Consider the following 144,179-nt stretch of genomic DNA (forward strand, 5'->3'; position numbering starts at 1 on the left):
GCAATATATTAAAGTGATTTGACTTTTCACCTAATATGCTCTAAAAAAAATGAGGGGTTTGACCTTTGGTAGGTCATTCAAAGTTGGCAATTAAGAAAAATTAAGTATATATATATATATATATATATATATATATAGAGAGAGAGAGAGGTTTACAATATATGAAAACAGGGATGGCTGTCACGGGCCTATTTCCTTCAATGGGCCAGCGCGACGCGACAATCCTTCCTTACCGCCGCAAGCCTACTCGTCAACTCGCTTGCCGATCGCAAAAGCTTGTAATCAAAGTGCAAGAGAGCAAGAGAGAATAGAGGGAGAGAAGTTGCAATCACAAGAAGCAATCACAACGAGGGTGAACAAAAGAAAGCTCAACGCATTTACTTCATTCACAATTTTTGCCCGCAGGCTATTACAGTTCAAGTATACGGGCTGCCCCTTCGGGGTATTGATTCACCTGAACCGGGCAGCTTACATAAGACTCAACAAAAGAAAAACAGACTCTAAGCGCAATTGTACACTGTAAGTCGCAAGGGAACATGCCCCCCCCTTCAAATCATGCACCGTCCTCGGTGCCATCTGTTTCGTGGTAAGCCCTGACTTCAGCCGGGTAGCGGCTGTTCATTCGAAATGCAGGCTCCCACGTTGGTTCCGCTGTTTCCTCCCACTGCACCAAGTATTTCTTTGCTTGTCCCAAGTAGTTAACCTTGTGGCGAAGGATCTGACTGAGGTGCTTCTCGGCCCGTTGTGCTGCCGGGGCCCTCTGCATGATGGGAGCGCGTTGCGGCACACTGCGTTCCGGGTCTCTATCATCTGGATGGAACTGCTTGAGGTTGCACACGTGGAACATCGGGTGCACCTTGAAGTCTAGGGGCAACTTCAGCTTGTATGCCTACTTGCCCACCTTCTTTGTGATGGTGAAGGGTCCCTCATACTTTCTGAGTAGTCCGCGGTGCCGCCCACGGAAGATGCCTGTGCGACCAAGATATAACTTCACCAACACTTGGTCCCCAACTTGGAACCCTGCGGGCCGACAGTGTTTGTTCGCCCACTTCTTCATTCTCTTTGCCGCTTTGTGTAAGAATGCCTTCGCTGACTCATTTTGCTCGTGCCAGTCGCGAACAAACTGATAGGCAAATGATGGCCTTCCCTTTTTCTGTGTGGCAAGAGTGTGCGGGGTCAGTGGCTGCTGCCCCGTGGCTATCTCGAATGGACTATGGCCTGAAGACTCGCTCTTCTGCAGATTATAACAAAACTGTGCCACATCAAGGAGCTTCACCCAATTTTTCTGATTGGCACTAACAAAGTGCCTAAGGTACTGCTTCAGTACCCCGTTGATACGCTCTGTCTGCGGATGAAAGCTTGTTGAAAACAGCAACTCAGAGCCAAGTAGCTGAAATACTTCACGCCAGAACTTGCCCGTGAAGCGAGCATCGCGATCACTCACAATGCTCTTTGGTATGCCCCAGTGCATGCTTTACGAACAACTCTGCAGTCTTCTCTGCAGGGCACTCTTTGGAAGCTGGGATGAAGGTGGCATACTTTGAGAAACGATCCACCACAACCAAAATAAAAATGAGGCCCTCTACCTTCGGCAGACTAACAATAAAGTCCATGAAAATGCTATCCCAAGGACGTTCTGGAATTGGTAGAGGCTCAAGGAGACCGGCAGTCTTCTGGTTTGTCCCCTTATCTTGTTGGCAGATGAGGCATGTCCGCACATACCCCTCAACGTCGTCTCTCATCTGCGGCCAATAGTAATCGCGCTCAAGGAGTGCTAAGGTCCGCTCCTGACCAGGATGGCCGACCCATAGTGTATCATGGCACTCCTTGAGTAGCTCTCGGCGAAGGCTTCCCCACCGTGGTACAAATATGCGTCCCCCTTTTGTTACGAGGAGGCCATCCTGTAGCCAAAATCGCCGAGTCTTCCCTGCCTGCGCCAGAGAAACAAGGTGTTGTGCGGTCGGATCCTACTGCGTACCCTCGCGGATGCGGCTCAGCAATGCACCCTCCAAATGCACTTCAGAAGACTCCGCACGCGCAGCTGCCAGTTCAGCCCTACGACTCAGGGCATCCGCCACAACATTGGTCTTTCTAACCTTATACTCCAAGGCAAAATCGAACTCAGCCAAAAACATCTGCCATCGAGCTTGTTTAGGCGTCAACTTCGTTTGTGTCTGAAAATAGCTCGTGGCCACATTGTCCGTCTTGACGATGAACTCAGCACCCAAAAGGTAGTGCTGCCAGATCCTGAGGCAATACACAATGGCGGTCATCTCACGTTCGTGCACTGTGTAACGCCTCTCTGCATCCTTCAGCTTGTGACTCTCATATGCGATCGGATGAACATCTTGCATAATAACTCCGCCAATGGCAAAGTCTGAGGCATCAGTGTGGACTTCAAAGGGTCTCGAATGATCAGGCAGTCGCAGCACTGGCTCCCTCACTAAGGCTTTCTTCAAGCCATCGAAGGCATCTTGGTACGCTCCTGTCCAGAGCCATGCCCGATTCTTCTTTAACAAATCTATGAGGGGCGCAACAATGAGGGAATAACCTTCGATGAAACGCTGATAATAGTTTGCCAAACCGAGGAATGATCGCAATTCTGGCACTTTGCTTGGCGGAACCCATTTCTGGATGACCCTTATCATCTGCCCATCCATACGCAGCACACCACGCCCCACAACGTGGCCAAGGAAGCTGATCTCCTCCTGCCCGAAGAGACACTTCTCTCGTTTGACACAGAGGTCATTCTCCTTCAGCACCTGAAACACTGTTCGCAAGTGCCCGACATGTTCCTCCATGTTGCTGCTGTAGATCACGATATCATCTAGGTAGACTACCACAAACTTGTCTAAGTAAGGGTAGAAGATCTGGTTCATTAAAATCGTGAACGTGGCTGGAGCATTTGTCAACCTGAATGACATTACTAGAAATTCGTAATCACCATAGCGGGTGACACAAGTTGTTTTTGGCTCATCACCTTCGGCAATCCTCACCTGCCAGTAACCCGATCGCAGATCTAGCTTGGAAAAGATATGGGCACTGCCTAGCTGATCGAACAAGTCTGCTATCAATGGCAATGGGTACTTGTTCTTCACCGTGACCTTGTTCAAGGCACGATAATCCACACATAACCGTTTAGAGCCATCATGTTTTATCTGGAAAAGGACAGGGGCACCAAATGGGGCCTTTGATGGACGAACAATGCCTGCGTCCAACATCTCGTCTAGCTGCCTGCGCAGCTCTTTCAGCTCAGCTGACCCCATACGGTATGAAACCATTGCAGGAGGCTTCGCTCCCGGGGTCAACTCAATCTTGTGGTCGACCTCGCGTCTTGGTGGAAGACACTTTGGCAATTCCGGGGGCATCACCCCCCGAAACTCCTCCAATAGTGGGGCTAGGGTCGGCGGCACTGCTGCTTCTACCTTTTCTTCATCTGCACACACTGCAACTAAGAATGTCTGCTCCCCATGCTTGACACCCTTCTTCAGTTGCATTGCCGATAACATGGAAGACTTGCCTTTCTGCGTGAGGCACTGCACTGTGTGTGACAGGTCTGACCCCATGATCGTCAACGTGTTAAACTTTGGCAGCATCATAACATTCTGGCTTCGCAAAAACTCCATACCCAGAATCACCTTGAAATCGTCCAGGGGCACCACAGAGAAGTTGGCTTTGCCGACCCAACTCCCCACTTGAGTAGCCACATCTCTTGCTTCACCAAGGATGGGCTTGGCCTCAAAGTTTACTGTTTTGATAGTCCTCTGCTTTGGCCCAGTTTTCAAGCCCAACCGCTCTGCCTCTTCCCGCGAGACAAAGTTGTGTGTGGCCCCCGAGTCTACCATTGCTGAAGTAGACTTTCCATTCAAAATGACTTCTACGTACATAAGTTCCTTACTGACCTGCATGTTCTTAGCTGCACAACTTCTAGCTGCGTTAATCGATCGCATGACCCCCACCCTTGGTTGCATGGTCTTAGTGTCACTGCATTCAGTATCGCTGCATTCTTCCTGTGCAATATTGGCTTGCCCGTCGTCCTTTACAAGGCGCTTTGGGCACTGCCTGGCGATATGTCTATCGCCGCAGAACCAACATGTCACAACCACACCCTTGTTGCTGTTGTTATGCTTTGTGAAGTTCTGTTTCTTTTCGGATTGATGGCGTGTCGACACCTCACCTTTATCATTGCGCTGCTCATCCTTCTTGCCTCCGTGGTCAGGCTTCTTCCCAACTTTGGTTGATTGGGTGAAAGGCTTGCGCTGAGTGTCAACTAAGCGCTCTACCGCCACATATTCATCTTCCAAAATACATGGGTTGCTTCTTTCCACTTCAGACTGTGCCCATGGTTGAAGTCCCACAATGAACCAGTTGAGCATGTCGTCTTCTGGCATGTTAGGTATCTCCAGCATAAGCTTCTGGAACGTTCTGACATAGTCTTGCAACGAACCAGTGTGTTTAAGCTCACGAACCATCCTGTAAGCCTGTCTCTGCGCATTTCTTGACATGAAGTAGTTGCGCAACTCTACTTTGAAGTCATCAAAGGTGTCTGTCACACATTGACCCCTCTCCATGTCATTGCGCTTCCGCCTCCACCAAGCGATAGCATCCCCATCAAGTAAGGTCGCTGCAGCCTTGATCCTCAGATCTTCGAGGGTCACATTCTGGATATCAAAGTAGTCTTCTACTTGGAACAAGAAGTTCTCAATGACATTGCTGTTGCGAGAACCATTGAATTTTGTAGTTCTAGGTACATCAATCATTGATGGTCTCTCACCATTTCCGCCATTTAGGGTCACCGTCCGCTGCAACGTACGGTTCTTCAACTCAAGATCGGTCACTGTAGTCGTCAACGAAGTGACCTGCCCCATTAGTAAGTTCATATGCTCTTGCAGGCTCGCCACCACATCATTCAATCCATTGAATGATTCACATGCGCGTGAAATCGCTTCATCATGCGAAGTCACATCTTCCACCAGCTTGTTAATAGTTGCAGCCAACTCTTCTTGGCCCCGAGGTGAACCCATCTCCTCAGCTTCGGCAACTGCCTTGCCTTTGGTGTTGCGCAAGTGTTGATAAGGCGCCACGATGTCTTGCTCACAAATCGCAGCCTGTCGGCGTGTCTGTCGACATCGACTCCGGAGTCCCTTCCTCAGCACGAGAACGGGCTCTGGTACCACTTGTCACGGGCCTATTTCCTTCAATGGGCCAGCGCGACGCGACAGTCCTTCCTTACCGCCGCAAGCCTACTCGTCAGCTCGCTTGCCGGTCACGGAAGCTTGTAATCAGAGTGCAAAAGAGCAAGAGAGAATAGAGGGAGAGAAGTTGCAATCACAAGAAGCAATCACAACGAGGGTGAACAAAAGAAAGCTCAACACATTTACTTCATTCACAATTTTTGCCCGCAGGCTATTACAGTTCAAGTATACGGGCTGCCCCTTTGGGGTATTGATTCACCTGAACCGGGCAGCTTACATCAGACTCAACAAAAGCAAAACAGACTCTAAGCGCAACTGTACACTGTAAGTCGCAAGGGAACAATGACAGTCTACCAAAAAAAAAGGATCCCTCTGAATCCATCCTGTTTGGACTGGGGTCGAAGGACATAAAACAATGAATAAACTGAGGATGAAGGTAAAAATCAGAACTCGTACGAAGATGAAGTCTGGGATGGACTTACTCTTGCCCCCGCCCCCCGCTTTGTCCCCATCCTCATTAATAAAATTATTAATATGCTTATATATCTATCTATATCTATATATATATATATATATATATATATATATATATATTTCTTACTTTAAACCCTTCTTGGCCTTATTTTTTTCTTATTTCTTTTAAAATAAGAATAAAGTTATTTTGAGATGGGGGACGGGTTGAGGATGAGGACGGAGATGGGACGAAAACGACTATTTTAAGACGTGAATGGACCAAGAATGGAGGACACAATTTTGGGCGGGGTTGGAGACCTTGTCCCCCAAACCCGCCCCAGTCCCCATCCCCACATGAAAAGACAACTCTTAAATTTTGTGCAAAAATTATACAAGTGCCATATAAGTAATACATTCTCTATTTTTGAAAAAAATACAATTGTCAAAAGAAAATTATGATTTCATCCAAGAAACACATGATAATTATGTCATTTGAAAAATAAGTTATAAAGGATAAACTTTGTTGCCTCCTCTACCCATGCTTCTACTTTTATTAGATTTGAGATTTTAAGATTAATATAAGATATAAGATAAGACTAAGACTTAATTTATGCAGTAGTTGACTTAAACAAAACCCTTGGATGACCGGCATCTTATTTATTCATAAGTTTGATTGAAGGTGTTTAGATTGTAAAGTCCTGTTTTTTTTTTCTTAACTTTAAATCAGCCCTTTGAATCACAATGCACTAAAATAGCCATACTTAAGAAGTCCAAATTCAAATTTGGTGGTTCAGATGATGTGTTCATGTAAGGTGAGTCTGATACTTGGCTATAGTGTTCTTTATTATTATTATTATTATTATTATTATGATGATGATGATGATGATGATGATGATGATGATGATGATGATGATGATGATGATGATGATGATGATGATGATGATGATGATGATGATGAGTATTATAATTTAAGATCACGTATGTGCAGTACTGTAATACATGCAATGGCACTTGATTAGTAGTTTGTGAAACATATAATGTCGCATGCCTTTGTTTGTTAGAAAACAAACGTTTATGACTTTGCCTCCACCGCTCGTCTTTTATTTATACAGAAAGGTGCAATATCAATCATAAGTACGTGGATTTGAAATCCATGGGATGGCAGACCGTTTATGACAAACAAAACTACCCACGACTACAGCTGGTACAAAAGCCCAATGAACCTAACATAGAGTGTTCAAGCTTGACTTGTTCTTGTAGTGAGCTTGCATGAGATGGAGTTGTTGGTGAGCCTAAGTTAAATGAAGCTTGTTCCCCAAAAAATATAATTTTTAAGATCAATATTGGGCTCTAATTAAACCTATTGAACCAAGCCCAAAATGACTCATGTACAAAATGGAAAATGATTGTACTGTCTCCTTGTAAAATGGTGTGCCTCTCAAAATACTTAGAAATTTGATAATTTTTTTTTATATATCTAAAATTTTGATTCTCGACTTTTTAAAATATTTGTATTCCTCTGCAAATATAGCATGATGTTTGCAACTCATACTTGAGAATAACAACAACAACTACACCTTCATCCCAAAACAATTGGGGTTGGTGATATGAACCAAAAAAGAAAATCATTGTGGGTCTTCCACATGAATCATTCTCCTCCAAGCATTTCTATCCAATGCCATGTCCTCGGTGAGGTTCAAAGCATTCATATCCTTTCCTATCATCTCCATCCATGTCTTCCTAGGCTTACCCCGACCTCTTTTAACTTATAATATATTTTTTCACTTCTCCATCCTTCTAACTGGAGCATCATTAGGCCTTCGCAGAATATGTCCAAACCACCGTAAAGGATTCTCTCTAATCTTATTTTCAATGGGTGCAATGCCTACCTTCTTACGTATCTCCTCGTTCCGAATCTCATTGAGAATGTTCCTAAAAAATGTGAACCTATCGTAGTATAATTTTTATTCCTATCCTTTCACTCTCTTTTTTGGTATATCTATATTTCAAGAAATTCACAAGCACTTTTTCTTTTTCGATGACCGTTCGTGAAAATTGTAAATGCTATCTACTATCAACAAATGAACGTTTTTTATCCTCAACATTAATGTGCACCTGCGATGCATGCATGAGCGTATGGATAAGTGTACACATTAATAATTTAAAAAATACATGACATAGTAAAAGCAAACAAGAGTGTCTTAATTTTCACGCTTAATCAACTTGACAATTAAAACCCTGTGTTTGAAAATCAAACATACAAAGTTAGAGCATTGCAGAAAGAATGACAAAATAAATCATTGCAGCAACTATCGATCCGCACACTTCCGCATATCCACGAACAGGGTCCATTCGTGAATATGCATGTGTTGTCTTCAAAACTGTTTTTTAAATTAAAATTTATTTTCAACAGATTTCAGTTTTGGCCCGTTCCTAATATATCGTTGTGTTTATCTGCAACAACTGAGCCTGAGGAAAAAATGAGAGAAATTATAAATAGTCATGCTCAGCCAAATTAATGTTAAGAAGGGAAAAAATTCCAAGTAACTCTTACTGAGCTCTCTCAAAGCAAACCTCAAACACTATCTTCCTTCTTTCTCCTTCTTCTTTTCTTTTCTGAAACTCCGAGCAGCAGCCCGTTCGTAGACTTTCCTTTCTGTTGTGCACCCAATAGTGGTATCAAAGCTTTCAGGTGTCACTGATCCAGGAATTCAGTGGACATTGCTACTGCGATCAGGAACTGCTTCCGACACTGAAGCTGTAGAAAGGTATCTGCACACACAAGCAAATATGATTAAACGTACATCAAGTAAGTCAGGGCTTCTTGCGGAAGCCCTTTTGCATATATGCTTAAGTGTGAAAACAAGCACGCTTAGAGCTTAAAACTTGTCTTATGTTTGCATGTGGCTCAATGAGTCGAGGACTCCTCACTGTGTTTTTGCTATTCCTGAAAATAAATATGTATTTCCTGTAAAACACAACAAAATCACAATAGTTAGTTCTATGCATTTGTTTTAAACCCCTTACTTGGTACATCAAGGATACAACTCCTGCATAAACAACACAGGGGACAAGTTACAAGACTCGCCCAACTTTGGGCAACCCTCTTTGACAATACAAGAAAACTGTGTATATCCTTTTTATTAAACCATAAACACACACACGAAAGAAATAATATATATATATATATATAAATCTTGTTTGTCACCAAAAAGTTGTTCAGTGACCTCTATTTTTCGGCCATCGGGAAGGAGCTTTCTTGGTTGTTTGATGTTCCTCTCTCCTAAATCATCAAACTCCTCTTGGAAAAGAAAACACCAAGCTTGAAAACAACACACAACAAGAGATAAGCTTGTAAAACAACATGAATCTCAGGATCTGTAAAAAAAATGATGACATGAAAACTGAGAAACTCAAAGTCTGTCGAAAAACCATCTGCCAAAAAATTAAAAAATGTGAGATATCAACCAAACTGGGAAAAATCCATTGGATTGCTTTGGATTTTTCGTCGAGAGGAGCCTGAGGCAAGATCTGAAGACCCCAGCAGTCGTCTAGCCTCCCCACCGCCGAAACTAGTCAGAGTTGTCGATTTTCCTTTCATCTTCTTGGTGAAGACTCGAGAGGAGAGAGAAAACCCTAGTTAAAATAAACTGAAAATCGTGTTTGTCGAGTTTTATATGCCTTATTTCTGAAAAGACATGTTTACCCTTGTCTTTTTTAGATTTTCTCCAAAAGACTGTTACAAGTCTTAAAAATTAAACCCGCATTCTTTTCTTTTTGAAAATTACTAAATAAGGGTTGTGTGGTTTGAAATTTCATAAAAATTTTCAAATTTGTCTAAAATACTAGACAAGTATCTGAATCTTTTATAAAATTATACCGACAGGTTTTTGCATCTTTAACCATCCATTCTTGATCTATTTTCGGTTAAAGATAATTTTTTTGTTAATGCCTTCTGACTCCTTTATAAAGTTATTAACATTGTTGTTCACTTGTTTGCTTGTTCTTGTCCTTCTTATATATATATATATATATATATATACATAAATAGAAAAATGACTAGTCGTGTGTGCATCTGAGTTGGCCAAAACCAACAAACTAAATGGAACAAACTTTTCTATTTGGAAAAGATGCATCCCCTTGGCTCTAACTCTAAAAGGACTTGAATATGTTCTCCATACCCAGATGAAGAGGCATCAAAAGATGACAAAGATAAATATGGTAAATTTTAAAAAAATGATCTAATGGCTAAAACAATTATGCTTACTTATATGGATGATGACCTTATAAGGGTCTTTGAAGATTATACAACATCCAAAGAAATGATGAAGGCAATCACTACAAAGTATGATACAACATATGAAGTCCACATACAACTACTCCTAGAACAATACAACTCTTATAAAATGAAAGAGTTAGAAAGTGTAGTTGACCACGTAAATAGAATGCTAGTTATGGCCAAGGATCTAGCCATTGCCGAAAACGTGATCCCAGACCGAATGCAAGTTTCAACGATACTGAATAACCTACCTCCTTCTTGGAAAATGGTCACAATGACTCTAAGGTTAAATTCCAAAAACCTAAATTTGACTAAATTACCCCTGTAACTAGCCATAGAACAAAAACATGTGGCTAGAGAAAAGAAGTCTGAACTGTTAATTGCTCAAGATATCTCTATATCCAATCAAGTACCCCTTAAAACAAACAACTTTAAAAGAAAAGGTAATGGCAAATTCAACAAAGCACAAAGTGCAGGTTTTAGAAGACCACAAGGAAACAAAGGCTCTCAAGTTAAATGCTTGAAATGTGGCAAGCTTGGACACATACATAGGAACTGCAAGACCAAGTTTACAAACAACAAGAACAATGAAAACAATGGGAGGTACAACAATAATCCCAACAACAAAAATAAAGAGGTTGTTTATGTGGTGTTAGAGTGTCTCTTCACAAATGAAGAATTGTCCAGATGGTGGGTGGATTCTAGAATAACCCGTCATATTTCTAGATCCACAAATGGAGTTGTGGAACTTAAAGAATTAGGACCAACAGAACATAAAGTATACATGGTAAACAACTCATAATGTGATATTTTAGGCATTGGATCGTATCGACTTAATGTTGGTGGCACCAATGTCCTTCTGAATGATGTTCTCTATGTTCCCTCTATGAGAAGAAATTTAGTGTATGTGCCTGCTTTAACAGACAAAGTGTTTGAAGTTGGGTTTGTCCTTGGCAAAATTACTATGGGAAAACATAGAAAAGTCCTGTTTGAAGGCAAATTTGTAAAAGAACACAATATGTTCAAGCTCAGTGATAATAAAGGATCTTTTTCAGTTTATATTGATTGTGTCCTAACTGTTGATGTAAACATCTGTCATAAAAGATTGGGACACATAAGTATTAAAAAGACGAAGAACATGTCACAACAAGATATTATTCTTGTCTTCAATGAAACCTTGTTTGAAAAGTGTGAATCTTGTATATATGAAAAGATGGCTAGAAAACCCTTTCCATCAAATGTTGTTCGTGACAATGAAATATTAGAAATAAAACATATTGACATATGTGGACCTTTTAGAGTTCAAACTCATATTGGGTATTTCATAACTTTTATTGATGATTTCTCAAGATACAGATACTTGCATCTTATCAAACATAAATCTGAAGCTCTTGAGAAATTTAAAGAATATAAAAGTGAAGTTGAAAGACAACTTGGAAGGAACATTAAAATAATAAGATCAAATAGAGGTGGTGAATACACTTCAAATGAATTTTATGAACATTGCAAAGAACTTGGCATTAACAAGCAAAAAACTATGCTAAGAACACCGTAATAAAATGGTGTTGCAGAGAGGTGCAATAAAACCCTCTTTAACATGGTTATATCCATGTTAGCAGGTGCACAACTACCCAAAGTATTTTGGGGAGAAGTTGTTAGTACAACTATGTACACTTTGAACAGAGTAGCCTGTAAAGTCGTCTCAACCAGTTCTTATGGACTATTATGAAACCAGACTTAAGTCATCTTAGGAGATGGGGATCTGTATCTCATGTGAAAATCTTAGATTCAACTATGGATAAATTGGATAACCGATCTGCAAGGTGTATCTTTATTTGATATCCTAAGAGATCTAAAGGCTACAGATTATATCATCAGAGATTGAGACTGATTGAGAGTAGAGATGTGGAGTTTCTTGAAGGACTCAATAATGAATCCAGTGATTCAATTGATGACCAATTTGACTTACTCGATGATGAAGAGCAGTTAGGCAATGAACCAACTACAGAACAGTCTGGCAATGAACCAATTGTGGAACAGTTAGGCAATAAATCAACTGATTCTGGTACCTCTACTTCTCAAAGACTAAGTGATCATAAAAGGTCTAGAGCTTCTCCATCCTATTTGGATGATTATTATGTGTATTTGTCTGAGGAGCTATGCTATTTTGTAGATCTGAATGAAATGATTGATAACTTATCATATTCTGATGCAATAAAATCATATGAAGCATCAGAATGAAAGAAAGTCATGGATGAGAAAATCAAATCCATTGAAAAGAATAAGGTCTGGGAATTAATCGTTCTTCCTGAAGGAAGAAAACTTGTTGGATGCAAGTGGGTTCTAAAGAAAAAATGTAAATCTAATGAAACAATGGAAAAAATTAAGGCTAGACTGGTGGCAAAAGGTTTCTCCCAAAAAGAGAGAGTTGATTACACTGAAACCTATTCAGCAATGGCTAAGTTTGCATCCATAAGGATAATTTTATCCATAATAGCTTTCTTCAACTTTGATGTATGACAAATGAATGTCAAAATTATCTTCTTGAATGGTGACTTAAAAAAAACCCATTTATATGGTTCAGTCATAGGGGTATGTCACGGATAGTGACAAAGTGTACAAGTTGAAAAAATCTTTTTACGGACTTAAACAATCACCAAGACAGTGGTATTTGACTTTTCATAAAACCATAACCAAGATTTGATATGTAGCCAATCAGTTAGACCATTGTGTGTATGTTTAGAAAAGTGAGAGTCACTTTTGCATTCTATCATTATACGTAGATGATATATTGTTGACCGAGAATGATAATGAAATGATAGTCAACACAAAAAGTTGATTGAATACTAACTTTGAAATAAAAGATATGAGTAAAGCCTCATATATTTTGAGAATTAAAATCACCCGAGAGAAAAAATAAAAAATTTTGAATTTGTGTCAAGAAAGATATATTGACTATATCTTAAAAAAATATAGAATGCTTGACTTGAAACTCATTGATACTCTTGTCGCTAAGAGAGTAAATCTAAGTAAAAGTGACTGCCGATACCAGAGTAATTCGGTGTTGTATGCACAAACTGTTGGAAGCTTAATGTATCTTATGTTGTGTACTAGACTTGATATAAGCTTTGTTGTTGGTACCGTGAGCCGATACCAGAGTAATTCTGTTGGCCTCATTGGCAAGCCGTTAATAAAATATTTTGATATATGAGTCCACCTTTAACTATATTTTTGTGCTTATATTTTTGTGTTTGGGGAGGTGCAATAGACTGGTCTTGTAAAAAGCAAAACAAGCAAGGTTTTTTTGTTTCAATGAAATTTCGTGGAAGCTGAAACGTATTTTTTATCCTTATATAAGCAGGGCCCTCTGTATAGAAAAACGGCCGTTTCTTCCGGTCGGTTATTCTTGAAGGGAAGCGTTCCCCCATCCTCTCTCTCTCTCTCCGTCTCCGTGGGATTTTTTTATTCGGGGGAATTCCTAAATGCGTCTACTGGTTCATAGTTCGCTGGTGTTTGACTCGCATTAAGAATCCGTCCTCGGCCTTCGCTTTGGTGGTATACTGCTCTCTCTCTCTATGGCGGGGTTGGTGGGGAAGTTTTTTGTTCATTCTTTTGTTTCTTCTTCTTATTCTTCTGCGGTGGAAATGCAGATTGGTTGCTCTTACGAAGGAGGGAGGTTCGGTTGGGTGGAGTTTTGTTGGGTGGTCGTTGTTATGAGAGCGGTTTGTCATTTCAGAAGGTGCTACTCTTTTTTGGGGTTTTCATTTTGGTTGGTTCTTTACTTCTTTCTCTCGGAACCTTCCTTCTTGTTTTGGTTGTCGTCTTCTTATTTTTCAGCCTTTTTCTTTTTTGGGTGTTTGGTGTTTCTGTTTGGTGGGTGCAGTCTTGGGGACATCATGTCGGATATCGTAGCTCGTATCGGACGCCATCATCAGCGTTATGACAATGGTTACCGTCTCGTCGCAGGGTACTCTCTCTCTCTCATTGATTCTGTGTGGTCATTCTTACCCTCTTTCTGAAACCATTGTTTGTTCACGTGCTCTCTCTCTCTCTCTCTCTCTCTGAGTTACAAGGCGACAATATTTTCCTTTAACTTCTCTCTCTCTCTCTCTCTGACAAGGCGACAATATTTTCCTTTAACTTCTTTACCTTGTGAATGCGTGGAAAAAAAGACTTTCAAGCCAAATTGTGTGAGGACATGCTTATTTTCATATACCATACCAACTCTTTCCCCCTTTTCTTCTAGAACCTGAGAAGTCCAACTCTTTGAATACTTGGAAAGATCCGTAAAAATCTGTCAGTAGTTGTATATTTCGTCTGGTTATTCTATACAATGCCCAGCAGAAGAATTTTTCTTTTTGGTTCTACTGAATTTGTCCCTTTTTGTCAATCCATGCCGGTATTTTGCTTTTTAATAACAAGGAAAAACCACCATTATGATTCAGACGTCCGGTTATGGCCGATTTGTGCCGCTTTGACCGTGAACCATCTCAGTATCCTTGGTGTGGAACTCACAAGTACTCTCCCCTGTTCACCGGAGATAATTTCCCCTTTGCTTCAACCTTGGTGGAAAGCTCGCACACCCGGACTATTGAACTCGCAACCTTATTTAATTTGGACCATGCCTTTTGTGTCAATTGAAGGATTGGAAAATACTTCTCAATTTGAGGCTGTGGTTTTAATCATCATCCTCACACTAGTTCCCTTCGCATTTCTTCTAGATTCTGGACACTCAATATGAAACTGTTAGGAATTGTCATGTTGGAACGCTGGAGGGGCCAGTGTCATGTATGATTTTCAATTTCTATGGTTTGCCTTTTTTTAATAATCTTTTCAAACTATATCCGATTAATTTCATAAAGAGGTTTTTAGTTCCATTTCTCGCTCTAATTCATTACAGTTTGATGAAGCTTTGTAGACTTCTTGATTATCAAAGGTGGCTTTATCAGTTGATCCTGGCGTATGAACAATGTGCAAGTGAAAAAGCTCTTACTTTGATTGCTTTTGCCTTTTTTACTTATTTGTCCTTAGAAGACACGTTGGGAAGTAATGGGATACCATATCTTGTTTGGTTGAAATTGAATCAAGCAAAGGTTTTGTGAAGGATAATAAAAGAAAATATGGCTTTGGTCAGTCGTGAATACTAGCCATTCATTACGAAAGTTTTAATTTCCATGATACCTTTTGTTTCAGTAAATGGCTCACCACAGTCATGGGCTTCTTGGTCAGGAGCTCATAAACCAGGGCAGACAACAAATCAGAAAAGTGGGCTTATGCCTGAACAATGAGATCCAGTTTTCCGAACCCAGTTTTCTCAACAAAGAAGCTGCATCAATTTTTTTTCTACTTTCAAAAGATTTTATTTTAAATGGTCTAAAACATATGCATCTTTTGTTTTGTAGGAAGTAATTTGTCTTCTGTATATTGGGATACTTCAATTTCCCTAATATTTAAATTATGCATATTAATTTAGTTATACATATTTATATTACATCATTAAGACTTTTGGCATGTATACACACCACTTATGCTTGGTTAGCCATCCTTCCAAGTTCAAATTGATCCTAAACAACTTATGGTTTCTTGGATGTATTGTACATGTGAATGGTGAAAATCTTATATATTGCAGTACAACACTTGTTTTTTTCTTTTGTATTTTCTCATCTTTATCAATTTGAGCTATATTTGATTATTTAAAGAGAAGTATCTCGTTAAATTGCTCGTGGGCAAAGATCTGAATAGGGGTAGATGTGTATATTTAGAATGCAATGACATATCTACAATTTCTATATTGAAATTTTGAAAGAGAACTGTTTTCCAAATCAACAAAATAAAATATTAAAACTAAGAGTTTTTTAATATGTTTCTTATTTGTGTTGGGATTATTAGATTGAGAAAGGTGTTTAGATTGAAGTACATATTAAGGTTCATGTTTGAAGGTGTAGAACCGACAACAGTATGCTATGCTTGTGATTCTGTGAACCATAACCTGTGTTGGATAATGATTTCTTCATTTTATGCTGAGTAAACATCAGAGCAAACTTTATGCTACAGCCAAAGGGACATGGACTGCCTTCATGCAAAGGGAATCTTCTTCACTTGAAGTCCTTAAAATGATGAAATAAGAGAATAGATGTACTCATGAGTTCATTTGCTATGTATGAGATAAGTGGCCTATTGGCTTTTAATGGATCAACTAATTGCCATTCTGGTTTATCAAAAACTTTCAAGCCTTGAGTTTTTGTAATTCTATGACTAAGATATTAATGGATTAGTGACTGTTCTATAGAACTCCTTTCTCTTCTATGATGATATTTTGGCTAATCTTAGTGTTAGAAGTTTTCTTTCCGGATCTTATCCAATTCAGGTCATCTGCTTTTCACTATGGTGGTTACATGTGGATGACCTATACCTCTCAGATACTCCATTCTTATTCCCATGTATCTTTTTATATACAAATTTTGTGATGAAACTGCAAAAATAGCCAAATACATATTTCTACATCCTTATCCATGTGACATAGGTAGCAAGATATAGGGCACATTTATTTTATTAATTTCTATCCTTGGCTATGTCTAGGGGTGTGCAATGGACCAGGCGGGGCTGGGGCTGGTGCTCAAATACTGCCTTCTGGCTGCCTGCCCTTTTTAGAAGGGCTGGGCATGGATCAGACTAACTGGCCTAGGCAATATCCATTTTGTACTGGGTCCTGTGGATGGACCAGAGTCAAAAACCCCGGCTTGAGCCATGGGCATCAGGCAGTCAGCCTGGCCCAGTGCCACCCCTAGCTACATCATGATCAAAGTTCACTAGCCAACACTGTACGGGTGTGGATGCCAACAAGCCACAACACATGATGGATGCAGTCAAACTTGCATTGCACATGATCAACACCAAGCTAATGACTTTGTCTATGTTTCTTTTATGACTTTAAACCTTTATTTTATTGTCGTTTTTCTCAATTTTTATTATTAATTATTTTTATTATATACTTTGTGACATCATATCTTGATTTAGTAGCATATAACTCTGTAATAGGAACAATTTATACCCTTGGATTCCCTCACACATTTAAATTTGACATTGTGGTCACATATATCTTCTGCAAGTTGGGTAATCTCAAATTTTAGCAGCATGCTTCTTTTACTTGTGAGCATCATTCTTCATCCTCCCTACGTATTTTTTCTGTTTCTATGTTAAGTGATTAATTTGGCTGCTCCTGTGGGACTCACATGCTTCCAGCTAGATGTTTCGGGAACCCCTTGGTAGGACTTGAGGTCTTGTTGCTCTTCTCCTAGGGCCAGGTGGCTTACCTTACCTGCGTGTATTTATGTTTCCTTGACTAATGCCTTCATATTGCTTAAGTGGCATTTCTCAAGGTGGTCCTTGTAGGTTCTTATAGGGATGAAAACTCAACCTTAATGTAGTAACAGCCAGTGGTTTTGATATTAAAAACTCAAAACCACACCAAAATCAGAACCAAATTGCTGAATTTGCAAAGTACCAATGGTTTAAAAGGTCTAATATTTACTAAGAATATCTACTTAATACAAGAAAATTTAGTGAACCCTGTATATTGTCTATGCGTATATGAGCACTTGTGCAAATGTTTGTGGGTGTGCACATGTATGTATCCATGGATGCCAAATTAAGCCTTCTACTATTCTAACAATACTGCTGTATTGATGTTTTTCTTGGACATATCACCCCTGAAACCTGAGATTTTCATGTGTAAAGGCCTTACGTTGGTTGATGTTTTGATTTTTAACCCTTTTCTGGTCTGAGTCAGCATCATCTTCAAGCTGTGCCGGCATGTCCTAACTATATGGGGTTGGTTTCATGAAGCATGCTTTATCGTTCTTTCCTAAAGTTAAAACTTGTGTTACCTCAAAATCTTCCATTTTTCTAATCATGGTTCCCCTTAAAGTCTTGCTCCTTTTCCCTTTTTTTTTTTCAGCTCTACTCATTTGTTCTAATTATTCCTGTTAATATTCTGAAAGATGTTCTTTAAATGATTATCACTAGTCCATGTGGATTTTCAGAATTTGTTTAAACCATTTCCATCCTTCTGAAATAAAATATCATGTGTGTTGATTAGATTATCTACATCCAGAGTTTCCCATCTTTTTTTTTGGATTGGTATAGAAATACCTTAGTATGATAAATCATGTATTTTCTGACACCTGATCTATTAGAGTAAATCTTGCATTGAATTTATTTGTTAACCTATATGTTTTACAGTCCTTGACGTTTGTTGCATTCCATCTTGTAATGCCAACCAGGTGCATACCATACAAGCTGAAAGGAGATGTTGAACAAATCTGTGCTTTGGAAGACAAATTGGAGGTTCTCATGGTTTCAACACCAGATAGGGAGGACCTTGTGTTCCCAAAGGTGTGGATTGTCTTTCATCTTCTCAATTTTTTACTTTTTGATTTTTAAATTCCAGTTAATAGGTTAAAAAAGATTCAAATTGGAAGAGCTTCAATTGATGTTAAGTTTGAACTCGATTTCTTGCCAGGGTGGGTGGGAAGATGATGAGTCTGTAAAGGAAGCTGCATGCCGTGAGGCACTGGAGGAAGCGGGGGTAAAGGGTGTCATTGATGTCAGTGCTTTTTTTCAGGCTCTTTCTTGCATTGTAGTGATATTATTAGTTTGTTTAGTTGGTGGTGAGAATGAAAGTAGAACTCTTTTTGGTATTTGTTTTGCTATATGTCTCTCTCTCTCTCTCTCTCACACACACACACACACACACACACACACACACGGAGGAGCACATGATAATTATCCCTTTAATTATATTTAAATGGTAGAATTATTTACACAGGGAATAAGAAAGCACCTGCTCCCTTCTCCATTCTTAATTGTTGAAATGATCAAGGAATTTACCAAATAGAAGAAGTGCTTCTATTGACTCATTTGGTGTTTAATTAGGGGTCAATCTACTGTCAACTCCATTCACTAGCCTTTAGCCCCCATGAACCCGCTTTTTATTTTATTGATGAATGCAAGAGGTACTTGATATTTTGAGGTCAGAGCCTTCCAAAAGGAATGTTAGGCATTGCAATGCAAAGCATGATGGTCTATCTACTGGTAAAAATGCTTGTGTCTAAAATGGGGCTGGATTTCCTGGGTCAGATAAGATAATTATATGTTATATTTCATATTTTTGTTCCACTGCTCAGGGGTTTCCAATATATTACCCTTTTGTGGCATTTTGCAGACATATATTTAACACCTTAGAGATTTAATTGTTCCATTGGCTGATTGATTCAAGTTGTCAGCATACCCTCAGGAACTTAAATGAAAAATGCAATGAATCATGGCTGCATTATTCAATTTTACAATCTTTTTTTACCAAACTTTTGTTTTTGTGATATCTTAAGGACACTTGGAAATCTGTTGCTACTATACGCTTGTGACCAGCATGGTTCCCCATCTCACAAACTGACAGTTTTCTGCCATGCTCACATGGACTACAGAAGGAACTAGGAACTTGGGAATTTCAGAGTAAAAGCAGACAGAATAGTTGCAGCCTTGAAGGAATATGCAGAGGTTACATGTTCACAATGAGGGTAACTGAAGAACTTGAGTCCTGGCCAGAAGAAGATACACATGGAAGGCAATGGGTCAGTACCAGTCACATGCATTTCATCTTTCAATAGATGTAATAATTTCGTTGTTGTTTGAGGGATTTTTTCCATTTCTTTTTTATAGCTAATGGTGAGGAATGCATTTGAATGCTGCCGTTATCCTTGGATGCGTGAAGCACTGGAGAAGTTCTTGAGAGTTCTTGCAGAAGATTTCCAACCGCAACCAACAGAGGAAGTTCTAACTGCTTATAACATCTCAGAGGCAAGCGGGTATCCCATGAGGTCTCATAGTTGTCCAGTGGAGAGTTTAACTAGTGCTTCAATAAAACCTGCAAATGCAATCACAGAGCGAGCATTGAGTGCACCCATTTCTGAGCTCAGCGAGCACCCGTTGCGATCACAGGGTTGTTTTGTAGTGGAGCCCTCAACTTCTGGTGCTTCAACAACTCCTGTAAATGCATTATGTTAAACAGTGAAATATTTTAATTTCAGTTTCCATTTTTTGCCTTTGCATGCCCATGGAAGTTTTTCTTTCTTATGCTTTAAAAGGAAACACAATTGGTCCGACGGGCATGCGATCTTTGCAATCTCTTGGCCCTTGCCCATCAAATTCCTCCATAATGATTTTATAAACTAAATGTGCTGATCCATCCACATGTTCACCTTATATGTGGGGTGCTTTTGAGTTGCAGTGACGATGGTGACCATGAATCATAGGCGGCGCCTCATTGTGGTGAAATCGTGTAGGGGGAATGCTTCTACTGATTGTCATGTAGCAAAAAAAATTGAGCAATGCTTCAACGATTTATTATGTACTCTTTAACTGAAAGGGCCATCGGTTATATAGCTGATGTTTATTTTTTGGGAGAGAAGAAAAACGTCATTCCTTATGAGGAACAAACTGTATATGCAAGCTGGCTTGTTTGATGGCGCGTCCTTCTCGTTGCGCGATACAAAAAGCCAAAATAGTATGTTTTTTAACAAACATTGGATGCAGCGGACGTCCTGCATCCCTCATGGGCTGTTATTTATGTTCCCCCCCCCCCCCTCGTTACGAAAAGAACAGGAACGTGGGGTACGGGTTTTTTTTTGAAAAAAAATTGGGGGAAGGGGTCCCCTCAACTTTCTCTCTCTCTTGCAGGCAGTGGGGGGTGAGGTGGTGCCGGTGGTCACCATCACTGGACTTCCCCTTCTTCGTTCTTCCCCCTTCTTTTTCTTCTTCTTCTACTTAATTTGAAATCTGACAGGTGCCGGCCATCGGAGACACTTTCCCTCCATGCGCCCAACCGAGCCCATTGCCTCCACTGGAATCCCATGGTATTTTGGCAGGAAAGTCACCGGAAAACCGCCCATTCCCCCGCATCTCCAGAGCCAGAATCTCCTAACCTTCCAGATTTTGTCTGGCCGATACGCGGCCATCCAGCGGGGCCAGGGGTTCTACGACGACATCTTCGACATGGAGGACGGGAGCTCCAGCTGCTGGGGGTCGAGATTGAGATCAAAATCGACGAGAGTGCCAGTCCTATCCCACCGTCCATCACTGATGACATGGCGCTCTCTGTGTTAGCCTCCAAATTCAAGTAAGAAAAAAATCTTGCCTTTTTTTTCTTTGTTTATGTTTATTTATTTGTTTTTGATCAACTTTTTTCTAGCTGACGGTTTTGTGCCCACATCATTTTGTTTGCAATTTATCAAGTTTTATAAGGCGTTAATTAACTGTTAAATTGTTATGAAAGTGAAATTGCCATGTTTTGGTTAATGAAGAAATTTGGTGGTTTTTAAAATATTTGCAAAATAAATAACTGATTATCCCACCCAAAATGGTGTTCAAATGATGCGTGGATCAGGTTATACAATCCAAAACAAATTTATCTGACCCATTATCCAGAACTGTCCAAGTTGTACACACATCATCATCAAACAACACATTTGAAACACATCAACAAAGGTTGGACTTGGTACAGTTGTTAGGGAACGAACAGAATCAGTGTTTTGTCTTTTTTTTCTTTATTTTGTCCACTCCTGAACAAGCCATTGAGAACAAGTGAAGGGCGTCCCAAAGGACCAGTGCCTCATGATTGAGGCTTCACGCATAGATCAGATCCGCTATTGACCCATCCTTGCTTCACACAAGTACTACTGAAAAGATAATAAGAACATGGTGGCGACCATTGTTGTGAGAGGCGTACGCCTCAGTACCTGAGAAGTACGCAAGCGCAGGCTCAATGCCTCGCTTCGCCTCATCGCATTTACAACCTTGCTTGAGAGTCTCACGTTGTGAGAGGCGTACACCTACCTGAGGCGTACGCCTCAGAGGCGCAGGCTCAACGCCTCGCTTCGCCTCATCGCATTTAACAACCTTGGTGGCGACCACGATATTGTTAAGGGATTTGGAATCTAGGAACTGGGTTAGGAGTTAATGATTGTTAAGGGATTTGGAATCTAGGAACTGGGTTAGGAGTTAATGCATTTGGCAAATAGTTGGTCAAACTACCACCTGGTGGCTGTTTGGAAACTGGTAGCTGGGATGGGAGTTAATGCATTTGGGATGAGAAGTGGCGATGTATTTACACTAAAGCATGGAATTGACAGCCACCACCTCTAGGAGGTGGTAACTGCCAAATCCTGGATTTGGCAGCAACTTCCTGAAATGCCACTTCCCATGTTATTATTGTGCAACACTTAAATGACTTTACTTCCGAGGTTAAGCATGCCGCACCACCGCTGCTGATGTCCATCCATCTCCACATTTCTCAAGATAGACACGACACCCATTTCAGGAAATGCCAAGATGGGTGGCTGAATGCGCTGCACATAAAGTGAAATCATTTGGAAATCTCCATCGTTAATTCCAAAAAATCACTAGCTTTCACACGAAGGATCACTTCATTATGACATACCATCAGCACCCATTTGAGAACATCCCAAACTATCCTTCGGAAACATTAAACTTTTCCCAAAAAACAATTTATCCTTGAACAAAATCTTGCATATCATTATGGTATTCCATTCTTTAATTCTTTTATCCTAATTATGTGTTTTTCATCATCTAAGAGTTTCAAATCTTCCAGAACTGCTATGCAACAAAATAGCTAAAAGCATTCCAATACAAAATGATGTCGATACTACTGTCACGTGCACCCAGGGCATGGCTTCCCTGACTGACCATGGCAATTGCTCCGGAATATTACAAGTGGGGGAAGAGAGGGGATCGCAATCAAGAATTTTTACTTCAGCAAGACTTTGCGACTTGTGGGCAAGAAATCAGACGATATTATTAAATTAGGTTGGTTAGGACAGAAGAGCTCCAGTGCTTACAATATATATAGCACACCAGAGGAAACAGCAGCTCACCATGCCACTCCTATATACTGTTGTTTCCCCTTGAACGCCCACATTTAACAGGGCATGTATACAACAAGAAATGAAGAACGCAAAGGAAATAGGATCAAGTACAAGGTGGATGGATTCGGGCACTACCTATCTGTTTGTTTGTGCTTCAACGGTGACCTCAAGTTAGCAGCATCGAGAGCAGGACCAGAGCTGCCATTTTGGGGATAGAGACTACCAGCAACAAAGGAATCGCTGATCAGACCACCCTCATCAAAGTTTAGCCTGCCGCTAACTTTCCTACCACTAAATCAGTGCAAACAAGAAGCAATCTTCAGGGAAGAAAAAGAAAGATGATGGAAACAGAAATGCAAACTAAGCTGATTTTTGCTTCACTCGATCATGATCTTACCTGTTCAACTGGTTGTTGATGGCTGTCAAGTCCTTGGAAGGACTTTGGTATGCATGAGTACTCTCACCTACGCAGGCATAATAACTCTTTGAGTTGTGTGATATCAACGTGTCCATCTGAATAAACCATCAAGAAAGGATATAACTGTAAGGATGAGGAAATAATAAACCAAATTTTCTTATAATTCATTACAAAACTTAAAGCTACAATGCAGCATACTGTCATCAACTCGTTAAAGTGAGGTTGAATGAAAAGATAAAGGGCATCTGTATACATATTTGGTTTGACTGATTTCTCTTTATTCACCAGCACTTTTCAACTTACAATGATACATTCTGGTATTAAGATATCTTGACTTCCACGGATAAATTTATTTAGCAGTCACTAATAGTTTGATATGTAACATTTATGACTAAAAACTTATTGGCACCCATGCATTTGTGGCTCAGCATCTAGGTTAGAACTTTCAACAACAACAACAACAACTACGCCTTCATCCCAAAACAATTGGGGTCAGCGATATGAACCAAAAAAGAAATTCATTTTGGGTCTTCCACATGAATCCTTTTCCTCCAATCATTTCTATCCAACGCCATGTCCTCGGTGAGGTTCAAAGCATTCATATCCTTTCCTATCATCTCCATCCAAGTCTTCCTAGGCCTACCCCGACCTCTTTTAACTAATATATTTTCCCATTTCTCCAACCTTCTAACTGGAGCATCATTAGGCCTTCGCCGAATATGTCCAAACCACCGTAAACGATTCTCTCGCATCTTATTTTCAATGGGTGCAACACCTACCTTCTTACGTATCTCTTCGTTCCGAATCTTATCTTTTATTGTATTTCCACACATCCATCTAAGCATCCGCATCTCAGCTACACTCATTTTTTGAATATGATGTCTCTTGGCAGCCCAACATTCCGTACCATATAGTAAAGCGGGTCTAATAGTCGTCCTATAAAACTTTCCCTTCAACCGCAATGGCATTCTACGATCGCACAGCACTCCAGTAGCACTTTTCCATTTCATCCACCCAACCTTTATCCTATGATTTACATCTCCATCAATTTCTCCATACTTTTGAATGATGGATCCCAAATATTTGAAATAATCATTCACCGGTATATCTTGCTCACCAAGCTTCACTACACTCCCATCCCTACTTCGTTGCTTACTAAACCGACATTCCATATATTCAGTCTTACTCTTACTCAACTTAAAACCTCTAGCTTCCAATGTCTGTCTCCATAATTCTAACTTAGCATTAACCCCAGCTCTAGACTCATCAATCAAAACAATATCATCAGCAAACAACATACACCACGGTACATTTTCTTGAATTGATCTCGTAAGCTCATCCATCACTATCGCAAATAGGAAAGGGCTTAAAGCAGATCCTTGATGTAACCCAACCGTTATCGGAAAATTGGTTGTCACCCCTCCACAAGTGCGGACATTAGTTACTACTCCTTCATACATATCTTTAATTATACTAATGTACTTGAGAGAAACACCTTTCTTCATCATTGTCCACCAGAGAACGTCCCTAGGTTAGAACTTTAAATATATAATTTCATAGGATAAAGAAATGCACTCAGGATATCCATTAGTCCAGACTAAACATTTAGAATCCATCTAGATTAATCTCATTTACTTTTTAAAGCATCGAATGAATATTCTTAATTGGCATTCATCACAGCTGATATACGATTGCCAAGTTCCATAGTGAGCGAACCTCCAATAAAACGTGTTCTCCAATAAAAGTTCTAGAATTCAAAAAACAAAAGAAACTCCCAGCTTTTTCAGAATGTTGACAGCATATTCTTTTTGACCAAAAAAAGGTTGAGAACAGGAAATTTTCTATTTAGAAAATTTACTCTAGTTCAGACCCAATTTTATCGAATCTTGGGTGCAAATCACATTGAGTCTTGGATATGAGTCCTAAGGTTCCCATGCCCTGAATTGGTTTTCAGAGAAAAAATCACATACATAATCTGTTATGAGAAGTAAACCTGAATTTTGCCACATATATTATTTATCAACTTTTTCCATGACTCATTTCTTAATACCATCTTTTTGAAAGAAAAACCCTTCTAATCATATACTCATTATTTAGTGAGTTTTTCCTGCTTGACATGTTGCAAACTATTGCTTGCATGCAAACATAACTTTATTTAGTCCCTGTTCTCATGGAAACATTAGAGTTAGAAACATCATTTTTTCTATTTTGCCTAGTCTTTTTACTAATTTTATTGATTCTACTTAGTCATAGTTCAACGTATTTCTGTTCTCCATTTTCACCTATACATTCAGATTGACAGAATCAAAGTTAAACTGACTTGCCAGGTCAACCATTTTCAAATTTGAGTTTTAAATGGCTGATGCAAGTATTTATACTGTAGGTTATCTAAAAAATGACAGATTTCCCCCCCTAAAGCCCTCACACCACCAGTAGAAAAGATCTGCATGGTTCTTGGTTCTCTCAGTTTTAAGAAAATACGAGAAAAATATATCCTCTAAGAAAACCCTTTGATAATTCTTTATTATGGAATATGAGGCATAATAATTGGGGTAGATAACAAAATCTCTTACTCATCACCTATTAAAGAAAACCTTAACTTTTCATTTATTACAATTAACTGAATTTGTCATATTTATCGCAAAGATATGCCTGGGCCTAAGATCGATTAGTTGGTCATGGTTTGGTCAAATAAAATGGTTAAAATGTCCTTAGCATTTATTTCATTGATGACAGAATATAAATGTGTGTGTGTGTGTGTATATATATATATATGCTCGTTAACTCTGCCTGTGTATAATTGTTTAGTTATACACTGCCGGTCCTAAGCCCGGATAAAGGAGGAGGGTTGCAGTAGGCCAGTGACAACCAACATAAAAACTTAGTCATACCCTATGAATATGAACCAATATGAGAATTTCGTTGGGGGCGTTCCCTACTGAGCGACGCGCTGTACTCTATAGGCCCGAAGGCAGTGATAAATGGGCAAGGGTTGCTAGGTCGTCGCCCAGAAGCGATGTGTCACACCGACGCCCAGGTGTGGTGTCAAATAGGCAATGGTTCTCTCACTTTGTTGGACGGGTGGGGGTAAAGAAGTTAGTCCAAGACCATAAAATTAGGTTAGCCACATAGGGTCTTTAACTGGTAAGTTGGTAGAGTTAGTAGATGTTATGTGTAGGAGAAAGATTGATATTTTATGTTTACAAGAGACCAAATGGGTAGGTGAGAAAACAAAAGTGATAGAACCTTGGGGATATAAGATTTGGTATACAGGAATAAATATGAATAAGAATAGAGTAGGGATTGTTATGAGTCGTGAGTTTATAGATAATGTAGTTGAGGTCCGTAGGAAGGGTGATAGGATTTTACTTATTAAATTAGTATTAGGTACATATATTATTAATATTATTAGTGTTTATACACCTCAAGTAGGTTTAGATGATTTTATTAAGCGACAATTTTGGAAAGATTTAGATGGAGTAGTACAAGGGATATCTTACGGAGAAAAGCTTTTCATCGGCGGTGGCCTTAATGGACATGTAGGCATTAGTAGGGATGGATTTGAGAGTATCCATGGAGGATATGATATAGGAGAAAGAAATGAAAGTGGAGAAAAGATTTTAGATTTTTGTTTGTCCTATAATATGATCTTAGCAAACACTTGATTTAGGAAGAGGGAGTCTCACCTAGTAACATTTAAAAGTGGGGTTAATACGAGTCAGATATATTTTTTCCTACTTAGAAAGAGAGATAGGGGTTGTTGCATCGATTGTAAGGTTATACCAGGAGAAAGTGTAGCTGCACAACATAAAGTCTTAATTTTAGATCTTAGAATTAGACAATGCCGCAAAAGGGATAGACATAGGATAGATCCTAGAATTAAGTGGTGGGCACTGAAAGGAGCTAAACAAGGAATGTTTGTAGAGCAGGTAGTTAAGAAAGCTGATTGGTGTGTCAAGGATGATTCAGAATCAATGTGGAGTAAGATAGCGGGTGGCTAAGGAGGTATTGGGTGAGTCTAAAGGCGATGCACCGCTAGGTAAGGATATATCATGGTGGAACGAGGATGTCAAATTAGCTATTAAGGTTAAAAGAGAGTGTTATAAAAATCTAAGTAAGAGTTGTGATAATGAGAATTTGAAGAAGTATATGATAGCAAAGAAGAAAGCTAAAAAAGTAGTTCGAAATGTGAGAGATGAGGTATATAAGGAGGTTTATGTCAAGTTGGATACCAAAGAGGGCAAGAAGGATATTTATAGGCTTGCATAGGAAATCGAGTGATCTGGGTATGGTTAGATGTATCAAATATAAAACGCAAAGGGTTTTAGTCAAAGATGATGAGATTAAGGAGAGATGAAAAAATTATTTTGATAAGCTATTTAATGGAAGTCATGCTCAGGATCTTGGAGACTTCTCCATTCCTTTTCATGAGATGAATCGTGACATGCGCAAGATTCAAAAGAAAGAAATTGCAGAGGCTTTGAAGAAAATGAAATCAAGAAGGGCAGTTGGCCCAGATGGTATACCTATTGAGGCTTGAAAATGCTTGAGAGAGAAAGGTTTAGAATGATTGACAAATCTTTTTAACAAGATTTGGCGGACAAATAAGATGCCTAATGAGTGGAGGAAGAGTACTTTGGTGCCTCTATATAAGAATAAGGGTGATATACAATATTGAACAAACTATCGTGATATAAAACTCATGAGTCATACTATGAAACTTTGGGAGAGGGTGATTGAGTAGGTTGAGGAAGGTTGTCATAATATCGGAGAATCAATTTGGTTTTATGCTTGGAAGATCAACTATGGAAGCTATACATCTTCTTAGACAATTTATTGAGATATATATAGAGAGGAACAAAGATTTGCATATGGTTTTTATTGATTTGGAGAAGGCATACGATAGAGTACCTAGGGACGTTTTCTGGTGGACAATGATGAAGAAAGGTGTTTCTCTCAAGTACATTAGTATAATTAAAGATATGCATGAAGGAGTAGTAACCAATGTCTGCACTTGTGGAGGGGTGACAACCAATTTTCCTATAACGGTTGGGTTATATCAAGGATCTGCTTTAAGCCCTTTCTTATTTGCTATAGTGATGGATGAGCTTACGAGATCAATTCAAGAAAATGTGTCGTGGTGTATGTTGTTTGCTGATGATATTGTTTTGATTGATGAGTCTAGAGCTCGGGTTAATGCTAAGTTAGAATTATGGAGACAGACATTGGAAGCAAGAGGTTTTAAGTTGAGTAAGAGTAAGACAGAATATATGGAATGTCGGTTTAGTAAGCAACGAAGTAGTGATGAGAGTGTAGTGAAGCTTGGTGAGCAAGAAATACCGGTGGATGATTGTTTCAAATATTTGGGATCTATCATTCAAAAGTATGAAGAAATTGATGGAGATGTAAATCATAGGATAAAGGTTGGGTGGATGAAATGGAAAAGTGCAACTGGAGTGTTGTGCGATCGTAGAATGCCATTGCAGTTGAAGGAAAAGTTTTATAGGACGACTATTAGGCCCGCTTTACTATATGGTACGAAATGTTGGGCTGCTAAGAGATATCATATTTAAAAAATGAGTATAGCTGAGATGCGTATGCTTAGATGGATGTGTGAAAATACAATAAAAGATAAGATTCAGAACGAGGAGATACGTAAGAAGGTAGGCATTGCATCCATTGAAAATAAGATGAGAGAGAATCGTTTACGGTGGTTTGGACATATTCGGCAAAGGCCTAATGATGCTCCAGTTAGAAGGATGGAGAAATGGAAAAATATATTAGTTAAAAGAGGTCGGGGTAGGCCTAGGAAGACTTGGATGGAGATGATAGAAAAGGATATGAATGCTTTGAACCTCGGTGCCTCACCGAGGACATGGCATTGGATAGAAATGATTGGAGGAGAAGGATTCATGTGGAAGACCCATAATGATTTTCTTTTTTGGTTCATATCGCCGACCCCAATTGTTTTGGGATGAAGGCGTAGTTGTTGTTGTTGTATATATATATGCTCATTCCAAGTTCAAAGTACCATTTGGACAAACAAGAATCCCCTTCCTTACATGATTTCTTCTTCATATAGATAGATATAGGATCTATGGAGTAATTACTTAGAAGTACATAGATCCCCTTCCTTACATGCACTTCTAGGTAATTGCTCCGTAGATCCTATATCTATCTATATGAAGAAGAAATCATGTAAGGAAGGGGATTCTTATTTGTCCAAATGGTACTTCCAACTTGGAACGAGCATATATATATATATATATATATATATATATATATATATATATATATATATATATACTGTAAGCAGTATCTGAAATGCATTAATAATCAAGACTTATGCAGTCATCTATAAATAGGTGATAATTTGTGTAGATTTGGTAATCTACCTCACCAATTGAAAATGAGTTTAAGTTTCCCATTCTCTATGTTCCCAGCTCTTTCCCTTTTAAGCAAATAAGAGAAAAACAGAATACAATATCCTGTGTTATGGCTAAAATAATTTGAAACATAAGCTTCTTAAATTTCCCATCATCTAGATAGATATCCTGCTATGATTGAAGCCAATAACATGTTTCCAAATTAAACATCTAGTCCTCATCTACAGAATCATCTTCTCTTATATGATCTGCAGATAAACAGACAAATTGACAATCGGCTAATAATAACAATACCCAAATAACCAGTATGACAACTTGAAGCTTTCTAAGTCACCTATCTACTATATAAGAATCCTGAATTATGATATCGCAGTTAAATTGTGAAAAAGAAAAAATACCCAAACATACTTAAAGCCAAATCTGCTGTCATAGAGCAATGAGAGATGTTCACCAAAAACTCTTAATACAGATAAAATAAATTGCATAGGCCTACCTTTGATGATCTCAGAGGGGAGACATAAACATTATGTGATGCAGACACTTTCTTCGGGGACATGTCTGGAAGACTAGGAAACAGTGGCACTCAAGATGATCCTGTTTATAAAAATAACAGTAACTTAAAATGTCTAACCAGTTATGATCTAGAGACACCTACCCAGAGGTAGGGGTGGCAAAACCTGACACGACCCGCCAACCCGCCTCTTAGGCGGGTTCGGGTTGGGCTTAAGCCAACCCGTTTAATAAACGGGTCGACCCGCCTAACCCGTTTATTTAACGGTTCGGGTTCGGGTTGGGGGTATGCCAACCCGCCAACCCAGCTGACCCGTTTAATAAACGGGTTAGGAGGGCGGGTCAACCCGCCAACCCGACTCGCCAACCCGTCGACCCGCCAACCCAACCCGCCAACCTGACCTGCGAACCTGAGAACCCATTTACCCGACCCAACCCATTTATTAAATGGGTTGGCGGGTCGTGTCGGGTTACCCGTTTATTAAACGGGCCGGGTTCGTGTTTGCCACAACCGACCCGTTTAATAAACGGGTCGGGTTCGGGTTGAGGTATGCTGACCCGCCAACCCGACACGATTGCCACCCCTACCCAGAGGTGATAGTACCATCAGTCTTGTTATCTTCAGATATTCGACCAACTTTAGTGGGAGTTACTGCAGGGCCAAGCTCCACAGGGAGAGGTTTTACCGCTGGGACAAACAGCTCATTATAGAATGTAATTATATATCAACATGCTCCTGCCCTGTTCTCTGTATCCAAACCTTAACAAATTAGCACATGCGAGTCTAGTTGACAGATAATGGACTCCCTATTATGCTTGTAAGGGCAAAAAGTGGAATTAGTACCCCGTTGTGACTGCTTGATGGCCAATCCACAAAGACATAGCGAAAAACTTGAGGTTTACATTGTGGTTGCTTTCTATAGTTAAAAATGATCTCTCTAAATGTCAAGCTTAAATTTGATATCTGCAACAATAAACATGGTATTAGAAAGAAATTGTCTCTAATGAACAAAAATATCTCAGAAAGGAACCAACCACTGAATAAACCAAACCAATCTTTTCCAGTGTTTTTCTGAACAGACCTTTGACACCCCGTAAAGGCTGCAGAGAATAAGCTGATCAATATGCCTATTGAAAAAAAGAACTGTCTGACGGTTAAGAATCTGCTGGATGAGACTGTAAACACTCTCCATGACAGCATGAGGTTGTTGTAATCTTTCACACAAGCTTTTGATTCTAATAGCCGCCAATTTGAGGACCTGTGATTGGTCATTGGTGATACATTTTAAATCAGTGAAATGAAAAACAAAATATCCAGATGTCATAAAATCTTCTACAGATGAAGATTCATATCAAGTAGTCAAAATCTATACATGTCAAAATCTATACATATCTATGCTTGACCATGATGCAAAAAAAACAATTTTATCACTGTTATTAATGAAAAGAGATAAAGTTGGAAGCAGATATTCAGTGACCTTTCTAAAGAAAACATTGATCCCTGTCTCAGCGCACATTTCACCAGCTTCTGCAGGATTTGGTCGTGTTGGACTATCAAGAAACAAATATTTCCAAGGTGGATCTCAGCACAAAGTCAACAAGGAGATAGAAAGCCTTGAGAATGACAATAAGAATCAGTACATATCACCCCGATACCTAGCAAAAGCTGACTGTAGAGGAGGCTGCAACTTTGATTTGAAACAGGTGAAGCTCACAAGGTGCTCCTTAACTGGTGATGTGAAAGAATTACTCTCTACTAAAACACCCACAGGATCTATGCTGACTCTTTTTGGAGACATTGAAGCATGATTATCTGATCCAGTCGATACGTTCAAAAGAAATCATTTAGGCACACAATCAACCCCATGTTGCATCACTAATAAAGGAATGAAAGTAATTCAAAAGCAGGACAAGAAATATTCAGAAACAGGAGAACTTAACAAGCAAGTATAGGCAAGTATCATCCAAAAACAAGCTACTATCATTCAGAAGTTAAGCAGACCGATATCAGGAATTTGCACAAATACCAACAGCAAATAACTAACAATACTCCAGAGATATACATTATGATATAACAAAAGGCAATCTTATTAGCTCTGTTTCTCATGAATTTCAAGATGAAATAAACAAGTTGTTAATCACCGGCTTCAAATTTTTTGTGGTAAAAAACAAAATCTCAAGATAAAAGAGACTGAAGATTCAAATTGTGTGGAGAAGATCAATGCATAAGCAAGACAGATATGGCTCACAGACTAGAAACTAGAAGGTAGCCGCAAGCCCATGACTGGTCCAAAAGAATAAGATAATAGTGAAAGTGAAACATAAGAGGACCAGAGTTTGCTGTTATACATAGATGAGCAACAAAGCAATCACATGGAACTAGAAAGTGCTATTGTACAGACACATAGCAAACCCACAAACAAACAGGACTAAACATGACGCTGTTTTCATACAGAAATTCAGACGTACACTTACCAGGTGAAGTTTCATGTTTTGGCAGAGCAGGCAGAACTTGTAGACTTCCAGTGGAGATGTGCTGCATTGTAATAGCATCCAATGATGGCATTGGTTCTGCCAGCAGTCCCAACCGATTTATCTCTGCAGCTAGAGCTGGTTTTGCAACAATTAGAGAGTTGTACATTGAGGAGCCCTTTTCCCATGCCATACTCTCTACAAATCGCTCTTCCAAAGAATTGAGATGTCGCTTCAACTCCCTAGGAAGAGTTTCTTCATGTCTAACAAAACTCTCTATCACCTTACTCAAGTCAAAAGCAGTAATACCAGTTCTTTCCAAGACGGCAGGAAACATCATAGTCACTGTTTTATGTGTCGCTAAAACCAATTCAGCAGAGCAAGCAAGCATGCACCTATGAAATCTCTCATTTGTTAGCAATGATGTCAAATTGTTACTATGCAATGTCTGAGATTCTGCCCTACACATAGCAACAAGAACCCTATAATATAACTTTAGTGCTTCCATCCTTCTTTGTTCTGCCCATATGCTATCCATTCGTGTTGCAGTTTGCAAACTTCCAGCAATACATCTCTCTCCAGGAACAGAGCTGGGGAATACCACCTCTAAGATTATGTTAGCTCGACGTGTAACATCATCAGTTAAGTCCCTGTCGCATGATGATAGGAACTGCTACAGTTCTGGTGAAGGCTTTGAGGGCAGGGGACTAATGACTGTCCTGAGCCATTTGGCAGTAGTCATGGTTATGCTTACTGGTGTAGGTGCCAGTTTTGAGTTAGCTGCATTACTGTTCATAGTTGAAGATGGAGGAGAACTTGGAGGCGATGGCGGGCTTGTTAATGTCTTTGTTGGTGAGGCAAATGATTCAAACTTATGTTGCAAAATATTAATTTATAAGCATCAAACGAAAACTAAATGGATACTTAGAATATTTATATTAAGAGAAGTACTGCCGGAAACAGTCAGACCTTGGAAGCAAGAACTAGTTCAAAGCAACAGACCTTAGACCCACTTATGTTCATCCCACCTCCTGACAAACTTCCAGTTCCAAATAAACTGTCCTCATCCACAAACACACGCTCATCTAGCTCACCAGTATCACGAATTGCATCTTCATAATCTTTTTTCTATAGTTTGCATACTTGATGACAACAAGTGATCCTCCATTAAATCTTCAAAATAGGTGAAACCATCTGAAGAACACATCACCATTTAAAAGATTTCCACACAAGATCCAACTGTGCTTAAGAAAGAAATAATAAGGCAGATATAATATACCAGTAACAATATCATCAAGAGCCTCTGCATTGCATTCTGAAGCAGGACAGGTTTTTTTTTTCAAAATTTCAACTATCAAATTATTAGCTTTCTCCATGGTTTTCTTCAGATCATCCTCTGAGGTATGATAAGTATAACATAGAGAGGCAAAAAGATCCACACCCTTATCATACTTCCTCACTACTATTAATACACCACAACGTAAGTTTTGACTGAACCCTCAAAAACTTTTAACCAAGAATTAGAAAAGTTACAACACAAATGCAAGGAGTTTTAAGGATGATTACCAAAGCGTGAAGTATCATGAAGGGAAAATTTTCTGAATTGAACAGGAACATGAATTATGAGAATGGCCTGAAATAAATATAGTTAACACAATTTCGTGCTTATCCTGGTACCGTGAAAACAGCATGGAAAATAATGGTTTCTTTTAGTAGATTTGATTTGGAAGAGTACTTTGAAAAAACAAAGATGAAGAAAGGAGAAGCAGGTTTGCAGTTTTTAATGACCAACCAATATTGAAATTATTCCATTTGTACAGGTCACCAAGTCCATGAATCGGCTGAATGAATGAATACGCAAGGAAAGGAAGAGCAACCATCCAAATCAAAGATAATCAGGAACGTGGCTCTGACTGCCAGAAAGTTCTGACTGTTTCTTTTCAAGTCCACTAGGCAAGAACAGGTCCATGTATGCACGTTTGTAGTACCTTTGCACAAAAGGAGGAAAAAGCAAATTACTATTAGCCTGATTCAGTAAAGAAAGATGCTAAGCGAATCCCAAGTAGCAACAACTGGTCTATAGAAACATAAAAACCCCATAATAAAATGGCACGAAGAAGATTTTTCTTTTGAAGAGAGAGAAAGAGAGAGACAGCCTGGTCCAAGGAAAACCAGACTGTCACAATCTTCGGTTGCCAAAATCTGGATAGTAAGAGTAGGGGTGGGCAACGGGCCGAGTGGCCCGATGGGCAAGCCGACCCGGCCCATGGTGGGCCGGGTTTGGGACAAGGTTTTAGGCCCGGGCCCATTAGGTACCGGGCTGAAACCTGTCCTGTTATATACGTGGGTCGGGCCTGGTCCAGCCAGCAGGCTACCAGGCCGGCCCCATGAGCCTGAGTTATTTATTAATTTTTTAATAATATAAAAATTAACTATGTACATAGTAACTTGGTAATTATTACTATTTGCCTGATTAATTATGTTAATTTTATGGAAAGTAGAAAGATAATTAATTGGGTGCATGGAAAGTTGGGAACTTGTTAATTATTACTATTTACAAATGGATTTGGGCCGGACCGGGCCCTAGGATGCTCTTCAAACCTGTGCCCGTTAAGAACCAAGCCCAAACCCAGCCCGTTAGTAAATGAGCCGGGCCATGTCAGGGGCTGGGCTGTATTTAAAGCCTGACAGGCCGAGCTCTAAACGGGTCGGGCCGGCCCAATGCCCATCCCTAAGTAAGAGTGGTATTGGACCCACAAGATTTCCTTTTGCAGAACCAGGTCCAGCTGCTTCACCTCACTATTGAAATGTAGAGACTGTAATAACCCCCCGTTGAATACAATCTCAACGACAAAATCAATAGTAGCTGGTTAAAAAGTATTTATGGATAATGAAAAGAATCGATTTGAGCCTATGCCTACAATTCTACCCAAAAGGGAAAAACTCAGCATCTCAAGTTTAAGAGTTGTTTTTCAACCTCGGATTTCGCAACTCAACTTGTTTATCACTAGTAAAGAAACACTTAAAAAAGAGGATTATCTGCATTATGAGAGATGACGGAACAATATCCTCAACAACCAAAATTACGCCATATACACCTATAGATTAAACAGGTGCATATCGTTTCTTTTGTGTACATAAATTTTAAGAATCCAACAAACTATTCCAAAATAAATTTATTTCTTTGTGCATATGTATTTATTTATTTAATGCCACATCTTATTGGAATATGATTTATGTCAACTGATTTAAAAACTCTTGAGGGGTCAACTACTACGATTGACTTGATATGGATGACTAATCAACTTACTCAGTGTTAGTACTCTTTCAAATCCCTGCTTCACCATAAGAAATGCAAAAGATGGGATCAAAGCAGTAACCCCAGACAAATAAGCATTGGCTACATATGTCAAGCATCCAACTTCCACAATTTACAAAAAAATAGGTGGCAACAACTACTTAGCATTATTGATCATGCATAATCCTATGCATATTAGATACACGTTTTTGTGCATGATTCATCACGAAAATGGATTAATTACCCATATTTATCAACGTTTTCCAGGGCATTGATTAATTTTCAAAAAGAGAAAAAATCGCACAAAATGGAGTTCACCTGAATGTTTTTAAATATTTGATTTCTTTTAATAGCTTTCTTTTCAAAATACTTTTTAGAAAAGATAGTTTTAGGAATTTTATAAAATTAGGTAGAGTGTTTAGAAAATAGTTGTTATAAATAGTATTAAATTAGGAGAGGTGGCGTCTTCCCTTGGGAAAAACGCCAGCCCCTCTCTCTCCTTCTCTTCTCTTTCCCTCTCACCTCTCTCTCTCTCTCTCTAGCGTCGGCTCTCTCACTTTTCTTCTCTTCTCCTAGGGAGGGTGGAGTATGTTCTCCCCCGATGATTCACTGAATCCCACGTCTGTGTTCGGGGGTATGAATGAGCACCACGTATACAAGCACATAGGGCTCGTATTCCCGTGTATGTTGACATCACTTAGCATTGGAGTCTGGTGTGGTTGCAAAGACTTAAGTACCCTTTCTTGTTATTCTTCTCATAAAACGACAATTTGAGAAAATAACAAAAATGCCCTTCATTCAAAAAAGAAAAAACAAACGGTTCAAAAAAAGGATAAACATGTCCTCCATCCAGAAAGTCGAGGATGATGTTGACTCTTCAAAGTCTACATAGCGAAACAAACCTTAATCGTTTCGCTGATGGTGAGCTGACGATCCGATGGTGAGCCGGCGATCCGATGGTCATTCGGTGAAACGAACCTGAGTCATAAAAAATGTCTGTTTGAACTTTTCATCATCATTTTCTTCTTCTTCCTTCTCTGTAAAACACTGTAAAACCCTCTCTCTCTAGATAAGAAATCAAGGGAGGCAAAGAGTTCCCCCTGGAGAAGGCCATGAACATCAACCCTCTCACACTCTCTCCCTTCTCTTTCTACTTCTGTGCACATCCAGTAGACGATCCTATATTGCTCCATCAAACACCGACTGACCTGCATACTGACTGTAGCATCGTTCAACTTGATGAGTTGTGGAGCATGATTCATAGTTTTTGCCCTTACAGGAGGGGGTTAGGGGGTTGCTCCCAGCGTGGGTAGCATCATTCAACTTGATGAGTTGTGGAGCCTGATTTAGAGTTTTTGCCCTTATAGAAGGGGGGTCCGAGGGCTCCCCCTCGGCGCGGGTCCCGTTGCGCGGTCAGCGGGTGAGGGTCCAGGGGGCGCAACCCCTTAGACTAAATTTTTTTTGGGCCTTGTATAATTTTTTTATTTTCTTTTCCTCTTTTAACTATAAAAAAAGAGCAATAAAGCATTTTGTTTAATCGTGGGGCTCATGTTTCCTTCGTTTGTTTCTTGCTCGAGGTTTTCGTAACACCCTTTCCCATGATTTTTCTATTTTTCTTTTTCTGTTTCTTTCCCATGATTTTTTCAATGACTCCCCTACAACGATTTTTAGTGTTGTTGGGTCTCCAACAAGCCCCACATCGATTTATAATGTTGTCCGGTCTTCCAACAATGATTTGTAGTATTGTCGGGCCTTCCTACAACGATTTTTAGTGTTGTTGGGTCTCCAACAAGCCCCACAACAATTTATAGTGTTGTTCGGTCTTCCAACAATGATTTGTAGTATTGTCGGGCCTTCCTACAGCGATTTGTAGTGTTTTGGGGTCTCCAACAAGCCCCACAACGATTTATAGTGTTATCCGGTCTTCCAACATTGATTTGTAGTGTCTTCCGCAAATCACTATAGCGATTTGTAATATGACCTCCGGTTAGGGAGATATGACATTGATAAGTTGGTCCTAATTCGGGTAGCGATTTACAACGATTTGCTTACTGAATAACACTACAAATCGATATAGTGATTTGCGGAAGACACTACAAATCGCTATAGTGAGATCCAACAACACTATAAATCGCTATGGGGCTCGATGGAGACAAAAAAACACTACAAATCGCTATAGTGATTTGCGGAAGACACTATAAATCATTGTTGGAAGATCGGATAACACTATAAATCGTTGTGGGGCTTGTTGGAGACCTGAAAATACTACAAATCGCTGTAGGAATGCCCGACAATACTACAAATTGTTGTTGGAAGGCCGGATAACACTATAAATCATTGTTGGGCTTGTTGGATACCCGACAATACTACAAATCGCTGTTGAAAGACCGAACAACACTATAAATCGCTGTGGGGCTTGTTGGAGACCCAACAACACTAAAAATCGTTGTAGGGGAGTCATTAAAAAAATCATGGAAAAGAAACAGAAAAAGAAAAATAAAAAAATCGTGGGAAGGGGTGTTACGAAAACCTCAAGCAAGAAACAACCGAAGGAAACATGAGCCCCACGATTAAACAAAACACTTTATTGCTCTTTTTCGATAGTTAAATGAGGGAAAGAAAATAAAAAAAATTATACAAGGCCTAAAAAAAATTGGTCCGGGGGGCGCTGCTCCCCGCCAGAGGCAGACCCCCCTGGACCCTCGCCCGCTGACCGCGCAGCGGGACCCGTGTCGGGGGGGAGCCCCCGGACCCACTCTTGTCAATGTGCAGGTCAGTCGGTGCTTGATGGAGCAATGTATGATCTTCTACTGGATGTGCACAGAAGCAGAAAGAGAAGGGAGAGAAAGAGTGAGAGGGCTGATGTTCATGGCCTCCTCCAGGGGAGATTTCCTTCTCAGATAATCTTGCAGTGCAGAGACTGGGTCTTAAATAATCATCTTTGGGGCACTTAAGTCTTTACAACCACTCATTTTCTAGAATCGTCATTTTTTTTTGCACCAATGGAGTAGAGGGTACTTAAGTCTTTGCAATCGCATCAAACTCCAACGCTAATTAATGTTGACAAACATGGGGATACGAGACACACATGCTTAAATATGTGGTGCTTTTTGGGACCCTCGAGCATGAGATGCCCTGTTCGGGGGGGGGGGGGGGGGTAACATATAACCTCCCTTTATTTCATCCTTTCTTCGATCCTGTCTATCGCCGTCATCCTTTCCTCATCATCGGAGCGTGCATTTGTCTATGAGTTACGACCCCTTCTCTTCTCAACCTCTCCATTGGAAGCGGTTGTGAGGTTCGTTTCTTCTTCCCCATCTCTTTATTTGATTTATATTTAGTTTAAATTTATTTTAGCTTGTCGCATGCATAAAAACGTATTTTAGCATTACATACATCATATTTTATTTCCTGCAGTCGTGTTGTTTCTAAGATAGCTTGGTTTTGATTTTCGTTTTCTACATATTAGGTTAGGAGTAGATATAATACATTACAACGTGTAGTTATCCTATTGTCTTTTATTTTTGTTTCAATTAATATTATGAATTCTTTTTTTTTTGAAAAACACAGTATATTTTAACTTCTTGAAGGCCTGCAAACAAACCTGCATGATCTGCATATTCATGCAGGGTTGTTTGATTTTTGCGAAGTGCCTAAAGGATCAGATTTACGCAAATCTCAATCTGACACTACTGTGTGATTTTTTTAATCACGCTATTGTTTTTTTTAGAAAAATGTAAACTGCAAATCATGCAGATTTGCGTGTATTGCAGATCACGATTTTTTGATCTGTAATTCTTCACGCAAAGGAAATTAATTTCTGTTAAAACAGATTTAGCATCAAAAAGTTTTTCTTCTAATCAGATTTGATTAATATCGTTGTTCACGTGATTTTTTTTTAAATCGCGCAGAACAACGTATATGGTAGAGCAAACGTTGTAGTGGGTGTGAATCTTGAAGTTTCTAGAACACGATCAGATCTACGGCCTGCACGTTCTTCCTCTTGAAACACCGATCGATCATAGCGTGCAGTGATCTGTTCATTTTTTTAATGTTTTGGTAAAAGCGTGCACCTGTGCATGAACTGCAAATCACACCAATCGTCAGATCTGATCATGTTGATCACATTTTGTTTTCAGGCCTGCATATTTTAATTGTCTGTGTTAGTTAGTCGAAATATTTTAATTTGCTGTGTTAGTCATTTAGATTGTTTTTTTACTAGTTAGATTTGTTTTAATCTTTCTCATAGTTAGATTAGATTAGATTAGTTTTATTTCTTTTCTTTGGTAATTAGTTAGATTATTTCAACGTCTTTTATAGTTAATTTTTTGATTTAATATGTCATAGTTAGTTAGTTTAGATTGTTTTAATTTCTTTTATAGTTAGTTACTTAGATTCTTTTGGTTCGTTACGTATTTACTTAGTTAGATATTTTAATAATTGTTATAGTTAGAATTGATTTTTGTTTATTCTTTATAACTATCCTTTATTATTTTAGAAATCGTATTTCTGCGTTTTCTTTTGTTTTCTATTTGCTTCTTGTGCTTTGCAGGTGAACCTCTGTGTGCGAAGGAATTGATCTCGCTAGGGTCGTGCCCGTGCGAAGAGAAAGGAAGCTAGACCGCGAAGGAACAACGCCCTACAGATTTTTGCTTTTCTTTGTTTTATTTTTTTGGGCCACAGGCCATTTGATTTAAGTTGAGTTGTAATAATTTTTATTTTTTGCTTGAGCCCTTTGTAATAGGGTAGAATGTTTGATTTGTTTCTTTTCCCAAGGCAATAAAACTTGTCTTTGTGTGAGGTTCAAAAGCTTTTAAACACGTTCTCTGTGTTCGACTCAGACTTCACCGCTAGTGTGAATCAGAATTTTAAGATTTTGTGCACGGTTTGCATAAACGATTTTTATTAAAAAAAAATTTAAATACTTTTATGAAAAGTTGCATCAAAATTTTTGGCGTCGTTCCGGGAGAACGGTGATTTAAAAACTCAGTACCCACTTTATTGCCTTTTTTGCGTTTATTTAGGAATACTAGTTTATTTTTGTTAATTATTTAGGATCGTTTAGTTTAATTTTATGTTGATATTTAGGGTTGTTTAGTTTGCTTTTGTTAATTTATTTAGGATTGCTAGAACGACATAGAGTGCAAAACATAGAGCCTGTTGTTTTTATTGTACGACCTACCTATTAGGATACCCTCTTAGGTGACTATGCATGTAGATTGCTTTAAAGTTCTATATCCGCATTGAGTGGTGGTTGTTTATTTATAGCTTTCTGTTATTTTATTTTTGCTTGCTTTCGTGATGTGGTTTGATCATGATTGCGCGCTAGGATAGTTAGAAAACCAACCATTAGGACGATTGCTACACTAGTCTCTACCCAAGGTGTACATAAGGGAGACATTCATTTCACCTTGAGCTCATTAAACCTACAGAGGACCCAGAATCCATCATTAGGTGAGCCTGCAGATCCAACCTCATGGCGGAGGATCAACAGATTACCCGTCCTCTGAGGGAGTATTTCATTCCTAATGAATATACTTCCGCCTCCTGCATCGCGAGACCTGATGTAAGAGCGAATCAGTTTGAAACCAAGGCCAATGCCATACTGATAATATCCTCTTTTTACGGCCTTAACAATGAGGATCCCTACCGCCATCTCAACGAGTTTCTAGAGATCTGCTCTACTGTGCGGATCAATAATTTTGGAGATGATGCGTTGAGATTAACTATTTTCCCTATCTCCCTCAAAGATAAAGCTAAGCACTGACTGAAGTCTTTGGATACAGTTCAGATTACCACTTGGGACCGGATGCAGAAAAAATTTCTGAAGAAATATTTCCCAATTGATAAGACGAACCAATTTCATAAGGCTATCACCAGTTTTACGCAAATTGAAGAAGAATAATTCCAAAAAACTTAGCAGAGGATGAAAGATCTTCTCTCAAAGTGTCCACCACCAGGTGCTCTGTTGGCAACTGGTGCAATATTTTTATAACGGGCTGACTAAGAAGAATCATCAAATGGTTGATGCAACTTGTGAGGGCACTTTCATGCTTAAGAGTGAGGATGAAGCTTGGGCCTTGTTCGAGACCCTAAGTGAAAATTCTATGCATAACGCTTTGACCTCTCAAGTTGAAAGGACAACACCTGCCTCAGTTAGAGCGAAGAAGGTTGGCATGTACAAGATAGGGACACACCTTGAGTTGCAAAACAAAGTCTACATACTGACCCAGAAATTGGATCAGTTATTGTCGAATCCCTCACCGGCCATACAGGTGTGCGCATTGTGTGCTAACCCTGCACACCATGTCTTTGATTGTCCCGTGGCGCGACAATATCCTGAATTTGTGCAAGAGCAAATTCAGGTGGCACAAAGTTTCGCCAAGCCCACGCCCAACCCATTTTCAAACACCTATAACCCAAGTTGGCGAAACCATCCCAACTTCTCATGGAGAAATCCACAAGAACCCCCTGTCCCTTCCCAAAACCAACCCAGACCAGATGGCTACCAGTCGTGATATCAAAGACCCAACTTTCCTCAAGCCTAACCCTCATTTAGTCAACCTTAGTCCCATGAGCCTACATCTAGCCAAACTTTTGAGGATAAAATGCTTTAGGACTTTTCAGACATCAAGGCAAACCTGAATTCTCATACCCAGTCCATTGTGAAGTTGAAAACTCAAATGGGACAGCTTGCCGAGGTGCTAAGCAGGCGAAGTGAGGGGACATTGCCTAGACAACCCATGATCAACCCTAGGAGTAAGAAACTCATTCATGGCCTATACATGATTGATGCACACCAAGAGTAGCCCTAGGCGATTACCAACCTTAGGAGCGGGAAGGAGTTCCATAGAACCAGGGAAACTGCAGCAAAAAGTGAGAGATAGATTAATGAATTGTCAGTCCCTTCATATACACCCCAGAAAAGCAGGAGGGTTTCACTACCTGGGCCTTCTAAATCATACATACCTAAGACCCCCTTTCTTGAAGTTTTAGAAAAACCAAAGTCGCTTAACAAGCAAGGGGTGAAGATGCAAAAGGTGCTTGAGATTTTCAAGCACGTTCAGATTAACCTCCCCTTGCTAAATGCCATACAACAAGTCCCTGCATATGCAAAGTTTTTGAAAGAGCTTTGTACGTAGAAGAGGAAGTTAAGGTTCAATGTGCCGAAGAAGATTTATCTTATTAAGCAGGTCAGTGCGGTGTTACAACACCAAACTCCTCCTAAGCTCAAGGACCCAAGGGCTCTGATTATCTCATCGTCATAAAGGACATCACTATCGAGCGTGCCTTGCTCGACCTTGGAGAAAATGTAAACATCTTGCCAGGTTTTTTCTATGATGTGTTTGGGTTAAAGGAGATGAAGCCTACATCGATGACCCTGCAGTTGGCAGCCAGATCGATCAAAGTCCCACGAGGGATTCTTGAGAATGTTTTGGTCAAGGTCAAGGATTTTTACTTCCTTGTAGACTTCATAATCTTGGATATAGAGGGAGTTGATGAAATGAGACAAACACCCATGATCTTAGGTCGACCCTTCTTAGCTACTGCCAATGCGTGCATTAACTGTTGCACAGGTGCGATGGATGTATCATTTGGCAATAGAAAGATGAGGTTGAACATTTTTAATGCAACGATGGGCCCTGTAGGCGAGGATGCTTCCTTCCAGGTTGATTTAGTTTAGGTCCTGGTAGAAGCAGAGCCGTTATGGACGTTGAGTGATCCACCTTAGGAGAAGGAGGATGAATCACTCAGAGGCGATAGTTCTGCATTGATTGATAGATTGTCAGGAGAGATATAGTGGACTTGGCACTTTGAGCCCTTCCCAGATTTGGCAAAGAAACCTGCCAGACCTTTGATTGAGAACATGTTAGAACTTGAGCTAAAAGCCCGCTTCGCTCAAGTATGCTTTCTTAAAAAAAGATCAGACCCTACCAGTCATCATTTTAGCAGACCTGAAAAGCACTCAAGAGTACCAGCTTCTCCAGGTCTTGCATGAGCATAAAGAGGTGATCAGTTGGTCTGTGGCGGATCTCAAGGGAATAGACCCCCTTTTTTTGTATGCATCGAATCATCATGGAAGAGGGTGCTAAACCCTCAAGAGAAATGCAAAGGAGGTTGAATCCCCACATGAAGAAGGTGTTGAAAAATGAGGTAGTCAAGTGGTTGGACATAAGGATCATCTATCTCATCTCTGATAGTCAGTGGGTGAGCCCAACCCAGGTTGTCCCCAAGAAATCTGGGCTTACTGTTACTATTAACGAGAAAGGAAAGAGTGTCCCCACGAGGACTATCACGGGGTGGCGAATGTACATCAATTATCGAAAATTGAACAACACAATGCGAAAAGATCATTTTATGCTCCCATTCATTGACTAGATACTAGAGTGCCTCGCAGGCCAGCGCTATTTTTGTTTCTTGGATGACTATTCAGGATATAATCATGTAGTTGTTCACCCCAAAGACCAGGAGAGAAAACTACATTCACCTATCATTATGGCACCTTCGCATTCAGGAGAATGGCGTTCAGGCTTTGTAATGCCCCGACAACATTTTAGGGGTGCATGATGGTTATTTTCTCCCACATGGTGGATGACGTCCTTGAGATTTTCATGAATGATTTTTTGGTGTATGGTTCTTCATTTGATGATTGTCTCCAGATATTAACGAGAGTGCTTAAGCGGTGTATAGAGACAAATCTTGTGCTTAACTGAGAGAAAAGTCATTTCATGGTTCAGCAATGAATTGTTCTGGGACATATTGTGTCCGAGAAAGGGATCGAGGTCGATAAAGCCAAAGTGGAGTCCATAGCGAAACTCTCCAACACTGACCTCAATGCGGAAAGTGCGTTCATTTTTAGGTCATGCAGATTTCTATTGGCGATTAATTAAGGATTTCAACAAAATTTTAAGACCGCACTGTAACCTGCTTTCCTAGGATCAATCGTTTCATTTTAATGATGTATGTCTGAAGGCATTCCTATCTTTGAAGGAGGCCCTGACCACAACTCCTATTCTGCGATCGACTGATTGGTTAGTGCCCTTTGAAATCATGTGCACCGCGTCGGATTATGTAAAACCCATGAATTTTAAAGAATTTTCAATGAAATAAAAATGTGTGTTTACGTGAGGTAATATGGTTTATGAGATATCCAATGTGATTTTGAGGTTTGCGGGCCAGTCGACCGAACCCAATAACGAATACTGGAAAGGGTACTTGGATTCGGACTTTGACGCGATCCGATGATCCGACCCGGTTCACAAGGCCAAGTAAGAAAACCCGATGGTTTCAGGATGATAGCGTAAGATCCAAAACATGATTAGAGTAAGCGAGTGCAAGTTTAGACCAAACGGGTGAAAAATCCATATGAAAACGAAAGGAATCCATCAACAAAGAAAAACGTCCCAATATGACATAAAAAGAATATTTTTGCAAAAGTAAACACCAAGTGATGGTGTGGTGTTGTGGTAGGACACACGGTGTGTGATACCACCACCCAAGTTCAAAACCCCCTGTGCACAAATTATTTTTTTTCAAGAAAGTGATTATTTCTACCTTGGTGAAAAGGGTAAAAACGTGGGATTATGTTAAGCCTAAATTTTTGGCCTTTTTCATCTAGCTCTATCAAGGATTGAAGAGAATCCCAGGTGACATGGAAGAGGGATACCCATAAAGCAAATATTGAGGGAAGTTAGAGGAAATCATGCCAAAGAGAGGAGGGGGCATTGTTGGAAATAGACATCACCCACCAAAAACGTGAGATTTGGGTGAAGTTTTAATGCCTTGAAGATTTGGTAACTTCCCCCTAAATAGAGGAGTTAAATGAGAGATTTTTGGTAAGGAGTTACATTAGACGTATCTCTCTATCCCTCTCTCTCTCTCACGGTGGTGGTCGACCTCCATTGTTGGACTGTGTGGACCTCCCTTGCTGAACGCGTGAGCATTCATTATCGACGTGGGGTGCCGCTCTAACGAAGAGAAGGGGTTGCAGCCTTGCCGTCGTGAGACTCCAAAGAGGTAAGGAGCATTGCTATTTGTATGTAAGTGCTTGATGCCTTGTTGCACATCTATGTTGCAATAACATGGAGTTTACGTGACAAGCACCACCTATATGTAGGCATGTTTAGGGCCTTGAGACCCAGGTGGCATGAGTTGAAACACCTACTCGCCAATAGGTCAATATGTAGTGGTTCAGCCAATGGTTCTCACCCTTGGCCAACGTTGGGGCACTGTGGTGTTCCTTGTAAGGGCATTTTGTTCCTATGTGTGTGCTTGGTAATATGTAGTACTCATATCAAAACCTACAGTTTGAATCTATGTAGGAAGATGCATATATTTTTGGTGTGGGTGTTAGCCATGACGGATTCAAGATCGAAACAAAAAATAAAGTAGGCAAATGGCGTGGAACCTTACATATCTTGGATTATTATTCATGAAATTATTGTTTGGTTGTATTTTCTTGTTCAATACACCTTTCCTACTTTGTAGATTGAATGGTTTTAATCAAGTCTGAAGTTATGTATACGTGATTGCTATTTCACATCATGGTAAAATAAAGATATATCATTTCTATTGGGTAATTCGATTGGATTCGATGTTTTTGAGTGTGGAATGCACTCATATTTATAGTTGAAAGATTCCATACATTGAGGATGAAAGGGGTGGCAAAACAGTCCATTTAGAATGATCAAAATGTTTGAAAAATAAAAAGATACGCCCTTTTAAAAAGTTACAGAAAAACGGCAAAATTAGTCGACTGAGACAATAGTTAGTCGACTGATAATATGTTCAGTCGACTGATAAAAACCTTCAGTCGACTGCTGCAAAAATTTCCAGAAAACAGACATTCTGTTCAGTCGACTGATAAAACCTTCAGTCGACTGATGCTAAATTTTTTTCCAGAAAATAGACATTCTGATCAGTCGACTGATAAAACCTTCAGTCGACTGATGCTAAAATTTTTCCAGAAAACAGGCATTCTGATCAGTCGACTGATAAAACCTTCAGTCGACTGATGCTAAAATTTTTCCAGAAAATAGACATTCTGATCAGTCGACTGATAAAACCTTCAGTCGACTGATGTTAAAATTTTTCCAGAAAACAGGCATTCTGATCAGTCGACTGATAAAACCTTCAGTCAACTGATGCTAAAATTTTTCTAGAAAATAGACATTCTGATCAGTCGACTGATAAAACCTTCAGTCGACTGATGCTAAAATTTTTCCAGAGAACATATATTCTGATCAGTCGACTGATAAAACCTTCAGTCGACTGATGCTAAAGTTTTTCCAGAAAACAGATATTCTGATCAGTCGACTGATAAAACCTTCAGTCGACTAATGCTAAAATTTTCAGAAAATTGATATTCTGTTCAGTCGACTGATAAACCCTTCAGTCGACTGCTGCTAAATTTTTCCAGAAAACGGGCATTCTGTCCGGTCGACTGATAAAACTTTCGGTCGACTATTTTATGATCAGTCGACTGATAAACCCTTCAGTCGACTACTGCTAAACTTTTTCAGAAAACAGACATTCTGTCCGGTCGACTGATAAATTCTTCGGTCGACTAATTTTATAAAAAAAATAACATTTTCTTAGAAGATTTGAAGCCAAAAAGGTTGGTCGACCGGTGAGCCTATTGGTCGACTAATAAACATGAAAAATTAAGTAAAGGGTTTTTCTAAAATGATTTTTATGAAGGGTTCTTTTAGAAAAGTTTTCTAAAGACTTTTTAGGTGAAATGCAACTGAAATATCTATGAAGGAAATAGTACGATGGTAAACTAAATATGTGATTTACATATGGACTTTAGGATTATGTCCAATACATAGAACACACATGATAAAGTTGGATAATGCCATGTTGCGGCATATCCAGTGGGGGTACGGAACGTACACTCGAGCTCATAAACAAAACTGAAAATGCCGAATGTTTAAGTACTCGACACAAAGTTGAACCAGAATTATGAGAAATTGTGGTTGGTGCCTTTGAGGCATTCGATGGGTAATGTGCATATACTAAGACCAACCTGAGTATGAATTGGGGTTTTGAAAGTCCCCTGTGGTGCAAAGACTTGCATATAAGAATAAATACACATTAAATATGGGATTCTAGGTATACCTGAAAGATGGTATATGTTACTGGTTTTCCCAAGGTTCTGGGTACATCTGAAAGACGATGTATGTTACTGGATCCAAACAAAACAAGAATGAAAATTATGCACATATATAATAATTATGGGATACTGGGTATACCTAAAAACGGTATATGTTACTGGTTTCCCGGGATACTGGGTATACCTAAAAACGGTATATGTTACTGGTTTCCCAGGGATCTGGGTACACTTAAAAGAAGGTGTATGTTACCGGACCCCTTGTAGTGCGATAGCTCGCACTTGGTTATAAAGAAAATGTAAAATGAAATATAAAACTTTCGAGACTCTGGGTATACCTGAAAGACGATATATGTTACCGGATTCTTCGCGCTCTGGGTACACCTGAAAGATGGTGTATGTTACTGGACCCATGGTTTTCCTTGAAGAGGGTAGGTGGTACGAACTTCATGGACGCTCGTGTTTTTGTGAGAGCTAGGCGTCTCACCGTATGGTCTTGGTCCGCTACGAGGTCTACGCCTGTGCGTACCTACAGGGTAAGAGTAAGTTAAGCATTAGATAATTTAAGTTGACTGTAAACTTATCTTTGAAGAATTATATACTGTTGATTTGGCTTTAGTGAAACTTGTGGAATCTACAGCTTGTACTAATGTAGATAAATATATCTTTAGTTCAGTCATCTTTTGCACTGTATCATGAATTAAAAATCATAATTATCTTCTTAGAATGATATAAACTTTCATGCTAGTTATATATGCTGTTGTTGCACATATTTGTACACAGGACACTGAGCACCACATATAAATACATTGCTTCTTACGCAGACAGGGGAGTCTGACCCTTTCGCTTTAAATGTTTTTCAGGCAACGCATAAATGGAGCATCGTGGCGTCGCATTTGGAAGTAGTCAAGAGATCTCAGTTTTTCAGTGTTTTCTGTTTGAACTCTGATTAGTAGATTTACATTTCTGTTATGGGATGTAATTAATTACATTAATGTTTCAATTAATGAATGTTATGTTTAGTACTTCTCTGTTTTACCCTGTAATGCACCCGACTTGTGTTTTTCGCACTTCCGCTATCTTTCAAAAAAAAAAATTTACTCCAAAATTTTTACTATAAAAAGTTGGGGCGTTACAGATTATGCGGTTGGAGCCATTCTTGGCCAAAAGATTGAACGAAAATCTTATCTTATTTATTACGCTAGCAAGACTCTTTCAGATGCTCAAATGAATTACACTACTATTGAAAAGGAATTGTTAGCTATAGTTTTCACATTAGAAAATTTTTGTTCATACTTGTTGGGCTCCAAGGTTATTGTTTACTCAGACCATGCCGCCCTGCGATATTTGACGAATAAAAAGGATACCAAGTCTTATCCATTGGATCCTGCTACAATAAAAAGGGTTCAAACTTGAATTCGAGTTATAAAAATTCGAACATGACTTTGCATCATAAATATTTTTATTTAGATTTTTAAAAAAAAATTAACTCAGGTATTTAAAAAGGATTTTGAAAATTTTAACAGAATTTCCTTTATAAAAATATAATTTTTCTGAAATATCTATAAAATTTTTTATATAGTTTCTACTAAATAAACTCAAAATTTCTGAAATATCTGGAAAACTTTTCCCATAATTCTGATTAAAATAATTTAAATTTTTAGAAATTATTTAGAAAAAATGGCCAGAATTACTGTTATACTAATTCTACTTTTCAAAAATCATTTAAAATAATTTCGCCCGAACTTCCACTATAAAAACTCTATTTTTCAAAAAACTTTTACATTTTTTTTGCCAGAACTACTGCTATAGTAGTTCAGAATACTTAAAAATATTTAGAAAATTTTTAACAGAACTTCTCCTGCATAGAGACATGGATGGATTAAATTTTGATAAAATTACCAAAATTTAAATCCAGAAAGAGAAGTCCTAGGGTTTAGAGGGAGAATAGGAAGTCCTACAATTACGAATTTGAATCCAGAAGAAGAATTTGAGTACTAACTTGATTTAGAAAAATTGGACAGCGCTTTCGCATTCCAAATTTGTTTTTTTTGCTAAATTTAGCAGAACTCCTAAGGCTGGATCTAGCTCGTTAGAACTCCTACAAAGGAATGAATCTCACTTAAGGAGAGAGGGAAGAGGCTAGAAGGAATTTCTAAAAAAAAAACTGAGATTCAACGAATGTTTGGGCTTAAAAAATAGAGAGAGAAATTCAAACCTAGAGAGAGAGCTTAGAGAGAGAGAGAGAGAGAGAGAGAGAGAGAGAGAGAGAGAGAGAGAGAGAGAGAGAGAGAGAGAGAGAGAGAGAGAGAAGGTCTTCAGAACTTGGGGAGAGTGAGGGGGTATTTATAGGGGAGAACGGAGGTGCCCGCCCCCCCCCCCCCCCCATGTGCCCCACTAAAGTGACAAATGTCACTTGAGTTAATTAAAAAATTAATTTTTTAATTAATACTTGTCATTATTTTATTAAACTTTTTGACATTTTTCAGAGAGAAAAGAGGGTTGGGTGTCACCTCCTCACTGTGAGGTGACACGTGTCAGCTCATGGTTTTAGAAAAATCATGGTTACCCATGGTTTTGGGCCCGTATTTTTCAAAACTATGGTCTATGAAATAAATTAATATAAAATATTATATTTTATTTGTTTTTAAAAATTTTTATACCTGTTTTGCCCTAATTCAAATCTCATCTTTCAAAAATGCCATATGGGAATTTGAAAGTTGCTTTATTGTACTTCTGTAGTTCAAAAAATTGTTGGGCCTGCCACCACTAGGGTGACAAATTACCGTTTTTGTCTTTGATACATTTATTAATTCCTTGAAAATATCCTCAAAAGAAAAATTACTATTTTGACCTTATATAATTGAGGATTTTACCTAAAAATGCCATTAGATTGGTAAATTATCAAGCTACCCTTGATAATTTGATTAATAATGAAAATATCTCTGAATTCTAGTTTTGGAACAAGCCTCTACAGAATTTTATTAGGATTTCAATTATAAATTCAAATCTTCATTTTGTTCAATACTTACCACAAAAGATTAGGGTTTTAAAACTATAATTCATATCCAGAATAAATCAAAATCAAAACTTGAATTTTCTTAAGAATTTATGAATCATTAAAAATTTTGCTTATTACACAATTGATCTGGTCCGTTTAGTAAGTTCTACTACATCGCACTGAATCCATTTTTACAATCAGATGAAGATGCCTTAAAAGCCGTATCCAATTAACGTTCCAATGAGCATCCAATAAAGAACCAGAACCTAACCAATGATCCACGGTGATATCAGATTATATGATTTAAAACTGGGTCTAAACCCTGCACGTTAATGTTAGCCATTCTGTATGGTTCCAAAAAGAGGGGTCCAAACTTCAAATCAAAAAGAAAGAAAAACAAATCCTGTTAACAAAAAATAAAATAATATATATTTCTTATATAAAATACGTCTCATATTCTAATCAAGCTAAAATGAAAAGGCAACTCAAGTAATTCAATAAATAAGGACTACTAATTGTTCTTTGTTTGAAAGGCAAGCTGGGTTAGGCAGACCCCTATCAGTTATACAGACTACTACTTGTTTTGAAGAAGAAAAACAGAAAGGAAAACTCCGTGTAAATACAGAGTTTTACTAAGCCCACCGAGTTTTACGCTGCTAGAACAGTGACCGGCATGCAGAGCCAGCGTGGTTAAGTCTCTGATCCAGTGGACAGTTTCTCCATGTAAATAAAAAATAAAAAGCTTGCCAATATGACGTCTGTGGTGTGGGTTTTCTCTTGGTTGAGCCCGAAAATAAAATGTTTGGGCTTTGGCACCGGGTCACTGCACACACTATTCAAACGCAATTGGACCCAGCCTGAGCCCAGATCAGAAAAAATGAATTTACCAAAGGAGCCTGGGCTTGAAGCCCTATCCTAATGGGCTGATGTTGGGGCCTTGGGCTTTTGGCCCCATAGCCCAATCCCACTACGATCTCTACTGGCCTAGCGGCAGATTTCAGGTAGGAATACCAAAGCCAATGTCATGAAATTTTCTGTGGAAATCATAAATAATACATTGAAGTTTGGCCCCAAGGGGGCTTAGCGTAGTGGGGTGGGGCCTTGGCAGCTAGACCGGCATTCAAGATTCGATTCACATGGGTGTCGCCCCTCTGCGCAAGCCAATGCTTAGCATAGGCCCTCCTGGGAAAGGGGTCCTAGCCTTGGACTTTTATGCTGCAGGCACGACCAGGTCTTCGTGCCAGGTGCTGTTTCTTCGGGTTATAAATTCAAAAAACAAGACATTGGACTTTGGATGCTTGATCCATGGTGATGACCTCCAAATTTTGGAACTAAAAGGCTTACATGATAAACGAGCATAACCAAATGGATTAGCTTGAGGCATTCAAGCTAAGATTGGAGAAGAGACAATGAGATTTTACATCTCTCTTTCTCTCATATAAACTAACAGCTTTTTCATTTCTAGCCATAAACATACAAATCTAGAAGTTCAAACGAAAATCAGATCATCCAACCATTTATCATGAGAAAGGGACAGTAAGGCCACATAAAAACACAAAACAGCAAAGCCAGAAGGCAGAACATAATACGTTGACACCAACTTCAAAAAACTCGCAAGAATACAACTCAAACTAGCAAGAAATCTTGAAAAAAAAAGGAGGAAAAAAAAAGTACAAAATCTTGCAGAAAGGCTTTGCCTTCCCTTTGCCCATATGACTTGCCCTTTGATGTTTTATGACCTCCTAATAGTCATCAGTTAAGGGGAGGACATACGACCTTCTCCTTCTTGTTCTTCATTTTCTTCTTCCTCTTCAACATGTTGATATCCTAACTCAGAAGGGAGAAAGATAGTGGGCAAAGGGTTCTCCAAGCTTCATTCCACTAGGCAATACTTATATAATTAGTCTATAAAGATGGTCCTCATCTAAATTATCTTGTTGATTCGTGCTTATCTTCCTGTAGATATAGTTATTTTTCTATTGTTGCTTTAGGAAATATACTAATAAAAGGAATGGTTAATGTAAGCATCTTTGAATACCTAAAAGGAGAAAGTCTTAAGGGAATGAAGAGAGATCATAGTGGCGGGTGACCCCCTACTGGCAAAAAGAAAAGCTACGAACAAAGGCAAGTGGGAAGGAAAAGAAAGAAAGCAATTCAGGTTTAGTGATCTTTTTTAAAGTTTCACAACATATGCAGCGTTGCTGACTTCATAAAGTGTTTATATTATATGCAGCGACCTGCCTGACAGCCACTCATCTTAGCATTTCTCGAGATGGGTGTGGTTGTCATCTTGATAAATGTTGAGATAGTTGGTCAGCAGTAACGGAGATACATGATAAGCATGCAGCATTGCTGCATAAAATGACCTTTTTTTTTCTTTTAAATATTAAAGCAATAAAGCAAACATCAAAGGCATAAGAAATCATGGGTAATTGACTGGTTTGTGAATCACTAAAACAGGTAGCCAATGGATTGGGTTTGTCTTAGGTACCTGACCCGACCTGAACCTGGATATCTGGGTATGGGCATTAAACCAGCAGTTGATGGGTCGGGTTTTGGGCTATGATTTCTGCTAGATGTTTGACCCATCATGGGTGCCTTTTTTTATATAACTTTTATATAAATAATCTTTTTTAAATAGCCTAGCCTATATGCCCACAAGTGCTTCACTCATCAGGGGCGACTTGCCACCAAGTTAACGATTGCTTCCTCGTACTGGCCTTGCTCAACGTACTCAGATATAAGAGAATCCTACACAAATATTGTAGTTGTGTCATTTGATGGAAGAGTTTTTGGCCACCCTCAAGACAATCAACCACATATGGCAAGTGGTTAAAAATCAAGAGGACAATAGATTTGCATTTCTTGTTAGAAGGCACCCATCTCTGGAGAGAGAGATGGTCTGCTTCTACCCTACCGAATGCCATCAAACCACCGTACAGAGAGATGGTCTGCTTCTGCCCTACCGATTGCCGTCCAACCATGGTAAGATTTGCAAAGAAATGGTGTTGAGAGAGAGAGAGAGAGTTTCAATTTCCTTTTTTTTTTTTTTTTACTTTTTTTATGTTTCAAAATGTAACAACGTCTTTCTGGGTTATGCTTTGGTCTAAAAAATGACTCATGTTTCATCATGGTAAAGATAATATGAACAAAATAAAATCTTATAAAAAATGAGTTGGTACATTACCTTAAAAATAAAATTTAAAAAGTGAATATCTTACCAACAAGTTTCATATGATTTTGAAAGTAAATCTACTTTTAAAATACACAACCAAACCTACCTTGAACTTGAAGTTCCTTATGTTGCCTAACATAACATAAATATATCTTAGTGAAAAGTGCAATCGATCCTGAAAAGATAAGATGGGACTTATGTTAGCAATATCCAATTGTGAATTTTTGTTCAAAATTAATAGCTCATATCCACATCATGGCTTTGAGGAATTGTTGGATTACACTTGGGAGCTTCATCTTTTAACAAGAAATTAGTTTCTATCATTACTTGGGAGATTGTGATCGTGGAATACATGTTTCTAAGTTTTCCATTTTCTAGCAAGGGTAAAAGTAAAGTAAAACTATACAATACTCTACATGAAAGCTTGAAAAGGCCATTGCATAGAATATGATAGAAAGGTTGGTATAGTTCTGCACCATCTTAATCTAAGAATGGTTGGTCTGATTCCCCAGAGAGCAGATCAGGTGATCCATCAAATCACTTTAAGAAAGTAAGTGATTTGACATCTTCACCGTCCATTGCTTCATCCCACGGGACTCCACAGTCTTTATGCAATTTGTGGAGGTTGAGGATGCCAAATCACTTTCCTTGAAATGATTTGGCAGCTCACCTGATCTGCTGTCGGTTCCAGAGGGGTACCCCCATGGTGCATATGAAAAAGACAGGGAATAAACAAAGACTCCAACTAGTGATGCCAATGGATCAGATTTGGGTCAAATATCATACCAAGTCCCAAAACCTGTTTAGCCAGATTAGGTAGAGCAAATAACAACTGATTAATAATTGGATTTTGGATTCAATATGCAATCTTACATCTGAATCCAAATATGAATCAAATGCAACTCCGGCAAATAATCCAAATCTGATTACATATAATAGAAGATATGATTAGCTAGTCAATTTGGGATTTGGTATTACCTTTCCATCTGGCCTTTTGACTAAGCAATATCTGATTAGATTGGATCCAATAATGCCAACATCTAAATTAAATCCGTCGTGTTTATATCCCTAACCAAAACATAGGCCAAAAATTTTCAATTACTTAGTAACTAGGCATGCCGTTTGACAGTTCAAGACGTTCTTAATTTGCCTGGACCTTAGCAAAAAAAAAAATGAGCATCACCATTAGGGATGGCAGTGGACCCGGGGAAAGTGGCCCCCCGCCCCACCTCGCCCCGTTTGGACGGGGGATGAAGGGTATGAAACGGGGATGGAGGCGGGGACGAAGGTTAAAATCCATCCCCGTTTGGGGATGGAGGTGGGGATGGACGTACCCTTTTTTCCGCCCCGCCCCGTCCCATACACTTTTCCCCGCCTCATCCCCATTTGAACCGAGGATGGAGGACATGAAACGGGGATGAAGGCAGGGGTGGAGGTTAAAATCCATCCCCCGCCGGGGATGGAGGCGGGGATGGAGGTTCTAATCTTGAGGTGGGTGGGGGTGGAGACCTTATGCCCCGTCCCACTGCCATCCCTAATCACCATTAGCAATCACCCCATAACTTTCATGTCATGAATCCATCATCTTATCAAGTACATGCCTTCATTTAGAAATAAGGGAAACTAAACCTATATTTTTTGTTGCGAAAGTATGCCGTTCTGGAAGATTTAGTAAAAAACAGATATATAATATTTTGCAAAGCTTCATGCCAATTCAAGTGGACGTGCCGGAGTGGTTATCGGGCATGACTAGAAATCATGTGGGCTCTGCCCGCGCAGGTTCGAATCCTGCCGTCCACGCTTCTGTTTTTTCTTATGCGCTTGATGTAGTACAAAGGGGCCCATGTGGAAACCTTATATTTTCTTTATTTATTTATCTCTGTGACAAATATCGTGATATTTATAAAAATGTTGCCTGATATGTAGTTATTGCCTGAAAGTTTAAAAGGGTAATTTCTTGCGAGATTTTCAAACTATGACAAATATCGTGATATTTATCATGAAAACCCTCGAGATTTTTATTTTTATGTGTTTTATTTATATTTTCTTCTAAAAATTATTATTTTATATTTTTAATTTATTTTTATTCCCAATATTTTGCCAAAAAATAAGAGATTTATGAAAAATTTCAAAATCTCCTGAGTTCTTGACTCCCGAGATATTGCGGTTTTTAACTTTTGTCACTATATTTAGGAGCATATGAACTAAAGTTTAAAAGGAAAAGTTAACGACAAAGCCAAATTTCGTATGAAATTGATTTTCTTGGTCTGTGTTTTTATTGGCAAAGTATCAGCAAAAATTAATAAATTTAAAAATTAGGAACAAAATATGCAAAAACATATAAAAAATAAAGCATCATGTTTTTTTTTTCCTCATGAAAACCATGTAAATTTCGTAACAAAATGATGGTATTTTTTATTAAAACGATATCTGAACTTGTTATGCCATATTTTAACCGTTTAAATGAGATTTTTTTTCCTGCTTTCAAACGAATGTAATTATGGCGAGGACCCCGAGCCCACGTTTGAAAGCAAGTAAAACTCAAATATGAGAAGTTTTGATATAATAATTTTTTCTAAATGAAAAGTTTTTTTTTGTTTGTGTAGTATGAGAAATAAAATGAAAAATTTCATGAAAGCCGCTCCTGCGTCCTGCCACCACCGCCATAGTAGAAGAAGAAATAAACAAAGAGGGGTTTAATGAAGCTACATAAAAGAGTTTCTCTCTGCTGGATGCATTGAGGAGGTGAGTAAGAGAAGAACTCTGATCAGGGCCTGCCGACTCTCAGATGATCCTCAGCTTGGACGCATTCAGCCTGGCCGACTCCCAGATGATCCTCAACCCACTGATCAGGGCCTGCTCGTCGGGCTTCCTCAAGACAGTAGAGGCCGGGCCCTCGCCGGCTCCGTCTTTGAGGTGGCAGGAATCAGGGTGCTCGAGCTCGGCGCCAATGGGCGTGAACGGGATGGAGGCGAGGCAGACCGAGAAAGAGAGTGAAATTTTTCCTGAAAACTCCTATAAAAAAAGTGTACTTTTTAGAAAACTCTTATCAGTTTTTTTTTTTATCTTATTTAGAACGATGAAAAAACCATACTTTTTAAAATTTCTATCTTCACTTTTCCTACATCTTTCTCACTTCCAACTCCCCTTCCCGCCACCATTTAAAAAAAAATCAAATGTTGCTGCACCTGCTGAGACACCAATGCACAACTATCCGCCAAATTCAGCAAATCCACGCCCAACTCATCATCACCAATCTTTGACCGCGTCGAATCTCCGCTCTCCGTTTCTATATTCGCATGTGCCGTTATTTGGTTCCTCCTTACACCCACACCTTCCCTTTTGTTTTCAAGGCTTGCGCGCTTCTTCGTTCGGTCCATCCTGGTCTCTCTGTTCATTCTCAGAGTATCAAGTTCGGTTTCGATTCTGATATCTTTGTTCACAATAACCTTCTTTGTATTTACTGTAATTATGGCCGTTTAGTTGATGCACACCAATTGTTTGTGAAAGTATCTCACCGGGACATTGTTACTTACAATACCATGATTGATGGGTATGTTAAATCTGGGGAGATTAGTTGTGCACGCCATTTGTTTGATGAAACGCCGAAAAGTTATGTCCTGGGGTACCATTTTGGCCGGCTATGCTCAAAACGACCGGTGTAGAGAAGTACTCGCATTGTTTGGTCAGATGGTTGCTGCTGGTGTAAATCCAGATAATGTCGCATTGGTCACGGTGCTATCTGGGTGTCGACAATTGGGGGCTCTTAAGCAGGGGCGCTCTGTCCGTTCATTGTTCATACATAATGGGGAGGGGTATGAGGTTGGATGTGTTCTTGTACACGGGGTTGATTGACATGTATGCTAAGTGTGGGTGTATACATACTGCACTCCATCTGTTTCACGAGAGTCCTGAGAGGAACTTGGTCACTTGGAATGCCATGATCGTGGGTATGGCAATGCATGGCCATGCGATGCAGGCATTGCATCTATTTGAGGAGATGCAACAGGCTGAAATCGAACCTGATGACATCACTTTTCTCGGCGTTTTAGTGGCTTGTAGTCATGCTGGTTTGGTTGGTTTCGCTCGGGAATATTTTGCCTCTATGGAGATTGTGTTTAAGGTCGTTCCAGAGCTAAAGCATTACGGGTGCATGTCTGATCTGTTAGGCCGTGCAGGTCTGCTCGGAGAAGCAGAAGAGATGATTGAAACAATGCCCATGAAGCCCGATGTTTTTGTATGGGCAGTTTGCTTGGTGGATGCAGAATTCATGGCAACGTTGAGATTGCTGAGAATGATGTGAAGCATCTGTTGGAATTGGATCCAGATGATAGTGGGATCTATTCAATCATGGCTAACATTTATGCTGCAACATATAGATGGGATGATGTTGCTAAAATAAGGAAGATGAACACTAGTGGGGTAAGAAAGGCTCCAGGATGCAGCTTTATTGAAGTCTGGTTTTACACACGAGTTCGTTGCTGCAGATAAGTTGCACCCTCAAATTGATGAGATCTATCTAATTTTATATGGGACTGGCAAGCAGTTAAAGGTGGGTGATTGTGATGGAGAGTTTGACATGAAGAATGAAGTTTAGGAACATGCATTTGGCTTTGTATACCCTAAGAGTCCCCATTGTCCATAAGCAGATCTTGTTTCTCAATTTAGTTTAAGTTGGCGACAAAAATTTGATTTGTGTTTTTCTAGCTGTGCTGTTTGGGGAGAGTACGCTGATTGAATTAACAATACATGATTGGTGGAACATGTGGAACAAGTACTTGTGCTTGGAATTCATATTCACAGCTTGGACCTATGTCACATGGACACGCCATTTTTTTTAGTTTTCCATTAGGAATAGTACACAAGTTGATACAACACAGGAGTAAACTGTGTTGGCATATATCACAAAACCGAATCAGAGATGGTAATTGTGTACTTGTAGATGCCATGGATATGACGTGTGGGTGCTCGCAGTTCTCCTCAGCTGATCGACGCCCTCGATGCGCCCAGGCCTTAGGTCGACGGTGAGCAGGACCCTGAACCCAGTAAATACCAGAATGTGGGTAATGTATGGGGTTAGGGGGCTGATTGCTCTCATCATACGTATAGGGATGGCAGTGGACCAGGAGAAAATGGGGCCCTGCCTCGCCCCGTTTGGATCGGGGATGAAGGGTATGAAACGAGGATGGAGGTGGGGACGAAGGTTAAAATCCATCCCCGTTCGGGGATGGAGGTGGGGACGAAGGTTAAAATCCATCCCCGTTCGGGGATGGAGGCGGGGATGGACGTACCCTTTTCCCCGCCCCGCCCCGTCCCTGCCACTTTTCCCCGCCCCGCCTCGCCTCATTCCCGTTTGAACCAGGGATGGAGGACATGAAACGGGGATGAAGGCGGTGGTGGAGGTTAAAATCCATCTCCGTCAGGGATGGAGGTTCTAATCTTGAGGTGGGACCGGGGTGGTGACCTTGTCCCCCACCTCGCCCCGCCCCACTGTCATCCCTACATACGTACAGTCCCTCTCTCTCTTTTATAAGGAGAGCATTCATGTAACCTTCACCCATTTAAAGCTATTAACTTCTCACTATTAGCCACTAACTCACTACTTGTAGTGTCAAATCGGGTCACATATGGATTAGATCCAAACCTGAAATATCCAACAAACTGAACTATCCTACTCGAACCAATTTGCTCTATTTTTTATACATAAGTTTTTGAGCCTACTCTGCTTGCAGAACTTGATTGCTGGTGGGAGGAGAATCCAAGAATTAAGAAAGTAGTGAGTTGCTCGAGCTCTTAGTCTGCTTGCTCCAACACCAAGGCTTGCTCAGCTCTCTGGCAATATGAAGTCACATGGTCCATGACATTTGGAAGGGAAGGCTGTTACCCTAAGAGGGAAGAGACAAATGAAGCTACTGTATCAAATTGACCAGTAGCTATGTCAGGGTCGTCACTGCTTTGCTGGGCATTGCTACAACCACCACTAACATTTCTGTCAGACAGATCAGTTTCATCATCTCTCTCTTGATGAGATTGAATGTAGATTTCAACCAAAAGACGCTATACTATTTAGCTATTGGTGTCACAGAGTCACAATATGAAAGCGACATGACCAATCAAGGAAAATAAATAAATAAATCCAAGTATATATTCCTATGTTTAACTACTTGTTGAGAGTCTTGATTCCAATAGTTTTATTTGGAAGTCTCTTCTACATACATGGTTGCAAACGGTGACATATGGGTGGATTTGCCAGCCAATGCACAGCGGACCAAGGTACCTGAATTGTCTCGGACCCTGAATCAATTTTCAAATCCATTCAAAGAATCGGTTGATTCTGATTCTGAACCAAATCGAGCTCAGTTTTTAATCAGCAGATGACATGTGTCAGAAAAACATAAAAACAATATTTTAAATTATTTTAAAATTTATTTAAAAATTAGCCGAATCAGCTCAGTTTCGTATGATTTTTTTGCTGAAATGATATGAATCGGCCGATCGATTCACAACTATACTGACAACAACATTGCCTCAAACTGAACTTTCCGGGTCAAAAAGGTGACAGGTGCAATGATCAAATCTATGAATGGGAAGTCTATATGCCATTAAACTCAGGTCTGGTTGACTTCGATTGGATGGTGTTGGTGAAGTTCGCTGCAATCCAACTGTCCACTGGGCCAGAGTCTTGTCATTCTTCTAGTCTTCAGAATAATGGGCTAAAAATTTCAAACTCCAATAGATTTGGTGGGACACTAAAGAGTTTGTAGGCATAGATTGACTTGATCAGGGTGCAGTAAAAGTCGGTTTAAGTTCAGCAAATTCCTGGGTATGGACACAAAAAATGAACCAAGTATTACTCGATCTGGTTGGCCCGAAGCTGACCTGCAGGTTTGGGTTATGATTTTTGTAGGATATCCAACCTGACCTGGCTTGACCTGGGTGTTTTATATGTATTTTTTAGTTAAAATAAACTCCTTAAATTATATGAATCTGGGTTTGGGAGTTCATTTTCTTGACCTGACAAAACCCAAAGTTGAACACGAATCCGACAACGAGTTATTTGGGTGGGTTTGGGTACACCCTGATGGTTCTGATACCCCACCCGTTCACAGCCCTATAAAATAGGTTTGGTTGGCCATCTTGCTGATGTACAAATCCTTTTTAGGGTTGGTTAGTATTTATAGAAGGAAGACTCATTACTGCCGGGGCATATAGATTTACTATTCAGGGACCATAATGCCGGCAACTCTGTCTGGGCCAATACATAGTCAGCCAAGTCACTAGCAGTAGGGGATGCAAATGGGACAGATCCAGTATTGGGGTTTTGTGATTTTTGGTTGTTCTGACCCGATCCAAATCCGTCTCTCCCATGTATTTAGCTGTTATTATTATCCCTACTACACAGCCTAGATCAGCTGAAGAGCTTCATAAGTAAAAGTATAGGCCATAAGAATACCAAGGCAAGAGAATGCAAAAACACATGAACAGTATTGTTGCAAGTAAGCGAGGCTAATTCCATAGACCAATCAGGTGGGCCATGTTGTTGTCCAGGCTTGGGGGAGATCAAGATTTGAAGAGCTCTTGCTAAACAAGGCCCATCCCACCTTGACAATGTTCAGTCCAAATCAGTCACCTTCTTCTCTGAATTTTCATTTATTGTTTTTAGTAAATGGGTGTGGACATGGGAAGCTAGACCCCCTACTCAAAACTGGGCCCATTTTCTGTCCCATATGTGGCTCAAAAAAGCCCTCCTTTGCAATCAACACCATTTTTCCTGATGCATCTGGACACTTTCAAGACTTTGTCACCACAAATATTCTCCTTTTCCTTTTGTATGGCAATATTTTGACAAGTGATGAATAAAACCACTTTTTAGTGGGGCGGGCAATATGGAAATGGTTTGAAATGCACTAGTCAATATTCCACCAAAGAAAAAAACACATTCTCCATCATCCATACCAAACTTGGACCAAGTCTTGCTAGATGGATCACCACTTCAATCTGAACTTCAGCACTGAGTCAGGTTCAACCGCCATGGGCTTGCTTTTTGCATGGCAAGCCCAGTTGATGCTCGGCGTAGATTCGCAGAGTCTGTGACCCGGTGTGGACCACAGGTTTTGTGGTCCTGAACTGACTTGTACCAACAGTCTCGGTACCATTAGCAGCTCAAACCAATGTAAATAGAATCTATTTGAATCAGCCTGGATCGGCTGATTTGAACCAAATTGGCACCTCACGGCTTCAATACAGGGGGCGATTAAGGGTCCTAAAATCGTATGATTTTCAATTGAATCAGCTGTATCGGCCTGAATTTAGCAAACGCAGTCTGAATCAGTTTTTCTCTTTTTGTGTGTGATAATTATGGTATTTGATCATTATTATATTGCTTAAGCATCAAACCCCATAAGTGATCATTCACTTGGTTTTTCTAATTTTTTAAATATTTTCTTGAATTTCCTATTTTCGTTATATTCGATGTTTTTTTTTTTTTTGCACTTTTAGACAAGAAAATCAAGTTTTAATTTCAAGTAGAACCAATTGAAAACGATTATGATTCGAGCTGATTTTTTGAATCTTTTTGAAAAATAATTCGGTTCAAAAACTGATTCAAACAACATAGGTTTAAACCTTAATCGTTCAAGCATTATTCTCTTTTTTTCACGAGGAACGAAGAAACCACCCCTGAATTAAGAGACATGGTTGCGCTGGACTATGCCTGTCAACATACGGTTGATTCTCCGATAGGTAAAACTGTAGCGCAACCCTCACTCCTAGAGAATTATTTTGCTTCGGCTATAATGCAAGGTGCTAACACTCACAGGATTTGAACCTAGACGGTTCACCCGTCTAGCGGCCTAGGCCCATCTCACTACACCAAATCCCTTTGGGGCCTTCAAGCATTGTTCTCTTATGAACTTAAAAAGGTTTAGCCTGAAAGGGTGTGGACACATTATAGAACTTTCTAGAAGTTTTTAAAACACATGGGTTGAAACCCTAGTCCTATGAAGCATTGCTCTTCTTAACTTAAAATGGTTTGGCCTGAAAAAGTCGGGGCATATGACAAAACTTTTCTCAACTCAGAGACAAGAAAATGAGCTGTAAAAAGTTGGTCAATGCATTTATCACGGGCTTATTTTTTCAATAAGCCAGTGTGGTGCGACGATTCTTCCTTACCGCCGCAAGCCTTTCAGTCGCTCACTTGCAACTAATTGATTACAGGCATAAAATGTTTTGCAAACCTGTGACGTAACAGACTGGACCAATCTAGCCAGCCTAACAACCAAAAATCACGTACCAACACATTTTCATGTATTGAATCATTTCATTGGCCCTGCACACTACCTCGTGCGTAGCTGCCTAGCGGAAGCTGATCAAGCGCATTTTCAAATGTAAATTTCATATAGTTCATGTCGCTTAGTGCATAGCCGTCCCATACTAGCTATCACTTTCAAAAAATGCACAAATTTGCCTTAGTCTTGTGTGCCATGGAGCGTATTACGACTCAATGTGCACGCTATAACAAAACCTCACCACTGAAGGAATAAGACCTTGCAGCCCCCAATTCGAAGACTAGTTGATGATTGAACACCATAGTGAAGAGCATCACCCAAACTTATTCGTCGACACCTAGGCATTCTCTCGCCTAGCTCCGAGTCACTATATTCGATTGGAATCACCTAATCTGATCCCTGAAAGAATTAGCCCTAACCCATACGCACTCCCGTGCGTTCAACCTTTATGCATAGGACTCCTACAAGCCGAGAGGTCCTTAACCAAATTCCCAAAAGCAACATTCTCTGATCCATTGGCACTGCTTAACCAAACAAATTTTTACATCTATGCCGCCACACAACGATGCGCTAATGATGATACTGTTGCCTATCGCGTGCCATGCTACCACAATATGTCATCGATCAAGCCAACACACACCGCGCGTTCCTACATTCAATGCATTTTTCACTCAGTAGAGTTTTGCACTGCAATTGTCCCATTCCGAAGGATCGGTTCAGGACATTCTCCTCCACCCAAACCATTGGCGTCCTCGACAATGTCGGTGTAAGTAAGAACATAGTCTTAATTGATATGCCAGTTTTCTTTTATACTTATCTTTGGTCTTCTTCTTTTCTTTGCCCTACTCAACGTGTTTTAGTTTCCATCTACTATTATCGTAACCTTTAACACGCCAAGTCGCATTCCTTAACGCGCCTCTGATCACTTATACAATAGTCTTCTGCTTTACCAACATCGAGCATTCTTTGCTCGAGGAACCCCAATGTAGTCCCATACACAAGGGGGTCATCCTCGCCCGCACGACAAACTTGTTGACTTCAAGCTCATGACTGGGGTGCCTTTCAACCACAGAAAAGGTAATTCCAAGCCCATCGTGGTTCTCACAAAAAATGACGACCACCAACGCATGTTGTAGGGATATTAACTCCCTTAAGCACCAACTTGTGGTTTTCCAACGATCCAAACTAGTCCTCAAGTGAAGGATGCTTACTTGCGTGTCACCCGATCATTCAAAGTGTCTTCTTGGGCACTCGTCTTCATAAGGGCACCTTGGGCCAACGTTGCAACTGCTTAGCGAAGGCTAATCAAACACATTTTTAAATATGAATTTCATATAGTTTATGCCGCTTAGTATATAATCACCCCATACTAGCTATCACTTCTGAAAATGGTATAAATTTGCCTTAGCCTTACGTGTCATGAAACGTATTGCGATTCCATGCGCATGTCACAGCAAAACCTCATCACTGAAAGAACAAGACCTTGCGGCCTTCAGTCTGAAGACCAATTGATGATTGAACATCATAACGAAGAACACCACCCAAACCCATTCGCCGATGCCTAAGCATTCTCTTGCCTAGCTCTGAGTCACCATACTCGGTTGAAATCGCTTAATGTAATCTTTAGTGGAATTAGCCCTAACCCTCATGCATCTCTGTGCGTCCATTGCTATGCGTGAGATTTCTATAAGTTAGAGGTCTTTAACCAAATCTTAAAAAATAACATCATGATCCACTAGCACTACTTAACCAAACGTCTTATATTTGTGCTATCACGTCTAACGATGATACCATTGCCTATTGCTTGCCATGCTAGCGCACACCACACGTTCGTACCCTAATGCATTTTTCACACTGCAACTATCCGGAAGGATCGGTCCCGGACAGCACTGATGAATAATTAAAATTAAAGACGGTCTCCCAACTACCAACTCTCATTAAAAAGCAGGGCAACTTCCCAGGGATTTCTGTGCAACGAATGACACGATCACAGAAACTGCAAGGATCCTGCTCTTGCGTGTACCTAACGTCTCATAGTTCGTTAATTCAGACCGCCTTTGCTTCTCCCGTTCCCTGCTCTACACTATCAAGAGCCTCTCCTTTTTTCTGGTACCTTGGTCAGTGCTTCACACCTCCACCCCCTTCCCCCACCACCAAACAGACTAGAACTATGCATTATTTTCCAGTAGCACATGAACAAATTCTGAACTTGGTGCAGTCTGAGAATAGAGGGTACCTCTTATGTTCCTGAAAATCCATTGAAGAAGTCTGTAAAATTCCATCCTAGGCTGGAAAATTTGATGGGTGTCAACTGTCAAGGTTTCCAGTAGCATAAGATAGAGTCATGAGATTAGTGACAATCTCGGAATGGAAAATCAGTTGGATAGTTTATAACTTTCCAATAGCACAAGATAAAGTCATGAGTTCAGTGGTAGTGGGGGCCATAGAGATAACCTTCTCTCTGTTACTGTCCTAGAATTCAATCCAAAGAAACCAGTAGTTGAGCACTAAAGATACAGAGATGAGCTCTAGTGATCAGTATGTCATAAACTCATTCACATGTCAGCTGTGCAAAGAGATCATGGAGGACCCCGTAGCCATATCCTGCGGCCACAGTTTCGAGAGGAGGGCTATCCTGCAATGGTTTGAGGGGGGAGAGGGGACTTGCCCAACGTGCAGGGAGCTGCTTTCTTCACTAGAACTGACACCAAATCTGTCTCTGAGGAACTCTATAGAGGGATGGAAAAGGAGAAGCATGGACTTGAAGATGGAGAGCGCCGCGGCGGACGTAGTATCAGGGGACCGTGACCTGATCAATGGAGCCTTGGATGATTTGCAGATTCTGATGGGGAAGCCTCTCTTCCGGGAAGAAGTTGCAGAAAGAGGGCTTGTTCCCCACATTGTGAAACTGCTAAAACCCACTGAGATCAATACAAAAGTGGCGCTGAGATGCCTCCGTCTTCTTGCTGCACATTCTGATGATATGAAGGTCATTTTCCTTCCTTTCTCTGAGTTTTTTTCTAGCAAATGATAAGCATCACAGTTCCACAAATTTGAGTTGATTTATTCTGTTATTGTGCCAGCTCTGCTTCATTTGCCAAACCATGTTATTCCCCTACATGCTTCCATGTACTACATGATAACCTGTTGCTACCAACTAGGAGTGAAGCACATAAAATTTGTAATCACCAATTCTGCTTCAGTTTGTCAAACCGTGTTATTCCCCGAAATGATAACCTGTTGCTACCAACTAGGAGTCAAGCACATAATATTTGCCAATTAGCAAAAAGTACCGCAATTTGATATATGGACATCTGCAGTTATAAAATGCATTAATGAGGTACTTGGGAATGAAGATCTTCAGTGCATTTGACACAATTGTTCACTTAAATTTTTTTCCAGGAAGAGATCGTTGAAGCGGGCGCTGTTCGGTACATTGTAAGGCAGTTCTTCAAAGGGAATGCAGACCCAGATGCACTGTTGGTCCTGTTGAAGCTTTCAGAAAATGAATTGATCTCAGAGAAGATAGGTAACACTAATGATTGCGTACCATCTTTGGTTTCCCTCCTCAACAATTTTGATTTGGAAATGTCCGAACTAGCCAGGAGGTTGCTACAGAAGCTATCTTACAATGTCCATTTTGTCATCAAAATGGCAGAAGCAGGATACTTTCAACCATTTATCGGTCTATTCCCACATGGTAATTGAGCATCACCTGTTTCTCTGCAACAAAAAAGCTTCTGGTTTTGGTAGTTATTGAGAACATACTTGCTGATTTTTTTTTTCAAATAGGATCTCCTGAAACCAAGGCCTTAATGGCAAGAGACCTGTTCAACATGCAGCTCACCGCAAAAAACATGAAGAATTTCAGGGACAAGTCATTCATTTCTGCTCTTGCGCGTATGCTTCTATCAAGCATCCCAGCCTGCAGAGTTGCGTCCTTAGATTGCATCAGGAAGCTGTCATCTTTTCCCAAGATGGCCAAAGCCTTACTTGATGATGATGTTTTGATACAAGCACTTCTAAACATTGTGTCCTTTGGTGGATTTGAGCACCAACACAACTTTACTGCTGCTGAGATCCTTACCTCCTTGATACAAGCCAGCAAGTCTTCAGATTTTGACACCAACTTGCAGCTGCAGGAACTGCAATCTGAGCACAATATCAGACTCTTCCTCACTCAGGCTGCTGCAACCTCTTCTAATAACATCAGAAAGAATGTCCAGTTCCTCAACCTTTTGTTTGCTCTTGCTGAGAAATCAGCCAATGCATGCCATCAGCTCCAAACTGATCCAGCCATGCTTGCTGAAGTCTTTGATCTCCTTAACTTTCCTCAGGGATACGACCTCAATCAAACAGCTCTGAAGCTCATCCTCTGGATCACACAACACAATGCTTGTGGAATTGGCCTCCACCCTGATGCCAAAGCATCCGCATTTCGGGCCTTGGTAAACATCATGATGAGTTCACGAGATTATTGCGAGCGAGCTGCCGCAGCTGGAATTGTCAGCCAGCTTCCCCATGAAGACACTGATATTGATCAGATCCTCCATGACTCCAATGCTCTAAAAACCATCCATCGGGTGATCTGTGCACAAGATATGCATTTGAATGTCAGCACACCAGCTGCAGAGTCTGGTGGGAAGCTCTTGGAGAATGCACTGGGAATTCTGATGAGATATACTGATCCCACAAAACTGGATCTGCAGAAGCAACTCAGTCAGGTGGAGATATACCCCCAGCTTGTTCATATCCTCTCTACTGGGAGTTCCGTGGCTAAGGAGCGGACAGCTGTTTTGCTGACTAAGCTATCACAGTTATTGATTTTCTCGGAGCCTGCCACACCAGAACGAGCAATCCGAATTCCTTTCAGGCTGTCAGGAATACTCAGTAATGCAGCTTCGTGCTGCTTCCTAGCTGGTAATGATAGGCAGTTCCTTTGCTCTGTGCATGGTGGTGCCTGCTCACCTAGCAAGTCATTCTGTCTTGTCAAGGTTAATGCAGTAGGCCCGCTGGTGCGAACTCTGAGTGAGAAAAGATCAGAGACTGCAGAGGCTGCACTGCTAGCATTAGATAGCCTTCTTCATGGTGATACTGTTTCCCTGGGAGCAGCTGCTATTGCTGAGTGCCATGGTGTACCTGCTATCCTTGATGTACTGGAGAAAGGGAGTGTTCCAGCCAAGGAAAAGGCCCTTGATGTCGTCAACAAGATTTTCACACACTCAGCGACCCCACAGGCGCAATCTCAGAGGTTTCAGACAATCCTAATCCAGTTGCTCCAGGACAATGACCTCAAGAGAAAGGCTGCAATGGTGCTCAGTCAGATAGGCATCATCCCAGAGGAATCTTCGTACTTTTAGAATGTTACTAAAAGTTCTTCACAAAGAGGTTCAAGTCCGTTGTTTGAAAATACTTGTTGCTCATGAAAGAACTAATTCTTATCGTTTGAATATCTGTAGACTGTGTAGGCCATACCTCACATATTACAGAAACTTAACCAAAGAAACTGTACACCCTACAACATCATGCCTTGCTCTCAGCTTCCATGATAAAGAGCAGCCTAAATCTGCTAGCTGAGGAGAAAATACCAGAGGATCTCTATTACAAATCAAGAATACAAAGGTGTATAATATGCACATGTAGAGAGAGAGAGAGAGAGAGAGAGAGAGAGAAAGAGAGAGAGAGAGAGAGAGAGAGAGAGAGAGAGAGAGAGAGAATCATTCTTAAGCAGTATGCACTGAAGATTCCGTTTTCAAGAGTGAAGCATTTCCAAAATCAAGTTCAGCATGTCAAATGACACTCCCAGCCAACAGAATGTGGAAAGAATGAAGAGAACATATGTAGACAACCCAATGATTCAGATCCCATTGTCAAAGGTAAAGCAGTTCAAAGGACAGGTTCAGCATGTGAACTGGCACTCCCAACCCAAAATGGGGAAGAATGGAGATAAAAGACATCAGACAACGTGATGACTCATGCAACATAAGGATGTGTCCGTTTACATGATGTAAAAAGAATCATGGACAGCGATACACTATACTTCTTGACTGCTGACATGCTGTTCTTGAACATTTCATTAGCAAATTGGGGAGGCATAACTGCTGATATATTGCATTCTGGCAAGAAGCCAACACTAACTAATTTTTTTGTTCCATACGAGTATCATTGCCATCTTATGCATTTATTTATTATTTTCACCACATTTGTATATTACTTCCATCCGTGGAAATCTGTTGTTGTATGCCTTGTGCAGCATGTTTCATTGTTGTGTCTGGGAGACCTCTGATCCTTTGTGACAGCATCTTATTTCTAAAAGGTTACCAGAAGAAATGTTTTGACTTTCAAAATAATGTACTAAATAATGCCCGTAGAAAATTTTATACTGTTTATCTAGCCATTTAATCAGGTTGTCAGGACTTGCAGTATCATTGTTGCAGTGCGTTATCTGACCAATAAGTTGATTTCTCTTTAAGTTCCTTCCACGTGGTCTTGTTTTGTATATGAAATATTAAATGTTTTTCTTACATAAGTCTCATAACAATTACTTACACATTCAGAAGGTACAAGGGATCTAAGATTCTGTGTTCTTTGCTTTCCTTTAACTTCCACGACTTCCACATGTTTATCTTTTCATATTACCGTATTACCTTCTCCTGGACTGTCTGAATTATAATTTCTGAACGGTTGTGTATTCAAGACATGTTGGTACAGAATCCAGTTTTATAAGAGCAAATTTGATATTCTTTGGTGGCTTATAGCCTGTATACACTATACAGACAACATGGCCTCTATTGAGAAAATTAAGTTTGAGGCTATGTCACCTGGGTACGGGTACAGGTACCTACAACATGGTAATTCCAAAAAATGTGGGTACAGGGACACGGCTATATATATATATATATATCACATAATTACAAAATAAATTCAAAATAAACTAAATATAATTTAAATATATAGGCTATATCTAAAATATATATTATATACTAAAAATATGAAGTTATAAACTGAAAATATAATTATAAATTATAAATTGAATACAAACTTGTATGTACAGGGGGTAAAATGGCATGTTCGGGTGTCGACGCTTGTCAACACATTCACGGAGGGCAAAATGGAGTGTCCGGGTACCATAGGTTTGAGGTAGTTTTTTGTTTCCTCTACATGATCCATCAAATCCACCATGCATTTCATAAAATGCATTGGAGGATACTCGATTTCATGCTTGCACATAGAAATATGTTTTTTTTTCAAAACCAAAATAGGGGTTGTAGAAAATTCTCACCTCTATCGGATTTCCAGCAACAAGGAGAGGAGAAAACGCCGACTCTCTTGCTTGGAGTGTAGGGGGAAGTTCCAAAATTCAACACCCACCCCTACACAAAGGCAAAGAGGGAGAGGTCGGTCCTCACAAGGCTCCCATGATTCTTTTCTTTTCTTTTGAGAGAGAGAAGAAAAGAGAGAGAGGTCGAGAAAATGAGCTCTCTCTCTCCTTTAAGTTTAAATAGGTAAGGTTTTCTAAATGAATGGCTAGGATTAAAAGTTGAAAATCAAGGGCTTAGAAGGGGTTTCACACCCTTCTAGGCGGTGGCGTAGTTGAAATTCCCATGCATTGCCGTCCACTAGCTCCATGCACGCCCCTCTTTTTGAATTTTTTTAACATGCTTTAAAAAATATCACTCCCAAAGGCCCTACACGCCCTCTAGGGTTTGTAATTATTTCAAAAATGCCATAGGGCTGTTGTCCCCTATGGCCAATGAGCATCCTTAATTCATCTCTCTCTCTCTTTTTTAAACCATAAAAATTACCACTCGGCCACCGCCCAGCTGGCCCAGTTCACACCCAACTAGGGTTTGAAAATATTCCCAAACTACCCCACATGCCCCCTATGAGTGAAAACATTTTATTTAATTTGTTTTATTAAAAATTATACTTAGGGCTTTTGGAAATATTTTTTCTAAACTCTTGGTAAAAACCTAAATATTTTCTTAGAATATTTTTCAGTGGTGATTCAATTCAAATGTTTCTATGCATTTTTTTAATAAAAACTTAAGAGTTTGGCATAATATCATTACGATGTGTGTGTGTGTGTCTATATATATATATATATATATATATATATATATATATATATATATATATATATATGCATAGATAATTATATTTTGAAATTCCATTATGTATTGAATTTTTTTTCTCAGAAATTTCGTGGGTCTTACATTTGAACCCCATATTTTTTCATAACCTTTGAGACACTTTTAGCATCACCCCCACATATAAGTCCTTGCATAATTGTTAGACATCAACACATGCCCCCCACAATACTTAGGCTCCAATTCAATAATTTGCTTAGCAATGGATTCTGCTAGTTCTACATTCCCACTGTTGTTGCATGCAAAGAGAAGAGATCTCCAAATAACATCAGATTTGATAGGCATTGTCCTTACAAAGTTTCCAGCCTCTACTACGAGTTTTGCATGGCCAAAAAGATTCACCATACAACCATAGTGTTCAATTTGTGGGACTAGCTTATAAAACTCAGACATACGATTAAATTAGTAGAATCCTTGATCCACAAAACCGCCATGACTGCAAGCAGATAGAATACCAACAAATGTGAACTCATTTGGTTTTACTGCCTCAAGCTCCATCTCTGGAAACAATGCAAGGGCCTAAGTGAAAAACCCATTGATCACAAGCCCAAAAATAATTACCGTCCACGAGAACACATCTCTTTAATTCATCTCGCAAAACAATCATAGTGCCCAGTCTATACTTCCACACTTTGTATACATATCCATGAGCGCATTCTTCACATTCACTTTCATCACATTGGTATTTCTATTGCAATAGGCATGAACCCACTTCCCCTGATCAAGAGCGCCCGAATAAGCGCAAGCTAAAAGAACACCGATGACTGTCGCAGAATCCAACTTCACTCCTCTCATCTGCATCTCTTTAAATAACCAAATAGCCTGCTTGAAATCCCAATATTGCACACATAGGCTGAGATTATAGAGGTCCAGCAAACCACCCAAATGAACATCAATCTTCAACCTAGCTTCCTCTATCAAAGAATAAACCTTTCTGCCTAATTCAAGCTCCCCAAGGTGAGAACATGTAGTCAAAACACACATTATGGTGCACTGATCAGGCTTCACTCCATGAAAACTTGTCTCCCCAAAAATCCCCAACGCCTCCTCGAATTTCTCATTCTTCACATACCCATCAATCATGTTGTTCCAAGAAAATGTTAAGGTAAATAGTAACTCTCAGCAATTACTCGGTCCTCAGAATCTGCCAGACACAAAATCCCATGAGGTAAAATCTATCCACTCAGCAGTTGAAGATTCTCCACCCTCTAAAATCAGCAAATACAGTTTTGATTTGGTTGACAACTGTTGAAGGTAACATATTACTTTCTCAATGTAATCCTATGAAACTACTATAACGACCTTCTTAAAATCGTGTACACGACTGAGTGTAAATCCTAGCCAAATCTTTTGTAACAAATGATATGTTTATTTTTCAATATATTTCCTCACAACTCATGGTGTACTAGTGAGCGTGTGGAGGTTTTCATTTCTATTCTATGATTTACATGGTATTAGAGTCGATTACTCTAATAAGCAAATCAATGGCGTCTAACATGGCAAACATGTCAGCCTCAATGGTACCCACTGCATCACCAACTTAGTGAAATGTGGTGGCAAGTCTAGTCTCGATTAAACTGAATCGAGAAAACTATCTTCTCTGGCATTTGTAGCTGAAGTCTATCATAGTGAGTCAAGACCTCTTAGGTTTTGTTGATGGGTCGACTCCTTAACCCACCAAAATTGTTGCCGACAAAGAAGGGAGGCAAGTAGTCAATCCTGACTATCACATTTGGTGCAAATTCGATCAGTTGGCTCTGAGCTGGATCAAAGCAACAGTCTCTGAAGCAATTTTTAGGCATATAATAAGAACTAAGACCGCTTGTGATGGTTGAACAACACTGAAGAAAGCCTATGGTTCACAGTCACCATTGTAAATCATAATATTGAAGAAAGAGCTAACTTTTATCAAGAAGACATCAATTGACATATTAACATATCTCAACAAAATCAAATTCCTATATGATTCTTTGGCTGCCTCATGTCATCCTATCGATGACACAGATCTTAATAAGATAACTCTCAATGGGCTGCCCATCGAGTATGACAGCTTTGTAACATCCGTTACAACCGGTTTCATTGCTCATGACTTTGTGGATCTATATGATCTTCTCATAAATCAAGAAAAGTGAGTGCTCTTGTTGCACTTGAAACCATCAGAAGTTCAAGAATCCATCCAGACCACATTCACTACCTCTCATGGTAGGGGCCAAGGGTGCAACTTTTACAAAGGTCGTTATAAACAAGGGGACAATGGCGCAACTCCCCCTCCAACAACTTCAATAAAGGTAACTCAAGTCTGCGAGTACCTATGATCTGTCGATATTGCGGCAAGAGTGTTCACATTGCAAAAAATTGTTAGGACATCCCAAAGGCATTCTAGGCTATATCCATGTAATAGAGTGGGGATGACTATTGGTACTCTGACACGGGTGCTATCAATCATTTGACAATGAATGAGCAATATTTTTCCAATAAATTCTCATATCAAGGAAGTGATTCCATCATGATAGAAAGCGGTAAGACTCTACCTAATTCTCATGCATGAGACATGGTTCCTTCATCTAGAAGCTCTCAGTTTTCACTAAAGAATGTTATTCATGTTCCCACCATCACAAAGAACTTATTATCTGTTGGTTAATTTACTAAGAATAATGAATGTGTTTTTGAATTTAACTAGTCTCACTTTATTGTTAAGGATCGTCAGACAAACAAGATTCGGCTTCAAGGACCGAAAATTAGTGCATGCCTCTATCCAATTAAAGCAACCAGTGGCTCTTCATTGATGGTAGCATATGCAAAAAAACAAGGCTCTTTTGACATGTGGCACCAACGACTTGGACATGACAACAAGACATTTTTGTCATTTTTTAGTTCTAGCAATGTTATTTCACTTGATAAAAGTAGACAAATAAGTACCTGTGTTGATTGTTTAATTGGAAAGGCTCATAAAGAACCCCAATCCAACATTTCACAACATCTAGAACTCTTGCATGTAGATGTCTGGGGCCCAGTGCCTGTGGATTCTTGGGAAAGCTTCATATATTATTTCCTATTAGTTGATGATTACTCAAGGTTTTGTTGGTTATTTTCTATGAAAAATAAATCGCAAGTGTTTGATTGCTTCAAAAATTTCAAGTCTATTATTGAAAATCAAGTTGGTTTTGCTATTAAATCCTTTCAGTTTGACAATGGTGAAAAATTTACAAGTCTTGAGTTTAAAAGTTATCTTCAAAATCATGGCATCTTTCATCGCTTCTCGTGTTCACATATGCCCAAACAGAATGGCCTTATCAAATGCAAGCACATACATATTGTTGAAACTGGTCTTAGCATGATCAGTGGTATAAGTTTACCTCATGTTAATTGGTTGATGCATTCTGAACAACCACCTACATTATCAACTGACTGCCAACTCTAGTCCTAAGACGTCGTATATCGTATGAACTTCTTTTTCACTGCAAGCCTGACTATACTCACCTACGAGTGTTTGGATGTCTTTGCTATCCCTTGCTCACGCCCTACAACAAGTCAAAATTTTAACCTAAAATTTTACCTTGTCTCTTCCTTGATTATACGTCCTATCATAAAGGTTATCTTTGTTTTCTCTTACATATATATCTAGTCATGTCTATTTTAATGAGTTGTTCTCCCATAATCCTCATGTCCAACCGACCCCGTCACGCCTATCATCGTCAGACATAGCTCAATGGGGTATTTTCCTTTCAGCTACACCCGGTATCCCATCATCGTCTAAACCATCTCCTCTACAGCCTTCACCTAACCAACCTAGTGTGCCTCCTCACTCAGAGAGTCAGTCACCCGAGTTTGTCATTGTCTCCTCTAATCCCCCATCGTTGTTGTCAATATTTCTTTTGACACACTCTCTCATCTAAGTCCCTCTTCTCCCATTTTTGTTGCTCCACCTGTTTCCAATGAGTCTTCCGCCCCTCTCACTCTATCGTCCTCTCTAGCCCCATATCACCTATTATGTCGACTGAACCCTTAGTAACACCCGAATCATTCCCATCCAATCCAGCTCCATCTCAGTCTCCCATTGCATCTTCAGTTCCTACACCTAGTTCGAGCATTCGTCTTTCTGATCATACTCATCCCATGGTCACCCGGTTCATGACCAGCTCTTTAAAGCAAAAAAATGTTCACAGACTCTCTCTATCTCATTGTGTTTATCGGGCTTCATGTCTCACTTCTTGAACCCAAACCTTCCACCTTCAAATAGGCATCTCAACTCTCCCAATGGCAACACGTTATGATAGCTGAATATGATGCTTTTATTTGCAATCGTACTTGGCACTTAGTTTCACCGCAATCTCATTTCAATGTTGTTGGTTGCAAATGAGTTTATCGAATCAAACGACACTCTGATGGCACCATTGCTCGCTATAAAGCATGTCTCATGGCAAAGGCTTTCATAAGGAGGAAGGCATCGATTTTTTTGCAACTTTCAGTCTAGTTATTAAGCCAACTACTATTTGGGTTATCCTCTCGTTGTCTCCTTTAAATAAGTTATGCACCAACTTGATTTCAACAATGCTTTTCTAAACAGATATCTTGATGAAGATGTGTACATGAGCCAGCCATCAGGGTTCGAAGATATCAAGTTTCTCAATTATGTATACAAACTAGACCGTGCTATATATGAACTAAAGCAAGCCCTCGGGGCGTGGTACTAATGCTTGAGCATGTACTTGATTTCTCATGCATTTGTCATATCGCAGTCTGATGCCTCACTTTTCATTTTTAAAAATCATAGTCTTCTCATCTCTTTACTGGTCTATATAGACGATCTCATCATCATAGGAAACTCTTCTGAGGCCATCACACACATCGTTACCAAACTTGGTTCTACCTTTTCAGTCAAAGAACTTGGGAGGTTAAATTATTTTTTGGGTATTGAGGTCGATTATATTAACAATGTTTTGCATCTGTCTCAACGCCTCTACATCCTCAATCTTCTAAAGAAAGCAACTATGGTTGACACCAAGCCAATTGCCACTCCCATGAGTACATTGCTCAAGCTCACCAAGACCGACACTGCTCCCTTTTGGAATACAACGTTGTATCACAATATTGTTAGAAGACTTCAATACCTATCTCTCACTCGCCCGGATATTGTGTTCATCGTTAACAAAGTTTGTTAGTATATGCATCAGCCCCATAAAGCCCATCAGTTTGACATTAAACACATTCTTCGCTACCTGAAGGACACTATTGAGTATGGTCTACTTCTATGCCCATCTTTTTTTATTTATTGCAGTGCTTTATCCGATGCAGATTGAGCAGGGTGCTCAGATGATTGCAAATTCACAGAGGGGTTCATTGTTTTTCTAAGCAATAACTTCATCTCTTGATTCTCTTGCAAACAATGCACAATTGCCCGATCTAGAACCGAAGTTGAGTATAAGTCATTAGCATGTGTTGCCTTTGATCTGTTGTGGTTAAAGTCTTTACTCACAAAACTTGGCGTTCACTTGTACACACTGCCTGTTCTTTGGTGTGATAATATTGAGGCAATATTCTTAGTGGCCAATCCCATTTTTCATGCTCACACGAAGCGAGTAGAGATCGATTTTCACTTTGCTCGGGATCACGTACACATCGACAATCTCTAAATTCAGTTTATTTCCTCTGATGATCAGCTTGATCAGCCTACTGTCAAGTTTCATGAATTACGGAACAAGCTCAACATGCATGCCCCCCTCGCTGAGCTTGCAAGGGCATGTTAAGGTAAATAGTAACTCTCAACAATTACTCGATCCTTAGAATCTACTAGACACAAAATTCCACAGGGTGAAATCTATCCACTCAGCAGTTGAAGATTCTCCACCCTCTAAAATCGGCAAATACAGTTTTGATTTGGTTGACAGTTGCTGAATGTAACATATAATTTCCTCAATGTAATCCTGTGAAACTACTGTAACAACCTTATTAAAATCGTGTACACGACTGGGTGTAAATCCAAGTCAAATCTTCTGTAACAAATGATATGTTTATTCTTCAATATATTTCCTCACAACTCACGGTGTACTAGTGAGTGTGTGAAGGTTTTCATTTCTATACTCTAATTTACAGAAACCACATCCTCGATCAAACCCGCCAAACCCCATTGAACACCCACCAAGCCATTTTCAGTCTACCAAACACAACATACATGTGAATGAAAGAATTCTACACGAAAATGTCAGATTCAAACCCCAAATTGATACTTTCGGCCTGCAATTCCCCACCTTTGCATGGCACCGAGGTGCAAACGCATGCTTTGGCCTCGAGCGGGAACGAGAAGTGGTCGAGGCGGGGGCCGCTGCAGTAGAGCATCTGGTTGTAGAGGAGGAGGGCATCTAAAGGCATCAGGCCAGTGATGTAGGCTTTGAGCATGGTGTTGTAGGCGAAGAGGTCAGGGTTTGGGATCTGAAGAAAGATTAGGCGGGCGAGGGAGAGGTCTAGGTGGGTAGTGGAGGCGAGGGAGACGATGAGGTGGATCAAGGCGAAGGGGTTGTGGGCGAGGGCGCCGATGGTGATGCAAGTGAGGATCTAGTTCAATTGACGGGGTGCTCGTTGGTGCATCATTGCAGAAAAGAGAGTAGGGTGTGGGCCTTCTGTGCTGGTTTTGGGCTTGGCTCCCATGAGAGGGTCACTAATGGCCTAAGCTTTGGGGTTGCAAAAATGATGGGAAGGCGAAGGTGCATCAAAATCAATGGCCCGATTGGTGAGCCCGGTTAGAACTAGGGATGGCAGTGGACCTAGGGAAACATGCCTTGCCCTGTTTGGATCGAGGATGGAGGACATGAAATAGGAATTAAGGGGGATGGAGGTTAATGTAGGAGGGATGGACTTATGTGTTTCCCTCCCCGCTCTGAATAATTAAAGCACTCTTCGACAGTTCAACCTCCTTCTTTGAGGATGGCAGTGGATCAGAGGAAGACAGGGTCCCGTCTTGCCTCATCCCGTTTGGATCAGAGATAGAGGACATGAAATAAAGATTGAGGTAGGGATGGAGGTTAAAATCAAAACCCATGCAAGAATGAATGCGAGGATGGAGGCCAGAATTTTGAGATGGGGCGAGGGTGGCGACCTTGTTCCCCATATTCACCTGGGTCCATTGTCATCCCTAGTTTGAATCATGATTCAATAATACAAAAAATTGGTGATATTGTTTTTTGAGGAGAACGTTACCACATGATTGTAAATCGGTTTCATTTGATGCAAGTCATTTCGATCGAATCCGACCCCACAAATGTGATATGTCATTTGTTTAAAAAAGATCAACATTTAAATCCTATTTATGTTCCAATTTTTTTTGTTCATCTTCATCTATCGCTTTTTCTTTTTTACTTCAGCATTTTATTTACCTTCTCTACCCCTTTCTTTAAAGTCCTCACTTGATGATGAATGAGACTTATTTTAAACATTCAATAAAGAATTTGACTTTTTGGTTTCTCCCTCACTTTCACTATAAAAATAATTCATATTAGAGTTTGTAGACATAATAAGAAGATATTTCATAAAAAAATACATCCTTTGAAGTAGTTCACTTTTTAATTTGAGGATTAAATAACCTTCAACCTTTGCTTTGAGAATCATACCCGACAAACACACATTTTATAGCATTTTTATCCAACTTCTTTCTATTGTCATCTGGTATATGAACATAACATGTAGATCTAAACACTTTAAATTGAGAAATTGAAGGCTTAATTTTACACATTACTTTATAAGGAGATTTTATAAATATGCTACTTGATGGAAGTAGATTCACAAGATAGCATGAACAATTCATGACTTTCACCCATAGTTTTTTAGTTAATTTTTTTGCATAAACCCAACTTCTAATTTCACACAAAGTTCTTAACTTGTACTCAACTACATTGTTTTATTGTGGTGAGTGAGCACAAGTAAATTGCCTCTTTTTATGGTTATGCGAGCAATACTCAAGAAACTCATTCAACACATACTCTACCTTATTATCCATTCATAAAAACCTTATTTTCTATGAAGTTCTTCTTCAACCATGTACTTGAAAAGCTTGAATTCGACAACACTTTGGATTTTTCTTTTAAAAAATGCACTCAAGTGAACCTTGAGAAATTGTCAACAAGAACAAACATATACTTGCACCCTGAATAGCTAGGCACTTGACATGGTCCTAGCACCTCTGAATCAACTTCAATGGTCTATTGCTTCTAATAAAAGACTCTTGAAATGAGAGTCAATGAGATTTCTCATATTTGCATTTTTTACATATACCATTAACATCAAAATTCACCGATGTAGAAAGCTCTATTAATATTTTTTTTTAAACAATCACCAAAACCCACATGACCTAGCCTAATATGCCATAGACTAGTATTATCAATTTTCTTGTCTTATTTACATGAGCATCATTTGCCAAAAGAACATAAATAGATTTCACCTTTTTTCCTTGAAATATAACATTCAGATCAAAATATTTAACAATCTCTAAGACTTTCACATCATTTGGGCCAAAGAAAACATACTTTACCGATTCTAAAATTTGAGAAACCAATACCAAATACTTAGTCATTTCGGGAACATGATAGGCATTCTTGAGAAGCATACATTTCTTTTCATCGGCTTGAATTTTAACCATGCCTTCATTCTCCACCGAATGCATTGTATTGTTCGCCGTAATGATGACATCATTTCCTTCGTGATTGTTAAGCTCTGATGACTTTGATTTGTCTCTAGTTAGATGATGAGAGCAACCAAAATCTATGATCCAATCATTCTTGTAAATCAATTAAAATAATAGCATGTCCATTAGTTCTTATGGATTATGATACAAGGACATGTCCCACTCATTTATTTCATTTTTACTTGTTATTGAATTACTTTATTTCAATTTAACTCTACAATCATGCCTTATATCATCAATTTTATCGCATCGAAAATATTTCCCTTTTGGTGGCTCGTGATTGAAATTTTTATTAATTTTCTTTTCTTATTTATTTTGGGAAAGTTCTTTCCTTTTCAAGATGGAGAATATCCATTTTTTTTAATTTTAGAAAGCAATGCATCTTTCTTCTTGTCATGTATAGATGGGTTAACTATTTATTTTACCAAAGCCTTTTGATCTAATAAAATATTTTTCAATTGAACGAGAGTTAAAAAATTAGTCCACCATTGTAGATAAGCAACAAATGACAAATATTTACTCTTGAGGCCACAAAGAATCTGCCTACGCATTCAAGTCTCACCAATAATCTCATTAGGATCAAGACTTAATTTTATGGCATATATTCACTTTCAAAAAGAAAGAAGGCACACTCATGTTACCTTTCTTCAAGTTTGCCAATTAATTTTCTAAGAATTCAATGAATGTTTCATTTTTTTTGTTTGAAAAAAAGGCTTTCAAGAGCATCCCATAAATTTTTCAGGTTTTCAAGTTTTTTGATGTGACCAACAAGCTCTTTTGAAATAGAGGCACTAAGGCGAACAAGGTTTTCCATATTGAATCTTTCATTTTCTCCTTGCTTCGGTATTTGTTTGATTGTCTTTTGGTATAATGGTTTCACTTTCACCAATAACCTCACATACATTTATACCTTAGAGGTATACCTTCATACATAGTCTCCAATATTGGTAATTGGAGTTGATAAGCTTTTAGACTCTAAACTTGTCTCCACAAAAAGACTTCATGATAGACCAAGAGTATACCTAGTTTATGCAAAAAAATGTCAAAAACACTTTCATTCACTGTAGCTCTCATAACATATAGGAAAAAACTTAACCTTTAATCAAGAAGAAAAAACCCAACTCAAGAGAGAAAATCCATAAAAACAAGAGAAAAAAATTGCTAATAATTTACTTGTTCACAGAAAAAGTACAAGTCACACACACATGTGCATGCGTGCATGCACACACACACATATATCTATCTATCTATCTATCTATCTATCTATATATATATATATATATATATATATATATATATATATATATATATATATATATATATATATATATATATATATATATATATATATATAAGCACTAAGACCCTTTTGTACACACTTCTAACATAATTTCAAAATGACATTTGATGTTCTTTTCGCACACCCCCAATGTAAGTTAAAAAAATCTATTTTAAATCACTTACTAGTTACTAACTAATGCATAAGACTTTCCCTACCAACTTTCCACATGCACCTCTACATGACCTTTAGCATGCCCCGTAACATTCATTAATGGTTAAATAAACTGGCATGCCATGCTACCCACATAATTATTTAAATACCAACTTTGCTCATAAAATCTCTACACAAAACAAACCAAAATGCCCAAAATACATAACAATATGATAAAATTGATCTTTGACTAAGACCCTAGCACACACTAAAATTAAACAGTTTTTCCTAGTTATCTACAAAAAAAAAAGTAATGACATGAGTTATTTGCTTATCCTAAGTAAAAGTCCGAGCCTCTGAGGGGTATTTGAAAAAAGAGGAAAGCTTTATAAATATATTATTTAGGACTAACACTTTGGTGGTCGTCTAAAAGATTTACTCTTTTGGAAAAGGGGATCGGATCCACCTAAGCTTGGCCCTTGTCTTGGCTTGGATCGGGTCTAAAGTTTAAACCCCATTCAGCCTGTCCAAAAAGACCTGGTTAGGCTATTTGTACAAACTAGGAACCTGGTAACACTCCGTTATTAATATACCTCTTTAAGTTTGTCCTTCAAGTGCGCATCACGTTAATTACTCACCGTTCACGGTCGGCGGCATCATGTGGCACATGCAGGCTGTGGGTCAGATATGACCCGATTCATATCCATACTGAAACTGAAAAGGCTCCTGTTGGGCCATGTGATATAGGTCTGTCTGATTAGCCAATCGGGTCGGAATCCTATGATCTATGTGCTATACGGGTCCAAGAGAGTATCTATTACTTGTGTTGTTTTTATTGCAAAAGATTTAACTGGGTTTGAGTTGTGAGTTTAACCTATAAGGTCCGGGTATGGTGACAAATAAGAATATCCAATTAAGACCGGATCCGGACCTGAAAGTCCGATTAATACATGAACCTGGGTATAGTTTGTGAAATTTTATACTAGACCCGGGCCAACCTGAGTTCGGATTAAGACCCGTAATTTTTCAATGTAAAAATGATAAAAAATATTATTTTATCAGGTATGATCCGGGTCTGGTTCATGTAGTTATTATCGGGTCCGAGTATGGTTTTTCTTATAGTAAACCCGATTATACTCGGGTTTGGACCCGATATCATACCCAAAACTCTGATCTAAGTCTGGGTTTACCTGGATCCGAACCAAACCCAACCCAACCCAACCCGTTGACAGTCCTAGACAGTCAGCCTAAAGTCAGACCAGTGTCGGACCCACGTTTGTTTGGCGCAAAGTCTGACATGTTGACAGCGATTGGCACATGAGAGCATAACCAGCAAGTGAAACCGTGGTGATAGAGCCCACAGACATAAATATCGTTTACTTTATGAAAATATGACGATATTTTTGGAGCCCCATGTTTTTTTTTAAAGGCGAGAAGCAGGGTTTAGCGGACCCCTACCAGTTATACAACTATACCATTGTATTTTGAACCTGCAACGTCCCAACACAAAGGTGATGTGCACTAGCTGCTTCTACCAGACAAACAGAGCCCCCATGTTATACAAAAAGAAAAAAACAACATTTTCCTAATATCAACAGTTTTGAAAATATTGCATTTTAACCGGACATTAGCAAAATGAAAACACAATATTTTTTTTTTAGTAGAAAGGCAAAAAATCAAAACTCCTTTTACCTGGTACGTTGTACTATTTATATTTGTATTTTATTTATTTTTACAAACTGATATTTTTGAGATTTTTTAAAGGAAAAAGCATCATTTTTTTAAATATCATGAGATTCTCTTTGCCGATATGTTTCCTGAAAACCAGATTTGTGAGGAACAGTATGGCACAAATTTTGTGTAATACGAGTAACTACATCTACTCTCATCGGGATCGGGTAAACGATGTAAGTGGTTTGAATTGGTGTTAGACCCAGCCAATACCAGATCCGATGTTGGTTAAATATTATTCAGACTGGATGATCAGAAGCTCATTCCAAATTGGATTTGTTTTATATATAAAACCGATTGGGACATCTATCAAATATAGATATCTTCTAGATTCGGTGGCATGGGATTATAATCAAATAGGGTTTTGGCTTATCAAATCCTACTGTATGGAGTCAGATTCGGTTGGATATCAGATAAAAATCCGATATGTTGTTGACATTCCTAACCGGGCTTCCGATCTGCTCTCCATGTTTAGACAACCCGTAACAAAATCCGAATCCAAGGGATCCAAATTCACGGCATGATTTTCGGGTCTTAAAAAGGTTCCTCTCCGGATCCAGTCCCTGAACAAACGGGAAAAAAGAAAGACAAGGTTTTAATGATTAGTGCGCCCACACACCTTTTGGAGACCGCGAACGCCTTACAACTAAAGCGCGCAGGAGAATGGCTGCAGCCGCGCCGCTCTCTACCCCAACGTCTACCGCTCGCCCTCCTCACCCACGCCGGCGCCGCTGCTGCAGGGAGGATGAGCTTCGAGGATCTCGAGAGGGAGAGGCCGTCGGGAATCCGGAGGGACGCCGGAGAGGCGTCCCGGAACGCCAGCCAGGCCGTCGCCGCCGGGATATTCCAGATCAACACCGCCGTTTCCTCCTTCAAGCACCTCATCGACGCCGTCGGCACCGCCCGAGACACCCCCGATCACCGCCACAAGCTGTACGGCCGAAGCCCGCTCCAACTCTCTCTGTGTGAGGCGTCTCGTTCATTCTTTCTCTGTTTGTGCAGGCGCGACGCTCGGCAGAGGATCGGGCAATTGGTGAAGGATACGTCGGCAAAACTCAAGGCTTTGACGGACGACGATCACCGCGCGGATGCTAGTGTGAGTTTTCCTCTCGTATTTGAGATGGGTCTTCTTGTTTGAGCTACCGATTCAGTCTCCTGTTTTTTTCTTTTCCTTCTTGTTCTTAGTTTTGTGCTGCGATTGATATGAATCGTCCCTTCTTTCTTGTGTAGGAACAATCGATGTCATTCTTTTTTCTTTTTCCCTTAAGTTCTTTTTCGTTTTCTTTTTTTGCTTGTGTTTTTATGTGAGCAAACACTACTTTGACAGCGAAAGATTGTGCAGAACTGATGCTTGAAGGATGTTCAGTTTGTTCTTTAATTTCAAACAATGTCTTTAGACTTTTGAAAAGTGCGAAATCACCACTGGTGAATTTATCGACCTTAGTTCGAGATTGGTGTTTTTGCTTATTGTACTTGGTCTTGGTGAGCTTGATTTCTTCGTTCAACTTGGTGCGTTTTAAAGCATGTTCGTGGTTTCCAAAAGGGACCGCTGGGAAAGGTGTTCATCAAATTACAGGGTGTTGCTGATGGCCCCAATTAAGTTGTGATAAAAACAATTTCTAACATGTCCCTGTTTTCCGGATAGTAGCAATTGTGATTTCTGGGAGATTTTGTAAATTGCAAACATTATCACTAAGCAAGCTCAGTACCAAGTCTAAGGAAAAGGGAGAGAATCGCATCGCCCCCGTGTGTTCTGGGAAAACATCTCATTTTCTTTGTCTTCTCTTCAAGGAGCATGGTGCATCCAAACACTCACTTAAGGTCAGAGATGTGAGAGGTGGCAGTCACGTCTCTCGTGCTTGCTGAGCACATAGCTTTCTCTATCTTGAGCAGCATATTGTTCTTCGTTACTTTGTCGCACTTTTCTGACTTGCTGGCCGTCATTGTCCGGCTTCAATGCTAAGAAATTACCTGTGCCTTTGGTTTCCGGGTTTTGCATTTTCTTTCTCATCTAGATGGAGCTTCACATTTGCTATTCACTTTGAAGCTCTTCCTTGTTACTAGATTGTAGACAACTGTGGTTTATGCATGTATAGCCAACATGATCTATAGTTGGTGATAGTGTTTATTGTTTGTTGTTTGCCTTTAGTCAAATTATGTTGTGATGTAAATATGTCATGTATTGGTTGTTATACAGTTTTCAACCAGCTGTGTTGATCGATTTTCATCACGTTAGATGCTCTCCTGTGATCAATGCTGTGTGTGTGCTGTGAGGTGCTTTGTATTTTTAATGATGTTCAGGTTCCCTGAGGACTTCCTTATTTTTCATGCACTTTCTGCCTTCCTTTGCTTGACTTCTAAATAGTAGGATATACCTTAATATATTACGAGTTAGCAATCTTAATCCTTGAGTATCTTTCAACATGATTGGGTGACTATTTTAAGGAGAGCTTCTCACTCAAAACTGCAGCCTGGGAAACATTATATGTATATAGATGGCCTACTTTCTTCTGCTGAATTTGCAGGCAAGTAAAAAAATTCAACATGCTAAACTGGCAAGGGATTTTCAAGCTATATTGAAAGACTATCAGAAAGCACAGCAACTTGCAGCTGAACGTGAGACATCTTATAAGCCTTTTCTCCCTCCATCTGCATTAGCAACAAGGTTAGAGATGCGTTCTCTTCTTCTCTCCATCCCTTCTTCTCTCTTGCAAACTCTTAGATGCTTTAGTTTCATCCTTAGTTACCTTCATGTTTTCTGTTATATGCATATGTCAATGTTAAGAAAAGAAATTCACTTTGTGCCACTACCTCAATACGACAAATTTCTTTGTGCATTCTACACAGTTCTGGTTCCGATGAGCTAAGCACAACAAATCTTGACTTGAGTGCAGAGCAACACCTCTTGAGAGAACAGAAAAGGTAAATATTCTACTCCTATTGAACTGCTTGAAAAATCATCAATTTCAATTATGGGTCTCTTTTGGACTGCAATGTTTCACTTTGTATGCCTTGCTCTGCCTTATCTGCTTTGAGTTGTCTCACAAAAAACCATCACCTTTGTTCATGTACTTTATCCAAAAAATAAGTGTACTATTTATACTCTGTTCTTGATTTACACACTTTGTGGGGAGGATTACTGCATCAGTTTTCTATACTTTGTCAATGTGATTGGTCTCATATGATGCATCTGCATTATTATCCATGTAGTTTTCTATTCTTTGAGTTGCTATTCAAGTTTAACTGCTTGTAATATTTAGTTCTTAATCTTATCCAAATCTAGACCTTGTTGCTTGGCCAAGGGCAGTCAAAATTCATACTGGAGTTATTGGAGAGTTTGACATTCATTATCTGGTAGAACACTTACCTAAGCCCAGCTTGGCTATTGAAAAGAATAAAACCAAACAAAAATGAAAGCATGCTAGAATTTTTGTGCTGTAGAATGGAAATTTATCCATCTACTCTGCCTTAATCAAAATTGGTGCTCCATGGGTATTAACGCTCATTTCTTTTGCATATCAAAGCTTCCTGCTAGAAATTCTGTTGCTATCATAGCAGTGTCCCTGTTGTGATTGCAGAGCTATTGGGAACATGTCTGGAATTGACTTAGTTTGATACCTTCTGTTGTATATTTAGTCCTTTGTCTGTTCAGTGGCTTTTGTTGTTGGTTGCAGCTACAAATATTTTCCTTCTTTTTAACAGATACCTTAGGCTAAAACAAAACTTTTTATTTTGTGAAATTTGACTTTTAACTCTCTGCGCCAAACATGCTATTAGACCACCCACTCTTTAATATATAGAAATTCCTCAACTTTCTTTACATCGAGAATTTTAATGTAGATCTTGCTAGACTAGTATTTGTGAAGTTCTGATGGGATTTTTATGGCATTTTTAAGTGGCAACCTATCTTCTGAGGTTTCATGTAGTACTTGGTTATGATTTGCCGCTTGTAATATCCAACTCTTACCCCTGTATCATAGCATTATGAACATGGATTTGTTGCTCCACCTGATGTGTTCTGTGGACTTTACAGACAAGAGATATTGCTGCTAGATAATGAGGTTGCTTTTAATGAAGCTATCATAGAAGAAAGAGAACAGGGGATTAAAGACATTGAAGGACAAATTGGACAAGTAAATGATATCTTTAAAGATCTTGCAGTTCTGGTCCATGAGCAAGGTGTAATTATCAGTAAGTTGTGAGGATTTTTTCGTGTGAATTAGTGTCACTGTGATTGCCTTGCTGATGCATTGGCTTGTGACAGATGATATAGATTCAAACATTGATGGTTCGTATGCAGCAACTGCTCAAGCTAAAACACAGATAGTCAAGGCTGCAAAAAGTGTTAAATCCAGATCATCATGTGTGAGTTGCACATGTGCTTCTTTTATTGCCTTTTTCCTTTTCCAACATAAAGTGTCCATTTCTCCAAGTTTTCACTTTTGAATTTTGTATCAGTCCTCTGATCTGCATTCCTGTTGTGGTACAGAGTTGTTGGGTGCTGATAATCTTTATCGTGGTGATCATCATATTTGTTATTATTATCCTCATCAGATAGTGCACACCATCAAGTTGTGGTACTGTACCTCTTGTTTGTAGTATGACAACTTAGGTGTGATTTTCAGACCGTTCATTGCACGGTTTCCCTTTTTTATTCCTTTTTATTCTGACCTTTTTTTTATTGGTTTCATTGTTGATGTGTATGTGCTTTCTGGATTGTTGTTGTTGTATCCTTTTCATCAGTTCTGATGGATAAAACACAAACAATGTTAAGGAATCCAGTGAATTTCATAATTTAGTGCATCATGTGATGAAGCTTGTATGTGAATTATGCGATATCAACGGAGCACCATCTTTCAGTGAAACATACACCTTGGTTTTCTTATATCTTATCTATGAGAATCCATGGCTTTCAGGCCAGTTAGTCTTTCAACCATGAGCTTGATGGTCTGCGCAAATGACTTGGTTGCACATACGAAGTACGGAAGAAAAATCTGTACCATTGTGGATGTTGTCCATCTGAAAGATGGTACCGAGTGTAAAGGATGAGGACTAGGTTCTTCGAATGAGACTTCATATCCGAACTGCGGGAACGATCTGACTAGAAAGCCATTAAAAACTTGATCAAAGAGCCAGTGTTATTGAAGATGCAAACGTATTCATGAGGGGTACACAAGGAATAGCTCCATTAGCTCATCCTTTGTAGGATTTTTGCTTGGTTTGGATCCGACTTATATAACTGGGATCTCGGTCCATCTTGGAACTACTTTTGCCCTGTCTTCTGGGTCTACCAAGACTTTGGGGGTTACCCTGATATTACTCGAATAGGTGCTTGTGTATGATGTGACCTTTGTTCGGACTTTTCTTTTTGAGGTTACTTCTCCTTCTGAATCTGAACTTTCCCCAACATCATTTGATCCACATGGCTCTGCATGGTTCTGGTTAGCAAGGTAACTCTGGATTTCGTTCGGGGATGCTGGTGGTGTATTGAATGGGTAAGCAGGAGATGACTAGTCAGAGTTTTCCCCTGAAAATAGGATATCTATGGAAAAGCTCTCTTTTTCTTTAAAGAAGGCGGATAGGATTTGTTGTAAGGGAGTAATTGACAGGGATTCTTCAGGAATATATGAGAAAAATGAGATAAGTTGGAGGGACTCTTCGTGTGAGAATGAGACCCAAATTACTTCTCAGAGGTTATCAGGTTGGGGCCAATCTTTATTACTCTCAACTTCTCAGGGGTTATCTACTTCTTGGACTTAGTGTTTAGGAAATGGATTCTGGTAAATGCCCAAATCTTAATTGGAAGTAGATGGTTTCTCTCTCCCTGTCACGAGTAGCTCCCCCTTACTCAAATTGTCTTGTACTATATTCTTCAGGACCATACATTCTTCTGTGTCGTGTCCAGCTAATTGATGGAATTTACAAAACTTAGCTAGATCTTTCCCTTTTATAATTGGGGGGTCTGGTACTGATGAAAGCTTCAACACTCTTGCCTGGATTAAGATATTGATGACTTCCACATAACTTTGGCAGATTTCTATGAACTTCTGATCCCTTGCCCACTAAGTTTTGTGTTGTTTTTGTCTTGTCTATCTATTCTGCTGAAGAGGTTTTGACTAGTCTATTTCAATTGAATCTGGTTTTATCCCTGATCCCTTCTTTCACCCCTTGGATTTCAGTCTTTGTTGACCCTCTTGTGAAAATTGTTGTTATTGTTATTGTACATGACAACATTGACATGATTTTTCTGATGTTCAGCCTTCTTAGAATTCTCCTCCTTATTGGTTCCTGACTTTATGATTATTCCTTCATAGAGACCCCTCTTGATTCCTATTTCGATTCATTCAGTTCACTTGATTAGTTCTTTGAAATTATTAGCCTGGACTATGCTTATAAGGATCTTTAAGGCTCGAGTTAAGTTATTGAGAATATAGTGACAGCTTTCCTCTCTAAAACAGGCTCAACCATCTTATTATAAACTATTTTCCACCTATGTATAAACTCTGTTTCACTTTCGTCTTTCTTCTGTTTGGTCTCATATAGATGGTTAATAGTTAAGAGTTCTTCAACATTATAGTGAAACCTTATAAGAAAAGCATTGGTTATCTCTTTGAATGTCTTGAATCTTGATCCTCTGAAGGTTTATTGTGGAGAACGAGGTTAACACATTACCTTCTAAGCTTCTTGGGAACTATCTTATTATAAGTCGGTCATTCTCATAGTATTTGAAGCATTCGTCCACAAACACTGTCATACTCGTAAGGGTTCCCGGTTCCATTGAATTTTACAAATTTCTTAGGAGACTCGGCTGGATCATCTTCTCCTTGAAGGGAATCTTTTGGATCATACTCCTTGGTATCTTGGTTTTTCATTTGAAGGGTCAACCGCATTGCTAAATTCTGAAGTTCTTGAATTTGTAGGCTCAGTTCTGAAGTGGTATCTAACTCATCTTTCCCAAAGTTACTCCCTTCAGGGATCTCTTCTCCCTTTTCCTGACATTTTTCTTTCAACTCCTTGGGAATTCCTTCTCTTTTCTTTTGTACCCTCCTTTCTTTTCTTTATGGAGGTTCTTCCTCTTTTATGGTCTCATTGGAATGTATTCTTCCTTGGACTTTGAAGATATGTCTTCATATCTGGGACTTCTTTTAATCACCGTTTCTTCATCCCTACTTGGTTCTTCCGTCCTTCTACGGTACCTGGGTTTCCTGAGAACTTCCTCATCATTTGAAGAGTAGACTTGGTATTTTCTTGGATTTCTTCTTATATACCCCCTTTCATATTCTCGGTATTTTTCTTTTCTTGGGGGATACTCCTCATCAGATGTTAGGTCCTTATTTCTTTTGGATACCTTTCTTTCTTCCTGGTAATATCTTGGGTGGACCTTATGTTTCCTTGGGTAATATTCCTCTCCATCTTTATATTTCTCATAATATTTTCTGTATTCGTTGGTTTTGGATTTTATTTCTCTATACCTTCTTTTGGGGGATCGGATCCCAAGTTTTGGATTTCATTTCTCTATACCTTCTTTTTGGGGATCGGATTTTCTTGGGATGGTATTCCCTTTCCTCACATGAGCTTTCATTATCTTCTCCTGTTCTAGACTTCCTTGGATCTTACTTTTCTGGGGGTGTCAGTCTTCCTCCTCTTCACTCTACCCTTAGCTTCTCTGGGCTTCTTTTTGGGATTTGTGTTTCCTGAGGTGATGGTCTTTCTCATCACCAGATTCCTCGCCCATACTTTTCATGACTTTCTTGAGTATTTTTTTTTAACTAGGTCATCCTTATTAATCTTCATGGACCTTTCCTTCCTAGGACTTGTTTCCTCTTTCTCATAGTCCTCCTCATCTTCCATTGTTTCTTTCCCATTAGATAATCTATTGTTTTTTTTTCCTAAGTTCGATCCTTCTTGGGCACCTCCTCTGGTGCTTCTTCTCAATTCTCATCTTCTTCTTGGTTGACTGGACCTTTATTATCCTCAGACTTCAGATCCCTAGTGAGTACCCTAGATGTGGTCAAGGTGGAATCATGAAAGATGATATCATGCTGGCTCATTTGTAGTAGTGGAGTTATGCATTGTGTTGGATGGTACTTCTGTTGTGATATGGGTGTGTGAATTGTGGAATTGTGGGAATTCAATTCCCAATGCTAAGAATGACACGAGACGCGTTAAGTCAGTCATTTTCTTTAAGGTAGTTTTCATCCCCCGGTAATGGTGGAAGAAAATTAGACGTCTAGTCTTCCTTAGGGATACAATGAGCTAGCTACCACTGCTGCACTTTTAGTCGGCTTGCACGACTTTTCAAAGCGTAAAAAAGTATGCCAAGGAGACAATAAGCCTTCAATTTGATGGAAAATTAAGATGTTTAAACATTGTCTCTATACTGCAGACAAGAGACAATATTCACAGCAACCCAACGCAAAAAAAGTAATTGAAAAATGTTAAAAATCGAGAAAGTTATATAGAAAACAAGAAGGGACCAGAAAGAGTTGGACTTTTTTTCTCATGTGTTGGACGTGTTTTATTTGAATTATTTGAAAGGATAGTCAATCCAAGCTAAGGCTAAGGCCTGGACCTTGCAAATGCAATTGACAAGCTCCAAGAAAGCTTCGCCCTTTTAAGCCCATAAGAATTTTCTCTCGATACTAAACTAACTTTTTAGCTTGTCTCATAATTTGACGAAAGTCTCTAATATATTTTGAAATCATAACTATGTTATAAAGACAACAAAAAATACTACACTAACGACAAAACAGAAGATTGAGCTACAAAAACCTTTTGGATATTTACAAACCTCAAATCAACTTTCAAAACAACCCACAACTAATTTTTACTACATACTTCTTGTTGAGCGAGGCCAGTCAGGTCAGCAGATTCTGATTAGCTGGGATTGTCTAATGTCAGATTTTCAAGTATTTTACTCAGTCTCGAATTATTATCAAAATTTATACAGGATAACCATATGCTATGACATAATATCACTTGTTCTTTCTTGAGTTGGGACCCTTTCTCTTACCCAATCCAGATGTGAACTTTGAGGCTTTCTGCAGTAGCTGAGATAGCCACAGAGCTCCAGATGAAAAGCTCTCACCATCAACTATGGCTGATCCTACGTGATTGGCAGCGTTCCTTGCTGCCTGCGCATGGCTGCCAACCGATTGGCCCACTTCAGACCCATGGAGTTTTCGGTTCATGTTCTTCACACGGTCCCTCCCTGCATTCATGCTGTCCATCACCGTCAGCCCAACATTGACGCAGCTTTCTCTGTTGCACGCTCTATGACCTGTATTGCTTGTCTTTACCCTTGAAAGCTTGCCTTCCAACTTTATAACCCTTCAAAACTGTCATCTGCCCAGATGAGAGAGAGAGAGAGAGAGAGAGAGAGAGAGAGAGAGAGAGAGAGAGAGAGAGACTAATATAAGAATCCAATGAGATGAGTGATAGCTTTGGAATCTTGTTTTCCGTATTAAAGTATAGAATAAAGTGTTGGAGGGTAACTATTCTTGTTCTTCTCCAGCATATCCTCATGCAAGCAGTAAGCGAAGTCCAATACTTGGCCTCTTTAAAGGAAGGCAGATAAACACAATGAATTTCACTTCCCAACATCACTCGTAATGAAAACAAATTTGAAGAATTACAGTAATGTGAGAATCATTCCAGAGGATACAAGGCTTGGAAGAATTCCCCAACAAGAACTAGTAGTTGATGAAAAATCAGTTGTACATCCCCATCGCTGTGTTGCCTCATCTTTGCGAAAGCAGAGAAGTAGTCTCCAGATCTTCTCTGTTCTCTTCAGTTGAAGGCCTGCTCCAATCAGGGCTTGCCAGAGCATACAGCTTTGCACGATCAAAACTTGCTCCCCTAAAACCAGTCATCCTTGAGGAAACCATAGGCATTACCAAAACTGAAGATGCACTAATCTGATCCTCGCCTAGGCCTAGTGATAGCGTACAGGCAGTCTGCAGAGGAACTGCCTTCATGAGAAAACTCAAAGCTTCCAGAATAATAGAAGATTCAGAGATTTAAGTCCAAAGTACCTTTGCCTTGACTGCAATTGTTTTTGCCCTTGATAGTACTGCCTGCCCAAATGATTTGATGTCTTTGATTTCTGTATCATCTGGAGGTGGCTGAACTGACCTGCTATTAACCCCAAAAATTATATGGGAGCCCATTAACTAACGTCTCATGAAACTTCCAGATTAAAAGGTTCAATCATAAGGTAATAAATAAACTTAAATTAATAGAAATTTACAGCGACACAGATAAAACGTTACAAATTCACATGATCAGTTAGCAAAATCCTTCTTCTAAAAAAACTTTGTAGCCATACAATTTTGGGCGACATGCACATGCTGGTCAAAAGTTTCAGGACTGACAAAAGTGAAGTTCACTTTTTCCAGATTCAAGACATGTCAAGACTGCATAAGTTACCTCGTCATACTTGTCGCAACATTTGATGTAGAACCTACAGAAGCAGAATCCTTGGCTTCACTGCCTGTGAATGGTACAAGGTACAAATCATTAGTTCCATTTGATCTACTGTAAAAGAGAAAGGGCAAAAGCCTGCTCTAAAAATAATGTAAATGAAGAGAGCTTCTTTACCCTTGGAATCCTCTGGTGCTAGCAAGGAAATGCCAACAAAAACCGACATCATTCCAAGTAAAAACATTGAAGCCCTCAGTGAATCAAACACCTGCAGAAAATCAATCTAGTTCAACAGTTCCCCATAAAGCATAAGGTGGAGAAAAACATGATAGAAATGAAAGGGATTACATCAAACCTGATATTCTTGAAAATATACGAAACCTGTCCAAATGGAGAAAAAGGTCCATGCAATCTGAAACATGGGCACTATAAGGATTGCATCAAACAGTGCTAACCCTTCATTTAATCTGGCCATCTGCGGAGGTACAAAGAGAATAACACCTAGATTTAAATAATTAGAATGCTTATCATCTAGGACAAAAAAAAATATTAGAACATCCAAATGATTTGTGTAACTTTCATGTAGAAGCCTTACCCAGAAACCTGCTGTACTAAGAAACAATAAAAACATGGAGTATGTAAACCAGCTATGCAACTGATATCGGCTACCAATGGTCAATCTCAACAGGTTGGATCTGAGAAGAAAAAAGCAGCCATGATAAACTACAAACTGAACCACAAAAATACAGAAATCTATACATACAACAATCCATTAGACTACTTCCACAAAATAAACAAGCTTACAGTGATTTTGCGAACAACACTGAGCATGACCCTATAGCTCCGGAAACAGTAGCATAGGTCAAAGGCATCAACATATGCCAATAGGGGCTAAGATCGAAACCAAAAACTGAAAGTAAGAGCTCGCCTCTCCTGCACTTATTGATCATCATAATGTAGCATAAATTAGATAAAAGATATAACTATAAACAGTGATTTACCATGCAAAGAGTGAATTGTTCCTCACCTGTATGTGTATTGAGCTACTCCAACAATCAACATTAAAATCAGGAGATACAGAAGGAATATGAGGTTGCTGTACTTCTCCACCAGCTGCTCAGGAGTGTAAACTGCAGCAATCAGAAAATTCAGTTTCTTTGTTTTGTTTTTATTTTTTATCTTCATCTCAAGTTCAATATTCTTCTTCTCTATTGAAATATTCGCTGTATTTTCTATTGATATTCTAGAAAACACTGTAGCCAAGGAAGTTTGCTCAAATTACAAGCTTCCTCACCCAATGCATTTGCTAGATTGAAAAATACTAAACCAGCAAGCTAGAGGAATGCATGCAGGAAACTGACAAAAAGAACAATCTATTAGCATGTGGTAAATATAAAAATAAGTACCAGGTGATTGGTGGTTTCCAAAGGCAACAAGAAAAAGATTTCCAAGAACTATAAAAGCAGTGGCCACTACTACTCTGCAAAGCAGACCATGAAAACTCTCATCAAACACTGGAGGGAGGTAGCATTCTTCAAGACAACGGAAAACCCAAAAAGCAACATACTTGCCCGTAACTATTTTGTTCAACACAAAATATGCAAATGCTATATTAGAAACAAACTGAACTGATCCAAGGGCTGCAAGAAGTGACTGCAAAATAATAAAACCGAACTAGCATCAACCATTCAGGTTAAACAGAAGTAAGATTAAAAATGAAATCACACATTTAATTCAAACTATGAACCACAATGATTATAATAGATTTCCATTGGAAGGATGGATGTCTACAACCACTGCATCATCAGGGAACAAAGAGACTAAAGTAACCTTTCAAAAGTCAAGCAGTAGGCTGAATGTTTGTGTTCAAGCTGATGCAAGAACATCCAGTTCCGAAGAAAATCTACAACTCATTTGCTCAATATATGCAAGCTTGATAATACCATAGAGAAGAATTTAGACTAATTTAATTAACTGCCATTGATTGTATTCACTTAGTTCTACAGCCAGTAAATGCAAACAAACACTGACCTGTGCTGCATATGCAAAGGAGATAAAGTTTAGGCAGTTTCCCAATGCAAAAATCAGCAGGCCTGTCCATAAGAAACCTCCAATGGTGATTTTCAGCATCAAAATTTTCTCATATAGGCCAAATGTAGTGTGCTTGAACAGCACTGCTAGGAGGATAACACTGTGGCAGTAAAAAGTTCTAAAGTTGCATCTAAATCAAGAAGTCCATTTGTGCAACTGTCATCGAGTAGAATTCTAAAGCAAAATACCTTTATACCAAAATGGATTACCATTCAAATAGTAATCATCTTTTTCAATAGATGCTGGAATATTTTCCTCGTTTTGGAGATCAAATTTCTCAAACTAGCAGATGCTTCCCAAATGTTTGGGAGCAAAAGTATCTTTTAAAAGCGAGATCAAATCAAGCTTTCATATACTGCTAAAAGAAAGCAGCTTAGATATTGCACAGTTATTAGATAGAACAGTACCGGCTCGCCACGTTTGGAAACATATAACTGGCTTCAGAACAAGTTTTCCACCATTCCCACCACTATCCAGGAGAGCAAGTCTCTCTCTCTGCAAGAATCCCAAGCAGATCTAAGCAGGCAAAAAGGTTCATACACAAATACAATGCATGTATGCACACATAATCATGCATATACATGGACATGCACATATACAAAGTCTTTTTAAGTTCAAAGCCCAATAGTTTGGTAGTTAAAAGGAATGAAAATAAATTAAAATGAGAAGTGAAATGTCCTCAAGAAGCAAGAGACACCATAAGTAAAGCTATTGAAATAATGAAGTCTTACAACATGGATAATAAAGAAAAACTACCTCATTGTGACCCAGTTTCAATAGGTTTGTGCCAAAATTTATGCCAAGACTACCAAAAAGATTGATAATTGCTCCAATAACCCATTCTCCCATCTTTACACTGTCCTTGACGTGCCCTTAGATGTAATTTTACATTACTCTGATCCTTAGAAGGGTGTCAATCATCTAGCAATGATGCATAACTGGTACAGAAGTTGAACAACCAAGAAGTTCTTCACCTATCACGAACACGATCATAGACTCTGTGAATCTGTTAATAGAAATCTTTTCAGAGAGAATTAAAAAATTCATGGTGAACATTCATTTTGTTGTAGATCTATTTCACATTACAGATTTTTCTGTTTATATGCCTCACTAAAAATACTATATGGTGAGGCCCATGAAACTAGGAAAAATACCATACAAGTTCATAGAAAATAAACATCTACAACTATCTTGTGGAAGATCAATGGAACAAGCATACAACTAAACACCATTTAGATGGGAAAGATGATGATCTTTAACCTTTCCAGGTCTCTTCTTCAGCATAATGTCAGACAAATGTATATCCCATATCCAAATGATCAATTATAAGCTACAAGATGTTCCTTTGTCACACTTTGAAACATTGAAACTACAAAAAGAAGGAAAAGGTTATCTTATAGCATATACTGTTAACAAATTCGATGACAAGCATGATCATCAACTTAAGAATCAGCTAATATACTTTCTTCAATCTATACAGATTAATTTCATGAAATATAAATCGTCTTCCATAAGAGAGCAACATGTACCTAAGTGTAAACCATTACCTTACGCATAAAATAGAAGCAGGAAAAAGCAGCCGCAGCAGTAGTAGTAGTAGTTGTACAAAAGTAATACATACAGATTTCCATGACATAAAAAGTTGATATTTCCAGTACACCAACAGGTTTTAGCATATATTGCCATTGTTTAGTGAGGTGGAGTATGCTAACACTATTTACGTCACAGCTCCTTAAGGTTATCTTAGTATAGTGGGATCTACTCATGCAAAATCAGCTGGCTGGCTAGGGGTATCATTTTTTATTAGGTAAAGGAGACTTTATGGAGCAAATCCACCTGCAATGGCGCCCCCAAGGATTGAAGCTCACAAATCAATCCCTATTATTAGACGGTTATATAAATCGCTTAGTATTTGTCTTTTACACCTAGAAAAAATTCTTGTCTGTAGGACGTACATTGTCACAGCTGTTGTTAAACAATACAGCTTAATGAAAGTTGGATTTGTTTGCGAACCTGAAAAGGAATAACCCTTTTGAAAAGCCCATAGTTTGAACTTTAGAGTCTATCATCTTTGACTAAAGGCCTATCAACCTTTCGAGGGTGAGCCTACACAGCTTTCAGTTGCCAGAAACCCTCAATCAACACAAAACCGATTACACGCACAGATTTCTTGTGATTATTGGACAGGATACCATTAATCTCTTCCCCAAAACTACTGTATCACAAGGCAAGCAAGGATTATATATTTATCTTTCTGTCCCACTGTTTATGACAATGTCCACTACAGACACCTCAACTCGTTCACTGATTCCATTTTCACTATTTCCCGTACCCCATTCGTTCAAATCACTATCCCTATCTCCCTCCTCTGAATGTAAACAATCAAATCCCAAGACTTTCTATCCATTGTAGTGCATTCAATCGAAGTGACATTGCCTAAAAAACATGTGAAGTTTGAAAACTCGGTCGCCAACATTCCGTTTCGGAGATTAGATAAACTTTTCCCACATATTCCGGACCATCAGCTTCCTTTTCAATAACCACCACAACTGAGAAGCAAACGACAGGAAATCCTAGCTCTAATTCTGCACTTTTTTTCGATTTCATACTTGCATAAATCCATCTCAATCATCAAAACTTCACCATAATAATGCCAGTGCTTTACTTCATCTCTAAAACGTTTCTAGCACCATTAATTACCATGCTTAACAATTAAGACATGCCTCCAGCCATCGGCGACTAATCGAAAAGCGATCACGAGATCTCGCTACAAATCGATTGACCAAAAGTGAATTCCAAATTCGCTTCCTAAATTTCCTATTAAAAAAAGGATATAAGCGCCTTTCATCAAGTCACCTAAAACAAAAACGAGAATTTTACACCAGAAACTTAAAAAGGAAGAAGAGGATAATGAATGAGATATATATCTGGCATCAATTTCTGGTTACATCTCATAAAAAACACATCTTTCTTTTAAGATCGATCCAAGACGGAAAAACATTCACCGTTACGAAGCACAAGAGATCAATAATGAATCAAAGGGGACGGAATTCATGCGTTACACCTAAATCTGGTGAATCTAACGCACAAGAGAAGGGGGGAAACCGAGAAATAGGAAATTCGAACGACATTTACCTCGATCTTCCGATTCTCCTCTTCGAAATTAGGGGGAAAATCGATTCGTCTCGCTTGGTGAGGTAGAGATCGAGCCTGCCGGATTCTTCTTTTCTTTTCTTTTTTCGGAGAAAGAAAATAGGAAAAAATACAAATAACGGCGTATTCTGTGGTGACGAAGGGGAAGGACGTATTACCCAACTTCCCTCCACCGACTAGACTAGCGGGGTTGGGAGATGGGACCCATCGTTGCCGCTCTACGCTTTCCGATAAGGTTACTGAAATGCCATCCTCTTTTTACACCGTCCATTTGTGGTATCCAACGGTATCTTGGGAATAATTCTTTGTATAAGGGCACGTTTGAAAGCAAATAATAATAATAAAAAACGGCCGAATTTTCAACCGTACCAGACGCAAGAAGAAATGCCTTCACTTGAGAGGGCGAAGGAAGCATTTCACCTACAACACATTTCATTCAATAGGCTGCCAGAAGAAGATCATCCTTACCAACCACCATCATCATTTTGGGTGTGATCGATTATTTATGGGTTGCGTAGCTACAACATATATATATATATATATATATATATATATATATATATATATATATATATATATATATATATATATATATATATATATATATATATATTGCAACTTCAGTAACCTGTAAATTATTTTACAGATCACCCTCCACACTGAAAGTTTTTTTTTTGTGTTATTTTCAAAATATCTCAAGGTTGTCGTTTAAACAAAAATCATGATAATGGACATATCTTGGGAAAATTTGTTAATTTTGATTTTTATATTTTTATTTATTTGATAATTGGTGTAAACAACCCTACTCATAGAGCTCATTGGTGTAAAAAACCCAGGTTCCCCTTGTCCATCAAAGAGTACACCCCGCTTCAACCAAGGAACATGTACCCATAGGTTTTAAACTCATGATATCCCTTCAACTTGGTGACTTTCACTAGTCATCCTACCAGAAGGCTGGAGCCTTGTGTTGTGAGCACACACTAGAATATGAGAACTCTAAATATGAGAATTATGGTGTGAACCCCGATATACTGAGCTTGCTTTTGCTAATATTTTTTGAGCAGGAATCAAAGAAAAACACCCGAATTTCTGTTTTTCATGAGATTTTGGCTGACGTTATTTTGTTGTTTTTAACATTTGTCTGTAAGCCCACGGCGTCTAACAGTAACTCCTATAATTAGTGGAATTGGAAAGCCAAAGTCAGCCTTGACTTCTCAACAGCCTGCACACCAACGGGTGGCGTCGAATCTCTCTCCACTTTTGGATTCTTCCAACACTTTGAGCAGATGTGCATGCACGCATCCTTAGTTCTAAAAGTTGAAGTTAATGACTTCTGGCTTGGTGGATCTGATCTAATATCTTTTAGAGCTTGTTTTCAAATGCCATATGCGTACAATTGAAGATGCATGATTTGCAGATATATGGTGCAATACAACTTTCCCTCTCTTAAAGGAGAAGGCAAGCTTCATCTTTTTCTTTTAATAATTTATGATTCTTTGGCAGGTTGATTGAATCTGAAGCTTGAGTTGTTAGAAAATCATGTGGGCCTACATACGTTGAACCACACATCATAAAATTCTCTTAAGTTTAAGCCCAATTTATGTGATCTAATCTGGTTAGGCCATGTGATATCTCATATGGTATAGTACACTACGTGAAGTGACATGTAATGTCTATAATTTTGTAATGAATTAAATTGGAGAGAGACTCTTAAATACATTAAGTTATGGTCCATAAATCTTATATAATGGCCCTCTCTTCAGACGCCCTATAATCAGAAAGAAAATTCAATCTCTCTCTCATTAGGTCTTGAGAAAGAAAAAATGGTCACATATACAAGTTCTGAAAGATCATACTCGTCAACGATCTACCAGAGCACCAATGAATTCAGGTACGCTTCCGCATCAAGTTTGGTTTTCGTTTTCATTTCAATGATTTAGGGAGAACATGTATTTCGATCCTCTTTAGTTTTCAGTGGACTTTTAAATCCAACAATTGATATCAAATCTCATGTTCTTGTTGAATCGTTGAAAATATGATTTTATTGCATTTTTTTATTATTGGCGGTGTCGATCCTTTGTGATCAGTGGCTGGGCATTTCAACAACACTTGGTTGAGCAGAAAGGGTTGTTCGGCCCTTTCCTTTTGTAACACTAGACTGCATAGGTGGGAGGGTCGTTTGGTTCTCCCCTTAGTTTTTACTGGACGCTAGATGGCGAGCAACCATCATTCAGTTGCTTGATCACCCGGATGGGAGGGACCATCGGGCCCTTCTCTTTTGTTGACCGCTGGATGGGAAGGGTCGTCGGGCTCTTAATGTTTTTTCATCGACCGTCGAACTGGAAGGGTCGTCGGGCCCTTAATTTTTTTCATTGACCGTCGAACTGGAAGGGTCTTCAGGTCATTTTCTCATTTCAGATCCTCAGAATGGGAAGGGTCGAAAGACTTTTTTTTTTGTTGGTCGGTTAGACAAAGCCAAAAGGCCCCTTTCCTCTTCAGCGGATCAGACCTCCTTATCTAACGGGAGGGTCGTTTGGCCCCTCCTGTTTCTTCCTTGATTGTCGAACGATGAAACCGTCATCACCGCTCAGAAATCGAGCAGCAGACCATTTTTGATCATCAGGTTTTTCGGTAATGTAAGGGTGTTCTTGTAGGTCTGATCATCGGATGACAGGAGACAGTCTCTCTACCGACCCATTGATTTTGTTTTGGGGTTCAACGGTAGTTTAAGGCGATTTTTGACCATCGTTTCTGGTGCTGACTATGATCATCCTTCAGTTCGGGCTTTCGCCACCGGTAGACAGTGTTAGGTTTAGCCGTCGACCGACGAGAACTGGGATCATCATCCTGATTCAGCCTCTGTAAAAAAAAAACTATAGAGCCGACACATGCATCAGCTGACCCAGATCAGTTTTTGAAACAATACATTGTTTCACTGGACCAATTTGATCCTCAGTCGGCCCTTGATTCGGGTGATACGTTTTAAGTTGAGCTGATCTGCCGATTCAGTTTGGTTCAGTTTTTTGTGCAACTCGATCAGAGTAATTGAATCAACCATAAGGACTGGTTTTGGTTCGACTTTCAGTCAACCAAATCAGGAGCCAGTTCGGCCTTTATCTAACTGAGTCCAGGACAGGTTCAGTGCCCATTACCGTATTCATTGCTCATGTCGGTTCAGATGTCAGTTCTGATTTGGCTCGACCATTTGGCATAGGTCGTTTCAAACATTTGGAATTAATCAGTTTGGATTTTTTTTTGCTTGGGTATTTTTTTTGCAGGGTGGCTTAGCCTTGTGTGTGTTGGGTTATGGTCTCGCTGGCAACCCGAGTCATTTTAGTGCCCTATAAAGGGCCGAATCAGCTGAGGTTGCATAAGGGGGTGAGAGGCTTAATGACTCGGTTCAGCCCCATTCGGTTAAGGGGTTAAACTGAGTCTATGTGTGGGCTGGGGCTGGTTAGACCCAACCCATTGCATAGGCCAGCACATGGGCAAGGTTTGCATAGTCTGACCCAATTCAGGTCAGACCTACTTCAGAACCCGCAGGTGGGTCCAGCTTGGGCTCGATTGGCCAGACCCGTGCACTATGCCTTATAAAAAAAAATTGAGGCTTTTATAGGGCTATTTGGCATGCATCACGAGTCACTTTGATGGGTCGATATTCGGTTACATTTTGACTCATATATGCTATTGTGCTTGCTTTATTGTTCATGTACATGTATTGACATATTTGAACGTTGGTATTATTTCTGATTCTGGGTCCAATATTTCAAATTGAATTAATTGAATCAATATGTTGCCAAAGTAACCTCTCGTGTAGATTAGTTCATTTTAAAATAATGTTATGTTTATATGTTTATGGTTAATGCGAATAGTAATCGGCCTAAAAGAAAATTACTATTTGGTTGAGCCCAAATATATACTTTCAGTAATAAATATGGGACAATTATTTGGTTTTCCATATGAATAATGAGTTGGTCCAAAGAAAGGCTCATTGTTTGACAAGTCTGATTATCTATGTTTTGATTATTGTATTGAGAGTACCACTTACAAGTTGACACTTCTGTCCAAAGACTAAGTGTCAATGTTGTGTTGGATATCTTGTGATGGGGTTCATCACTGTTTAAATATGTTATTTTATGTTATTCAATGTAAAAAATATATGTTAATCATGAGCTTGTTTGTTGTTTATTCAGTTAATACCTTTGCTTCTACAATATCTGTGAATATTAATTTCATCCCTATTTTGAGCGGTTCTAATTTTAAGAACTGGAAAGAGAATGTCATGATTGGTCTTAGATGTATGGATCTGTATCTTACACTACGAGAAGATCAAACACCTGCACTTACAGATAGGAGTTCTATTGAGGATAAAAAGAACTCTGAGCAGTGGGATCGATCTAATCACATGAGTCTCATGATCATGAAACATGTAATTCCTGAATCTTTCAAAGGCACCATGTCCAAAGAGGTAAATGTTAAACGTTTTCATGAAAAAATTGAAAAATATTTTGCGATAAACAAAAAGGCTGAGACAAGTACCATACTTTTAAGTCTTGTCTCAATGAGGTATAAGGGCAAAAGAAACATTTAGGAGTAAATCATGGAAATGTCTTATCTTGCTTCAAAACTCAAGGCACTAAGGTTAGAGTTGTCTGAGGACTTACTCATGTACTTGGTTTTGATATCCCTTCTTGCACAATACAGTCAGTTACAACTGTCAGAAGAAAAAAATAAACTCTTAATTAGCTCATTTCATACTATGTGCAAGAAGATGATATGATGAAGTAAGAAAATACTGGGAGTGCTTATTTGACAATAACCTCTAAGAACAAGTTTAAGAAAAAGAAAAGAACTAAGGAAGCTGTAATTTACCTTCAATTGAAGAAGAAATAGAAAAGACATCAAGACCCAAAGTCTAGTTTTTTTTTTGTAAAGGGGAGAGTCACATGAAGAAGGATTGTACCAAGTATCATGTTTGACATGAGAAGAAAGGTACACTCCTTACTTTGCTTTGTTTTGATGTTAATTTGACTTTTGTGCTTGAACATACTTGGTGGATGGATTCTGGTAGTACCACTCACATAAGTGTGTTTATGTAGGGTTACTTAAGTTATCGACCGTCAATTGATGCTGAAAGATTCATCTATGTAGGTGATGGAAAAACAGTTGAAGTTGAGGCAATAAGGACATTTAGGTTGCTTTTAAAGACTGAAAATTATTTAGATTTGAAAGAAATATTTATTGTGCCATCTTTTAGGTGGAATTTGGTTTCTATTTTCATTCTAGACAAACACGATTATTCTTGTTTATTTAAAAATAATGAATTTAAATTATCTCTTGATTCAAATCTTATTGAGACTGATTCTTTATCTACGGTTGATAATCTTTATTTGCTTAATATTGTTGCTTCATTTAATAACATCTTGCAATTAAGTTTTTGTGGTATAAAACAAAAATTAACAAATAAGAATTTTACTTTATTATGGCATAAGCGCTTAGGTCATATTTCTAAACAAAGAATTAAAAGACTTATGTCGAGTGAGATTCTTGATTCCCTTGATTTCACTGGCTTTTAGGTTTGTGTTGAGTGTATAAAATGAAAATGAACAAACATAAGGAAATTAGGTGCCGAAAGGAGAACAAACGTCTTAAAACTAATCCATACAGATATTTGTGGACACTTTCCTACAACTTCTTCGAATGGTCAATAATATTTTGTTACGTTTATAGACAACCATTCTTGTTATGGGTACCTATATTTAATTCATAAAAATTCTCAATCCTTGGATGCGTTCAAATCGTTTAAGGCCGAAGTTGAAAACCAACTTGACAAAAAAATTAAGGTTGTCAGATCTGACTATGGTGGTAAGTACTGCAGCCGATATAATGGATCAGGTGAACAACGTCAAGGGCCTTTTGCTAAATTTCTAGAAGATTGTGGGATCGTTCCTGAGTATACTATGTCAGGCACTCCTAGCATGAATGGTGTTGAAAGACGAAACAAGACTCTTAAGGATATGGTAGTATGATTTTTCATTCTACCTTACCATAGTCCCTCTGAGGAGAAGCATTAAAGACTGCAGCTTATGTTTTGAACAGGGTACCCTCTAAAGTAGTAACCAAGACCTTATATGAATTGTGGACAGACCGAAAGCGTAGTATAAAACATTTTTATATTTGAGGATGTCCAGCTGAGGTTAAGCCCTACAAGCCATATGAAAAGAAACTGGATTTCAGAGTAGTTAGATGCTATTTTGTTGGACATTCTGAAAGATCCAGGGGGCTATAAGTTTTATGATCCTATAAATAAGTCCTTTTTCAAAACAGAAAACACTTGTTTCTTTGAGGGTGCTGAGTTTGAGAGGAGTGATAAAGTAAAAGACATTGCTTTTAAAGAAGAGTATCTTTCTCTTCCTATAGTTGTGGATCACAATGATCAGATTTTCATTCTTGACATTGTTCTCATAAATTCTGATCAAAGTAATGTTTTAGATCTCCCTATTCAAAATCAAGTTCTTACTCCTAGAGTTCAAACTCAATAACTTCAAGAAACATATCAAGAACTAGTACCATTAAGAAAATCCACTAGAAAGAGGTGAAAGACAATTTTAGATGATTATATTGTCTTTCTACAAGAACATAAGGGCGATACTAGACTAATGGAATATGATCCAATCAACTTCCATCAAGCCACGCAAAGTTCTAACTCTCAAAAGTGGATTGAAGTAATGCATGAGGAGATTAAATTCATGAGGGACAATGACGTGTGAGATATTGTCTCATTACCTGAAGGTGTCAAACTCATTGGCTATAAATGAATATTTAATACCAAAAGGGATTCAAAAGGTAATGTGGAAAGATATATGGCTTGTCTTGTTGCAAAAGAGTTTACTCAAAGAAAAGACATTGACTACACAAAGACTTTCTCTTCGGTTTCTATAAAAGACTTTTTTAGGATTATGATGGTACTTGTAGCTTATTATGACTTAGAGCTACATCAGATGGATGTTAAGACTGCATTCCTTAATGGGTACATTGATGAGATAATATATATGGTCCAACCAGAATATTTTGTCTCAGGTGATGCTAAGAAAATGGTTTATAAACTAAAAAAATTCATCTATAGACTTAAGCAAGCTTTCTGTCAGTAGTATCATAAATTTCATCAAGTTATCCTCTCGTTTTGGTTTTAAGATGAATATGGTTGATGAATGGATATACCATAAGTTCAGTGAGAATAAATTTATTTTTCTGGTTTTGTATGTGGATGACATTTTGTTTGCCAGTAATGATATAAGCATAATGTACGAAACCAAAAGATTTCTGACAAAGGAATTTGAAATAAAAGATTTTGGAGATGTCGCTTTTGTATTACGGATCCAAATACATCGAGACCATTCTTGGGGTATTCTTGAATTATCATAAAAGAGTTATATCAAAAGGATTCTGGAAAGATACGACATGAATGATTGCAAACTTGGGGATACTCTTTTTACTAAAGGAGACAAGTTTAATCTCGCTCAGTGCCCCAAACATCAGTCTGAAATTAAGGATATGGAATACATTCTCTATGGATCTGTTGTGGGGAGTCATATGTATGCTCAGGTATGTATGCACCTGAATTTATCATACACTATTGGGATGTTAAGCAGATATCCTAGCAACCCATGTATAGATTATTGGAAAGCAGCCAAACATGTTATGTAGTATTTGCAGAGAACAAAAGGTTACATGCTCACATACAGGAAGTCAGATCAGTTGGAGATCATTGGGTATTCTGATTCTGACTTTGCGGGATGCCAAGATAGCTGCAGATCCACGTCAGGCTATGTTTTTCTGTTGGTTGGGGGAGCTACTTCTTGAAGGAGTGCTAAGCAGACAATCATTGCTTCTTCCACCATGGCAGTAGAATTCGTAGCTTGTTATGAGGCATCCAACCATGGGATATGGCTACATAATTTTGTCATAGGGATATAGATTTTGGATAATATTGAGAGACTGCTAAAGTTATTTTGTGACAATAATTCAGCAATGCTATATTCCAATAACAACAGGAGTTCATCGAAGTCAAAGCATATTGATATTAAGTTTCTTGTTGTTAAAGAAAAAGTGCAGAATGGTAAGATAATGATAAAACATATTGGCAAAAACTCTATGATTGGAAATTTGCTTACTAAAGGTTTGCCACCGAAGGTCTTTCACGAGCATACTGCTCGCATGGGTGTTTTATCATTTTATGATATGCAGGTTTAGTGGGAGTTTGTATTTTGACATTCTATGATATAATAAATTACCTTTTGCCACTTTTACATAAAGTTAAAGTTTTAGTTTTATTCTGTACTCATTATGTTGTGATCTCATTAAAGTTTTTAGGAAGGATCAGTTGAAAATAGGCATGTTTGACCATATTGCATGGAATTTTCATGATTCACATATATACTTGATCTATGTCATTTAGTTATGTCGATATATGTGATCATTGATAGGTCCCATTACGTTATTTGTAATAAAAATTACTTTGGTTCTATGTTGACATGATCAATGGACCAGATTTGTAGAGATATCAATTGATAATACAATCTTTTTTAGCTCATAAGGTTACAATGTCTGATTATAAGGTTACGTATGCAGCCCAAGTGAGAGATTGTTAGAAAATCGTGTGGGCTTACATACGTTGAACCACACATCGTAAAAGTATCCTAGATTCAGACCCGATTTATGTGATCTAATCTGGTTGGGCCTTGTGATATCTCATATGGTATGGTACACTATATGGAGAGACCTGCTCTATCTACAATTATGTAACGGACTGAATTGGAGACAGACTCCTAAACACATTAGGTTATGGTCCACAAACCTTATATAATGACCCTCTCTTCAGACTCCCCATAATCAGAAAGAGAATTTAGTCCCTCTCTCATTAGGTCTAGAGAAATAAAAAGGGCCACATATACAGGTTTTGGAAGATCATACCAGTCAATGATCTATCGAAGTACCAATGGATTTAGATACACTTCTGCATCAAGTTTGGTTTCTATTTTTGTTTCAATGATTTAGCAAGAACATGTATTTCGATCTTTTTTAGTTTTCGGTGAATTTTTAAATCCAACATGAGCTGCATATCCTACATGTTTAGAGTGTATATACACATATATACATTTTCACTCACATGTGTGTATACACATTCGTACACAATTCTTAAAATAAAGCATTAATGTATGAGTATCATTTTACCTGCAAATTCTTGAACAAAAATTCTAATCAATCATAACTGTCACAGGGGCAAGTTTTTCACTAAACTTTTGCCTTCTTTGTAGCCTCCACCACCAACTCAAGGGGCACAACCACCTAACTCTCGCTCTAGCCAACTAGGGTCAGTTTGATCTAAAGCTCAAGACTTAAATGCCTAAGGGAAACTTAGAAACGAGTATAAGCACACTCACACTCAAACACACAAACACTCAAAGTTTACAAGGTCTACACTGGCATGTTTATTGCTTCACACTTGACTTCCTATATGCCTAATAAGGGTATGGAGGATCCCATAAAAGAATACACACTGTAGTACAAGCATAATACATCTAGCCCTAAGGCCTTGTACAGGTGTATGGCCTTGCCTCCCTTAAGGCCACTCGGCTGCAGTAACCCACTGAAGCACACAAGGGTCAACAAATCAGTCCTTGACTCTGTTTGCACCTTTGTGTAGACCAATGCATACCCAAGTCCTCCTGCATAACCATTATGTTGGAAAAAGTTTCAAAATATATCATATTTGTAAAGGTTTTGGTGATTTATTATTTTCCACCCAAAGTGCTTTGAAAATGTTTAGTCCCGTATTTAAGAGGGATTTTTTTTCAGGTGGTTTAAATAGAGTGTTTGTTCTTTATTTTTTACTTTGGTAAACTGTGTGTGTTAGGGTGACTTGCGAACGTTGTTGCAACACGTTGTTCGCACACACGTGCACATTAAGGTGTAATGTGGCATTTTGATGGCGTACCTCAGCACCTCATGTGCGCCTTACACACATGCGGCGTGAGGCGCATGTGTGGTGTTGAGGTCTGCTTTGACCAAGCCATCTTTTGAATTTTTATTTTTTGAATGGTTTGACCGTTTGAAAGACTTTAAAAATGCATTTATATAGCGTTTATTGGGTATTGTGATTGTTGGACGGTTTTAGAGGTCCTTGATCATTAGTCAAAGGCAGGTGACTGTTCATGGATATTTTTGTCCAAATTTCAAACAGTTGAATTTATGTCCTTTAATTTCATTTATCACAAAAATATCTTAGCCTTCCTAAAGTCTATAAATTTTTTCGTTTTTCATGTTTTGGGTCATTAAATTTTCTTATTCTCAAGCTTTCTCTCTTTATTCTTTTGTTCTCGATTTGGCTTACCAAGTTCAAGTGTGGGAGAGGTCCCCTGATCTTGAGAAGCAGTGACTCTCTTGAGGTTCAAGCCTAGTTGTATTCTGAGACCTCAATCGTAACAAATCCTTTTCGTATCTTTGAAATTCTCGAAGTGGGGTGATTGAAGTTCTAAAGATAACGATCTTATGAACATGCCTCTAAGCTTGGAATCTCGATTTTCCTAAATCATGTTTTTGGTCACCACTTGTTCCAACAATTTTAAAACTTTAAAATGACCTCTAGTTCATCATCCAACTCCATCAATCTACTGAGTTGTAACCTTGAGAAACTCAATCGATTTGATGGGTCAAACTTCAAGCGGTGGCAATCAAAGGTCTCTTTCTTGTTGTCCGAGCTACACATCGACTATGTCTTCAAAAAGTCTTATCTCACTATTGATGCTGGAGAAGTTGACACAGAAGAACAGAAGAAAGAGCGAGAAAAGTGTCACACTGACAACTACCGATGCAAATGGCATATCCTGAACACTTTAGTCAATTCTTTATTTGACATATATTCTAGTTTGGAGTCGGCTAGAGAATTGTGAAATGCTTTGAAGATCAAGTATAATGCAGAAGACGTTGGTAATAAAAGGTTTATCGTAGACTAGTATGTTAATTTTTCTATTATTGACAATAAGCCTATACTTGCTCAAATTCATGAGATGCAAATATTGACTTATAAGATCAAAAGAGAATGTATGTATCTTGATGATGACTTTCAAGTTGCAATCATCATTGAAAAATAGAAATCACCTAAAACATAAAAATGAGAAAATCACTTTAGATGGTCTTCTTAAGGACATCTGAACTGAGGGGGAGACTCATTTTCGTGACAAAAAAATTTGAGTCCTAAAGAAGGTTATCTTAAAGTGAATATTATTAGTAACATGGGTGGAAAAATCATGAAAACCTAGAAAAAAAAATTTGTGAAAGGAAAAAAGCTAACTGATAAAAAGAAAATTAGTTGCTATGTTTGTGAAAAGTTTGACTATTTTGCTAGAGAATACAATGAATAGAAGAGGACTGGTCCCAAGCTAAATGAGTCAGAGGAGAGGCTTGTTGTTGTAATCTATGAAACCTTCATGGTGGTTACGAATAAGGACCGGTACCTGGACACTGAAGGCATTGTTCATGTGGCAAACGACATGAACTTGTTCAAGTCGTATAAAGTAGTGGGGGAGGGATGTAATCTCTTTATGGGAAACTCTTCCTCAACTAAAGTGCTGGGAAAAGGGAGTGCGAAAATTAAGTTCACCTCCAGAAAAGGGCTAATAATTGAGAATGTCCACTATGCTCCAGAAGTTCAAAAAAATTTAATCTTTGCAGATCTACTGTCAAGAAATGATTTTAAAATTGTTATTGAGTTTGGGATTGTAACCATGACCAAAAGAAAAATCTTTGTAGGAAAAGGCTTTGCCACTAGTGGCATGTTTAAGATGAACAAAAATAAATCTGTTAGTTCTGTTTATGTGGTTGACTCCTATTTTCTTTAGTATTTGTGGTTAGGACATTAATTTTTGATGCATTCATAATATGAATAATTTTGATCTGCTTCCTTATCATGTCAAAATAGAACATAATCATAAGTGTGAGACATGCATTCAGACTAAGCTAACTAGACTCCCATTTCCTAGTGTAGAAAGAATTAGAAATTACTTGAATTAGTGCATTCAAATGTGTGTACGATGGATAATATTCTGAGTCATTATAACAATAGGTATTTCATTAATTTTATAGATGACTATTCAAAATTCAGTTATGTTTACTTGATGAAACATAAATCTTAAGCATTTTTTAAATTTTTTTATCTTGTTGAAGTACAAAATAAGTTTAAAACTAAGATTGCACATTTAAAAATAGATAGAGGAGGTGAATACATAGGTGAAAAAGTTGATAAATTTTGTGAAGATAATGATATTATTCATCAAACCTCTGTCCTTAAAACTCTTTAAAAAATGGTGTAACAGAAAGGGAAAACAAAATACTTGTAGAAATGATGAATGTTATGCTTCTTAATATGGGTTTACATCCCAACTTATGGGGATAGGCTCTACTTACGGGTTGTTATATTCTAAACTGAGTTTCTTATTCCAAATTTGATAAATCATCTTATGAATTATATTTTGGTAAGAAACCTAATCTTCGTTATTTTCGTGTTTGGGGTTATTTAACATATGTTAAAATTCTAAAAGATAAAATAAAGAAGGTTGGACCTGAAACATTCAAATGTGCATTTGTTAGATATGCTGAATATAGTAAAGCATATAGATTTTTGGATATTGCTAATGATGTTATTATTGAATCTAGAGATGCATTTTTTATAGAACATAAAAATGCATTCGATTCTTTTCTTGATGTTAGTTGTCCTGTAGTTGATGAACATACGGTTAAAGACATGATTGAATATTCTAATGATTATAATGTTGAACCTGAAACAGAAGTTAGGCACAATAAACGCATTATAAAACCAACTAATTTTGATTCTGACTTTTATACATTTCTAATTTAGAATAATCCTTGTTTCAAGAGGATATGTCTTCTCAAGATGTTGTCTTTTGGAGAGAAGCTATAAAAGATGAAATTGACTGAATTATATCTAATAATATTTAAAAATTAGTGAATTTATCTGTTGATTGCAAATTGATTTAAAAAAAAAAAATTAAAAGCCAATGATATAATTGATAAATTTAAAGTTTATTTAGTTGCAAAAAAATTTAAACAAAAAGAAGGTATTGATTATTTTGATACTTTTGCTCCTGTAACCAGAATATCTATTATTAGAATTCTGATTGCCATGGCTGCCATATATAAGTTTGAAATTCATCAAATAGACGTAAAAACAACCTTTTTGAATAAAGAATTAGTTTAATAGATATATATGGAGCAACGTGAAGATTTTGTAGTGCTAGGGTAAGAATGCAAAGTTTGCAAGCTTGAAAAATCCTTATATGGTTTAAAGCAAACTCCTAAGCAATGACATGAGAAATTTGATAGTTCTCTAGTAAATAATGGTTTTAAAATATATAATATTAATAAGTATGTCTACAATAAAATAGATTATAATTCTACTATTATTATTTGTTTATATGTTGATGATATGCTTATTTTGGGTTTTAATAGTGAATGTGTAAACCAAACAAAAAGATTTTTATCTTTCATGTTTTGTATGAAAGATTTTGGGTGATGCAGATGTTATTTTAGGAATCAAAATTGTGAGAAATAATAACATCATTGCATTATATTAATCACATTATATGGAAAAAAATCTTATAAAGTGTGAATCTATTGATTATTCCCCTGCATTCACTCCATATGATCCAAATCTGAAATTGACTCCTAATGATGGTGTCAGTGTTCAATAATTAAAATATGCCAGTATTGTATAGCTAGTCTTATATATGCAATGAATTGCACAAGGCCTGATATAGCCTATTTAATGAGTAAGGTGTGTAGATATACTAATAATCTTGGACATCAACATTGGAATATTGTGAACATAATTTTTAGATATTGTAAGCATACTTTAGACTACAAAATCCACTATACTGAGTTTTCTGCTATTATTGAAGGGTATAGTGATGCAAGTTAGAACACTGAATTTGAAGATTCCAAATCTATGAGTGGTTGCGTTTTTACTCTTGGTGGGAGAGCAATTGCATGGGGGTCTAAGAAACAAACCTGTATAACTCATTCTATAATAGAATATGAGTTTATTGTTGTAGCATCTGCTTGTAGAGAAGTTGAATGATTTAAAAATATACTTGTGGATATTCTACTAGGTGAAAAGCCCATACTTGCTATTTCAATGTTTTGTGATAATGAATTAGCTATATATAAAGCAGATAATATGAAATACAATAAAAAGTCTAGACATATTAGTCTAACACACAGTTTTATAAGATAAATGATTGATGATGATATTATATCATTGAAATATGTGAAGTCATGCCAAAACTTGGTAGACCCATTTACGAAAGGCCTTTCAAGAGATATCATCAGTAAAATATCAAGGAGAATAAAAATTAAGCCAATTAAGTCATCATCTAAGAATACCCAACCTAGAGTGTTGAAGATCCCACATGCCTAGGTTCAATGGGAAACAAATTGATGAATGACAGGTATTGATCATATTTATGTGATCCCATTCCTGATGTGTGCTCATGAGCTGTAAATAATGTGAGGGTTTAGCTAACAGCTCTTAATGAGTTTGTAGGCTTTAAGGCTAAGGTGTGTGTTACAGAACACTTAGACAAACGTACCTATGTGAGTATAGAAGTGTGAGCCACTTCTTATAAGAATTAAATTTTTTTTAAAGTACTCATGAATCTAGGTAAGCGCAAAGCTCTAAATGTTTCAACTTGAAATCTACATAATTAAACTTTTGAAAACCTATGTGTGATATAAAACTCGGTTAACAATATAAGGAGCTAAGTTTAAGGTAAGTCTACTTAGCACCTTGGTTAATTTAGGTTTTCTTTCACTAAGTGGGAGTTCAAGTCCTGTAGACACTCTCATTAATGCATAAGTTTTCTATGCAAGCCAAGTATATTTTGAAACTAATAGGGGATTGTTGAAAAAAGTTTCAAAATATAGCATATTTGTAAAGTTTTTGGTGATTTATTGTTTTCCACTAAAAGTGCTTTGAAAATGTTTAGTCCTGTATCTAAGGAGAAATTTTTTTGGTGGTTTAAATAGAGTGTTTGTTCTCTATTCTTTACTTTGGTAAACCGTGTGTGTTTGGGTGACTTGCAGATGTTGATGTGCTTCACGCAAGAATGGACACACCGTTTGCGCACACGCATGTGTGCGCAAGGGCGATTGAGGCACGATGTGGCATTTTGATGGCACACTTTGCACTTCGCATGTGAGGTGTTGAGTTTTGCTTTGACCAAACCGTCTTTTGACTTCATTTTTCGAATGGTTTGGCCGTTTGAAAGACTTTAAAAATGCATTTATATAGCGTTTATGGGGCATTGTGATTGTTGGACGATTTTGAAGGTCTTTGATCATTAGTCAAAGGCAGGTAAACGTTTAGGACCATTTTTGTCCAAATTTTAAACTGTTGAATTTATGGCCTTTAATTTCATTTATCACAAAAACGTCTTGGCCTTCTTAAATTCTATAAATTTCTTCATTTTTCATTTTTTGAATCATCAAATTTTTGCTGATACTCAAGCTTTCTCTTTTTGTATTCTTGTGTTCTCGATTTGGCTTGCCAAGTTCAAGTGTGGGAGAGGTCACCTGATCTTGAGAAGCAATGACTCTCTTGAGGTTCAAGCTTAGTTGTATCCTGAGAACTCAGTCGTAATAAACCCTTTTCGCATCTTCGAAATTCCTGAAGTGGGGCTATTGCAGTTCTAAAGATAGCGACGTGCCTCTAGGCTTGAAATCTTAATTTTCCTAAATCATGTTTTTAGTCACTACTTGTTCCAACACATCATGCTTTGGTCATCTCTCAGATAATTTGTATGTACAAAATTCTTAATGCAAAGCAATAAGATACAGCATTACTTCTGGGAAGTAGATCAGGTCATGATGAACATGAGTGTTTTTGCTCATGCCGACATCGTGGCCATCCGATTTGCATTTTAAAAAGCTCAAAAGTCAACAAAACTACATGGCATTCATACAAAATGCAAACAGATGGCCACGATGTCGGCATGAGCAAAAACGCTCATGTTCAGCATGACCTGATCTGCTTCCTTACTTCTGGGTGCAAAGTCCTAAACAAGAAGTTGAAAATAGAAACATAAGGTAATTTTAGAACAAAAAATATACGTACAAAATAAGGAGTCAAGATAATAAAAAGGAACAGGTGAAGGGAGGGACACAGTTTATTCTATTATAGTTGTTGGCATTTTGAGAGATACCTGTTGCGGTTGATCTTTCGTCAAGCTCTAAGATGACTGAAAATCTTATTAAATTTTTTGTTAAAACGATGGTGCCCATTAAAATCAAATGCACATTAAGTTTGTCACTTGGAGCAAACAACAATAAAATATGCCTAACTATGTTTTGATTATGCATCTTGACCATACGTGAAAATGTTCGTCCATGCATTTTCTAAAATTCTTACGATAGGTGCAAATGCTCTAATAAGGTCACGACTATCCGTTTATCATCACTATAGGTGTCAAGCTGAGGCATCCTGACTAACTGAGAGATGTGACCTTATTCCTACATGACCTGATTAATTTGATCTGGCACTGGCCATCTACTTTCATTCTTCCCAGAATTCACTGCAAAAATATTTTTCATCAATTTCTAGTCTCTGCAGCCAGAAAAGATAATCTCGACTGTCAATGTTGGGAGCTAATGCTGCTGATTTATTTATTTTTGAAAGGCAAGCTGGTTTAGGCAGACCCCTTCCAGATATCATTCAATCCTTTAGAAAAAATCATTACGATAACTTATATATCCTCCCTCAAGGGGAACCAAGTATCTTGCTATATAATTTGAGTTATACTGAGGTTTTTGTACAATAACTCTATCAAAACTATACAAAGAAATCCTCACTTCACGCGGGATTTCTTGACCCTGATCCTTCCTAAGAATTTTGCGATTCTTCTGGATGCTAGATCAGCCATTCCAGTCTCTAAGAAGATATTTGAACCAAGGTCTATCGAGTTGAGAATACCTGGCCATCCTCACCACTCTTTGTCGTCCAGAGTGCCACTCGTTGAGAAGCATCCTGCCTTTATGAAGTACCCAGTGTGATTACTAAAGGTGAACCCCCCCATAACATATCTGCTTGATACAGCCCACAGATTGGGTCCATCCCTGTTTAAGAGGGAACCAACAAACCAGACGCCTCCATCGCACTGCAACCGCATCCTCCTCCGAGTTGTTAAGGACTCAAATTACGTGCTCCCTCAACATATGGAGTCCTTTCTGAATCTGAGGTGGGTTCCTCGTTTCACCACCAAAAATATACTGGTTCTGCAGTTTCCATGTCCAAATATACTGATTCATTTTCTATGTTCTACATTATTATAGGGGGGCGTTAGTTTGTTTGAGGGCTTCGGTAGGAAAGAGGGCGCTTCCCCGCTGTTAAAATTGGTGTGAATCGGCCCTTAGCAGATTCAAATTTAAGAGGCCTATCACTAGCAATATATATATATATATATAAAAGGTGGTAGCTATTGATCTACCTAACAGAGCTTTCAAAGTTTTTTTCCCATGTTCTACATAAACCTGATCATACAGATGTAGATGTATTTGGCACAGTCAATTTACTATATGTCTTTTCCATACGCTTTGAATATTTAAGAATATCTTACACAATCAATTTTTAAAATCTTATAAAATCTAACTGTTCATTGGAATCCGATGATTCAAGAGTCCATTCCTATAAAATCAAGTATGTAGAATGCATCTGTACGGCCAGATTTTAGAAAAAAAAAATGAAAAAAACTTTCAAAACCCCAGTTAGCAGCTACCACATTATATATATAATAAAACCTAACATATTAGGCCCCATTTCTCTTTCTGCCTCGTAGGTTTTAAGTGTTTTATGATAGATCTAAACCATTAGATGTGTTTAGCATGATCGCTTTAGTGAGAATTGACTCTTGGATCATGTTTTTTTGATAAAAAACATGTTTTTATGAGCTGGAAAAAACTAGTACCTTCATAGCCATTGATTTTGGATAACCTAAAAACCTGTATACAGATCAGATTATGGCGGTCCAAAAACTGGTTCTCACTAAACAAAACCTATAACGTGAGAAAAAATACTTAAAACTATGATTTTTGAAGGGACCTAAGAGAAAAGGGGGCCTAAGAACAGCATTACTATATATATATATAGTGAGAACCAACTTTTGAATAGAGGAATCTAACCTGTATACAGGTTTTTTCAGTGATCCAAGATCAAAAGGCTATGAAGGTACCAGTTTTTCTCGGCTCATAAAAACATGATCTAAGAGTCGATTCCCACTAAATAGATCATGCTAAACACATCTAATGGTTCAGATTTATCATAAAATACTTAAAACCTATGAGGCAGAACGGGGCAGAATGAGAAATGGGGCCTAATATGTTCAGTTCTTCACTAACAGATTCATATGTACGACATAGCTTCAATCCTAGTTGCTTAGTCTGTTGTAGTGACTTGCAACCTATAATGCAGCCTCCCCGTCATCTGCATGCTGTTTTGACATCATGAACCTTTTACAACCTTTCTGACATTATGTTAGTGAATCTGTTGCATCATTTAGCACAACTTTTGGGGTCGATGATACACAGTCTCTAGACTCCTCATCGTTACATCATGTTAGGTCATTCAAAGAGTAGAAAATAGCTAGATGCAAGGTAATATATGTGGGCTAGTGCCAGGTTAAGCTTTACAAGATTGGCTGACATTTTTTTTTAATGATGAATCCACCAGATTAAGCCCTAATAGGTATAGTGATGAACACCGGAAAAGTGGATCGTGTTCCATAATGCTGCTCCAAACTTGTCGCGTGTTTGATCAAAGGGGAGAATCATCCAGGGATTTTGGATATCTTGATGCTCGCCCTCATCAATTGTATGAATAGGGATGGCAGTGGGGCGAGGCGGGGCGGGGTGGGGGACAAGGTCTCCACCCCGGCCCTGCCTCAAGATTTTATCCTCCACCCCCGCCTCCATCCCCGGCGGGGATGAATTTTATCCTCCACCCCCGCCTTCATCCCCGTTTCATGTCCTCCATCCCCGGTTCAAAGGGGGATGAGGCGGGGAGGGGAAAAGTGCACGTCCATCCCCGCCTCCACCCCCGGACAGAGATGGATTTTAACCTTCGTCCCCGCCTCCATCCCCGTTTCATACCCTTCATCCCCAGTCCAAACGGGGCGAGGCGGGGAAAAGTGCACGTCCATCCCCGCCTCCACCCCCGGACGGAGATGGATTTTAACCTTCGTTCCTGCCTCCATCCCCGTTTCATACCCTTCATCCCCAGTCCAAATGGGGTGAGGCGGGGCCCGCTTTCGCCCAGTCCACTGCCATCCCTATGTTTAAAATGTCACCCTAATAAATTGATGCTCGCCCTCGCATGCAGGAGGCAAGCCCATTAAGTGACCCGGTTCTCGGTGAGGGTTCTTAGCTCATCATAAAAAATAAAATAAAAAAGTCATTACTACGGGTGTGTGGATCCACCCTCGTGGGGCCCATGGTTCCTTGGTTTTTTTTCATGAATTATGTAAAAGTAATGCATTGCACATGAACACCACCATCATATCACGGCACCATTGTGGAGGAACATTGGGGTCCATGGCCATTGGTTACGGTTAGTGGCCTGCATTCATGGCCATCTGATTGTGCCGCATCAATTGTCCATAGACAGTTACTGAGCGTTTCATCCCTTGCACTCATTTTTGGTTTTATCTTTAACATACTGAACATTATCTTTTCTGCCCAGCTGTATTTCGTTACCAGCATTTTTATCTAAACTGAGGTTGTGTCCGAATTACAAAAATGACAAATCTGGTCAATTGATTTTTTTTTTCTTTACGTTTTGCCTTTCTGTTGCCTTAAAAATCTGTATCAGATCAGAGCGAACTCTGACGAATTACCATCGAGGGTCACCCTGACCATTTTGGATGCCGTTCATTTCGTGAATGATCAAGTCAAATGGCAAAAGCTGCAAATGAATGTTGAGAACCCTTCCAATGAATGTTCATCTCACTCTTCTCCTCTCTCCATTATCAAGAACTCCCTTAGGTGAAGAAGAAGAATATGAAAAAGTGGGGAGAAAAGCGAAAAGCTTGCCGGAGAAGGGGAAGGTCGCCGAATAAATTTGGTAACATGGTTTTTTTTCTTTGGCTGGCTGCTGAAGGGGGTTGGGGGGAGCTGGCCGGAATTGTGAGCTTAGGTTCACGCCTAAGCCTCTCTCCCTTCTTCGGTCTGTTTTGGTTGAAATATAAAAGAGATAATGAGGGTAGCAGTAAATGGGAAAAGGGAGGAGAAAGGGGGAGGTGAACCGCCGAAAGTTGCTGGATCTCATCGGAGCTTCGATGGTTTCGCCAGAACCTGGGCTCGGTCATCACCTTAGTAGTGTGGCCGGAGGTTCACGCCTGAGAATCACTTTTTTCCTATGTTTCAGAGGGGTAAAGGGGGACTAAGAGTTTAGCAGTAAATGAGAATGAGAAGGAGAAAGGGGAGGTGAGGCCGCCAGAATTCGCTGAAGCTTGCGCAACGACGCATGGGGCTCAGGTGACACCCTGGTGGTAGCTAGAGGTTTACGAACTAATCAAATATGAGAAGTGAAATCTCATGAGGCTACAAATCACATGATTTTGATTTTCACGAAATTTACTTTCACATTTGTAAAAAGCAACCAAACATGCTCTAGAGGGCATAGTTGAAAGAGAGAAAAACTCTCTTAGGAAAATAAAGTTTTGCCTATGAGAGCTTTTGATACGAGAAGTTATCCAAACGAAAAATTTTAGCTTGTTTGTGTTGCATGAGAAAAACAAAGTGAAAAAATGTGAGAGAGGAGGAGGGTGGTGGTGATGGTGGAGGGCGGTGGTGAGATAGATAGTGGTGGTGGTGGTGAGATTGGTGGTGGGGAGTGTAAAAATATTTTTTTCTTGATAGAAAACGTTCTTCCACCACTAGGGATGGCAGAATGGATGGGGGAAAACGGGCCCCGCCCTGCCTCACTCCGTTTGAAACAGGGATGAACGTTAAAAAATCCATCCCCGTGCAAGTATGAAAGCAAGGATGAACTTAGGCTTTTTTTCCGCCCTGTCCTGATCCTTGCCCTCCCCATCCCCAATCCTTCTGAGGGATGACAATAGATAAAGGGAAACCGAGCCCTGTCCGGTCTCGGATTTTGAGACGGGACGGGGCTGAAGACCTTGTCCTCCGCCCCCACCCCGGTCCACTGCCATCCCTATCCACCACCCCTTACGAAGAAATATTTTCTATTAAAAAGTGTATTTTTCAAAAAAAAAAAAATCTCGTTTGGAAGGGTAAAAAAATCGGTAAGAATTTTTTCATTTTGTATCACTGTTTCTACATCCTTCTCACTTCCAAACGTGCCCTAAATTAATCAGTTTATGAAAAAACATACAATCAAATATAGCCGTTTTAGAATCGGACCATTTCAAAGATTTTTTTCTACTTAGTTTTGTTTTTATAAATACATATTTCAAATCTATTTAAGAGAATCGATTCAGGGCAGAATCATCCCAATTTGGCAAAACAGACGTCGATTCTGGAAAGGGGTTAACCCCTGCATCATATCCGCAAAGGGCAGGTTCGATCTGAATCGCCCCAATTCGCATAACTTTTGATAACAATGGTTCCAAGTGTTCATATTAGGATCTAGGTCCGGACAGAATCACGTGGATCTAGACCAGAAAAAGATGGACTGGATTTGGCTTGGTGCTATCTGCTACCTTTTCTGACTTATATATACCGGACAAAGGAGGCCCCACTACCCATATTTGAGCCAGCTGTGGTTCGGATCCTGTCATTCGGTCCAGATAGTACCAATATTATCAACATGCCTGTAGGTTATAGTGTAGGGTACCATGCAGGCCCCTGACCAATCTGACAGCTGTATACTTCCAAGATTGATGTCAAACGGCATCATATTTTCATAGACATAGGGTTGTGGTTGTGGGTAGGTCTGTCAAACGGTTCGGGTATGACTCGATTCGATCCAGGTTCGGTAACAATGAATTAGGTTCAATTAGCTACCCGGGTTGGGCTCGTAAGATCAGAGTACTATGTAGGCTCGGATATGGTTCATGAAATTTCATACAAGACACAAGCCTGACTTAAGTTACAATTAAAAATTAATATTATATCAAGTCTAATTTAGAGAGAGAAAGCAGCGGCATTAGTACCTTTAACTGGGCGTGTGCAACCAAGGTAGGAGTCAGTAGTTTAGTATGGAGCGGCAGTATTGACAAGGGAGACAAAGGATAAAGCGTCAGTGTTACGGATTTTGACTCCCTTTTTTGCGCTAAAATAGAGCAGAGTGAGACAGCTTCCTTGTCTCAGCTTTATTCGCCTGCTCTGCTCTTTCCACCCGTTTGAAGCATGAGCCCCCAGCTTTTTGGTCTCCTCCGCCAGCTACCACCACTAGCCCCTCTCCTGCACCCTCACACTACCTTACCCTTTACAGTTACTTAATTCATTTATTTTCTTTCCCTTTTGTTCCTCTCCTCATAATATTCAATAAAATATTGTTTTTTGCAATCAAATAATCATAGACACGCGAGTTCGTTTTTTTCCCATTATCTCATTTTTCATTACTGTTCTTTTTCTTAACAAAAAATATCCATGTTTGGTAAAACCCTTGAGGTCCTCCCACCCATTTGCACCTTGGGGCAAAAGACCGTACATGTGGATCTGTGAATTTTGAACTGGTGACATCCTGTCAACTTGGTGATGTTCACAAGTCACCCCTGGCTCTTGTGGGCTCTCATTTTTTCTTGACACTAGTTTTTTTCTTTAAGAAAAAAAATAGCATCATCAACACTATAATAAGGCTTCACTTTTTTTTTTTTTGAAAGGCAAGTTGGGGTTAAGCTGGTCTTTACCAGTTATACAAATATACCATTGGGTTTTAAACCTGCAACCTTCCAAAGCAAGGTGACATGCACTAGCTGCTCCTACCGACAAGCGGATCCCGCCCCCTCTCGTTGTTTAGGCTTCCCTTATTTGTACAATGCAAATTAGCATCTGTCAACGGTTATGCGCTTGATCAAGGTTTGTATTTTTTTCCTTCAGTAAGTAGTTTTTCGTGGGATTCGAACTCATGACCTGGTCTGAGTTGGACACTAAGTCTGAACTCAGTGTGCCACTAGTAAAAAGTAAAAGGTAAAAGCCCTTGTACGACTCTCCCGGTACATCGGCTTGCATCTCTCCACCAGGAATAAGAGTCCAGTTGAACAAACAGGCTATATTGAAAGTAAATGCAACACTACGATTACGGGTATCACATTAGACCCACTATCCCAAAGCAAAATGCTACTTTAAAAAAGGTTCTTACAAGGACACATGCTCGTATAACCACTTTTTTTGAAGTGTGAGTACTGTAAATAAACTACTTTGAAAAGAACATTCGATAAGGAATGCTTTTTTTTTTTTTTATGTCATGCAGTCTAATATCTAAAAATGCATTCACAAGTTTGATTTTCAAAGTACCAACGCGGGACTCCGCTTGTCTGGTAGGAGCAGCTAGTTCAAAGTCACCTTGTGTTGGGAGGTTGCATGTTCAAAACCCAATGATATAGTTGTACAGCTGGTAGGGGTCCTTGCCTTTAAAAAAAAAAAGTTTGATTTTCAAAAGTACATAAATTCAATAACTTGCATAATATAATCAAATTTGTAAATGTACCAAACATGCCGTTATCTCTTTAAATGGATATATACAGGGATAGTAGTTGGTGCTATTGAGGTCATGAAACTATTGACTATGAATCACATTCTTTTCATATTTTTTTTTTATAGATCAGCCCTTGTAGATGTGATATATGAGGATTGATGAGTAGAAAAAGTAAAAAATAATAGCTCACAATGTATTAAAATATTACCATTCAAAAAATCATCTTTTTAGATTGAAATAACATGATCTATGTTTTGATCCTTAGCAAACAAACAAACCATGTTGAGTACATTTATGTGGTCAGGTTTGCTGTAATCGGATTTGGTAGATAGAGCTCAAATATATGATTTTCAGCTGTGTCTTTACCACAGCAGGGTAGATTGCATGCTCAGTGCAGTGGTTGTGAGGGTGCTGAGTTGAAGGTACTAGAGCAAACTCCACTGGCGCACATGTGTGTCTCTAACTTTTAGAGGTGGGCAACATAAGGTACAATGGTCATAGGGGCCCCCACCCATGGTTTTCCTCGCTTCTACAAGGGTTCTTCATCACAAAAAAAATAGTGATGTGCCTTTCATAGTACTATATATATTTCTTAATGTTGATAAATAAAAATTTGAAACCTTACCTTTTAAATAAAAAAAATTCTTTTTAAAATGATTTGGGGATGTTGTTTGAACTTCGACCGTCCTTTGCCAAAGAGAAGGTAAAGCCAAAGCAAGTCCTTTGATTTTATAGCGCACAACATATAATGCAAATGAACAAAAAAAATGTGTAAGAATATGCTCTAAACTAATAAAATTAATTAAATGAATAAAAAAATAGATAAACAAACACACATTTTTCGAACCCGAGGTCCGTTTTAGGCTTTAGAGTTCTTTTCGTCATTTTTGTCTGTTCAACAACACTTTCGCAGAAAAGTAAGGGTTTTCTGTCATTGTTTCGACAGAACCTCCGTGCACCCGCAGAAAAGTGAGAGTTTTTTGTAGTTGTTGAAGAAGATCGAAGAGACAAGTTTCAATAGTCTTGCATTCATTTTTCTCAGTGCCAGCACTCAGACGTCTTCCTTTCTCCCATGATCATAGGGACATACCTTAATTTGTAGGCGTTCAAAACGCATCCGAATTATGGGACTTTTTGAGTTCAGATCTGATCCAAATAGATCTGTACTCATTCCGAATAAGATATAAGGTTAATTGTGAGGAGTCATCTCTAGGAGAAAGTTTATTCGAGAGAGAATATTTCATAAAAAATGTGCAAAAGTGGTTGAAGATATGACGAATGTGTTTCATTTGGTTGAACTGGTTTGTTCGTCCCAAGATGAACACCTAAACAAGTTTGATCATCATTTGTAAACAAGATAAACCAAATGTCAGATAGACTGAATGACTGAACCGAGATACTCACTCACAGACAGACGACTGACTTAGATAGTCGTCCGAAAGAGACAAGGCAAATGTTGGATAGGTTGGACGATTGAACTGAGATAGCCATTTAGAGTCGAATGGCTGAACTAAGATGGTCGTTTGTGCGATGAAAGACTTAACTGTTTTAGTTGTCCAATGGATTTTTTAAGTTTTCTCATGTGATCTTATTTGTGAACTCTAACCTGAAGCTTGATTTTTTTAAAGACGTTAGTATTTTGGGCATCTTGAAAAAAAAAAAGTGTCTACATATGCCTCTCTTTGTCATTAATCGATAATGACTTGATTTGTAACAAATACATAGATACCCTCAACCAATTTTGAAAACTACTGAGTTATGGAGATCGATTTTGTATTGTCGAACTAGGTTCAACCATTATTCCAAAAATAAAGAAAACTAGACTGCAGAGACTGTTTGTGATATCTCTAAACGAGGTCGGACCAGTTTGAAAACCACTAAGATGTTGAGACCATTTCGGTCCCTCCAAACATGGTTGGGCCAGTGTTTTGATGAGAAAACTAGGTTGTTGAAATCATTTTTTGTTTCGCCGAACGAGGTCAATCTAGTTTGAAAACTATCAGGTTGTGATCCTGGCTTTTCTTAGAAGCTGGTGACTCTGAAGGCTGCTTGGCAGGCTGCACCATCTGATGAGGCATGATATTGCTGACTTAGTGAAAACCTACAACGATTCTTAACTCCTATCGACAAACTATATTCAATGGAGGAGAAGATAAAATACTGGGCATCAGACGAGGATAGCACAATATATATGTAGATCTCTTTTATACCTTTTAGGCCAATTTTGATTTTAGAGGCCTTTTGAATGATTTTTTAAAATTTTGCAAAAATCTTGTGGGAAAAAATATCATAAGTCCTACACCTCTTGTGGGTTTATGGATAGATTTGAGTTAAACCAGTATGGCCTTAGGGTGGAGGTACCCTTCTTAAAACGATCAATTTAGACATGAGATTTTTTGTTTCTAGTGAGGGGAGTCAGACATACTTCAAACACCGAACAAACCTTTCTCGGTATTCTTCAGACTCATGATTCTTATGGCTAGACTCTTTTGTGCCTCATGATGCCTTCCATGAACTTTTATTCATTGAGACCCATGCATTTGTAGTAGAGTGGGTAACTTAAATCAGCCATGAATGATTGATCATTTAGGGTAAGAATTTTTGTATTTGTAGGCATTCGAACATATCCAGATCATGAGACTTTTCATGTTCAGATTTGGTCGAAATGGATCCGTACTCATCTCGAATAAGAGATGAGGTTAGTTGGGAGGAGTCCTCTTTGGGATTAAGTTTGTCTGAAAAAGAATATTCCTCCAAAAACGTGCAAAAGTGGTTAGAGATAAGGCAAATATACCTCATTCGCTCAAATTAATTGAATGGTTAAACTGGTTTGTTCATTTTGAGATGAGCGGCTAAACAAGTTTGACCATCTTTTTGAAACATAATAAACCAAATGTCGGATAGACTGTATGGCTGAATCGAGATAGCCACCCAAGGATAAACGATTAAACTGAGATAGTCGTGCGGAAAAGACATGACAAATATTGGATAAGCTAGACGGTTGAACTGAGATAGTCGTTCATGATCAGACGATTGAACTAAGATAGTGGTTCGTGTGGTGCACGATTGTACTGTTTTAGCCATCAAACTAATTTTCTTGGTTTTCTTGTATTGTCAATCTTTGTGAGCTCTAACCTACAACTTAATTCTTTCAAAAATATTAGTATTTTAGGCTTTTTGAAGAAAACAAATGAGTGTCTATCATATTATATATATATTAAATATTTTAAATGTATTTTTTATTATATAAATAATTTTATTTATAAAATATATAAAAAAATAAATTTTTTTGAGTTATAGTTGATTTTGACTGTTAAATTATAAATTTACACTTAACAAGACAGCATCAACTCTAATCCTTTATGTCTTCTTGCATCACTCTAATTATTTTCTTGTAACAGTTCAGTCAAACACTCCCGTGATTTCTGCGAGCTTTTAGACTATTAGAAAGCAAATGAAACAAAACGTAGATATTCCGTCAGAACATATCAAAAGTTCAGCTTTTTTCTATTTTCTTTTCAGAATTAACAAAATAAAAAATCAAGGTTCATAATCATGAATTTTTGCTGACTGGTCAGGGAAATTATTGTTTTCTTCCACTGGTGCAAGTGAGAGAAGGGTAGAGATTTTAGAGGTAGGCAAAGGAAAATACTGTGTTTTATTACCAACGGCTCCGCTTGTCTAGCAGGAGCAGTTATTGGGACGTTGCAAGTTCAAATCCCAATTGTATGATTGTATAACTGGTGGGGTCTGCCTAATCCTAGCTTGCTTATAAAAAAAAAGAAAATCTCGTTTTATTTGTCGACTTTAGACGACAATGGATTAACGCAAAAATAAGGAAAAGATGAACAGGTTGGATGCAATTAAAATAAAAAAAGGTAGTGAAGGGTAATATTGACACTTTAACATGTTAACAAAAGATGTTGGTTCTCAATCATGTTTAATTCAATATAAAATTTCACAAAGTTTGTAATTACAAACAATGTAGACTTAATTCTATTTAACGTGAAAAATAAAGCCAGTATTGGTAGCCATGCATGTCTCTAAACACGCGATTTTGGATACACCCATTTATCCAGATAATTGGGATAAGTTGAGATATTGCGTTGCATTGCTACCATCCTATAGATACATCTATGAAACCAGGAAACGCAAACAAGGTTAATATTTAATGATATTGAAGGCAGAAGGAACTATTGAGCTAGAAATCATAAGATCAGGCGTTATCGAATCAATCTAACAACCATATAGATATGTTCAACATGGTTTGTCTTCTAAAGATCAAATCTTGAATTGTGTTGTTTTACTTAAAAATATGATTTTTGAGTCATGAAATTTTAGTGCGTAGGTAGCGCGCGGGCTGTTGATTTTTTTTCTTAAGAAGCCTACTTACATGTCACAATCACATGAACAATATTAACCGCAATTTTCATGAACATTTTCATTGTTTTCTCTTAAATCTAACAGTATGGATGTCATCTGCATGCTTGGTTTAATAATGAACAACTCTTGAATCATCTCATTATGCTGCATAAAGAAAATGTTTTAAGGCTTTAAAATCAATGACTAATAATCATTATAAATATTCAAGCATAAAAAATTGATATATTTTTCATCAAAAATACACAAATTCAACAATTGATTCCTAGCAAATTTAAGATGGCAGATCAGGTGTAATTAGAAGTGGGCACTGCATGGGCCAGCCTGACCCAGCCCACAATGGGCTGGCCTTGGCTAGAATATTTGGCCCCAAACCTGGCTTCTGGTCTAATCTGCCCCCCCCCCCCTCCCCCCGACCTGAAGCAGACTGGCATGGGCTGGGCCCCAGGCTGGCCCGATCCAGCCTGTTATTATATATATAACGTAATATATAATATATTATATTATATAAATAATATACATTATATTATATATAATAGGCCCACCCCGACCTGATTAGGCCCATGAGCCTAATGGGTGAGCCATAGGCTAAGGTTTTCCCAACCGGCCAACCTGAACTGGGCCTTTCTCCAGGCCCGCCATTGATAAGTGTAATTAGATTGCACACTTTAAGTGTGCCGCTGCACGTGGCTACCTTAAATCTGCTGTTGGGCACCACAAAATATGGAGGGCGACCAGGCTTAAAGTATGCAATGTTATTGCACATGATCGGCCCTCCTAATTTATTATGCTGAATACAAACAGGTTGAATTTGTCAAAAAAAAAAGTTGAAAATGCCCAGTTCATATTATTGTTCTCATATTTTAGTAATGTCGCCCCGCCCATCAGCCAGAACCGATAATCTGGGTCTCGCTTGAACTGAGCTACAGTAAGTATAAGGGGAGGGATTGACGGTTCTGGCTGCTGGGTATGCGATCCGATCCATAATATCCGATCTATAAAATAAAAAAAATATATATAAAACTTAAAAAAACATTGATTTATTTTATACTGAATAGTTCCGTGCCTTCAATAGCACAAAATGTTAACCAAAACAAATGACGTTACAAATGAAATGAGAAGGGTGAGACAAGGGTCTTTCGGTTATTCCACCCAAGAGCAACTTATATATATATATAAAAAAAAAAAGAAAAATGAAAAAAGCAAATATGATTATCGCCAACAGAGCAGGAGCAATTCCGTCATTTGGGTTTTCGTTTTATACGCATCGGAAGCATGCTCTGCTGTTCGCTGCAGCAAAATTTCGCTTTCTTCCACCTTCGCCATTCATGGTTCCCATGCACACCTTAAATAACTGCATGCCACGCGCAGCGGAGCGATAGTCGGATCTCCCGGCTAAGCCCACGCCCTCTCCTCCTCAAGAAGCGGAAGATCACGGCGAGTTCTCCGGCGGATCCCAGACGACCTCCGCCCCACCGGGACCCCTGCGACCCTGAACCAGGAAGATCCTCCTCCCCCCTCTCTCAGGGTTTCTTTCTTTCCTCCGATTTTTTTCCCGTCGATTCTTCGTGTTCGTCGTTGCGGGGATTTCTTTCATCTCCTTAGCCGTCCGTCCGGATTTGATAAGCGGATGCAGAGGTTTTCGTGAGTTCCGGTCGGGTTTCCGGCCGGGGAATTCTTCGCGGGATCTCATTCTGGTCGGCCGAGATGTACGTCAATCCGTCGGCGCAGCTTTCGGAATCGAATCGGAGGATCATCGATCCGAGCGGCACGTCGAAGCGTGTCTACCAAACATGGAAAGGAAGCAATGTACGTTTTCTTCTTCTTTTACAGCTCCTTCGTGTTTCCTGTTTTGGAAGGTCTATGTTTCTTTTTTGTTTCTTTCTCTTCTTACTGAGCAAAGTTTCAGATTTTGTTTGAGATTTCTTTCCTCTTCTGGCGATGAATACAAGAAATTGATGATCCTGAGTTTTGATTTCGATATATTGATAGCGTGATTTGAACCTGAAAATTTGGTACTGTAATCTTCGTTCAGGATTGCAAGAATGCGTCTCGTTCAATGAAAATTTCTCTCGTATTTTCTGATCAGATGTTCAGAAAACGATTGTACGAAATTTAGTTTTTTCTTAGTCGTTCTTGCTCCGTGAAGTAATCAGACATTTTGCTTCTAGTCTGAAACATATCCTATTTTTCGATCCCGTTTGCTGTTTAGGAATACTTGGTGAACATTGATCCTTCTGGTTTGGGAGGAATTCATTCAATAGCGTAGTTAGATCCGTAATGAGCAGAACACGTGCACTTGTTGGTCACGAGAAGGGAGTTTAGAAGGTGCGAAGTTTAAATGGGAGCTTCTTGGAAATTGGTTGTGCCAGTGGAAGGATCAGCAAATTGTGTATTAGTATGCGAAAGCAATGTACAGGGCCGGCTGGCCTCTTTGAGATTTGAGCCTCCTATTTTGAAGGGGCCTCAAATCTTTTAATAGCATGCATTAATATCAGCTAAGAATATACCTCTGCCTTAGAGAAATCAAATAAAGGTTCCGACACTCCTGATGAACAGCATGCCCGCACGAAGAAACATGAATCCCATCACAACCTAAAGGACCAAATCCACCAAATTTTGATGTGGCATCTCCTTTTGCTGCAGAACCATAACCACCAGCTTGATGGATATCAGAAATCCATCGTGACACAGACTGCACATAATCTCCTAACAAAGCCAAATCTGCATCCCAACCAACTGCAGTACCTTCTTCAGAATGTGAAATAGAAATTTTTTTATCTCCCTCCCATAAATGTCTTGGCTTCATTTTATTGTCAGAAGTATTGCCCTGAAATGGATTATGGTTAAGATCAGCAAACACATCAATAAAAGACGTGTTGTCATCAGCATCATAATATGCCATACTTTCGGGATCAGGAAAATGTTCAACTTCAGTTTGTTTTCCACCACAAATAACCACATTTACTGCATTCCTGATCAGCTCCACCAAGTGGATTGATGGATTCATATCCATTCTATTGGAGTCATTATTTCAACCAGACCTGTCTACCATATGATTAGAGACTAGTAAATTGTCCAAGTCCCATTGACAAAGCTCATTTCATGAAGGTGGGGCTTTCTCAACAAAACTTGTCAAGCGGGATTTCTGTTTTCCATTAAGGTGATACCAACATTATTTATGTATTTAATAGCATGCATTAGTTCAAAGCCTGAACAAAATCAGAACGTTAAGACAAAAAGACTGCTTACCTGGAGATGTATCAGATATGATACTTCATATTTAAAAGCATGCATACAGGGCTTCTTGAATAATATTAAGCAATAAATGTGGATTTTAGATAATATTTTTTAAATTATTTTATGGTTTTTTGGTATATATATATATATATATATATATATGAACCCAATTAGTAAACATGGAGGATATTAAGAATTTAAGAAAAAAAGGTGCAACCTCTTTAATAAATAATAGAATTTTTATGTACAATGAAAAAAAAAATTTAGGGCCTCATTTGGCGGCTTCACCTAGGGCCTCAACTTCTCTTGAGCTGCCCCTGGCAATGTAAAGGCATTATTATTCCCATTTTTTGACTCTAGTTCCTTTCTGTGAAGATTGGAGATTGGTCCTTTGAATGCTTCTGGTCATCCGGGAAGTCTTCTCTCAGGTCATCCCCGCATTCATTGTAAAATGCAAACCTATGCATTTCTAGAAGCAGTGTCCCATACATGTGGAAATGAACATCTTGCAAGGGCAGGCTCAGGTTGGAAGATTGAGGGCCTTGTTCAAGGGGAAGGTCCTAGCCAAGCCTATTCTACTTTGTGCTTATATGCGACTGCATGGGATGGCCAGGCCTAGTAAATGAAAATTGGACTGTACATCTACCTGTTTTTTTGAACTAGAGCTTGGCCTAGGCCCGTGTCCGACCTTCAGCCACTACCTGGTATAAAGGTGGAGTATCTGATGTTTGTTGGTGGGGGCAGCGTGATGTAAACTCCTGCTTTCTTGGCAGCCAATCCTTGTGTAATCTTTCACTCGTATTATTTAAATTGATGCAGCTGCAGATAAAATGTTTTAGATATGTTTGTGTTGCTTACATAGGATGCTTCTCATCTCATGTATGTCATATCCGACCAACATCATATTTGCTAGAACTGTTGGTTGTCTCACATGCATGGAACAAGTGATGTTGCATGAGTTTCATCACAAGAATTTGACATGCAGTTTTAAGGAGCAATTTTACCATATATTTTTAATACCTTATGCAAATTAAGATTCTAAAGCACCATCCGGAGTCTTAAATTGTAGATCTGAGTATGACCTGGTTCAGGTTTGTTGCTGCATCATTGTTGTAGCTAGTTGGTGATCATATCAGTCAATGGGTGTCCGAGAACTGATTGAGTTAGCAAAATTCTTGAGGCATAATTGATTGTTGCTGCTCCTAATGTTGCCCCTATATGAGCATTAGGGGCAAACTCATGAACTTTTGAAGCATTAAGAATTTTTAGATCTTACAAGATAAACAGTTATAGTCTTGGAATATATTCTGTATATATGTGGTTTGTTTGGAAATCAGGTGTTTTTTTTTTGAGTAGCTATCTTTGTACAGTTTTGGATGCTGCGATATTTTTGTTGCATCTTTTTCTATTGTTTCCAAGTTAATACTTGTTTTGTGTTCTTTTTGATGTCCAATTTTACGTGAGTAAGTACGTTTAATATCTCATGTATTGTGATTTTTTGCAGAGGTTCTTCCTTGGGGGCAGGTTGATATTTGGTCCAGATGCGAGGTCATTGGTGTTAACAATATGCCTTATTGTTGTTCCAGTTATCCTGTTTGGCGTGTTTGTTTGTAGAAATCTAATGTCCGAGTTTCACAATCATTTTGGGGACCTTATACTAGCTATTGCTGCTGTCTATACAGTATATGTAAGTTGCTTGACTTCTCTTTATTGGCATGTTATTTATTACTTTCTATTTTAATTTATCTTTTCAGTAATTTTTGAGTTTTTATTGTGTCATTGTGCACAAACTCACATACAATACACAATGAAGAATGAAGGGGAACTGCAAGCATTGCTGTGATATTTCTTATGGAGAAGTTGAGTTTTGATATTGTTCATCCTGTGAGAACCTCCACTTTTATAACACCACACGTTAACTCTAGATAATTTATTGCTACTCATGTGGTACTTATGGCACTGTTTTTGACGTAGAAAGCACTCAAAGACAACAGACACACACACACAAAACCACATGAGCACACCCATAGAGACAATTTGTAACATGTGTGTGTATATAATCCAGGATAGGGTACAGGCATTTGAATAAAATTGTCATTGCCAGTCTTTTCCGGGGTTGATTGTTCCCTAGGCATGAGGATACAGCTAGAGGGCTTTGACCACATGTTTGAGTACACACATGCACATGTAGGCCATTCCGCACATACATTGTGGTGTTTCCACAGTATATATTAATCTATCAGGGCTAATCTGGTTGGGACTGATTGTGTTCAGGATAGATAATGTAAAATTCTTTCTAATGATGACCATGAACCATCTTTGGATTCTGGATCAGATTAGGACTGAGATTCAGAGATAGATGATCAGAGCATGCTGGTGGTAGTTATGCTTTGGAGCAAAGTAAGATGTCATAGTGTTCAAACTTCAAACTTAATTTTCATTTTATACCTGGCTGATTGGTAATGTTGAGGCATGTACATCAATTTTTTGGATGAATATCATCTGCAATGGATTGGTTCTTTCTGCATTCGTTGCTCCGTGAAGTCTAACCCAGAGGTATCGGAAGCGCCATAGAGAATGGGGAAGCATGCTTCTTCGAAATGCGTTTCGAAAAAGCGAAACGTTGTGCTTCCAAAACGTCATGAGAAGCGCACAAAAAATTGAGAAGCGCGCTTCCCCCTTTTTTCATTTTTTTGTATTTTATTTTTATTTTTAATTTTTTTTCTCTTTTTTCGCTTCTCCCTTGCATCCCCCTCGCTTCTTGGGTCGCTACCGAGATGATTCCTGGTTCACTTCTAAGTCGTCGTACGCTTTCTGCTTCCTAAAATTTTGAAAGTGCCTTGCTTCCCGCTTCCGCTTCTCGAATCGCTTCCCGCTCTCGCTTCCTCGATTGACAACTTTGGTCTGACCTTTGTAGTGCCACTGAAGATGTAATTTTTTGTTTGCTATATCGTGATTATTATTTGTTGCCAACATTCTTTTGTTGTCTGTCTCCATTATTAAATTATTTTTCTCTTTCTCGCATGTGAAGGAAAGTTCGAGGAATTAATCGGGTTCAAATTCAAATTACAATCAACACCAAATCCAAAACCCCTACCCAAACCCAAACCCAAACCCAAATCCAATTAAAATCCAAACCCATTATTCTACCCAAAACCAGACCCCTATTCCAATCCAAAGTCCAACCCCTATACCCTATCCAAATCCAACCCCAAACTATTATCCGTACCCAAACCCTAACCCCAAACTATTATCCAAATCCAAACCCTAACTCTATTAAATACCCAGTCCATCCACCTTTGTTGGGACCACCTCCCCCACCAGACCCTCAGTAGCGATTTCAACCAGTTCCTCCTCCTACTTGGAACCGACTGAGACTGCCTCTAGCAGCCACAATACAGGTACAACGTGAGCCAGCGCGCCCATCACAGGACGATAGAGATCGATGCCCTCAGCAGGTCACGAGGCACATGCTGATGATAATAGTCAACGACGAGTTTTATGAACAGCAGAACCCACTGGCTCTGCAGGGTGTCGAGACCTTAATAATCATTTTGAATGAAGCTTTATGGCATCTCTTGTGGGTGGTTCCTATAAAGAACTCTACAGGACAGAATTCTATTGCAAGTCTTTCTAGTCATAGGTGGCTTTCGAGTGAATTTATTGACCAAAGAGTTAGTATGGTGACATCTGAGCTTTTGGCACAGTTGCAAGATTGGAGTAGCAGGCGGCAGTTTATATTACCTGATGATTCTCATGCTCATGAAGCAATCAACAAAAATTTCTTTTCTCTGGTTGTAATTGAAAACCCGGGAGTTAATAACATATTAAAGCAATCTCCTTATCTGGAGCCATTTACGAGTAGCGTCAGAATTTACACTTCACAGTTGGGAGCTATACAACAGTCAAATGGGGCTCATGCTTTTTTCACTAGGCATCGACTGTGAATAAGACGTGATCGAATTGTTGAAGATGCATTTAGTCAGTTGAGCCTATTGTCTGAACAAGATTTTAAGGGAATGATCCGGGTGACATTTGTCAAGGAATTTAGAGTCGAGAAGGCTGGCATAGATGGAGGAGGGTTTTGTAAGGATTTTACGGAAAACATAAGTCATCAGAGCCGACTTCTTCCCAACTCGGGGAGAATGATGCAGAGCAGGTCCGGGACATCCCAGACGTCACAGACCCACCAACACACAGACGTTGTTGTGGGTCCGGACCTGAGACCCGGATCCAGCTGAAGCCTTTAAAAGCCCCTCTAGGATTGCGTGCGCAGGGAACAGATGGACAATTGAGTCGCCTTTTTTTGTCTTTTAGCAGTTTACCTTTTTTTGATATTCCTTTTATCTTCTTCATTGCTAGTGTTGTTTTTTTTGTTTCATTCACGTCACGTTTGTTCTTTTTTTTTTTAACTATTTCATCAATTGTCTATTTGAAGTTTCATTGAAATAAAGAAAACATACAACACCCACACTTTGGGTGGTTTCTTTTCTCCCCCTCATTACTGCACTTTGCACGATCAAAGGGTCGTGTCAGCTATTTCAACCAACAGGTGATTTGCAGCCGCCCCCCCCCCCCCCCCCGACTGTGCATTGACGAAGCATCAAACACAGCAGTTAGCAGTACCGTGCCGATCTTGTCCTTGTTTCCCAACCTACCACGTCGGCATCCACGCGTGACCGTTGCTATCCCACTCGCACTGCCTCAGTTTTGGATAAATATATTAACATTTGGTTGTTAATGTTAACATGCATTTTCTAATTATGACATGATGTTGTTAGTGCTAATATGCATTTTGTTGTTAATGTTATTTTTTTTAATGATTGTTCATATTTTATTTCTTAGATACTTACATAGAGCAAGTTGTTGCAATAATGTTACTTTTACATGTTAATCTCATATTTTTTCCGTATTTAATTGAGATTTTTTTATTTTTTGTTGGTTGTTGCTTCATCAATAAAGCATTTCTTATTTATTCATAATTTTAGATAATTTTTATAGTTTTAAGTTTTAATAAATTTTTTTTAAGGCTTATGCTTTGCGCCTCGAGGCTTATGCCTCGCCTCAGATTTTGGTGGAGCGCCTCGCTACGCCTCAACGCTTTTCACAACACTGGTCACCTACCATGTTGAGTATGAGTTTGATTGCTTGTTTCCTAGGTAGCCAATGGTTTCCATGTTCCTATGTCACAAAGACACGTGGACATGAGGACTTGTGACATGGGTTCAAATCACAAGTTCGAATTCTTTTTGGAAAATAGGACAGGAGGACATGAAATTTTTTTAAAATTTTTTATCAATAAATTTTTTTGATATTTTAATGTTAAAAATATATTTTGTATTGAAATAAGACCTTAAAACAATAAAAATAATAAAATATTTTCTGTACATGTTAGTGTCCATGTCCATGTCCGCTTGTGTCACCAAGGACATGTCACACTGTGACATAGCCATGTTCATACTTGAGGAGTGCAGTAAAAGCGTTTCAATTTTGCATTCAATTGAATGACACCTACTTTGTTGAGATGTACTCATTGAATGCAGAAAAAGTGTTTCTATTTCCTGTCGAATTTAAACTATGTTGTTCCATTATTTACGTTTAGATATCTTTTGTGGGTGATATTATTGCTTGATTGGTTGTCTCCTTCTATAATGTAATTCTATCTTAGCACTTATTTTTTCCTCCTCTCTCTCTCTCTCTCTTGTTATACCGGTTGTTTTCTGATATAGGTCTTGTACTCTGTTTTCATCAACACATGTATTGGGCTGTTTGTCTATTATTTTTTAATTTTTAGTGACACTTGGACTTTCATCTAGGTAATTGTTGTACTTTTGCTCACATCTGGAAGAGACCCAGGAATAATTCCTCGTAATGCACATCCTCCAGAACCAGATGATGATGGTGATTCGATGAATTTGTCTACAGAATGGCCAGTTGGTCAGGGATCCATGCCAAGCTTGCCTCCCACAAAGGACGTTACAGTCAATGGGTTTGTAGTTAAAGTCAAGTACTGTCACACATGCATGTTATATCGGCCTCCAAGATGTTCTCATTGCTCAATATGCAACAATTGTGTTGAGCGCTTTGATCATCACTGTCCTTGGGTTGGACAATGTATAGGACTGGTATGCTCTCCTTGTGCCTGCTTGCTCTTATTTGCTACAATGGTGTGAAGCTGTTGGTTGGGACTGAAAAAATCTTCTTTGAACTGGAAATGGTCCAATTGGAAATTATCTTAAGTTATTCAAACAAAACAATCAGGCTTCTGTTTCTGACTTAAAAAAAACAGTTTTTTTTTTGTGTTTTTTACTTTCTTTTTGGTGACACATGTTATGTACGCACATCGTGCCAGTTTGGTCTCGTCCTTTGGGCTTACATGTTGAATCATCTGAAAGTCCTGTTCCTTGCTTTGGTGAAACAGATGCTATGCCTGCCATTGTTGTGCTCAGTTCAAACCTTCTGTTTTTCTTTGATACTTGCAATTTTATTGCTGGTGTGATCATTCTTACATGACAGTGACCTTGTATTACAGAGGAATTATCGATTCTTTTTCATGTTCGTCTCCTCAACTACACTTCTATGCATATACGTCTTTGGCTTCTGCTGGGTAAATATCATGCAGATAATGCGGACATCAGATTGCAGTCTTTGGAGAGCATTCATGCAATCGCCCGTATCTGGTGTCCTCATCATATATACATTCATAGCAGTGTGGTTTGTTGGAGGTCTGACAGGATTTCATCTCTATTTGATTTCTACCAACCAGGTTTTCCTTAACCTTTGTGTGAACCTTCATCTCTCTTCTGCAAATTAGATATAAGCTTCTAAAACGATATACTTATGCAGACCACTTATGAGAACTTCCGCTATCGGTATGATGGGAAAATGAATCCTCATAACCGTGGATTATACCAAAACTTTCGAGAGATCTTTCTCACTAAGATGCCTCCTTCCAAGAACTTCCGCGAAAAAGTAAAGGAGCAACCGGCAAACTTTACTGCCTCCCTAGGTATGGGCCATGTTTTGAGCCCAGAGATGGGGAAAACAAGTTTGGACATTGAAATGGGTGGGAAACGGCAAACAGTGGATGCTGAGGAGCTTGCAGATATTCAGAGCCAGATGGAGGGTGTTGGGGCCCTAGAGAGATGCGGAGCTAACCCATCACATCTGAACTGGGACCAGAAGGCTAACTGGGAGATAACACCAGACCTAGACGCAGTGGCCTCAGAGTTGGGTACGGAAGCTGGCAACATTGACAAAGACAAGGGTGAGGTGAATCAGTAGAAAATGATGCACGCTTTGATGGTCCGATGCAGTGATACTAACTGATCGATTTTTGTGCAATGCTTCGGTTGGGAGGTTACCATAGAACTTGGTTCAATATGGGCTTGGTAAGTGATCAAATCTCACCGATCATTACATACTGAAGCTAGTGGTTTCAATTGGGGTTCAAAGGGGTCATATTGTACACAGATTCGTTTCTGAATTCTGTAAGCTGTAAATGTTTGCAAGTTCAATATGTGATGTTTCCAAGTGTGTTGTTTGTGGTTGCGTGCTGGTGATGGACGATGAATCGAAAGCCTATGAATGGACAAAAACTGCTTCACGATCCACTTTCTGTGTTTTTTTCTTTTCTATGTTGGCATTCTGTTATTAATTTATGAAAGCTATTGTTATGTGGAGTACCACAATGCTTTCCAGTACTTACTATCTGTCTGGTATACAGACAAAAACAAATAGCAGTCGAGGGTGAGTTTTGCTATAATTACTGAGCTTGATTCGAGCACAGTCCTGATTTGTAGGCTTGACTGGTAAGGTGGACTCCTTCAAGGATGTAGGTGTCCGATGCATCTGGCCACTGTTCGGGTCCAGCCTGGATCTAGTTCAGAATACTTGGATGCAGTCAGATATGAGGCCTATAAGAGGTGGGAAGAGAGGGAGAAAGAGGGAAGGCGGGCAGTGAGCATGGAGGCAGGGGTGTTGGTGATGGGAAAAGGGGAAACATGTTGGCCAGCCCAGACGGTCGGGCAGGGCTTGCCATTGTTGGGTTGGGTCCTGCTGGCCTCTATATTCCGGTGGACGGTCAACGGATGGGGTCATGCCGGCAGGCCAGGTCAGGGGCACATCCTCCCGTGGCTTGTGGCGGTGGCTGATTGGGTGGTCCACAGAACTCTCCAGCTAGGGATTTTCTGTCCAACCCAGTACCTCTGATTGGTGCAAGTTGATGCTCGGGCAACCAAGGATAGCCTTGGCTTTGCACAGTCAATGGTTGTACGTTGGAGGTGCGGATGCCTCGCAGTCCATGGTTTATTGTTGCAACTTACTAGAACGTCCACCATGGATGAAGATGTATTTTGATGATTGCTTATTGGTGACCATGCTTGTTATCTATCTAGGTAGTCATATGACATGGTTGTTTGATGTTGTTTCCTGGGTTTGTTTCATGAATCTGCAATCTAACGGGATCTTTCTCGCTCAAATTGATAAGACTTTGCTTTGATACCAAATTGATGCAAATTGGATCGCCGATTTAGAAAAAAAAATCTATTCAACAATGAATTATCTAAGAAAAAATTAATAAAAGGCAAGAAACAAACTGAGAAATAACAAATCTTGAATCCAAATGAACTCCAAGAAATCTCTATAATGAGTATTTACAGGAAAACACAAGAAACCCTAAATCTATTTTGGATCATAAATGGATCCATTTTATTAAAATATTTAAATATAAACCGAACTGGCATACAACCCTAAAGTTGAACTAGATCTAAATGGATGTTTAAGATCCAGACTACATGCCGCTCTTGGATCCAGATGGTTTTTTCTTGGGTTTGGAATTGGATTCAGATGCAAAACCTGATAGTGAATCCGGATCTGATTATGAATTAGATTCCATTTTGGCTACCGAATCCGACTAAATGGGTTCCAATTTGGTCAGATATGTGAACTGAATTCTAACCGTTTACATCCTCCTTACTAGTAGGGCTGAAAACAGATCGGGTATGGACCTTCAGAAGCACAAAAGTTTCATCGACAAAAAGAAAAATTACAAAAGAAAAAAAAAACAGTGCATAAATTAAAATACTCGCTTTTCTGAGAGACCAATACAATCCTTAAAATCATGACGCTGGTCGTTAAAAGATTAACTCAAAGCAATGCTTTGAGCCTCAGCAACCACAACACAATGCTCACAATCTTTTCTTACATATTCCAATGCAACAAACGCCAATGAGACAGAAAAGAAAAAGATTTACAATACAACCATAGAGAAAAAAAAATGGAGAAGAGAAAAAAAAAATGGAGAACGGATCCCAAAACCATCTCCAAATAAAACCATAGAGAGGTTTTTGATACTGATGATTACCATGATATTAATGCATGTAGATTATTTTATAATGATGATTATATGACATTGAGGATGATATATGTGATCAACTACATCCCCTAGCAAGCATCTCCTGGAACTCTTTCTCCTGGTATTGCAGCAAGGCCATGTGCCTCTGCGCGCTCAGCTGCTCGTAGAACCTGGTGATGAACTCCTCCGCCTTCTCGTCGACCCGATCGCCATCGTTCTCGTCGTCCTCCGATGGATAGTAGCTCGATATCACGATCGGAAGCGGCGAGATCGCCGGGCTGAGCTTCTCTCCGTCGGAGAAGTCGATCGAATGGAGGAAGGATCGGTCCGGCGAAGGATCGATCCTCGGCCTGACGAAGACGATGGGCTCGTCGCGCTCTGTCGGGTTGATGCAGGGTATGGAGGGGAGGTAGTCGTGGATCTTCCTCTTCCCAGCGTGAAAAAAAACAGGGTTGGGGCTGTTGGTGCACGAGAACTCGTAGTCCTGTTGTCCGAAGCCGCGCACGGGGACTCGGTGGTGGAAGACCAGGCCTCGGAGCGATTTTCCGAGCAGCTTGCCTCTCTTCATTGTCAGGTTCAGGTCCATGAGGAGTTTGCGCTTCGAGACTATGCCTTTCCTCATCATGAAGAAGGCGACGCGAAGGAAGTTCCAGAGGCGCTTGGCTCTCACTGTAGAATGCATCTCCATCTTCATTTCTTTCTTTGTTTCTGTTTTCTTTTGAAGATGGTGGTGGAGGTGAGAGGGGACCCTGAAGATCAGAGATCGTTCTGTGCTTCTGCGAGGCACGAAACCTCGCAGAATAAGAAGACGACCATATGAGGGAGGAGGATCGCTGCGCTGCTTGTTATTTATAGCGATGCGAGCGCGAGAGAGAGAGAGAGAGGTGGTTGCCCCTGTTGATTATTCAAATTTTAAAGAAAAAGTGAAGAAAAGTATTTTATTATACGCACTGGTTGCTAAGAAATTGACCGTGCAGTGTAGCTTGGAAGCTGCCGTCAAGTCACGCCATATATGCCTTTTAAAGCAAAGAGCAAGAGGACCAGGAAAAGCAATCAATGTTGTATTCTGCTTGTTTATATTGGCGCTTAGATAGAACATATTAAGTGGGACTGAGGCATGTTAATGGTCTGAAAGCCCCACGGTAGATGTGATTACGGTTGATTTTTTTATTAGGATCCGTGTGATAGAACTTCTGCGGGAAAGAGTATGAGACCATACATTTGACTGGATCCGATCATGATGCAGCTCTCTCTCTCTCTCTCTTCAAACGGATGGAATACAGAGTGGATCATGATATATCCAAATCTGGATCCGAATAATATCCAATATGGTAGGGTTGAATCTGGATCTAAAATGTATCTGATAATACTGGATCCCTCAAAAATAATAAAAACTAAGTTCTTTACATGTAAAAAATGAAATTAGATTGAATTTTATCCTGTTCCCAGTTAAATCCAACCTAGAATACTGATCGGAATCCAATTCAAATCCAAAACAATTTAGCAAATCAGAATCCAATCTTAACCTATACCTGGTCATATACTGAAAAGGATCCGAATCTGGAAATAATGTGTCAGATTCGGATTGGATGTTCTCTTATATCCGATCCGTTTGCAGCCCAGAGAGAGAGAGAGAGAGCGAGTAAAGGCCCGTAAGAAAGTGACACCAAAGCCTTGTTCAGGCGTTTTTCTTCTTGGCGTGTTTCTAACGTGTTTGGACCCGGGTCTTCTTATTTATCAGCATACCCGGACCCTATAAGGTTTAGTTCGGGTCAGGTATTGACACCCCTACTCGTAATAATGAATTGAAGAAGGGTCCCTTCCACTAACAAAACAATCTAATTGGGGAATCACCAAACGGACGGTGTAGATGAAGCTTATTAACATCCTCCGTAAGATGCGTGCTCTCTCAAGAGAGAGAGGGGATGGTTTTGCTAATGCTAGTAGGGACATACTCGTCATTTCTGGCTGCGCGACGCGAGAGACAAAGGGGACCCACAGACGCGCTTTGGTTCGGTGAGGACGGCCCCCACCAACCTTAAAGTAAGAGGGGAAAAGATACCACGTGACGTGAATGATGCTGACGGATTTTCCAGCAAGACAGTTCCCCACTTTTACTAGCCGTTTTCTTAGGAAACCCCACAACATTTCAAACTTTTGAAATATGAAAATACAGGAAAGAAGAGAAAAAGAAGGTTGTGGCGCTGAATTCTTTCGAGTAATTTCCACCTGTGGAAGACTTGGGGAGGAGGGCTCGACGCAACTGCTTGGTAGTGGTGCAACCTAATGACACGAATTTTATTGATAAATCCAATCGAATTTGCAAAACCATATAAAGCCAAGTTCCACTGTGCTCTGACTCGATCATTAATGCAAATGAGAACAGGCTCTACGGTGCATATCATTATCATCATCAAACCTTATCCCAACTACATGTATCATTGTTCAGATGTCTTACTAGTGAAATCATGGTGGCATGCCTCTGCGATTCCTCATTGCTGGATCTATGTTACATATATCATGTTAAAGAGGTTTTATCATGTCTGATACACTGCAAAATTATATGACTTTCATGAAGATAAAGGTGGCTTGAAAAATGATAAAAAATGGATGTTTTGAAGTCATCTTTTAACACATGAAAATAATACACATGATCTAAAGGTTAAATTTTGCTTTTGGATAAATCTATGTAATTCCGAAAGTGTTTTAGATAAAAATGCTGGTAACAAAGTCGAGCTCGGCAGAGGAGATAAAGTTCAATCTGTTGAAGATCAAAATAAAATGAGCGCAAGGGATGAAATTAGGGATGGCAGTGGACCGGGGGAAAGTGGGGCCCCCGGCCCGACTCGCCTCGCCCCGTTTGGACCGGGGATGAAGAGTATGAAACAGGGATGGAGGTGGGGACGGAGGTTAAAATCCATCCCCGTTCGGGGATGAACGTACCCTTTTCCCCGCCCCGCCCCATCCCCGCCCCGCCCTGTCCCTGCCACTTTTCCCCGCCTCATCCCCGTTTGAACCGGGGATGAAGGCGGGGGTGGAGGTTAAAATCCATCCCCGGCGGGGATGGAGGTTCTAATCTTGAGGCGGGGCGGGGGTGGAGACCTTGTCCCCCACCCCGCCCCGCCCCACTGCCATCCCTAGATGAAATCAAATCAGTACTCGGTAAATGTAAAATGGAAAAGGAAGAGGATCAACGTTTGTCACCATATGCTTGGCTTATTCTATTGATGTATTTATTTGAGCCTTTTCCTCTAAACTAAAATAAGTCGAGTGTGAGAGTTGGCTGTGGACGTAGGATCTTTCTATCTGAACCATGTTAATCTTGTGGCAGTTTTTCTTTTCTCAGTATTCTTTTTTCTTTATAGTATCATAGCTTTCAAGGTGATTTTGTTCATCTTGTTTCTATGGCTTTCACTGCATCTCAACCTTTGATCTATCCATATCCAGTGATACTAAATGTGTCAAATATTGTCGCTTTGAAGTTGTTTTACTCTTTCTCTTGTGGAGAACCCAAATCATGTCATTAATCAAAAGCTAAGATATGCAAGAGTTACTAAACGATGAAACACCTATACTATCACCCATGATTCATATTAGCACTGATGCTAATTTGTAATTGAAAGAGGCTACCAATCCTCAATACTCAACCTGAAAAAAATAATTCCATCTTCTGAAAGGATGGATCACTGGAACCTTAATCGAAAGTGTTCTCGGACTGGTTGTTGGATTAAAAACATTGAAGGAGATATGGATGACTCTAGTCAACACTTTTGCTCAAGAGTAGCAAGACAAGTTTCACCTCATGCACATGATGACTATTATCAAGAAATGTACAGATTCAATCAATACCTATGTTAAAAAAATTAAGTCTATTTGCGATGATCTTGCCACAATTGACAAACTCGTTGAAGACGAAAATATCTTTTGGTTGTTACAAGGACTTGGCTCAAAATATGAGTCATTTGTAACGACCATGCTAAAGCCTCCAGTTCCTTCTTAAAAAAAAGTATTCTTCTCCTATAAAGTCATGAAGAAAGAAACAAGATACATTAGTTCAATCAACCATAAATGACTTTTTACAGACAACATGGATCGAGCAAAGGAAGAGAGAATGAAAATAACAACTACAAGTTTAACTCAAAGGGCCATGGTAATTTCTCAAGATATTTTCAATTTCTAATCTATTTTTTATTATTGAAATTAAAAAAAAATGAAGTTCTCATGAGTTTTTTGGCTACCGACATTTTGCATCTTTTTAACTTTTTGTCACTATAGGCCCAACTCCCACTTTGTCTCGTG

The 144,179-nt window shown here is 39.0% G+C and overlaps 7 protein-coding genes, 1 non-coding gene and 2 pseudogenes across 15 annotated transcripts; 6 read left to right on the forward strand and 4 right to left on the reverse strand.

Moving 5' to 3' along the window:
- Nucleotides 1–13,314: 13,314 nt before the first annotated feature.
- Nucleotides 13,315–20,016, forward strand: LOC149811309 (nudix hydrolase 13, mitochondrial-like). Of its 2 annotated transcripts, none has more exons than XM_089992587.1 (7): nt 13,315–13,482; nt 13,578–13,696; nt 13,811–13,894; nt 18,210–18,321; nt 18,449–18,532; nt 19,410–19,556; nt 19,645–20,016. In XM_089992587.1, the coding sequence occupies exons 2-7, from the start codon at nt 13,641–13,643 to the stop codon at nt 19,987–19,989; spliced, it is 828 nt and encodes a 275-aa protein (XP_089848713.1). In that variant the 5' UTR covers nt 13,315–13,482; nt 13,578–13,640; the 3' UTR covers nt 19,990–20,016. The 2 variants fall into 2 exon arrangements, with proteins under 2 accessions (XP_089848713.1, XP_089848714.1); XM_089992588.1 differs by having other exon boundaries at nt 13,348–13,482; nt 13,578–13,666.
- A 2,615-nt stretch (nt 20,017–22,631) lies between these two features.
- On the reverse strand, nt 22,632–41,605 carry LOC149811310 (retinoblastoma-related protein-like; annotated as a pseudogene). Its single transcript, XR_016428616.1, has 14 exons — nt 41,360–41,605; nt 34,444–34,536; nt 34,218–34,284; nt 33,931–34,110; nt 33,654–33,845; nt 32,655–33,522; nt 31,836–31,992; nt 31,658–31,730; nt 31,262–31,438; nt 31,024–31,143; nt 30,784–30,927; nt 30,163–30,251; nt 23,263–23,378; nt 22,632–23,156 (listed from the first exon to the last, which is right to left on the reverse strand). The product of XR_016428616.1 is annotated as a retinoblastoma-related protein-like (transcript).
- Nucleotides 41,606–55,955: 14,350 nt separating this feature from the next.
- TRNAS-AGA (transfer RNA serine (anticodon AGA)) lies at nt 55,956–56,037 on the forward strand. Its single transcript has one exon. It is a non-coding gene; the product is annotated as a tRNA-Ser (tRNA).
- Nucleotides 56,038–58,042: 2,005 nt separating this feature from the next.
- On the forward strand, nt 58,043–58,540 carry LOC149811312 (pentatricopeptide repeat-containing protein At5g48910 pseudogene; annotated as a pseudogene).
- A 6,952-nt stretch (nt 58,541–65,492) lies between these two features.
- Nucleotides 65,493–69,789, forward strand: LOC149811313 (U-box domain-containing protein 44-like). The gene is made up of 3 exons (XM_089993309.1): nt 65,493–66,513; nt 66,927–67,224; nt 67,317–69,789. The coding sequence occupies exons 1-3, from the start codon at nt 66,046–66,048 to the stop codon at nt 68,882–68,884; spliced, it is 2,334 nt and encodes a 777-aa protein (XP_089849435.1). The 5' UTR covers nt 65,493–66,045; the 3' UTR covers nt 68,885–69,789.
- A 2,488-nt stretch (nt 69,790–72,277) lies between these two features.
- Nucleotides 72,278–72,757, reverse strand: LOC149811314 (pentatricopeptide repeat-containing protein At1g31430-like). The gene has a single exon (XM_089993848.1). It carries the CDS (start codon nt 72,755–72,757, stop codon nt 72,278–72,280), a length of 480 nt encoding a protein of 159 aa, XP_089849974.1.
- Nucleotides 72,758–84,141: 11,384 nt separating this feature from the next.
- On the forward strand, nt 84,142–88,305 carry LOC149811315 (syntaxin-22-like). Of its 4 annotated transcripts, none has more exons than XM_089993197.1 (7): nt 84,142–84,444; nt 84,514–84,607; nt 86,037–86,176; nt 86,359–86,433; nt 87,545–87,702; nt 87,776–87,876; nt 88,001–88,305. In XM_089993197.1, the coding sequence occupies exons 1-7, from the start codon at nt 84,257–84,259 to the stop codon at nt 88,067–88,069; spliced, it is 825 nt and encodes a 274-aa protein (XP_089849323.1). In that variant the 5' UTR covers nt 84,142–84,256; the 3' UTR covers nt 88,070–88,305. The 4 variants fall into 4 exon arrangements, with proteins under 4 accessions (XP_089849323.1, XP_089849325.1, XP_089849322.1 ...); XM_089993199.1 differs by having other exon boundaries at nt 87,545–87,690; XM_089993196.1 differs by having other exon boundaries at nt 87,776–88,099.
- A 4,648-nt stretch (nt 88,306–92,953) lies between these two features.
- LOC149811316 (putative magnesium transporter NIPA8) lies at nt 92,954–99,331 on the reverse strand. Of its 2 annotated transcripts, none has more exons than XM_089993195.1 (15): nt 99,160–99,331; nt 97,285–97,393; nt 96,781–97,030; nt 96,432–96,519; nt 95,965–96,026; nt 95,501–95,586; nt 95,340–95,413; nt 94,961–95,063; nt 94,738–94,866; nt 94,529–94,628; nt 94,289–94,408; nt 94,111–94,201; nt 93,940–94,003; nt 93,546–93,645; nt 92,954–93,467 (listed from the first exon to the last, which is right to left on the reverse strand). In XM_089993195.1, the coding sequence occupies exons 3-15, from the start codon at nt 96,871–96,873 to the stop codon at nt 93,252–93,254; spliced, it is 1,326 nt and encodes a 441-aa protein (XP_089849321.1). In that variant the 5' UTR covers nt 96,874–97,030; nt 97,285–97,393; nt 99,160–99,331; the 3' UTR covers nt 92,954–93,251. The 2 variants fall into 2 exon arrangements, with proteins under 2 accessions (XP_089849321.1, XP_089849320.1); XM_089993194.1 differs by having other exon boundaries at nt 93,546–93,648; nt 99,160–99,330.
- A 29,243-nt stretch (nt 99,332–128,574) lies between these two features.
- Nucleotides 128,575–138,058, forward strand: LOC149811317 (putative protein S-acyltransferase 7). 2 transcript variants are annotated; one of them, XM_089993452.1, is made up of 5 exons: nt 128,575–129,094; nt 132,030–132,212; nt 136,342–136,650; nt 137,058–137,291; nt 137,372–138,058. In XM_089993452.1, exons 1-5 carry the CDS (start codon nt 128,993–128,995, stop codon nt 137,807–137,809), a joined length of 1,266 nt encoding a protein of 421 aa, XP_089849578.1. In that variant the 5' UTR covers nt 128,575–128,992; the 3' UTR covers nt 137,810–138,058. The 2 variants fall into 2 exon arrangements, with proteins under 2 accessions (XP_089849578.1, XP_089849579.1); XM_089993453.1 differs by lacking the exon at nt 128,575–129,094 and having other exon boundaries at nt 132,084–132,409.
- A 1,580-nt stretch (nt 138,059–139,638) lies between these two features.
- On the reverse strand, nt 139,639–140,690 carry LOC149811318 (uncharacterized). The gene has a single exon (XM_089993527.1). It carries the CDS (start codon nt 140,572–140,574, stop codon nt 139,957–139,959), a length of 618 nt encoding a protein of 205 aa, XP_089849653.1. The 5' UTR covers nt 140,575–140,690; the 3' UTR covers nt 139,639–139,956.
- Nucleotides 140,691–144,179: the final 3,489 nt, after the last annotated feature.

The sequence above is a fragment of the Nuphar pumila genome, chromosome 17, assembly GCF_984573655.1.
Source record: "Nuphar pumila chromosome 17, dmNupPumi1.hap1.1, whole genome shotgun sequence".
Taxonomy (NCBI): Eukaryota; Viridiplantae; Streptophyta; class Magnoliopsida; order Nymphaeales; family Nymphaeaceae; genus Nuphar; species Nuphar pumila.

Coding starts and splice junctions, on each gene's coding strand:
- LOC149811309 (XM_089992587.1), top strand. CDS start 13,641: ATGAGAGCGGTTTGTCATTTCAGAAGGTGCTACTCTTTTTTGGGGTTT. Junction 13,895..18,209: donor GGTTACCGTCTCGTCGCAGG/GTACTCTCTCTC, acceptor AATGCCAACCAG/GTGCATACCATACAAGCTGA. Junction 18,322..18,448: donor AGGACCTTGTGTTCCCAAAG/GTGTGGATTGTC, acceptor ATTTCTTGCCAG/GGTGGGTGGGAAGATGATGA.
- LOC149811313 (XM_089993309.1), top strand. CDS start 66,046: ATGAGCTCTAGTGATCAGTATGTCATAAACTCATTCACATGTCAGCTG. Junction 66,514..66,926: donor CACATTCTGATGATATGAAG/GTCATTTTCCTT, acceptor ATTTTTTTCCAG/GAAGAGATCGTTGAAGCGGG. Junction 67,225..67,316: donor TATCGGTCTATTCCCACATG/GTAATTGAGCAT, acceptor TTTTTCAAATAG/GATCTCCTGAAACCAAGGCC.
- LOC149811314 (XM_089993848.1), bottom strand. CDS start 72,757: ATGATTGATGGGTATGTGAAGAATGAGAAATTCGAGGAGGCGTTGGGG.
- LOC149811315 (XM_089993196.1), top strand. CDS start 84,257: ATGAGCTTCGAGGATCTCGAGAGGGAGAGGCCGTCGGGAATCCGGAGG. Junction 84,445..84,513: donor CCCGATCACCGCCACAAGCT/GTACGGCCGAAG, acceptor CTGTTTGTGCAG/GCGCGACGCTCGGCAGAGGA. Junction 86,434..87,544: donor CTCTTGAGAGAACAGAAAAG/GTAAATATTCTA, acceptor TGGACTTTACAG/ACAAGAGATATTGCTGCTAG.
- LOC149811316 (XM_089993194.1), bottom strand. CDS start 96,873: ATGGGAGAATGGGTTATTGGAGCAATTATCAATCTTTTTGGTAGTCTT. Junction 95,064..95,339: donor TGGAAACCACCAATCACCTG/GTACTTATTTTT, acceptor TGATTGCTGCAG/TTTACACTCCTGAGCAGCTG. Junction 94,409..94,528: donor TTAGTACAGCAGGTTTCTGG/GTAAGGCTTCTA, acceptor GTACCTCCGCAG/ATGGCCAGATTAAATGAAGG.
- LOC149811317 (XM_089993452.1), top strand. CDS start 128,993: ATGTACGTCAATCCGTCGGCGCAGCTTTCGGAATCGAATCGGAGGATC. Junction 129,095..132,029: donor AAACATGGAAAGGAAGCAAT/GTACGTTTTCTT, acceptor GATTTTTTGCAG/AGGTTCTTCCTTGGGGGCAG. Junction 132,213..136,341: donor CTGCTGTCTATACAGTATAT/GTAAGTTGCTTG, acceptor ACTTTCATCTAG/GTAATTGTTGTACTTTTGCT.
- LOC149811318 (XM_089993527.1), bottom strand. CDS start 140,574: ATGAAGATGGAGATGCATTCTACAGTGAGAGCCAAGCGCCTCTGGAAC.